Source organism: Oncorhynchus kisutch, linkage group LG19 (genome assembly GCF_002021735.2).
Source record: "Oncorhynchus kisutch isolate 150728-3 linkage group LG19, Okis_V2, whole genome shotgun sequence".
Taxonomy (NCBI): Eukaryota; Metazoa; Chordata; class Actinopteri; order Salmoniformes; family Salmonidae; genus Oncorhynchus; species Oncorhynchus kisutch.
Genome location: NC_034192.2, coordinates 38,195,927 through 38,340,105, shown reverse-complemented (window position 1 = coordinate 38,340,105; position 144,179 = coordinate 38,195,927). Strand labels below are relative to the sequence as shown.

At 42.8% G+C, this 144,179-nt stretch overlaps 6 protein-coding genes and 1 long non-coding RNA gene across 16 annotated transcripts; 4 read left to right on the top strand and 3 right to left on the bottom strand.

The window, feature by feature from the left end:
* Positions 1 to 11,531: 11,531 nt before the first annotated feature.
* On the bottom strand, positions 11,532 to 14,761 carry LOC116354954 (sialoadhesin-like). Its single transcript, XM_031797110.1, has 2 exons — positions 14,653 to 14,761; positions 11,532 to 14,380 (listed from the first exon to the last, which is right to left on the bottom strand). The coding sequence occupies exon 2, from the start codon at positions 14,167 to 14,169 to the stop codon at positions 12,814 to 12,816; it is 1,356 nt and encodes a 451-aa protein (XP_031652970.1). The 5' UTR covers positions 14,170 to 14,380; positions 14,653 to 14,761; the 3' UTR covers positions 11,532 to 12,813.
* A 51,508-nt stretch (positions 14,762 to 66,269) lies between these two features.
* smu1a (SMU1 DNA replication regulator and spliceosomal factor a) lies at positions 66,270 to 70,796 on the top strand. The gene is made up of 12 exons (XM_020452754.2): positions 66,270 to 66,597; positions 66,949 to 67,159; positions 67,274 to 67,426; positions 67,740 to 67,850; positions 67,977 to 68,105; positions 68,266 to 68,385; positions 68,529 to 68,645; positions 68,763 to 68,890; positions 69,000 to 69,126; positions 69,321 to 69,488; positions 69,610 to 69,762; positions 70,110 to 70,796. The coding sequence occupies exons 1-12, from the start codon at positions 66,572 to 66,574 to the stop codon at positions 70,206 to 70,208; spliced, it is 1,542 nt and encodes a 513-aa protein (XP_020308343.1). The 5' UTR covers positions 66,270 to 66,571; the 3' UTR covers positions 70,209 to 70,796.
* Positions 70,797 to 74,068: 3,272 nt separating this feature from the next.
* Positions 74,069 to 75,396, top strand: LOC109910159 (actin-like protein 7A). Its single transcript, XM_020509299.2, is given in 2 exon segments — positions 74,069 to 75,209; positions 75,212 to 75,396. Coding segments are annotated over 2 exon segments (1,305 nt in total). The 3' UTR covers positions 75,376 to 75,396.
* Positions 75,397 to 75,570: 174 nt separating this feature from the next.
* elp1 (elongator acetyltransferase complex subunit 1) lies at positions 75,571 to 89,441 on the bottom strand. Of its 3 annotated transcripts, none has more exons than XM_020452747.2 (35): positions 89,229 to 89,441; positions 87,706 to 87,822; positions 87,360 to 87,529; positions 87,087 to 87,239; positions 86,899 to 86,980; positions 86,707 to 86,787; positions 85,079 to 85,164; positions 84,893 to 84,992; positions 84,688 to 84,778; positions 84,433 to 84,556; positions 83,167 to 83,260; positions 82,237 to 82,467; positions 81,880 to 82,050; positions 81,043 to 81,127; positions 80,784 to 80,948; positions 80,598 to 80,704; positions 80,374 to 80,474; positions 80,184 to 80,237; positions 79,756 to 79,986; positions 79,470 to 79,622; positions 78,948 to 79,027; positions 78,710 to 78,847; positions 78,438 to 78,523; positions 78,202 to 78,350; positions 77,916 to 78,039; positions 77,718 to 77,815; positions 77,428 to 77,629; positions 77,189 to 77,313; positions 77,042 to 77,102; positions 76,784 to 76,897; positions 76,529 to 76,640; positions 76,272 to 76,399; positions 76,036 to 76,187; positions 75,871 to 75,943; positions 75,571 to 75,727 (listed from the first exon to the last, which is right to left on the bottom strand). In XM_020452747.2, exons 3-35 carry the CDS (start codon positions 87,507 to 87,509, stop codon positions 75,660 to 75,662), a joined length of 3,969 nt encoding a protein of 1,322 aa, XP_020308336.1. In that variant the 5' UTR covers positions 87,510 to 87,529; positions 87,706 to 87,822; positions 89,229 to 89,441; the 3' UTR covers positions 75,571 to 75,659. The 3 variants fall into 3 exon arrangements, with proteins under 3 accessions (XP_020308336.1, XP_020308337.1, XP_020308338.1); XM_020452748.2 differs by having other exon boundaries at positions 87,706 to 87,775; positions 89,229 to 89,415; XM_020452749.2 differs by lacking the exon at positions 87,706 to 87,822 and having other exon boundaries at positions 89,229 to 89,431.
* A 64-nt stretch (positions 89,442 to 89,505) lies between these two features.
* Positions 89,506 to 119,875, top strand: tbc1d2 (TBC1 domain family, member 2). Of its 4 annotated transcripts, none has more exons than XM_020452750.2 (16): positions 89,506 to 89,717; positions 100,225 to 100,738; positions 101,167 to 101,317; positions 108,162 to 108,288; positions 109,066 to 109,181; positions 109,439 to 109,677; positions 109,947 to 110,216; positions 110,476 to 110,601; positions 112,545 to 112,655; positions 112,814 to 112,986; positions 113,284 to 113,596; positions 113,725 to 113,912; positions 114,845 to 114,965; positions 115,273 to 115,458; positions 115,664 to 115,785; positions 116,504 to 117,179. In XM_020452750.2, the coding sequence occupies exons 2-16, from the start codon at positions 100,229 to 100,231 to the stop codon at positions 116,706 to 116,708; spliced, it is 2,958 nt and encodes a 985-aa protein (XP_020308339.1). In that variant the 5' UTR covers positions 89,506 to 89,717; positions 100,225 to 100,228; the 3' UTR covers positions 116,709 to 117,179. The 4 variants fall into 4 exon arrangements, with proteins under 4 accessions (XP_020308339.1, XP_031654185.1, XP_031654183.1 ...); XM_031798325.1 differs by having other exon boundaries at positions 89,549 to 89,717; positions 108,162 to 108,292; positions 116,504 to 117,334; XM_031798323.1 differs by lacking the exon at positions 89,506 to 89,717 and adding an exon at positions 89,758 to 90,043 and having other exon boundaries at positions 116,504 to 119,875.
* Positions 118,328 to 141,514, bottom strand: LOC109864796 (choline transporter-like protein 1). 5 transcript variants are annotated; one of them, XM_031798326.1, is made up of 16 exons: positions 141,361 to 141,514; positions 139,764 to 139,853; positions 138,992 to 139,134; positions 134,852 to 134,988; positions 129,936 to 130,029; positions 129,542 to 129,711; positions 128,670 to 128,759; positions 128,307 to 128,482; positions 127,712 to 127,898; positions 126,827 to 126,995; positions 126,121 to 126,277; positions 125,221 to 125,304; positions 124,950 to 125,087; positions 124,280 to 124,516; positions 123,298 to 123,399; positions 118,328 to 122,023 (listed from the first exon to the last, which is right to left on the bottom strand). In XM_031798326.1, the coding sequence occupies exons 1-16, from the start codon at positions 141,475 to 141,477 to the stop codon at positions 122,000 to 122,002; spliced, it is 2,115 nt and encodes a 704-aa protein (XP_031654186.1). In that variant the 5' UTR covers positions 141,478 to 141,514; the 3' UTR covers positions 118,328 to 121,999. The 5 variants fall into 5 exon arrangements, with proteins under 5 accessions (XP_031654186.1, XP_031654187.1, XP_031654188.1 ...); XM_031798327.1 differs by lacking the exon at positions 141,361 to 141,514 and adding an exon at positions 140,483 to 140,783; XM_031798328.1 differs by lacking the exon at positions 141,361 to 141,514 and having other exon boundaries at positions 138,992 to 139,188.
* LOC116355071 (uncharacterized) lies at positions 139,557 to 142,460 on the top strand. Its single transcript, XR_004204290.1, has 2 exons — positions 139,557 to 139,667; positions 141,966 to 142,460. It is a non-coding gene; the product is annotated as an uncharacterized LOC116355071 (long non-coding RNA).
* The last annotated feature ends 1,719 nt before the right edge of the window (positions 142,461 to 144,179 follow it).

The following is a 144,179-nucleotide window of genomic DNA, read 5'->3' as shown; positions in this document are numbered from 1 at the left end:
GTGGCACTGTATTGTCCTCAAAGCGGGCAAAAAAGTTGTTTAGTCTGCCTGGGAGCAAGACATCCTGGTCCGTGACTGGGCTGGGTTTCTTCCTGTAGTCCGTGATTGACTGTAGACCCTGCCACATGCCTCTTGTGTCTGAGCCGTTGAATTGAGATTCTACTTTGTCTCTGTACTGGCGCTTAGCTTGTTTGATAGCCTTGCGGAGGGAATAGCTGCGCTGTTTGTATTCAGTCATGTTACCAGACACCTTGCCCTGATTAAAAGCAGTGGTTCGCGCCTTCAGTTCCACACGAATGCTGCCATCAATCCACGGTTTCTGGTTGGGGAATGTTTTAATCGTTGCTATGGGAACGACATCTTCAACGCACGTTCTAATGAACTCGCACACCGAATCAGCGTATTCGTCAATGTTGTTGGCTGACGCAATACGAAACATCTCCCAGTCCACGTGATGGAAGCAGTCTTGGAGTGTGGAGTCAGCTTGGTCGGACCAGCGTTGGACAGACCTCAGCGTGGGAGCTTCTTGTTTTAGTTTCTGTCTGTAGGCAGGGATCAACAAAATGGAGTCGTGGTCAGCTTTTCCGAAAGGGGGGCGGGGCAGGGCCTTATATGCGTCGCGGAAGTTAGAGTAACAATGATCCAGCGTCTTTCCACCCCTGGTTGCGCAATCGATATGCTGATAAAATTTAGGGAGTCTTGTTTTCAGATTAGCCTTGTTAAAATCCCCAGCTACAATGAATGCAGCCTCCGGATAAATCGTTTCCAGTTTGCAGAGAGTTAAATAAAGTTTGTTCAGAGCCATCGATGTGTCTGCTTGGGGGGGGATATATACGGCTGTGATTATAATCGAAGAGAATTCTCTTGGTAGATAATGCGGTCTACATTTGATTGTGAGGAATTCTAAATCAGGTGAACAGAAGGATTTGAGTTCCTGTATGTTTCTTTCATCACACCATGTCACGTTGGCCATAAGGCATACGCCCCCGCCCCTCTTCTTACCAGAAAGATGTTCGTTTCTGTCCGCGCGATGCGTGGAGAAACCCGCTGGCTGCACCGCTTCGGATTGCGTCTCTCCAGTGAGCCACGTTTCCGTGAAACAGAGAACGTTACAGTCTCTGATGTCCCTCTGGAATGCTACCCTTGCTCGGATTTCATCAACCTTGTTGTCAAGAGACTGGACATTGGCAAGAAGAATGCTAGGGAGTGGTGCACGATGTGCCCGTCTCCGGAGTCTGACCAGAAGACCGCTTCGTTTCCCTCTTTTTCTGAGTCGTTTTTTTGGGTCGCTGCATGGGAACCATCCCGTGGCGCTGGTTGTAAGGCAGAACACAGCATCCGCATATTCTTGGTCGTACTGGTGGTGAGTTGACGCTGATCTTATATTCAGTAGTTCTTCTCGGCTGTATGTGATGAAACCTAAGATGACCTGGGGTACTAGTGTAAGAAATAACACGTAAAAAAACAAAAAACTGCATAGTTTCCTAGGAACGCGAAGCGAGGCGGCCATCTCTGTCGGCGCCGGAAGTACATCACATCACTAGGGACCTCTATGGATCTACAGAATATGAGGCCTCCTTTAAAGTTTAACTAACTGAATCTCCCACATGTTCATATGTAAATGTTAACAGAGGGTCCTCCAGTATTCCACTGTAATAGATTGACACGTTTACTGAAATTAGGGCGCATGTCGAGAATTTTTCATCCTCCCCTTTTCAGCTTTCTATCCTGTTTCATTTTGAGGAGCAAAACAATGAGGTTGGGATTGAATAGGCTTGCCAAAACCAGGTAATTAGGCTTACTCTGCAATTCCCCACAGAGGTTTTTCCCGAACACCCACGACTTAAAAAGTGGAGATAAAATCCAAGTTAACTCAAACAGCATTATTGCTCTGTATTGACTGAAATAGGTTACAGATCCACAGCCATAAGCACAACACATAGGAACATGTACATCAATTAAATTGAGATGAAAATAAATATTTTTCATGATGATCAGTTGCTTTTGTATTCACACTTTGAAATCACCTTGGAAACAGGTTATTATTAAACTTACATTTTAGTCATTTAACAGACACTCTTATCCGGAGCGACTTACAGGAGAAATTAGGGTTAAATGCTTTGCTCAAGGGCACATTGACAGATTTTTCACCTAGTCGGCTCAGGGATTCGAACAAGTGACCTTTCAAGTACTCTCCCAACGCTCTTAACCGCTAGGCTATCTGCTACCTTTAATAAAGTCAATTTAATACAGAAGAAGCTGCTGACGAATATAATTTAAGGGATCCAACCAAGGTGTCCAACCAATTCAGAGGTCAGCCCTAGACCATCTTGAATACATTCCAATGCTTCCTTGAGAGAACCACTGATCTTTCACCACAAACAGATATTCATTCAGATTCATTGATTTTAAAACTCATTACAATATTGCTTTGCGATTTAATTGGCTCAATTCTATGATCTACATGATTTCTCTAACTTAATTTAATTGAACACCATCCATGAACTTTTCTTCATGTTTATGCACCAGTAGGCAATATCGACCAGTGTAATGAAATTCCCAGTTGTAAACCATATCCCAAGGTATTCTTGCTTCTTACATAGGTTGCCTTAGTTTTGCTTTCCATTCTCCTGTCTGGATTTGTGATCATCATCTTGTTACATGATTAATCATCTTCACTTTCTAGAAAACCAAACACTCGTGTTCAAAGAGCTCTTCCAGTAAACCTTATACAATCCACATATATAAAAATGGTTTAACAGAGTACTAAAGAAAATACAACTTCTACACAGGGTTGTATGGTTTGGACCTGATAATGCGTCTTCAGTTTTCTGTTTATTACAAAAGACTAGAGACACAGTCATTGTAATGCATGCTCTGCCTATCCGAGCTGAATAAATCACACTGATCTGCCCAAACTAGTCTTTGCCTTAAAATGGTGAGTTGGCCTCTAAATCAAGGTGGGTAAATCTACACACTTTGATAACGTGTGTTCCGTCATTTAATTGAATTATTGGTCCTCCGAAAACGTCTGAAGCCCTACCTCCTTAAAGAGTTTGTAAAAATCCTGTGGCACTTGTATAAAAAAAACATATGCACTTGTATTTCCCTACTAGGGCTGACTTTGCGGATGACATGTACTTGCAAATATTGTGAATTGTTGTTGTCTCAGCTAGCTATCTTACGATGAAGGCACTAACGTAAGATGTTCTGGATAAGAGCGTCTCCTAAATGACTCAAATGTGCATGTAATGTCAAATTTCCCCTGGAGATTGTGTGTTTCATATGATCACCTAGTGGAGGACAGAGGGATACTGGAATGAGGCCTCTGCTTTCTTCTCCGTTCTCCTCTTACCTCTGGGAAGGATAGGGACACTCACTTGCTAGTTGCTGATGGTGGTGGTGGGAAAATAACTAGGAAGTTGGTATATCTATCCATCATCCTGTCATGAAAGACCTAATCTCCAACCAATGGAGGCTGTTATAGCAGGCATATTACATCCTGATATTTGGGGATTCCTCCTAATGGATACCCTAAATATATTAGGGTAAATATGATATTTTAACGTGGATCATTACTGAACAGTAATCCCTAAGGTGTCAGTCCCTTTGGTGCTGCTGCTTGGTAATGGAGATCGACTTGGGTTCATTAATATGCGTTATTGAGGTTGCACTATTAATTGAATGATACCTTGCAGCATATTGCATGGGAGGTGTGCGGATCTCAATTTAATAAGGGCAAGTGTGCAAATAGGTCATAATATGACACCCAAATATGGTCGGTATTGTCTTGGTATGGTTAGCATGTGGCTTGCATTTTCATTCATTTTCTATGATGCCACTGCCTTCCGGTCTGTAGCTAGCTAGCATATAAAATAATTTGAAGTCCTTAAGCCTTTAGCTACTTCTAGGTACAGTTGAGACTTGGGCGGTGTATTATGGTGGACTTGAGGTGGGCTGAGTGATGACCATACACTTAAATTATCATGACCAATTATCCAGGAACTTCCCTAAGCCACTCTTGGGGAGTGCTTACGCACACACACACGCAAATGCACACACGCACACACACACACACACACACACACACACACACACACACACACGCGCGCGCGTGCGAGCGCGCGCATGCACATAGCACTCAGACAGTGAGTCACAACATGCCTTTTCTGCCATGATCAGTCCACTGCTGAATCATTTCTGATATGCCTCTGACGTTATGAGAAAGATAAGTGCAGATGGCAGTATATACTGTACATGTAGGCTTAGTGCCTCCTTTTGGGAGTTGGAGGTGAAGAGCTCCGATGTGCTCCGATGTGCTGCATATACTGTACATGTAGGCTTAGTGCCTCCTTCTGGGAGTTGGAGGTGAAGAGCTCCAATGTGCTGCTTCTGCCTTTCCTCTTGTTCAGAACCCTGGGAGGGGCCATTCCAGGGGCTGGTGCCTTCCTCCTCTCTCTTCAAACCTCAAAGTTCCCGAATGGAGGCAATTGTAGTCAGGGAGAAATCCAAACCAGTCTCATTGGAATCAATGGCATTAGAGTCATTGGTGATGCCTTTCCCATTTACACTGAACAAAAATATAAATGCAACACGTAAACTGTTAGTCCCATGTTTCATGAGCTGAAATAAAATGTAACAGACATTTTCCATATGCGTAAAAAGTTCATTTCTCTCAAATGTTGTGCACAAATGTGTTTACATCCATGTTTGTGAGAATGTCTCCTTTGCCAAGACAATCCATCCACCTGACAAGTGTGGCAAATCAAGGAGCTGATTAAATAGAATGATCATTTCACAAGTGCACCTTGTGCTGGGGACAAAAGGCCACTCTAAAATGTGCCGTTTTGTCACACAACACAATGCAACAGATGTCTCAAGTTTTGAGGGAGCGTGCAATTGGTATGCTGCCTGCAGGAATGTCCACCAGAGCTGTTGCCAGAGAATTTATGTTAATTTCTCTACCAAAAGCCGCCTCCAACGTCGTTTTAGGGAATTTATGTTTGTTCAACCGGCCTCACAACCAGAGACCCCGTGTACTGTATGGAGTCGTGTGAGCGAGCGGTTTTCTGATGTCAACGTTGTGAACATTGTGCCCCATGGTGACAGTGGGGTTATGGTATGGGCAGGCATAAGCTATGGACAATGAACCCAAATTAATTTTAGCGATGGTAATTTAAATGCACAGGGATACAGTGACGAGATCCTGAGGCCCATTATCGTGCCATTCATCCACCACTATTACCTCATGCTTCCGCATGATTATGCACAGCCCCATGTCGCAAGGATCTGAACACAATTTCAGGAAGCTGAAAATGTCCTTGTTCTTCCATGGCCTGCATATTCACCAGACATGTCAGCCATTGAGCATGTTTGGGATGTTCTGGAGAGAGTGATCCAGTTGCCGACAAAATCCAGCAACTTCGCACAGCCATTACATTTAAAAAAATAATAAACCTCAGTCTAACAAAAAAAAACATAACTTGAGTTTAAAATGAAATCATGTATCAAGCATCTTATCAACCCTCAAACTCATACTAAAAAAACACCTACAAATTTAGCATTAGTAATTAAACTTTTTATGAGGTTAGTTCTCAGAAGTACCTTCTGGATCCATGCATGAATCCGTATGTAATTTAATTTCCAGCTAGTCATTTGTTTTTGCACCATTGTCAGAAAATTCTTCATGACTGCAAATCTGTTTGATCCGAATAGTATCCATATTGGAAATGATTTGCTCTGATCTACTAACACAGAACATGAGTTCCCTTGGAAACCATATTATGAAATGTCCAACATTCTGACAAGGAGTACAACATGTAAATTAAAACGATAGCACTTCCAAAACTGTGTCAAACATTCTATATCTATCATGAAAGCATATTCTGTGACAGTCAACTCCATTATAATTGAGATCGGAGGTGTGGTTAAACGGTGTTCAAGGTCATTTAGAAAAATTGTGGACTATCAGTTAGCTCCAACACACACACTATCGTACAGCATAGTACAGCCCCCTGCCTCCCAAAACCCTATCTCCTAGCTCATGCTCCCATTCACAATTCCTCTCTCACCTGGGTCTCCTCTCATTGTTTCTGGGTCACACTGGAAAACATCTAGCCACAGAGTTATTCTTTCCCCTTAACCCTGCCACAACCAATTTATCCCCCTCATTCATAGAGTCATTATAGGATTTGATGATCCTCTGTGTGTGGTGTCCGCAGATGCAGATGTAGGATCTTAATTTAATCCGTATTGTCACAGCAAAATATCCTGCTGCAACAGGATTTAAACATTTAGTCCATAATGCTGCTTGAGAGGTGCTTAAGCTGGTTAAAATGTAGGGTTGAAAAATGTATTGAAAGTTCCCAGAATTTTGCCACTCTAGCTATATGAAAAGTGAAATATTGTTAATATATCTGTTTGTTAGTGTGGGTTTTCAGTTAGTTTTTGTAAATCATGAAGCTCATCTGCATGTCCTGCGGTGCAGAAAAATTCTCAGCAACCAAAGACTGATCAAGTTAAGATCCCACAAATCTGTATGCATAGGCTGACATTGAAGAGACTTTCTCCATTATCGCCTTTTTTATTTGGTCATGCACCAGTGGTGTTAATGATGGGGAAAGGAAATAGCATGGCTAGTAATGTGAAATAATGCTCTGGGAGAAGTAAGTCATTAAGATGAACTGTGTGAAGTCACCAAATAGATTTTCGCTGCCTGTGGACATTGCTAAACACACATGTGATTGCATGACTGTATGTTCTTACAGTAAAGGGAGGCATGTTGTCTTAACACGTTATTTCTAGGTCCTTTTTAAACCCTTGGCAACTAGGCTTGTGCCAACTAATGGATTCTGTGCTGTGGTATCACCATACTTTGCAATGATTTGAACAACATTAACAGCATAATAAAACCTTAGCTGAATTCAGCTACATTTTATCCATATCAGCTAATTGAAGTGTCACTTTCACATACGAAAGCCTAGCCCATCGGGGATAAATCACCAAGGTGATACAAATAAATCACTGATTACAGATGGCCAACATCCCTTTCCGTTGTTTTACGATACAAGCACAAATTCACAAGACAATGTTCCCTCGATCCAAATGGTTTTCTTTTGAACCGAATGGCAGTAAACTGAAAGCTTTGGGGGATTTTGATAAACAACCCACTTCTTTCTGGAGTGTTAACAAAGCATGGGGGACTGAAGGTCGGATGTTTATTAGAAGTGCAAGTTGAGTGTGCAATTGCCTCCTTGTCTCAAGGAGAAAGAGGGTGCTGCTAAGTCTAATGTTTCTCAACGGGCTCAAAACTCATCAATCATTCTAGCGTCAATACAGAGGAGCATCATGGCCAGACAATGAATTCCCCCTCGTGTTCAGTCATGGACAGAGAGAGTGGAGCTGCGATGTAGGGTGGAGCACATAGCACTTCTGCTCATTACTCATCAAGTCGTTCCTCTGAGTGTGTTTCCAAAACAAAGTATGTACATGGTTAATACACAATAGCGTAATTTAAGTTACTGATTCTTACCAACTATGGCCCCTTTTGTGTTATGTACACACACTGGATTGATAAACCAACTCAAAGGAGTTATTGCTTCACATAGCATTTCTTCACACAGGAACTAACATTGTGCTCTTGAGAGAGAGGAAGGAAGGAAGAGCTAAAAGAAATGACACAACTCGATGCCTGATTATTTAAGTGGTTGATATACTCAACCATTTAGGTTGTTGAGTCCAAGACATTATAAAGACAGGTAATGACTAGTACTGTAGGCTGAGGATATAGCGTAACTTGCCTAAGACTAGACTGACCACCTCTATTAAAAGGATTTGGCAATCAGAAATGGGATCAGAAGTCTTTGGATTTTAAGCTCTTTTTGTCAAATCTGCTGATTGTATGAACCAGCCTCAGGTAGCCTAGTGGTTAGAGCATTGGGCCAGTAACAGAAAGGTTGCTAGATTGAATCCCTGAGCTGACAAGATTTTAAAAAATTGGTCGTTCTGCCCCTGAATAAGGCAGTTAACCCACTGTTCCTAGGCCGTCATTGTAAATAAGAATTTGTTCTTAACTGACTTGCCTAGTTAAATAAAGGTCAAATAAAACTAAAACTCATAGCAATCTTTGATTAATATGTCCTGTATCAACAGCTGAGCTGGAGAAGTTGAGTCAAATTCGGAGCTGCTACAACACATTTGTGTGGTGTGTTTCATGGAAACTGAGGATATAGAGGCTCTACAATTTCTGGAAATATTGGCCAACGATGACAGCATAGCAATGAAAATAACATTAATAATAAACATATAAAATAACATTGACATTAGATGTAGAAATGCATGTTGTTACCAAGACCATTTCTGCAGTGTATGTACCATTCACAGAGCTCATTTCGGACCGCAAGTTAAATTAAAGTAATCAATCTGGAATAGAGAGGCTCTAGCTTTTGTTTTCATGCTGTGGCCTCATTGTTTTTTATTCAAATAGTTCATGATGACTCATGAGGCCAATTGTAAAACTTGGATGGGCCACAACCCACAGGTTAGGGAATAAAGGGTTGCTTTAGTGTCTGACCAACTGTCTCACTTACCTGCTGAAGAGGTAGTCAAATATACAGTACCAATCAAAAGGTTGGATACACAGATGACCTGGCCTCCACAATCACTCGACCTCAACCCATTGAGATGATTTGGGATGAGTTGGACCGCAGAGTGAAGGAAAAGCAACCAACAAGTGTTCAGCATATGTGGGAGCTCCTTCAAGACTGTTGGAAAAGCATTCCAGGTGAGGCTGGTTGAGAGAATGACAAGAGTGTGCAAAGCTGTCATCAAGGCAAAGGGTGGCTACTTTGAAGAATCTCAAATATAAAATATATTTGATTAGTTTAACACTTTTTTTGTTACTACATAATTCCATATGTGTTATTTCATAGTTTTGATGTCTTCACTATTATTCTAAAATATAGAAAATAGTACAAATAAAGAAAAACCCTTGAATGAGTAGGTGTGTCCAAACTTTTGACTGCTACTGTTCGTTCTGTACTGCCATGTCCCAATACTCTTAAACCACTTCCTATTTCAAAGGAATGGATCGCTTTCTGCCATCCTACTTTAATTGAAGTTCTCTACAGATCGGTGGTCAGTCATGATAAAAGTAATCAAGGAAAGGAGTCTATATGACTAGAGACACAGAATATGAAGTCTTAGCATAAAGCTGGGTATAAAGGAAGATGGTAAACTTGAGGGAGAGTTCAGAAGAATAAGGCCATGATCCTCCACAGGCAAGGAAAGCAGTGTATTCCCAATGCAGGTACGCGTTGAATAAAATATGGTGGAGTAAATTAGGTTTGTGGCAGGCCAGCTCCAACGCTGCAGTGGAACATTAATTAGAATCCCTTGATAGGTGTAAAATGTTAATGGTTTGACTGATCACATTTTCATGGAGCACAACAGGTGAGGCTTGTTCTCAGCGGTAGGCTCATTCAACCGACATGAACCACATGGAAAGCACAAACTGAAGCAGACAAGCGAGTTAGGGGCTGGCAGATTCGAACTCGAAAAGAAAACTGAATAAAACTAACAACAACAACCAAAGCCTGTATTGATCAAAATAATCATACCGGCATGCTGAAAATCAATATAGCAGTCTTACATATATAGTTATGTACACCATGACATACACACTAAATGTAATATGACATCAAATGGAATGGACAAAATGGCAATCTGTTGTCAAGCAGATGAATGACATGAGGCTCCTCATGAAGGTCTAGGAGAGCAGAACAACAGCAAGAAACAGAGGGATAGAAACAGAGGGATAGAAACAGAGGGATAGAAACAGAGGGATAGAAACAGAGGGATAGAAACAGAGGGATAGAAACAGAGGGATAGAAACAGGGGGATAGAAACAGAGGGATATAAACAGAGGGATAAAAACAGAGGGATAGAAACAGAGGGATAGAAACAGAGGGATAGAAACAGAGGGATAGAAACAGGGGGATAGAAACAGAGGGATAGAAACAGAGGGATAGAAACAGAGGGATATAAACAGAGGGATAGAAACAGAGGGATAGAAACAGGGGGATAGAAACAGAGGGATAGAAACAGAGGGATATAAACAGAGGGATATAAACAGAGGGATAGAAACAGAGGGATAGAAACAGAGGGATAGAAACAGAGAGATATAAACAGAGGGATAGAAACAGAGGGATAGAAACAGAGGGATAGAAACAGAGGGATAGAAACAGAGGGATAGAAACAGAGGGATAGAAACAGAGGGATAGAAACAGGGGGATAGAAACAGAGGGATAGAAACAGAGGGATAGAAACAGAGGGATAGAAACAGAGAGATGGAAACAGAGGGATAGAAACAGAGATGGAAACAGAGATAGAAACAGGGGGATAGAAACAGAGGGATAGAAACAGAGGGATAGAAACAGAGGGATAGAAACAGGGGGATAGAAACAGAGGGATAGAAACAGAGGGATAGAAACAGAGGGATAGAAACAGGGGGATAGAAACAGAGGGATAGAAACAGAGGGATAGAAACAGAGGGATAGAAACAGAGGGATAGAAACAGAGGGATAGAAACAGAGGGATAGAAACAGAGAGATAGAAACAGAGATAGAAACAGGGGGATAGAAACAGAGGGATAGAAACAGAGGGATAGAAACAGAGGGATAGAAACAGGGGGGATAGAAACAGAGGGATAGAAACAGAGGGATAGAAACAGGGGGATAGAAACAGAGGGATAGAAACAGAGGGATAGAAACAGAGGGATAGAAACAGAGAGATAGAAACAGAGGGATAGAAACAGAGGGATAGAAACAGAGGGATAGAAACAGAGGGATAGAAACAGAGGGATAGAAACAGAGAGATAGAAACAGAGGGATAGAAACAGAGATATAAACAGGGGGATAGAAACAGAGGGATAGAAACAGAGGGATAGAAACAGAGAGAAAGAAAAAATAGTGTCCTTTGAAACTCGTTAAGAGCATTCAGGTTGCCGAGGACATCATCACCTACTCCTTATTTGATTTGAGGAGAAGGGTGAGATTGTGTTATGTTCTCTAATGAGAGGAGAAGCGACCTGAAGCCCCGGAGAGAGGGTGCCTGTCTGCCACTTCAACTTGGTGACATTTTGTGCCCGCTCACGGTCAAACTCTAGAGAGAGCAAGGACAAGGTTGAGGATGATGTGCACTCTGCAGAGAATCTGTCAGGGCTACAGTGGAGTGGGTCTACGTGGCATTCTTTTCAATGCTTCCTCAGTGTGTAGATCACAGTGACAGGACTAATGAGGTCAGTGTCATCAGGTCAGTGTCATCACTGTGCATACACTACGGAAGACATTGCATGGAGTATTCTGAATGTTTAAGTCTATGGCCAGAATATTTGTTTAGCATGATTAAATTGTAATTATTTCAAGTCTATCAGCAGGTAATCAGTGGCCTATTTGCTAAACGCTCAGGTTATTATGCAAGGTCATTTCCTGTCTTGGCAGTAGTCATAAACAAAAGACTAAATCAAATAATAATATTTGGTTTCTTTAATGTAGCCTACACACGCCTATACATGGCTTACATGCTGTAGATAACGGCACACTAACTAGCTTGTATGCATTAGCTTGTAATAATAACCATAGAAATAGCCATTACAGCTATTATTTCCATTCAATGCATGTTTCCCTAAAAAGGAAAGAGAGATCAGCCTTTCTCAAGAATGTATCCAATGACCTTGTGCATATCTATCCATCTTGTGAGTCCTGGCCTTCATTTAGTGCCAGTGCTCTCTCTTTACATACAGTACCATTCATAAATTTGGACACACCTACTCATTCAAGGGTTTTTCTTTATTTGTACTATTTTCAACATTGTAGAATAATAAGACATCAAAACTATGAAATAACACATATGGAGTCAATTTTATATTTGAGATTCTTCAAAGTAGCCACCTTGCCTTGATGACAGCTATGCACGTTATTTTGTTATTTCATGGCGTTGATGTCTTCACTATTATTCTATAGTGTAGAAAATAGTCAAATAAAACAACTTTTGACTGGTACTATCTATTTATTTATTTATTTATATATTATTCTTTTTTTTTTTACAATAAACAATAAAACACTTAACATTTCCATACATTTCCACAAACATTCATGACATCACACATGCTCACACCCACATGTTCCCACCATATCTACCCCCGTATCCACCCCCGATACTTGTAAGAGTCTGCCCCATATGACTTCAAATTATGTTATGTTGTTTCTGTCTGTAGACAGATTGTTTTATATATTTAAATAACAAGGCATTGATTCTTCCCTCCTCTTAATGATGGAGTTTCATTTGACTTTCAGTATTTAAGTAATAGTTTCTCTAATGTAAGTGAAGAAAATAATATTGCCCAGTCCATTGGGTATCTTACTAAGTCTTGAAATATTCACCATGTCTTCAAATATGCAGATAGATTGATTAAAAGTAAACTTACATTGGAAAACTTTTGACAGACAGCTTTCTAATTCTGCCCATAACGTTTGGACTTCATAGCACTCCCAGAAGGCATTAACTAGTGAGTCATTGCTAGTTTTACACTTAAGACATGACTCTGCTGTTGTCCTGTAGAATTTATGAATCTTGTCTCTCGTATGATAAATTATGTACATTATCTTTTTCTGACTCAAATAGAATTCCCTCAACATTGCTGTGATGTCCAAAATCTTTCGAAATGTCTTGATATCAAACATTTAAGTTGCATTTATTTGAAAATGTCTACATTGGTCAGTCCAAAATTGCTTTTTAATTCTGTCAGTGCTCTCCTCACAGACAGCCTTTAGTCCAGGTTCTGTGGTGACTCCCTCCTCTGGATGATGTCATACACGGAGTGCCAATGCTCCCGCCGAAGAGCTGTGTATGTGTCATCAAACTCATCTGGGTCCGCATAGATATGTTCAACGTTTTCATAGTTAGGGAGCTCTCCCTCCTACTGACATCTAGATGAGCGCCATCATTATTGACAGTTTGGAAGTTCATTAAAATATCATGCCCTCCCACGTTTCTCCTTTTCAGTGTGCTAAAGGTAAAGACCAGAAGAGCTGCGACAGTCAGGAGAACCACCACCACCAGAACAAAAATTAACACAGACACTGGTCCTTTAGTGACGGTGAGTGTAGCTTCCAGGGAGGGTAACTCCTCCTGACCAATCAGTGCACAGGAGTAGCTACCTGCATCCTCACTGCTGACTGTGTGGATTGTTATGTAACCTTTTTCACCATTTGGGCTGGTTATGCGTTGTCCGTCTTTGTACAAGATGAAGCCCCCAAAGCCTTGCGGAAGACCACACTGGGTATGACACCAGATCGACACAGAGGCTCCCTGGTCCACGACGTCAGGATATACATGCACATATAAGTCTGTGACAGACAGGGAGACCGCTGGCGAATTTAAGTATGTCCCTTGCGTTTTTAACAGGAACCTGTACTTGGACGAGTCGCTCTTTCTCAAATCTGTGATTCTCAGGGTGCAGTCACTACCGTTGCCACGATATTCCACACGACCCACATACTCCGGGTGACGAGTCAGATCTTCAGGCTCCATTCTGAGATCTGTACTATTCACCCAAAGTGTCTCTGAGATATTGAGACCTCTGGGGAATGTGTAAGTGCAAGGTAGGTCTACATATGACCCAGGGAAGCCACAGATTGTCTTGGGGGTGTAACTCACATCCAAACAGTTTCTTTGTAGACACACTGCAGGAGCACGGAGATCCTCATAGCCCTTTATAGCACAGGAGTAGCTGCCTGTATACCTACTATTGACTGAGTTGAGGGACAGGCTGAAGATGTTGGTGTATAGAACCATTTTAGCGTTCTTGTACCAGATGTAGGTGGGGTCATCACTCAGAGTGCAGTTAGTGGTACAGGTCAGTTTCACCCCCTGTCCATTTGTCACAGAATCCTTCTTTATCTGCAGACTTGTGACAATCAACTTGATTCCAGGTGCACTATTTATCCATCCAGAGGACTCTGCCTTAAATCTAAAGCGATAGACACCCTCATCACTCTTTCTAATATCTCTTATTTCAAGGAAAAATCTGCCACCAAACGTCAAACGACCTTTATATTCTGGGTCTGTGGAGAGGTCCTCAGGTACAGTCTTGTCCCTCCATTTCCACATGTTTTTTTTTAAACCAGTAGAGGTGTTGGTATTCACTTTTGGTATTTGTTGGATGGAGGCATCTTACTTTCACAGTTTGTCCCTGTAATGCACAGATAGTCAACTCTGCACAGGTGAAATTCACCACGTTCACAGACAGAAGACCTGGTATGAAGAGAAACAGTCCAAAAAGCGTTCTTCCTGTCAGTGTCATGGGGATCTCTGCAGTTACCTATAGTGTAGAGGCAATAACATCATAGATATAATGAATCAAGTATTTGATGAAGATTTTAGCATGAAATGTTTGCCTCATATTACTCAATATTTGTTCTAACCCAAACTGCTCTAGAGCCCAAAAACGACTTTGACGTCAATGTCAACAAACTTTTCCAGAAGTTGAAAAGCTAGCTTTTTGACAAATGGGATCAGAAGTTTGGGGGGTTTTAAGATGTGTGAATTGAGAGAAATGTAATTAGTGAAGTAAATAAGCACAAAGATACTTACACTTTGGAAAAGATGCTCAACTGACATCTTCAACATATCTGGCAGCACAGTTGAACGAAATATAACTGTGAAGATGTTTCTTAATAAACGGAGGCAGGACATATTGCTGATACACATCTCACCCACTTCCTTCCCTTTAAGACACATTGGTGTTGTGATGACTATATAAGGCAAAGAACAGAATCTGACTAACTTTATATGGGATACCTGACACTGTTGGCTAAGACAAATGTAGCTGAAACATTTCAAATCACTTCTGTTACAGCTCTATGTTACGGTGGGATACACCATTAACATCTCTATTGGTTAGGTAAATGATTTCCCCCCCTTTTATCCCCTGAGAGTTACAATCTAATATTTCACAATGTCATCTCAGTGTTGGTTTTCATATATTTCACAATCAAGAAGAGTTTGCTTAAACTAACAACAAACTAACAAAGGAGAGTGATAAGGGGATGTGGGGGAAATGAATTGGTACAGTACACACAACTTGACTTTGACCAATAAAGCTCCACCAACATGGTAGCACGTCCAAAAGACAAATGTTGTACTACAGAAAAGTTACGGCTCTGACGATTTTATACCGATGCAATTTGACAGGATTTTATACAGCAGCCTCATCCAGCAACCTTGACAAATAAAGTGATACAGTATTGACAGCATCTCAAACAGTAAGCAGTGATGAGGGAAAACAAGTGATAAAGGTTCAGGCGTTTGAATGTTAATATGAGAAAAGCCAAATACCATGCATCTGCACAATAGTAATAAGGAAGCACTTTTGATTTCTCCAAACAAAACCATGTTTGTATGAGATAGCCTCTCCATCCGTCTTCTATCCCAGAGGTAGCTGTTTATACTCTGATGAATATACATCATATTACCCGAGACAAGGAGATGAGAAAACCCATTAAAGGGCTCATGTCATGGGAAATGATGGAGCCTGGAAATAGAGGGACCAGAGGACAGGTTTGAAATGGCTCAATCTCAGGCAATTATTTCTTTGCAGATTGCACCGCATGCATATCGTATGAGATCAAATGCTGGTGACCATGTTTTGTTTGTGTAGATGGATATTTGAATTGCTGAACAGATCCAGCCACTCTGAGGGCGGTCCATTCCCCAGGCTGAGCGAAAACCACAATACTAAAGCACGGAGATCCAATTGTACAGTAGACTCATCTCTCTTCAAGCTAATCAATTCTGTACATCTAACAATACAATTCTAGGGTTGCACAATTCCTCAGTTTTACTAGATAGCTTCAGAATGTGAGCTCTTAGTTCGCTTGTGAGTTATTGCTTTTACAAATAGGCCAATATAACTTGCCTCCTTTATACTGTATATGAACTGGGAACTCCATGATGTATTCTACATTGATATTCCATAATGTGAGCACTCATAAATACTTTGCTGGGCAATGTCAAGTCAGGTTTGCAGCATCTCTTCAGTGGCCCTTGAAGGCTGTGAAAGCTGTTCGCTGCCACGGGCAACTCCACACTAATTTCCCCACCCTAAGCACTTGCTAGGTTCCTAGAATAGATAATGAAGTTTTCTTCTTTTTCGAAAGAGAGAAATTGAATCACATCACTGGTTAACAGTTGGGGCTGATTCATCACATTAAAACAGAGATTATTCTGATGAATTCAGTTCTCTTTTCTTTCTTGTCTTTCATCAGGCGATGGTAATTCAATCCCTTTCTTCAATCAGCTCATCTAAGGCATAACCAAGATCATTTGCGAGCCATCTTCTCTAGCCATCTTGTCTCTATGCACTCAGAGGTCTACACAAAAGACCACTGATGACCCCAGTATAGCTCATATGAGTCTTTCTGTGGAATATTGCACGTTGAATAGCGCAGTGCCTCTTTCTTTGCCTAATCATTCCTTATGTGCACATATGTTTTGTAAATGGATTAGAATAGGTTTTCAGAACAGAATGTGAATCCTTGTGTGCATGACAATAGAGAAATGTGCATAACGCCTTCTTAGTTGCTCAATTATTCTTCTAAATTGCGTGTATGTAGGCTATTAGGAAACAGATGGGACACCTACGCCTTGGAATTAGCATAAGAAATTCCCTATCAGTACCATTGGCACAAAAACTTTAGAGAAGCACAGTCAAACAGGCAGGACTTAAACCGGGCCATCAGAAATGTAATACAGGAGTTTAGTAGTGTTCAAGGGTTATTATGTTTGTTGCAATCTTTCTGTGGTTTTATGTATGATCAAATCTGCAGCAAGTACTCGTTGGTATAAAGACCCAGTGCAGTCAAAAACGGGATTCTCAAGTGTTTTATATATATTTCCACACTATGAGCTTGGAATAATACTGTGAAATTGTGAAAATGATGATAATGCACTTTTATTGTAAGAGCTGTTTGAAATTACAGCCTGAAATTGCAGTTTTGGCTTGCTGGTGACATCACCAGGTGATAAATGAGTTGACCCCTGTAGGTTCAAGCCCTTAGATTACAATATTTACTAAAGCTAACATGTATCCTTATTTTAAGATGGTCATAAAATGTATAATTTTAGGACCACTTTAGGTATATACAGTACCAGTCAAAAGTTTGGACACACCTACTCATTCAAGGGTTTATCTTTATTTTTACTATTTTCTACATTGTAGAATAATAGTGAAGACATCAAAACTATGAATCATGTAGTAACCAAAAAAGTGTTAAACAAATCACAATATATTTTTTATTTGAGATTCTTCAAAGTAGCCACCCTTTGCCTGGATGACAGCTTGGCATTCTCTCAACCAGCTTCATGAGGTAGTCATCTGGAATACATTTCAATTAACAGGTGTGCCTTGATAAAAGTTATTTTGTGAAATGTCTTTCCTTCTTAATGGATTTGAGCCAATCAGTTACTTTAAGACATGAAGGTCAGTGAATGCGGAACATTTCAAGAACTTTGAAAGATTCTTCAAGTGCAATCGCAAAAACCATCAAGCGCTATGATGGAACTGGATATAATGAGGACCGCCACAGGAAAGGAAGACTCAGATTTACCTTTGCTGAAGAGAAAAGTTCATTAGAGTTACCACAGTCTCCCTCAGAAATTGCAGCCCTAATAAATGCTTAACAGAGTTCGAGTAACAGACACATCTCAACATCAACTGTTCAGAGGAGACTGTGTGAATCAGGCCTTCATGGTCGAATTGCTACAAAGAAACCACCACAAAAGGACACAAATGAGAAGAAGAAACTTGATTTGGCCAAGAAACATAAGCAATAGACATTAGACCGGTGGAAATCCGGCCTTTGGTCTGATGAGTCCAAATTTGAGATGTTTGGTTCCAACCGCCGTGTCTTTGTGAGACACAGAGTAGGCGAACGGATGATCTCTGCATTTGTGGTTCCCACAGTGAAGCAAGGAGAAGCTGTGATGGTGTGGGGGTGCTTGACACTGTCTGTGACACTGTCTGTGATTGATTTAGAATTCAAGGCACACTTAACCAGTATGACTACCACAGCATTCTGCAGCAATATGCCATACCATCTGGTTTGGGCTTAGTGGGACTATGATTTGTTTTTCAACTTGACAATAACACAACACACCTCCAGGCTGTGTAAGGGCTGTTTGACCAAGAAGGAGAGGGATGGAGTGCTGCATCAGATGACCTGGACTCCACAATCATCCAACCTCAACCCAATTGAGATGGTTTGAGATGAGTTGGACTGCAGAGTAAAGGAAAAGCCGCTAACAAGTGCTCAGCATATTTTTTTTTATTTAACCTATATTTAATAAGGCAAGTCAGTGAAGAACACTTTTTGCCTGTCCTGTCTGGTCCAGCGACGGTGGGTTTGTGCCCATAGGCGACGTTGTTGCCGGTGATGTCTGGTGATGACCTGCCTTACAACAGGCCTACAAGCCCTCAGTCCATCCTCTCTCAGCCTATTGCAGACAGTCTGAGCACTGATGGAGGGATTGTGCATTCCTGGTGTAACTCGGGCAGTTGTTGTTGCCATCCTGTACCTGTCCTGTGGTTGTGATATTTGGATGTACCGATCCTGTGCAGGTGTTGTTATACGTGGTCTGCCACTGCGAGGACGATCAACTGTCCGTCCTGTCTCCCTGTAGCGCTGTCTTAGGCTTCTCACAGTACGGATATTGCAATTTATTGCCCTGGCCACATCTGCAGTCCTCATGCCTCCTTGCAACATGCCTAAGGCACGTTCACGCAGATGAGCAGGAACCCTGGGCATCTTACTTTTGGTGTTTTTCAGAGTCAGTTGTGTCAGTAGTGTCCCAAGTTTTCATAACTGTGACCTTAATTGCCTACCGTCTGTAAGCTGTTAGTGTCTTAACGACCGTTCTACAGGTGCATGCTCATTAATTGTCAATGGTTCATTGAACAAGCATGGGAAACAATGTTTAAACCCCTTACAATGAAGATCTGTGAAGTTATTTGGATTTTTACAAATGATCTTTGAAAGACAGGGTCCTGAAAAAGGGACACTTCTTTATTTGCTGACTTTATATATGATTTTTTATTGACCTGCTATAGCCCATAGGATAACACATTCATAAATGACAAAACAGAATGTATTATAAGGAATAAGGTACTGGGTTACCATCAGAAGACTCCCCTGAAGCCTGTGTGCATTGTAGAGCAGAACAACCAACACCTCCATGTTCACGAGAGTCTCCCCTTTTGGTGACATATGAGGGTGTAGCTCCCACGGTTTGGTCTGGACAGTCAGTTTTGTGAGAAGACCTCTTCGAAAAGTATGACAGTAGCCCATGACAGAATTCAGACAACTGCCGAAAAGCTTGCAGATGTCATAGAGCCAAACAACCAAGGCTGTCGTGTATGTGAGAGTCTCATCTTTGGATGGTGGTGACTTTTTAGTTTGTAGCTCCCACAGTTTGGGATTTACAGCCGATTCAGTGACCATGTTCTTGTCTGGTTCCTCTCATGTGTAGAAAAAGGTCGCTTTCACAAGCCCCATGTTATGAAATAGACGCCAAATTTATATCGGTGGAAAGAGGGAATCAGGGAGATGACCAAGAACCCAATGCTCACTCTGACAGAGCTCCAGAGTTCATCTCTGGAGATGGGAGAACCTTCCAGAAGGACAACTATCTCTGCAGCACTCCACAATCAGGCCTTTATGGTAGAGTGGCCAGACGGAACCCACTCTTCAATAAAAGGCACATGACAGCCCACTTGGAGTTTGCCAAAAGGCACCTAAACGACTCTCAGACCATGAGAAACAAGATTCTCTGGTCTGGTGAAACCAATATTGAACTCTTTTGCCTGAATGCCAAGCGTCACGTCTAGAAGAAACCAGGCACCATCCCTACAGTGAAGCATGATGGTAGCAGCATCATGGTGCTGGGACTGGGAGACTAGTCAGGATCAAGGAAAAGATGAATGAAGCAAAGTACAGATAGATCCTTGATGAAAACCTGCACCAGTGCGCTCAGGTCGTCAGACATGGGGCGAAGGTTTACCTTCCAACAGGACAACGACCCTAAGCACACAGCCAAGACAATGCAGGAGTGGCTTCGGGATGAGTCTCTGAATGTCTTTGAGTGGCCTAGCAAGAGCCCGGACTTGATCCCAATTGAATTTCTCTGGAGAGATTTGAAAATAGCCGTGCAGAAATGCTCCCCATCCAACCTAACAGAGCTTGAGAGGATCTGCAGAGAATAATGGGAGACACTCCCCAAATACAGGTGTGCCAAGCTTATAGCGTCATACCCAAGAAGACTCAAGGCTGTAATTGCTGTCAAACGTGCTTCAACAAAGTACTGAGTAAAGGGTCGGAATACTCATGTAAATATGATGTTTCAGTTTTATATTTTTTATAAATTTGCAGAAAATTCAAAAAACCAGTTTTTGCTTCGTTATTATGGGGTATTGTGTGTAGATTTATGAGGGGGTATGACAAGTTAATCCATTTTAGAATAAGGCTGTAATGTAACATAATGTGGAAAAAGTCAAGGGGTCTGGATACTTTCCAAATGCACCGTATATAAAACACAGGAAATCATGTTTTGACTGCACTGGGCCTTTACAAATCTAGCTAGACAAGGAATATCTGGCATTGGAACCCTTTTCATGTAGAAGGCAGTCGAATTAATCTAGCCATGAGTAATGTAGCCTATTAGTCAGATACAGTACATGTAAAAGCAATGGATTTCATGGAAAGGTCATTATCGAGGAAGAGGTGGTAGGCAAGGAATTAAACTAGATGACATGAGCAATATAAATATTAATGTAATACTTTTATTTTTCTTTGTTCTTAGTTATAATGCCTAAATTCATTTCTCAAGTTCACCTTCTGGTTTGAAATGGCTTTGACTAAAAATAATTGAATAGCACTGATAAGAATCAAGGATCAATCTGCTATAAGAGTCAAATCATCTGTGGCTCAATCCGAAATGAGGAAATCAAGCTGAAATGTTTCTTTCTTTGCTCCTATTTCTCTAACCATCCTGGGCACCAACAGAGAGCTTTAGCCTTCTCTCTGGTCTCAGTCTCCAGACGCACAAACGGGTCAATGATCTATTAAGGTAGACTCGCCTTGGATATGATCGGGTAATTGAGGTGTCTGTGTGATCAAGCAGTGCCTCACTAATGTAAAATGTACACACCCTCTGTGATACACCATCTCCTGTCTTCTAGTCAAGGCCATGGTAGACACACAATAGGTCATTTTGTTATTCCTAATGATAACAAATAGCTCAGTGGGTTGCAACATGCTGCCTGTGAGTGTAACTGGTGTGTGTGGCTACAGAGCTCTATTGTTATATAATCTAACAAATGTAAACACGTGGCATTGGCACTTGGATTGGAACTGGTGCGTTGGTCAGAAGATATATATAGCTCTCTGGCCACGCACACCAGTGGAGAGTTTGACATCGAAATAAAGATGCATGAGGAGAAGAGTACCCCATACCTACTATACAATATGGTGTAGGATCTTTGATGTTATGGGGCTATTTTGCTTTCACTGGTGCTGGGGCAATTGTTAAGGTCAACAGCATCTTGAACTTTACTCAGTACCGGGAAATATTTGACAAAAACCTGGTTGCCTCTGCCAGGAGGCTGAAACATTTCCACAACTGGATCTTCCAGCAAGATAATAACCCCAAGCACGCATCAAAATCCATAAAGAAATGGTTAATTGGCCACAAAGTCAACATTTTGAAATGTCCAGCTCAGTCTTCGGACTTGAAACCCATTGAAAACCTGTGGTTTGAATTGAAGAGGGCCGTCCAATGCGCAGATGAAGGATATCAAGGATCTGGAAGGATTCTGTGTGGACGAATGGTCTTAGATCTGTCCCAATGTGTTCTCCAACTCATGAAACATTTTTTTTTAAATACTAGCAAGGTTAGGTATTGAAAGGTATTGAAAACAGAGGTGTTAATACCCTTTTGAATTGTTTTATGCATTCTTGTTGCAAAAAAGGTATATTACATTTTATCAGAGCTAACCGTTTGCCATGCTGGAACCAATGTTAAATTAAAGAACAATCATATCAAAGTTGTTTTATTTTGTGACATCATGAAAGACCAATATAACTGTAACTCTGGAAGTGTACATTCCTCAGTTTTTAGCGTTGCATCGGAATGTTATATAATGTATATGATTAAATATGAAAGTATTTGTGAGAAGATGTAATGTGATGTTAGCCTTCTAAACGAGGTAATTGTTTTCATATGAAGTCTGAAACGAGTCAGTGGCCACAGCCAGTGAGCACAGACATTATACTCAAACCTCATGGAACGCCCCTTTACACACAGTTAATAAAAGGGCACTCCTGTGAGTGTTTATGTAGTTCTGTGTGATTATTTCGTTAGTTAGTAAATAAATAATTAAGACAATGTGTATATCGCTGATAGAATTTATGTTATGGTTCGTGCACATTTCCAAGAGTTTGCAACATTCAGAATATGACTGATGAGGTAATAATACATTGATAAGTGACTGTAATCAATAAGATATGAAAATATCTGAAGAGAGTTAAATTTGGGAAATAATAACTCTTTAAACATTTTCCAGTGGTGCCCCGACTTCCTAGGTAATTACTATTCTGTGATTTGTTTAATAATTACACATAGATAATTGATTTGATCATATAACAGTCTTCACACTTAATGAACAGCAAACGTTACGACAACAGTATCTATGGCTCTGTTACTTGTTTTACAAGTAGACATGGCAGTCTTTCCCTTGAGCATTCATTCAATCCTGCTGCATAGTTCCATATGGTAGGACTGAAAGTTGGTCCTGAGTGCAGAGCCTGTTTTCTTTCTACCATCCCTTAGTTGCCGTGAAAGATGATCCCAGATCTTTTTGACATGGTTGAGTATCATGCCTCCATGCCCTCGGTCCTGGCCGGGTTCTTCTGCCATAAGAGATCTCAATGACTAGTGAGATGACACAGCTGGATATTACCATATTTTATTTTCACTTTCCCTTCATGCGACACATGAGACTTCCCGGGTCTTCTCTCACACTGTGCCACTCCAGCTCTTCCAATTGGAGGTGTGTTCGGCGGTCATCCGGGCAAAGCTGATTGCTCCTGGTGAGGAATATAAACCCATCAGTATTTTAATGGAGTGCCAGAGAGACAGATGTGCCACTCGCTCCAAACTGTTGCCTACATGATTTATTTGGTCTCCAGCGGAACTGAACCCAGGTAAGCATAGCCGCAGTAAGCAGTTTGGGGGTGGGAGTGCTGCCCAGACGGGGAGGTGGGTACTGAACCCAGGTAAGCATAGCCGCAGTAAGCAGTTTGGGGGTGGGAGTGCTGCCCAGACGGGGAGGTGGGTACTGAACCCAGGTAAGCATAGCCGCAGTAAGCAGTTTGGGGGTGGGAGTGCTGCCCAGACGGGGAGGTGGGTACTGAACCCAGGTAAGCATAGCCGCAGTAAGCAGTTTGGGGGTGGGAGTGCTGCCCAGACGGGGAGGTGGGTACTGAACCCAGGTAAGCATAGCCGCAGTAAGCAGTTTGTGGGTGGGAGTGCTGCCCAGATGGGGAGGTGGGTACTGAACCCAGGTAAGCATAGCCGCAGTAAGCAGTTTGGGGGTGGGAGTGCTGCCCAGACGGGGAGGTGGGAACTGAACCCAGGTAAGCATAGCCGCAGTAAGCAGTTTGGGGGTGGGAGTGCTGCCCAGACGGGGAGGTGGGTACTGAACCCAGGTAAGCATAGCCGCAGTAAGCAGTTTGGGGGTGGGAGTGCTGCCCAGACGGGGAGGTGGGTACTGAACCCAGGTAAGCATAGCCGCAGTAAGCAGTTTGGGGGTGGGAGTGCTGCCCAGACGGGGAGGTGGGTACTGAACCCAGGTAAGCATAGCCGCAGTAAGCAGTTTGGGGGTGGGAGTGCTGCACAGACGGGGAGGTGGGTACTGAACCCAAGTAAGCATAGCCGCAGTTTGGGGGTTGGGCTGGTGTGCCGACAGGAAGGGAAAAAACAACAACAAAAAATGCCTGCACTGAAGACACCAATATGGTCTGCTAATACAGTAAAGGCCCAGTGCACTACTTTGTAAAAAAATATATTTAAAAAGTAACAAATAAATGTTTTTATTACAATTTTTTTATTACAATTTTTCAGGCGGTGCTACAGCACCCTCAACACCCCTACTTCCCGCGGCTATGCAGGTAAGTAACTCTTCTTGGTGCGTGGTGAGGAAGCCATCGTCATAGAAACAGTCTCTGGTGCTGTAGGTCTGGAGGGAAACAAAATGGGGGGTCCTTATGGCATGGGCAATGTTGGAGTGTGAAAATGAGTAGGAGGGTGAGACAGACCAGACAGAGATCAATAGAGATGGAGACGATGTTTCTATAATGTAAGGACATTTCTCATAGGATTAAGGCCTAACGTTGTAGGGTTACAGGAACATTTTCTTAACATTGTCACGATAAAAATGCGATCACAATAGTCATGTTTTTTGGGATACACAATGTTCTGAAACCTCAAAATTCCTTCTCGTTACACCAAAGAGGATACTTCTCTTGTGCGTTGGAGAATGAATGGTCAATTACAATGTAGGGTCGATGTCTTATTGACTGGAATTGTGTAGCCCCATCTAATGGTCCTATACCTCTCCTCCCCATAAAGCTGAAATATTGAGATACATGTACTTACTGTTACTTAATTCTTTACATGTGGACATGTGAATTCCCTCTTTTTGATAGAATACATTTATCTCATTGCTTAAACATTCATTTAAGTAGTCAATATATAGACTAACATGGGCCCATTTGGTCCCATAGCATACCATGATGCATCTAATTTACAATATCTTCAGTTAGAATTGAATTCAGTGCATTAGGTGGGGAAAGTAGAGAGATAACACCCAGTGTAGTTTGAACTGCATTTAGCACAGAAGCACCTCTAGCAATTGAATTAATGAGGGGGAGAAACACATTTCACCAAACAAAGGGAATAAACACGAAATCGCTCCTCATTCTCTCCTATTTGTGCAGTATAAAGCCGAACTGTTGCTTAAGTTGGCGCCATAAGAGGAAACTACGAGGCATCTGCTGTTCCTCCTGTCTCTGCTATGTGTAAAGCCTGTGCTTCCACACTGTTTGTGTGTGTGTGTGTGTGTGTGTGTGATCAGGATTGTAATATGGACTACTAGTGGAGATGGGGCTTTTAAAATGTATGTGTGGGACGATGAAGGTTAGGTGAAGAAAGCTGTCAGGCTTTCATGTCTCCTGTGTTACCAGCGTGTTGGATATCAATGTTTTCCAGCTGAAGAAATAGGGAAATAAAAATGGACTCTGTGGGAATGTTTTACGTTTCCAAGGGTTGGTTTTGTGTGCCAGTGAGATTTATTCACAGTGAAATACCCTCTATGTTCTGTTGGCATGTCTAGGAGATTGACGGTCTTGTTTTGGTTTTAATTTCTCAACAGCAGTGATCTTAAAAATAGGATTTGTTTTGAATAATCAATGACAACAGGATAAAACATGATGATCATCATAAGAAAGGAGCTACAGGTGCATCTACTGTATATCACATAATGCTAAAATACATGGATTCTCCAGTCCATTCTCCAGTCCATTCTCTATGCCATTTTATTCTCTAGGCTGCTATATTTTGGATGTTCGAGACACTCTGCACTGTTGTGAGTAAACATGTCCAAAACAGCTAACAGCCAAGATAGTGTATTGATTTCGACCTTGCTTGTGTAATTAAGATAGCTTTGGGCATTGATCTCTCTCTCTCTCTCTCTTTCTCTCTCTCATGAACAGTGGTCATCATAACAACTGAACATAGTTCACCTGCTGTAGGGCTGAGTTCCCCCCAGAAAAATTCCCCTCGACTTCAAACCAATGAACTTGATATCATCAGCTACCCCTAGGTAGAGATTATCATCATAGAATTTTGTTTTGCCCTTGATTTTCTTCCACATCTTAATGGCTCTCCTTGTGACTTTCTGTCAGGACTTTAAGCATTATCCCGAAAGCCAGCCGCATACAATAAATTAATTTAATTGATCTCATACAGTGCATTCGGAAAGTATTCAGACCCTTTCACTTTTCCACATTTTGTTACATTACAGCCTTATTCTAAAATTGATTAAATTGTTTTCCCCCCTCATTGAGGTACACACAATACCCAATAATGACAAAGCAAAAACAGATTTTTAGATTTTATTGCAAATGTATAAAAAATGTCAAATGAAATATCATATTTACATCAGTATTCAGACCCTTTACTCAGTACTTTGTTGAAGCACCTTTGGCAGCAATTATGCCTAGAGTTTTCTTGGGTATGACGCTACAAGCTTGGCACACCCTGTATTTGTGGAGTTTCTCCCATTCTTCTCTACAGATCCTCTCAAGCACTGTCAGGTTGGATGGGGAGAATTGCTGCACAGCTATTTTCAGGTCTCTCCAGATATGTTCGATCAGGTTCAAGTCCGGGCTCTGGCTGGGCCATTCAAGGACATTCAGCGACTTGTCTCGAATCCACTCCTGCGTTGTCTTTGGCTGTGTGCTTAGGGTCGTTGTCCTGTTGGAAGGTGAACCTTCGCCCCAGTCTAGTCCTGAACGCTCTGGAGCAAGTTTTCATCAAAAATCTCTCTGTACTTTGCTCCGTCCATCTTTCTCTCGATCCTGGCTAGTCTACCAATGCTAGCTGCTGAAAACATCCACACAGCATGATGCTGCCACCACCATGCTTCACCTAGGGATGATGCCAGGTTTCCTCCAGACGTGACACTTGGCATTCAGGCCAAAGAGTTCAATATTGGTTTCATCAGAACAGAGAATCTCAGTGGGCTGTCATGTGCTTTTAACTGAGGAGTGGCTTTAACTGAGGAGTGGCTTCCCTTTACCATAAAGGGCTGATTGGTGGAGTACTGCAGAGTCCTTCCTTCTGGAAGGACAACCATCAGAGGAAGAAATGCAGAGGAACTCTGGAGCTCTGTCAGAGTGACCATCAGGTTCTTGGTCACCTGACCAAGGCCCTTCTCCCCAGATTCCTCAGTTCTTGGTGATTTCAAACTTCTTACATTTAAGAATGATGGAGGCCACTGTGTTCTTGGGGACCTTCAATGCTGCAGAAATGTTTTGGCCCCCTTCCCCAGATCTGTGCCTTGACACAATCCTGTTTCAGAGCTCTACGGACAATTCCTTCGACCTCATGGCTTGGTTTTTGCTCTGTCATGCACTGTCAGCTGTGGGACCTTATATAGACAGGTGTGTGCCTTTTCAAATCAAGTCCAATCAATTGAATTTACCACAGTTGGACTCTACAATTGGACTCTACAAATCAAGTTGTAGAAACATCTCCAGGATGATAAATGGAAACAGGATGCATCTGAGCTCAATTTTGAGTCTCATAGCAAAGGGTCTGAATACTTGTGTTAATAAGGTATTTCCGATTTTTATTTTGAATACATTTGCAAAAATGTCTGAAAACCTGTTTTCACTTTGTCATTATCAATATTGTGTGTAGATTGAGCAGGGGGAAAAAATGTTTTAATCCATTTTAGAATAATGCTGTAACGTAACAAAATGTGTTAAAAGTCTAGGGGTCTGAATACTTTCCGATAAGAGGCTCTATCAAATTCTTATTTATAATTGAATTATGTGAAATGCTTGACGCTTCTGAGTGTGGGTGGGTACCGTGTGTCAAATGTTAACCGTGTTTACCTCTCTAGAGCCAGGCCAAGCTACTGTGTTAATCAAAGCCAGAGGCAGATACAAGTACACAATCCAATTTAAAGCAAATGCTTGAGGAGAAACCATGAAGGGAAACATATTGAAATATATTCCTGTATTTCATTGATGTACACTACTATGGGCGGGTAATAGGAGTCCCAGGGTATGTCTCACAGGCCTATATTATCAAATCAAATGGCATTTTATTTGTCACATGCGCTGAATACAACAGGTATTACCATGAAATGCTCTCTTACAAGCCTTTAATTAACCAACATCGCAGTTCAAGAAATAGAGTTAAGAAAATATGTTCTAAATATGTTCTAAATAAACCAAAGTAAAAAATGAAATACAAAGTAACACAATAAGATTACAACAATAGGTACTCACACGCACCAACGGACATAGTAACAATAATCGACCCCACCATGGTGAACAAAGGGCACAAATATACCATTACCATCAGTGGGAATAGGGGCCAAGTGTGCGCAATGAAAGTTCCAGTGGGATCCGTGATAGTAACCCCCCCCCCGACAGTGCAACGACATCGTCTCGAGGACGATCACAGGAACGCAGTGCGGGTCGATCAGGACCCGATGCAGCTGCCGAAGTTGCGGTGGCATCGGACGGACCAGTAGCAGTGGCATAAGATGGACTGATTGTGGCGGCATCGGACGGACCAGTAGCAGTGGCATAAGACGGATTGATTGTGGCGGCGTCAGACGGGCCAGTTGTGGCTGCTGAAATGGCGTCGTTAGACGGACCCATTGTGGCAACATCGGACGACCCAGTTGCAGCTGCCGAAGTTGCGGCGGCGCCGGATGGACCAGTCACAGTGTCGTCACAGTGTCACGTCGGTATAAGGGGATCGGGAGACAGGCGCAGGAATGCGTAATAGGGTTTTTTATTTACCCAAATTACAGCGTGTCATGTAAAAGCACGGGGACAAAGACCAAACAAACACGTACACAAAACACAAGGTTGAAACCCAAACAAAAGAGAGAGGAGTAACTCAATAAATACACCGGGGCGAAATCCGTAACATGGCCATGGCCTGCATACTCACCAGACATGTCACCCATTGAGCATGTTTGGGATGCTCTGGATGGACGTGTACGACAGCGTGTTTCAGTTCCTGCCAATATCTTGCAACTTCACACAGCCATTGAAGAAGAATGGGAAATCATTCCACAGGCCACAATAAACAGCCTGATTAACTCTATGTGAAGGAGATGTGTCGCGCTGCATGAGGCAAATGGTGGTCACACCAGATACTGACTGGTTTTCTGATCCATGTCTCTACATTTCTTTTAAGGTATCTGTGACCAGCAGATGCATATCTGTTTTCTCAGTCATGTGAAATCCATAGATTAGGGCCAAATGAATTCATTTAAATTTTACTGATTTCCTTATATGAACTGTAACTCAGTACAATTGTTGAAATTGTTGCATGTTGCATTTATATTTTTTGTTCAGTATATGTGAATGTTTGACACATTTGAAGGAGGGAGACACCATAGGGCAAATGTTAACAGAGGTTCCCTCTCTCTACAGACGGGATCCGGTACTAGGTTTAAATCAATGTGAGAGGCTGATACAATATGCAATTAATTTCATAGTAACAGAAGGGGGGACATGGAAAGCGAAGCATATTGAAATGCATTTCTGTTTACTGTATTTAATTAGCCAGGGTTCCCACATCGCAAGAGAGGAGTGCTGTTTTGATTAACAGTCTGATGAAATAATAAAATGGCATACACCTTCATAGTATGATACATTTCATTTATACTCCACTATGCCACTGTAACAACTTACAGCTTTGTACACTGTATAGTCAGCTGAGAACTATTATGATATTGTTGGCATAGAGCCTAAAAATCTGTCAGATGCCCGTGAGGACAATCAGTTAACCGTTCGTACGGTTGATTTCCCTCTTTCACAGTCTCTGATAGTCGGACACTATGCAAGTGAACTATCCAATTAAATCATGAATGTGATGATACAATGTTGTGTTGCCAATAGTCTAGTTGATGGATCAATGGGTTCCAATACTTTCATTCTGACAGGATGCTGGCAAAAACCTGTGGAAGCTTTGAGTGGTTTATTTTATAAGCTCTAAAAGGCAATGACTCACTGTTTTTAGTTAAATGGTTTATATATTATAATCTCAATTGGTGCATATCACATGTCCACAGTATGTTTTTGTGTCTAATATAACAGAGGAATGCCCAGGCATTGGTGTGGTACTGTAAATGCAATACTTCTAATGCCTACAGACGTAGCTGCCTGCAAGGAGACATGCACTAAATCTGTTTTATGGATTAGAATTTCCCTAACTATGTAGGCATGTATCTAGAAGCTGAGTGAATGTTGCACACATCATTAGTGAGTCTGTTTTAATCCTGATCAGTTGTCACCGAACATATGTGTATTGTTTTGAGTGTGAAATGACATCCATTCCAATCATTCACGTTGATGTATAGTAGCTAATCTTATAGGAATGTTCTGCAGAAAGGAGAAACTCCTAGTTCTGTTGGTTTGAATCAAGCCTGAAGCAAAAAAGGGGAACCTTTTACAATTAAAGCAACTGATGTCTAGGAGATGTCTAGGAGACTCGAGCCCCCCAGATCAGCATTATCACAAACAACACTGTAGGCCTCATGCAAGTTCTGAATAAATCTGGAAACTATACCTTCTAGTGCCTTTTCAGCGAGCCCGACTTCCTTTCACCCTCTACATCTCAAAACATATCTCTCCATGGTCACGGATGCAAGCATAATTCAAAGACCTTTTCTATTTCTAAGGCTTTTGTATGATTGAGCTTGGTGTAGACTTGCTGTGTTACACCGTGAATTGGTACACAATTCAAGTTAGAGAACAACATAGAGTCATAGGGTACAATCCTAAAGTGTTGCACACAGTGCAATGGCAAACTGCAAACTATTTTTGGAATTATTGTCATGTCCTGTCGATTTAAAATGTTATGGTTACTTTGGGCACTGTCTGGGTGCTATTAGAAGTAGTAAATGTTATGGTTACTTTGGGCACTGTCTGGGTGCTATTAGAAGTAGTAAATGTTCTGGTTACTTTGGGCACTGTCTGGGTGCTATTAGAAGTAGTAAATGTTCTGGTTACTTTGGGCACTGTCTGGGTGCTATTAGAAGTAGTAAATGTTATGGTTACTTTGGGCACTGTCTGGGTGCTATTAGAAGTAGTAAATGTTATGGTTACTTTGGGCACTGTCTGGGTGCTATTAGAAGTAGTAAATGTTCTGGTTACTTTGGGCACTGTCTGGGTGCTATTAGAAGTAGTAAATGTTCTGGTTACTTTGGGCACTGTCTGGGTGCTATTAGAAGTAGTAAATGTTATGGTTACTTTGGTCACTGTCTGGGTGCTATTAGAAGTAGTAAATGTTATGGTTACTTTGGGCACTGTCTGGGTGCTATTAGAAGTAGTAAATGTTCTGGTTACTTTGGGCACTGTCTGGGTGCTATTAGAAGTAGTAAATGTTCTGGTTACTTTGGGCACTGTCTGGGTGCTATTAGAAGTAGTAAATGTTATGGTTACTTTGGTCACTGTCTGGGTGCTATTAGAAGTAGTAAATGTTATGGTTACTTTGGGCACTGTCTGGGTGCTATTAGAAGTAGTAAATGTTCTGGTTACTTTGGGCACTGTCTGGGTGCTATTAGAAGTAGTAAATGTTATGGTTACTTTGGGCACTGTCTGGGTGCTATTAGAAGTAGTAAATGTTCTAGTTACTTTGGGCACTGTCTGGGTGCTATTAGAAGTAGTAAATGTTATGGTTACTTTGGGCACTATCTGGGTGCTATTAGAAGTAGTAAATGTTATGGTTACTTTGGGCACTGTCTGGGTGCTATTAGAAGTAGTATATGTTATGGTTACTTTGGGCACTGCCTGGGTGCTATTAGAAGTAGTAAATGTTATGGTTACTTTGGGCACTATCTGGGTGCTATTAGAAGTAGTAAATGTTCTGGTTACTTTGGGCACTGTCTGGGTGCTATTAGAAGTAGTAAATGTTATGGTTACTTTGGTCACTGTCTGGGTGCTATTAGAAGTAGTAAATGTTATGGTTACTTTGGGCACTGTCTGGGTGCTATTAGAAGTAGTAAATGTTATGGTTACTTTGGGCACTGTCTGGGTGCTATTAGAAGTAGTAAATGTTATGGTTACTTTGGGCACTGTCTGGGTGCTATTAGAAGTAGTAAATGTTCTGGTTACTTTGGGCACTGTCTGGGTGCTATTAGAAGTAGTAAATGTTATGGTTACTTTGGGCACTGTCTGGGTGCTATTAGAAGTAGTAAATGTTATGGTTACTTTGGGCACTGTCTGGGTGCTATTAGAAGTAGTAAATGTTATGGTTACTTTGGGCACTGTCTGGGTGCTATTAGAAGTAGTAAATGTTATTGTTACTTTGGGCACTGTCTGGGTGCTATTAGAAGTAGTAAATGTTATGGTTACTTTGGGCACTGTCTGGGTGCTATTAGAAGTAGTAAATGTTCTGGTTACTTTGGGCACTGTCTGGGTGCTATTAGAAGTAGTAAATGTTATGGTTACTTTGGGCAATGTCTGGGTGCTATTAGAAGTAGTAAATGGTATGGTTACTTTGGGCACTGTCTGGGTGCTATTAGAAGTAGTAAATGTTATGGTTACTTTGGGCACTGTCTGGGTGCTATTAGAAGTAGTAAATGTTATGGTTACTTTGGGCACTGTCTGGGTGCTATTAGAAGTAGTAAATGTTATGGTTACTTTGGGCACTGTCTGGGTGCTATTAGAAGTAGTAAATGTTATGGTTACTTTGGGCACTGTCTGGGTGCTATAGAAGTAGTAAATGTTCTGGTTACTTTGGGCACTGTCTGGGTGCTATTAGAAGTAGTAAATGTTATGGTTACTTTGGGCACTGTCTGGGTGCTATTAGAAGTAGTAAATGTTATGGTTACTTTGGGCACTGTCTGGGTGCTATTAGAAGTAGTAAATGTTATGGTTACTTTGGGCACTGTCTGGGTGCTATAGAAGTAGTAAATGTTCTGGTTACTTTGGGCACTGTCTGGGTGCTATTAGAAGTAGTAAATGTTCTGGTTACTTTGGGCACTGTCTGGGTGCTATTAGAAGTAGTAAATGTTATGGTTACTTTGGGCACTGTCTGGATGCTATTAGAAGTAGTAAATGTGGCCCAAGTTCACATCATTAGCTAGTTCCAGTATTTTCTTTGGAAACATTCAGAGATGTTATATTGGGGAGCAATAGGCAGTAAGAATGTGTATTTATTTTTATTTCACCTTTATCTAACCAGGTAGGCTAGTTGAGAACAAGTTCTCATTTACAACTGCAACCTGTCCAAGATAAAGCACAGCAGATTGACACATACGACAACACAGAGTTACACATGGAATGAACAAACATACAGCCAATAATAGTAGAAAGAAATATAGAAAAAAGTCTATATACAGTGTGTACAAATGAGGTAAGATAAGGGAGGTAAGGCAATAAATAGGCCATGGTGGCGAAGTAATTACAATATTGCAATTAGACACTGGAATGGTAGATGTGCAGAAGATTAATGTGCAAGTGGAGATACTGGGGTGCAAAGGAGCAAGATAAATAAATAAATACAGTATGGTGATGAGGTAGTTGGATGGGCTGTTTACAGATGGGCTATGTACAGGTGCAATGATCTGTGAGCTGCTCTGACAGCTGGTGCTTAAAGCTAGTGAGGGAGATATGAGTCTCCAGCTTCAGTGATTTTTGCAGTTCGTTCCAGTCATTGCCAGCAGAGAACAGAGCAGAGAGCAGAGAATATAGGAAGATGTTCAATTCTGTGGTCTCCTCTTGTCATCGGCATAACTTCACAGACATGGTCCTTAACATCACTCCTCTTGACAAAAAAGCTACAACCCTGCCAACCGCTTCTCTCTAGCTTGTCCTAGACTTGTGGAAGTAAAAAGAAGGAAGGGAGGGCTGAGAGAGGGATGAGTTGATGGCTGGAGCACATTGTTCCTGCTGTCAGAGGACCAAGGACAGGGGCAACAAACAAACCTTGATAGATTGGCAGCCATGCATTTAAAGTGCTCATTTTGGTGCGATACTCTCTCTACCTGCTTTAAGGTGTCAGCACTGGAGAAAGCGTGTTTTTGATGAGTTTCATTACTGTCTGTCTACGGAGGGAAGTTTTAAGGAGTTGTAATTCCTCATTATAAAAGTGATGTGACCATTATGTGAGTAATTGATGATGGCTGAAGAATATATTTGCTTAGAATTCCAAATACTTCAATACATTTGAACAGTACACATAATACATTAAATAAGATAATGGATGGAGTTCTGGTTGGAATATTTGAAGTGGAGCTAACTTTATATTGCTTAGCTTTTGCACATTCGTTTGGAGCATCTATAGTGAACAGAAATATAAACGGAACATGCAACAATTTCAAAGATTTTACTGAGTTACAGTTCATATGAGGAAAACAGTCCATTGAAATAAATGCATTAAGCCCTAATCTATGGGTTTTACATGACTGAGAATAGAGGTATGCATCTGTTGGTCACAGATACCCTTTAAAAAAATTGCCTCAGGATCTCATCACAGTATTTCTGTGTATTCAAAAAGCCATCGATAAATGCAATTGTGTTCGTTGTCAGTAGCTTATGCCTGCCCATAGCATAACCCCACCGCCACCATGGGGTACTCTGTTCACAATGTTGACATTAGCAAACGGCTCGCCCACATGATACCATACACGTGGTCTGCGGTTGTGTGGTCGGTTGGACGTACTGCCAAATTCCCTAAAACAACATTGGAGGCGGCTTATGAACATTAAATTCTCCTGTAACAGCTCTGCTGGACATTCCTGCATTCAGCATGCCAATTGCATACTCCCTCAAAACTTGAGACATCTGTGGCATTGTGTTGCCTGACAAAACTGCACATTTTAGAGCCTTTTATTGTCCCCAGCACAAGGTGCACCTGTGTGATGATCATGCTATTTTATCAGCTTCTTGATATGCCACACCTGTCAGATGGATGGATTATCTTGGCAAAGGAGGAATGCTCACTAACAGGGATGTAAACAAATTTGTGCATAAAATTTGAAATAAATAAGCTTTTTAGAGAAATGAACATTTCTGGAATCTTTCATTTCAGCTTATGAAACATGGGACCAACACTTTACATGTTGCATTTATATTTTTGTTCAGTGTAAATACTTTATATTTGGAGCATATAAAAACTATTTAGATGCTCCAAGCGAACATGCAAAAGCTAAGCGTTATGAGGTTAGCTCCGCATCAACTATTCCATCCAGAACTCCATCCAGGCAAGAAACTCAAGTGCCTGCACTGTTTATGCAGCTCATCCATTGTGGGTCCTGTGCCAGATAGCTTCTGGGTGTCACTTTGCAGATTCAGCTCATGGTGGAACTCAGGAGCTGTCAGTTTATGTTACGTCTGGAGTTGATGCTGGGCCGCTCAATAAAGCAGCGCTTTATCGGAACAGAACTAAGCTTCTGGCAACTGAATTTGGGGCTTTGTACCACAGCTCTGTCTCACGAGAGGGAGAGAGAGAGAGAGAGAGAGAGAGAGGGGGAACGATAGAGACAGAGAGAGGTAGGGGTTCCTTGCTTAATTGCCCTGTGTGTTTGGGGCTCACAGCTCTCCAAGAAGTGACTGTTATCTCAATCATTTGTGCCCCAAAAAGCTGTGGGGAAATTGCAATATTGGATTTTTCGGCATCTTCAACGGTCGCAAAATGTTATTCCTTGCGATGCTTTTGGGTCAACTAAACAAACAGATTATTCAAGACAAATTATTCACAGTGTATAGGATTACAATCCCACTCAACCAATTCTCCACATATCAATTTCAGCAAGTCCTCAAATTCACCATAAGCATAATAAACATATCTCCAAACCTTCTGTGTTTTTTGTTGTCATTTAAAAATAGTGAGAAACAGTCACTTTTCTCTAATTCTTTCTAAAGGACCCACATTGGATTTGGAATGGGCTTTAAAGCACATGCCTAATTAAGCCAATCATTTGAAAGGTTGTTTAATGTGATTTAGTGTTGCTCATATGTTAGCCTTTAACCATCTCTGCAGGACCCCTCATTGGCAAGAAAAACACCTGGGGTTTCCTGTCAGAAAACATTGTTTCACACTAATTGGCTCAAGTGATCTGGTACTGTTAGTTGATATTATTGGATAGGTGCAATGATCACAACCTATTAGATGCGGTAAGAATTAGCAGGCATGAGAGAGGACAATGAGCCAATCACATGCAGTATATTAGGCTTTGATGGGGCATTTATTAAGACGCCTCTAAATAGTCATCTCCACTCCTTCAGATGTTCTGTCAGAATTGAAGAACAAAATAAGAAGAACAAGAGGACTTAGACTTTATTATCATTTCATGCACGAGAAAAACTATATCTGCAGACATATTAATTCATTGTTTACATCTAGGAAATATATACAGTAATATTGATTGAGATTTTGGGAGGACTTGAAATTAGAGACAATCCATCAAAACTGAATGTGAGCAATAGAGGATGCTCCTAGAACTGGCAACTACAAAATGCATTTTATATGTGAAATCAACTTAGTTACTTCATGGCCTTTCGAGTGTGAGGTACTGCATACAAGGGAATGTCTTCCCCATTCCAATTCACTTTCATCTTTCTCCAAGAGAAAGGGTATATACTGTATTCTTTGTTGAGAAGGACCATTCATTTTTAAGGCCTCCTAGTGCTTTGAAATTCTCCACTAATAAGACATGTCATTTTTTGCCGTAATCATGTGAGTTAAGTGTGCTCCAAGCTGTGTAATAGTGACTCCTAAGTGAACTTCTTTATTTGTGTGCTGTCCATAGCAGTCCAAACTCTGGAATTGAAATGTTGATTTTGAACAATCTGCTTGATTGGATCCCTCATGTGAGGATAATTAAAGATGATCATGATTGGACAATAGATAAGTATAAACTAAACAGTTTATTGTGCAACAACTGCACTTTTCCCCCCAATTTAACAGAGTACTTGGAATAGCTTGATCATACAGGGCACAACGGAATGTAGGACCCTCACATTACAAAACCAGCTTCTAAATAACATGACCATCTTCCAGAATGCTGGTTGGATATCTGCAAATTGAAGTAAATGTGCGAGCATGACTAGGAATGACTATAAGCTTATCACCAAGCCATTACATTATATTAATTTTAACGTTGATAAAAAATGTTGGTAAAGATTTCATGCTGGAAAAGCTAATGGTTTCTGACAATAACTTGACACCTTGACTTCTTCTACAAGACACGAACTGAATGTAGATAATATTATTCCAGCCATAATCATTCTTAATCATCTTAAAATCCTTCCTCTTCAGCATATTGCAGAGTTCATTTCACTCAAGAATGGTTTCTCGTCTGGTTGAGTGAGTGTTGCTCCTCTAAGCCCATCTGTGTATGGCGGTGTTAGCTGCGGAGGACTCCTATGGATTTAGAAAGGTCAGTAGCTTTGGGTCCCTCGCACTCCACACACGCACACACATATTCTCTCTCTCTCTCTCTCTCTCTCTACGTCTCTGTCTGTGTGCCTAGAGACTAGTAAGGATAGAGTGAGCAGAATCTCTCTCTCTCTCTCTCTCTCTCTCTCTCTCTCTCTCCAGGCCCCAACTATTGTGATGATAAGAGGAAACCTGCGTGTGGTAGAAAAATATGTTTTGTAGAAGAAAAAACAAACGTAGGGCTCTGGTAAGTAGCTGCGCTGCTGGCTCAGAAAACCCATGAAAAGCTACCGTGCTACTGTAAGCACCAAGCAACAGACTCAGACTCTGGCAGTTTATAGGTACATAGGGTACAAGTTCATAGATACCAGTGCTTAATTTGTGCCGCTACATCCAGAATGGGTTCCAGCACATCTCAATGTGGGACCGTTCATTTTCTGGAAACTATATGCATGGCTCCACTACAGCCATTTTCATCGATGGGGCTGTAGTGGAGCAGGTCGAGAGCTTTAAGATCCTTGGTGTCCACATCAACAAACTAGAAAGGTCCAAACACACCAAGACAGTCGTGAAGAGGGCACGACAAAGCCTATTCCCCCTCAGGAAACTAAAAAGATTTGGCATGGGTCCTGAGATCCTCAAAAGGTTCGACAGCTGCAACATCGAGAGCATCACTGCCTGGTACAGCAATTGCTCGGCCTACGACCACAAGGCACTGTAGAGGGTAGTGCGTACGGCCCAGTACATCACTGTTTCTAAGCTGCCTGCCATCCAGGACCTCTACACCAGGCGGTGTCAGAGGAAGGCCGTAAAAATTGTCAAAGACTCCAGCCACCCTAGTCATAGACTGTTTTCTCTACTACCGCATGGCAAGCGGTACCGGACTGCCAAGTCTCGGACAAAAAGGCTTCTCAACAGTTTTTTACCCCCAAGCCATAAGACTCCTGAACAGGTAATCAAATGGCTACCTTGACTATTTGCATTATTTGACTATTCCCCCCAACCCCTATTTTACACTGCTGCTACTCTCTGTTTATCATATATGCATAGTCACTTTAACTATACATTCATGTACATACTACCTCAATTGGGCCGACCAACCAGTGCTCCCGCACATTGGCTACCGCACATTGGCTAACCGGGCTATCTGCATTGTGTCCCTCCACCCACCAACCCCTCTTTTACGCTACTGCTACTCTCTGTTCATCATATATGCATAGTCACTTTAACCATATCTACATGTACATACTACCTCAATCAGCCTGACTAACCAGTGTCTGTATGTAGCCTCGCTACTTTTATAGCCTCGCTACTGTATATAGCCTGTCTTTTTACTGTTGTTTTATTTCTTTACTTACCTATTGTTCAGCTAATACCTTTTTTGCACTATTGGTTAGAGCCTATGTGAGCCTATGTGAGCCTAAGTAAGCATTTCACTGTAAGGTCTACTACAGCTGTTGTATTCGGCGCACGTGACAAATAAACTTTGATTTGATTTGCATGCTAACATTGATCCTAGTGTCTTTGAAAAGTGCAGATTCCCTGTGAGCAACAAATTAGAACTTGAGGGTGTACTCAGTGAACAATGTAAAGTTTAACAACTTATCAGTCAACCATATTGTGTAGCATGTTAATATTTACACTAGACTTCAAAATAACAGCTGCCTCTGCATGGTTTATGAATGTATGTATGTATGTATGCATTGCAGTGTGTGTAATAAAATACATTGTTTTTACAATTTGCATCAAGATCTGGCTCCTGAAAGCATCAAAAGTAAGCTATCTGGACACTTCCCCTATCTTTGTGAATGGCAGCATGGAGAGTTGCACACATATATTTGGCATTACAACATCTCAGTTCCAACAACTTATTTTTCGGTGAAAAATACTTCTAACGAATCATGTTACCGGTCCATAATGCACAGTTCCTCAGTGAACACTTTATGTTTTTGTTAGCTTGTTTTCCCCTTCATAAATGTCCTTCGTCAGGCTGGGTGTCTGATTCCCTACCCTCTCCTGATCCCCCAGGGAAGCCAACACATGTGCATCTGCCTGACTGAAACACCATTACGGACATGCTCTGAAAATCACTGAATGCGTTACTGTGAAATTCTTTCTTTCTTTCATTTCTTTCCTTTTAATTCAAAGAGAAAAGTTGACAGGAAGTTGGTTGAGGTTTAACAAGCCACCAAACTTACAACAGGCTTTCATGTCCCATTCGTCAACTCAACCCCATTTGCTTGTCGACTACTAATGATCCTTTCGTGTCATACCTCATTCTTGCCCTCTTTCTTTGGTCATGAGCGAGCGGTTTATATATTACACGTCGGCTTTAAAAGATGGCGTCTACGCAACGCTATTCAAAACCCATTTTCCTTTGTCACAGGACTCACAGCAGACTGAGCTTCTGCAGTGTGATGATTAGATTTCCCCCCATGCTTGGGCTGCTCTGCACTGTCTACTCAGCGTGTGTGTGCGCGCGTAAGTGTGTGTGTTTTTTAAAAATGTAACCTTTATTTAACTAGGCAAGTCAGTTAAGAACAAGTTCTTATTTACAATGACGGCCTACCAGTGCGTGTAGTCAGATCAATGCTCATGGAGACAGAGTTCCGATCCCCTTGTGCTAAAGACTGATGTTGACTGGCTGATTTGCCTTGCATGCTGAGTGAGTGCCTTGCACCGCTAATCCGTGTGCTGCAGTCCCAGCTGAACAGGCAGATATTGACCAGAGACCTTCTCCGTGAAAACTCGGCCATGCCACATTCTCTCTCTCTCTCTCTCTCTCTCAATTTTCTGCACACAGAATGAGTCCAACCTTGCTTTAATTCATTGTTAAGGACGAAATAATACCACATTGTTGTCCTTATGCATGGTAAACACAGGGTAGTTAACTGGGTGTTAATTTAATGACATTAGGAGTTAATCATGCATTGTCTCTTGGAGCTGAGAATTTTCTACTCTAAAACAGTAGGATGTTTTTACAGCATGTGAACTGTTTACAGATGCAAATGTCTTTAATATATATATATATATATATATATATATATATATATATATATATATATATATATATATATATATATATATATATATATTTGACATCCCTTTTCTCCCCAATCTTGTGTCATTGCTGCAACTGCCCAACAGGCTCCGAAAAGGCAAAGGTGGAGTCATGCGTCCTCCAAAACATGACCCACCAAAGTGTGCTCCTTAACACCCGCCCGCTTAACCCGGAAGACAGCTGCAACAATGTGTCGAGGAAACAACTTTCAACTGACAACCGAAGTCAGCCTGCAGGCGCCCGGCCCCCCACAAGGACTCGCTAGAGGGCTGATAAAGTCCCCCGCGGCAAAACCCTCCCCTAACCCAGACGACACTGGGACAATTGTGCGCCGCCCTATGGGACTCCCCTTCACGGCCACTTGTGACACAGCCTGGGATCAAACCCAGGTCTGCAGTGACGCCTCAAGCACTGTAGTGCAGTGCCTCAGACCACTGCGCCACTCGGGAGGCACCAACAGATGCAACTTTCAAGGGATTACAAGATGTTTTCGGCCTACATAAGAGGTTCATATTAATGGATGAGTAGTCACACCAGTTCCGGTAACCTTAATTAAATAACTTGCAAAGACTTACCCCCTACAAAATCCTAAGTACTAGTTGGGAATAATTCATTAATCTGAGCCATTGTGTTGGCAACAAAGCCATTTATACTTTGTCTCAGCTGTACCTGGTGGCATAAAAGAGGGAAGCTGATTGGAAAATGTATCTCTCAAAAGCAAAAGATTCCCGTAAATGAAAACTGAGCAATTACGGAAATATTATTCTCAGGATGTATACTGTAGGTTTGAAACTGTGGCACTTGGTACTGAACCAAACTCGGTCAGCGACAGGACAGAAGGGTATACTGATTAGCTTCAAATTCATTGATTTGAACAGTGTAATATTGAATATGATGTGGAAACACTACGGAATGTTTACATCAACTGGTGTGTGACACAACGTCATCCGACATTAGCGCCAACCTTTTGATGAACGGATGCACGGGTGGTCAATACATACCCATCCAGGCGGTTGATTGCATCTTTCATAGTAGCCTAATTAAACTTGAAAGCCATGACAGTCTAATGAGATACATTTTGACAGCAACTAATAAAGAAAAAACCTTAACCACAAAAGCTATAAAATTATGAGAAAGTGAAAATACAAAAAGGTGAAAATATAAGGTCCTCTATGAAGACCAAGGTGAAATATATGACCTGGCAAGGTATTATGTTTATACTGTATAAAGTCAGCAGTAAATTATTCAAGCCCTTACTTCAGTGTTGACATTTGTGCTAATGGCAGTCGAGACTGATCTGGCCTTGTTAAAGTACTCATGGCAGCTGGCAGGCTTCAGGACTGACGCTCATTACCCCCAGTAGCAGTCTGATGACTGGGACCAAGTGGAATCACCCACTATAGACTCAATACATAAAATGGCTCTATCAGAGGCCCTGATCTAAGGGCCCAAGAGTGCCAATCGAGGAGAAATGATGGGCCTCTGTGTGTCATCGCAAGAATGGGCTTTTAAGGACACACACTCCATTTGCTCATTGTTAGATCACCTCTTTATTTACATAATAAATGTTGAAGTGTTTTAAAAAGCATTATGTTCTCCCTGACTTTATTTACACAGTGTGTAGTAAAGCATTATGTTCTCCCTGACTTTATTTACACAGTGTGTAGTAAAGCATTATGTTCTCCCTGACTTTATTTACACAGTGTGTAGTAAAGCATTATGTTCTCCCTGACTTTATTTACACAGTGTGTAGTAAAGCATTATGTTCTCCCTGACTTTATTTACACAGTGTGTAATAAAGCAATGTGTTCTCCCTGACTTTATTTACACAGTGTGTAGTAAAGCAATGTGTTCTCCCTGACTTTATTTACACAGTGTGTAGTAAAGCAATGTGTTCTCCCTGACTTTATTTACACAGTGTGTAGTAAAGCAATGTGTTCTCCCTGACTTTATTTACACAATGTGTACTAAAGCAATGTGTTCTCCCTGACTTTATTTACACAGTGTGTAGTAAAGCATTATGTTCTCCCTGACTTTATTTACACAGTGTGTAGTAAAGCATTATGTTCTCCCTGACTTTATTTACACAGTGTGTAGCAAAGCATTATGTTCTCCCTGACTTTATTTACACAGTGAGTAGTAAAGCATTATGTTCTCCCTGACAGTATTTACACAGTGTGTAGTAAAGCATTATGGGAGTATATCTGGACCCTCCTGCCAGTCCTCTTTATCCAGTCCTCCTGCCAGTCCCTGACTTTATTTACACAGTGTGTACTAAAGCATTGTGTTCTCCCTGACTTTATTTACACAGTGTGTAGTAAAGCATTATGTTCTCCCTGACTTTATTTACACAGTGTGTACTAAAGCATTGTGTTCTCCCTGACTTTATTTACACAGTGTGTAGTAAAGCATTATGTTCTCCCTGACTTTATTTACACAATGTGTACTAAAGCAATGTGTTCTCCCTGACTTTATTTACACAGTGTGTAGTAAAGCAAATTGGACTATGATCATCGAAGGGAAGTTAGGAGAATATTTTCGAACACAGGTGTACATGGAATCAAAACAATATGCTCTTCAGATAGAGAGACGTGTTATTTAACTGTACTGGAGGAGTTATCCTGGATGAGTATCTCATATGCATTACAATAGTTTGACATTTGTGACACTTGTACCCTCGTGACAGTTGATATCGGCTACAATACCACTCATGCCTCTTTACAATGTGGTGAAAGTGTGAGTATACTAGAACTTGACATGAGACATACTGAAAGCTTACACTAGCATTGGTGTCATTGTTCTCAGAGTCGTCAAAATTGTGACTGTATGAAAGCTGACAACTTGATGAATGCTGTTAAACAAAGACTACACAAACCTATAATTACTGGGTCTCCCAAATATATATTTTAAAAAATGGAAACAGATTTGCAGATTTGAGTAGAAAACAAAGATGGAGAAGTCAGGATCCCGGCAAGGACACTTCAATGACAGACATGGTGTAGTAGTCCGTCTCCCTGCTTTGAGGATGCCAGGTCGTTGTCTGGTCCAGTAAGTGCGTGGAGCTGCTTGACATTGGGGAATGCGGATGGGATGGGAACCTTTGTCGTCGGATCTGTGTGGTTGAGGACTGGCAGGAGGGTCCAGATATACTCCCAGTCCCAACAACAACAACAGCCACAGTGACAGTCTGACGACAGGGACACTGCATCATCTGATCTGACTCAACTGCCCAGGCAGTAGAATAAATGGTGCCGAACTACACTATATATACAAAATATGTTGATTCGGCTATTTAATCCAACCCCGTTGCTAACAGGTGTATAAAATCAAGCACACCGACATGCAATCTCCATAGACAAATGTTGGCAGTAGAATTGCCTTACTGAAGAGCTCAGTGACTTTCAACGTGGTACAGTCATAGGATGCCACCTTTTCAACAAGTCAGTTTGTCAAATGTATGCCATGCTAGCGCTGCTCCGATCAACTGTAAGTGCTGTTATTGTGAAGTGGAAATGTTTAGGAGCAACTACAGTTCAGCCGCTTAGTGGTATGCCACAAAACAATGAGACCGCCCTCGGTTGCAACACTCACTACCAACTTCCATACTGCCTCTGGAAGCAGCGTCAGCACAAGAACTGTTCGTCGGAAGCGTCATGAAATTAGTTTCCATATCCGAGCTGCCACACACGAGTCTAAGATCACCATGCACAATGCCAAGCATCGGCTGGAGTGGTGTAAAGCTCACCGCAATTGGACTCTGGAGCAGTGGAAACGTGTTCTCTGGCATGATGAATCACGTTCACCATCTGGCCGTCCGACGGTCGAATCTGGGTTTGGCGGATGCCAGGAGAACGCTACCTGACCCAATGCATAACACAAACTGTAATGTTTGGTGGGGGAGGAATAATAGTCTGGGGCTGTTTTTCATGATTCGGGCTAGGCCCCTTAGTTCCAGTGAAAGGAAATCTTAATGCTACAGCCCTTTCCTGTTTCAGCATGACAATGCCCCTGTGCACAAAGTGAGGTCCATGCAGAAATTGTTTGTCGAGATCAGTGTGGAAGAACTTGACTGGCCTGCACAGAGCCCTGACCTCATCCCCATCGAACACCTTTGGGATTAATTGGAACGCCGGCTGCGATCCAGGCCTAATCTCCGAACATCAGTGCCCAATATCACTAACGCTCTTGTGGCTGAATGGAAGCAAGTCCCCGCAGCAATGTTCCAACATCTAGTGGAAAGCCTTCTCAGAAGAGTGGAGGCTGTTATAGCAGCAAAAGGGGACCATACTTTATCTCAATGATCTAAGATATATAAAATACAGCTTCCCAATAATAGCATAACAGCAATGACTACAATCCTGGAAATCTGACCATATCTAATTAATTTGGATACACTTTGAAATGCTCCCTCGTTCTATAAGCTTTTTACATACAGTTTTTCTCAGTCGCTTTGGTGCATTTCTTAGATCAAAAGTGCAATTATTGATACTACTTGTACAAATTCCAAATAATCTAGTCACTTGTGCACATCATTAAAGCAATTTCTTATTCCTTTGAACAAATTGCAATTGATAATGTACAAGTGTCAGCTTTTTTCCACATTATCTATTGCTCGTGTCATGTTGATCAAAATATAGTAGATGGTTCTCTGTTGGATTTTTTTTATTTTATTTTTTTATTTCACCTTTATTTAACCAGGTAGGCTAGTTGAGAACACCTTTATTTAACCAGGTAGGCTAGTTGAGAACAAGTTTTCATTTGCAACTGCGACCTGGCCAAGATAAAGCATAGCAGTGTGAGCAGACAACAAAGAGTTACACATGGAGTAAACAATTAACAAGTCAATAACACAGTAGAAACCAAAGGGGGAGTCTATATACAATGTGTGCAAAAGGCATGAGGAGGTAGGCAAATAATTACAATTTTGCAGATTAACACTGGAGTGATGAATGCTCAGATGGTCATGTACAGGTAGAGATGTTGGTGTGCAAAAGAGCAGAAAAGTAAATAAATAAAAACAGTATGGGGATGAGGTAGGTGAAAAAGGGTGGGCTATTTACCAATAGACTATGTACAGCTGCAGCGATCGGTTAGCTGCTCAGATAGCTGATGTTTGAAGTTGGTGAGGGAGATAAAAGTCTCCAACTTCAGCGATTTTTGCAATTCGTTCCAGTCACAGGCAGCAGAGTACTGGAACGAAAGGCGGCCAAATGAGGTGTTGGCTTTAGGGATGATCAGTGAGATACACCTGCTGGAGCGCGTGCTACGGATGGGTGTTGCCATCGTGACCAGTGAGCTGAGATAAGGCGGAGCTTTACCTAGCATGGACTTGTAGATGACCTGGAGCCAGTGGGTCTGGCGACGAATATGTAGCGAGGGCCAGCCGACTAGAGCATACAAGTCGCAGTGGTGGGTGGTATAAGGTGCTTTAGTGACGACGGATAGTCTTACCCCTCAAAACATCTAGGCTTTAGTTCCTTGCATAAGCCATTACATGCTAAATTGTTGAACTATTTGTCATAAACTGTCAAGCAAACCTGACCAAATGCAGAAGGTGGGGTCGGAATATCATTGGTCACAGAGCTACTGTGGATTTGCCAGGCCAACGGGGAGGAAATATCACCATGTGTGCTTCTATTTCGGAGCATGGTGTCCTAACCCATATCCCCCTTATAGGGCCATACAACACCCAGCATCTACTCAACTTTTTAGAGACTCTCTACAGGGCTCTCATCCCTGATGATGAGAGGGGTGTGTTTAGAGAGGATTTCCCAAAGTATGTGGTCATTTGTGATAATGTGAGTTTCCATCGATCAAACATCATAAGGCAATGGTTTGTGACCCACCCGAGGATGCTCATAGAATTCCTCCCACCTTATTCACCATTCCTTAACCCAATTGAGGAGTTATTTTCAGCATGGAGGTGGAAGGTGTACGATCGTCAGCCACACACACAGATGACCCTGCTGGCTGCAATTGATGCAGCATGTGAGGACATCACAGTAGATGCCTGCAGAGGATGGATAAGGCATTCCAAAAGATTCTTTCCACGTTGCATTGGAAGGGAAAATATCCGGTGTGATGTGGATGAGAATATGTGGGCCGACAGACAGGTGCCTTAGGGGTGGTTGCCTGTTTCTTTCTAATTGAGTTTTTTTTCCTTTGTGCCCCTTGGGTTGTCCAGTCTCTTTCAATCAATAACCCACATACAGTAATATGTAAATAGTACTGTTGAAATTGATATATGCCATAGAAGTGCAGCCTTGTGCATTTTCAATACAGTAACTGTCATCCAAACTGTAGCCTAAGTTTACATCAGGTAATACTGTCGAGGTACACAGTTACATTGACAACATGCCTAAACATTTTGACGACCTTGTTCGTGAACAATGACTCAATGACTTATCATTCTGATGACACTGACATGATCATTGGCATGAATATTTACTTTTGCGAGATGTGACTGACTAGCTTTAGAAACATATCTATTGTATATTGCAGTTTGTACAAATTGTTCTGAGAAATTACTTATTATTTTGCACATGTTAGGGATGATGTGAAAAATGCACCAAAGCGACTGAGAAAAACTGTCATATGTGACTGATAATAAATGAATGTATATTCAATGGCATGCTTAACTAAGGAGATCTATGAAGTGCCATGGAAGCACAGAGGCCCCCAGTACAGAATCTAGATGTTATTTCAGCAGAGCTTGACAGTAGCTTAGTAGGGACACAAACCTTCCCACACCTCTCTGGCAGTGCAGACACAGTACATGTTATTAGTCTCCCTAGAGTCTAGAGTCTAGACAGACGGGTTGCCTCCCACAATGTATTAACGTTCGGCTTACAAGTCTCTATGGATACAACGTCAGTTTGGCATAGAGGAAAGGGCGGAGTTGGGACATCCAGCTTTAAGTCACTGCCTTATCTACTTGTTGCCCTAGTCTAAACATCCCCTAGGCACAAAATAGTAGCTAGCAAGATGGAGCAACTTCGAATCAAAGCAGTTACAGTGACATTTAGATTTCAATTGATGTAGTTCTATTTTTTAAAGTCGAAACAGGGACAGTCAAATATACTACTTGACTATAGTTGTATTAGGGAATAATTCCAGCACACAATGAAATCATGTTCTTTAATGACTTGTATTTAACATAAGGCTAATGACATAATATTTAAAGAAATGGAGTATTTTATTAAAATGAAATAATAAATATTGGAATGACTTGGATAACAGTGTGAATTTAGTTTCTAAAAAGCCTTCAGAAAGGAGTATTGAAAAGACATGTTTTAACTGAGTTCCACATCCATGACCTTATCAATATACAGTGGGGCAAAAAAGTATTTAGTCAGCCACCAATTGTGCAAGTTCTCCCACTTAAAAAGATGAGAGAGGCCTGTAATTTTCATCATATGTACACTTCAACTATGACAGACAAAATTAGAAAAGAAATCCAGAAAATAACATTGTAGGATTTTTTATGAATTGAATTGCAAACTGTAGATGCCTTTAATGATACCGGTCACATCTTCAGCTACACAACTTGGCAGCCATGAACTAGTGGTACCTGTTTTATCAAACCAAAACAAAAGTTATTGTTCACATACACATGGTTAGCAGATGTTAATGCGAGTGTAGCGAAATGCTTCTGTTTCTAGTTCCGACAGAGCAGTGAAATCTAACAAGTAATCTCACAAATTCACAATGACTACCTCATACACACAAATGTAAAAGGGATGAATAAGAATATGTATATGGATGAGCGATGGCCGTGCGGCATAGGCAAAATGCAGGAGATGGTATAGATTATAGCATATACATATGAGATGAGTAATGTAGGATATGTAGACATATTTTTAAGGTCCCGTTATTTAAAGTGGCTAGTGATACCTTTATCAGATCCATTTATTAAATGTATTAAAGTGGCCAGAGATTTGTGTCTGTATGTTGGCAGCAGCCACTCTATGTTAGTGATGGCTGTTTAACAGTCTGATGGCCTTGAGATAGAAGCTGTTTTTCAGTCTCTCGGTCCCAACTTTGATGCACCTGTGCTGACCTCGCCTTCTGGATGATAGTGGGGTGAACAGGCAGTGGCTCGGGTGGTTGTTGTCCTTGATGATCTTTTTGGCCTTCCTGTGACATCGGGTGCTGTAGGTGTCCTGGAGGGCAGGTAGTTTGCCGCCGGTGATGCGTTGTGCAGACCGCACTACCCTCTGGAGAGCCTTGTGGTTGTGGGCAGAGCAGCAGCCGTACCAGGTGGTGATACAGCCCTACAGGATGCTCTCGATTTTGCATCTGTAAAAGTTTGTGAGTGTTTTAGGTGATAGCCCAAATTGCTTCAACCTCCTGAGGTTGAAGAGGCGGTGTTGCAGAGGCGCTCTTCACCACGCTGTCTGTGTGAGGGGACCATTTCAATTTGTCAGTTTGTCCGTGATGTGTATGCCGAGGAACTTAAAACTTTCCACCTTCTCCACTACTGTCCCGTCGATGTGGATTGGGGGGTGCTCCCTCTGCTGTTTCCTGAAGTCCACGATCATCTCCTTTGTTTTGCTGATGTTGAGTGAGAGGTTATTTTCCTGACACCACACTCCAAGGGCCCTCACCTCCTCCCTGTAGGCCGTCTCGTCGTTGTTGGTAATCAAGCCTACCACTGTAGTGTCGTCTGCAAACTTGATGATTGAGTTGAAGGCGTGCATGGCCACGCAGTCAGGAGAGGGCTGAGAATGCACCCTTGTGGGGCCCCCGTGTTGAGGATCAGCGGGGTGGAGATGTTGTTTCCTACCCTCACCACCTGGGGGCGGCCCATCAGAAAGACCAGGACCAAGTTGCACAGGGTCTCGAGCTTAATGATGAGTATGGAGGGTACTATGGTGTTGAATGCTGAGCTGTAGTCAATTAACAGAATTCTAACATAGGTATTCCTTTTGTCCAGATGGGATAGGGCAGTGTGCAGTGGGATGGCGATAGCGGCATCTGTGGACCTATTGGGGCGGTAAGCAAATTGGAATGGGTCAAGAGTATCAGATAGGGTGGAGATGATATGATCCTTGACTAGTCTCTCAAAGCACTTCATGATGACAGAAGTGAGTGCTATGGGGCAGAAGTAATTTAGTTCAGTTACCTTAGATTTCTTGGGAACAGGAACAATGGTGGCCATCTTGAAGCATTGGGAACAGCAGACTGGGAAAGGGATTGATTGAATATGTCCGTAAACACACCAGCCAGCTGGTCTGCGCATGCTCTGAGGGCCGTCTGGGCCGGCAGCCTTGTGAGGGTTAACACGTGTAAATGTTTTACTCGCGTTGGCCACTGTGAAGGAGAGCCCACAGGCTTTGGTAGTGGGCCGTGTCAATGGCACTGTATTGTCCTCAAAGTGAACAAATAAGTTGTTTAGTTTGTATGGGAGCAAGACATCCTGGTCTGCGATGGGGCTGGTTTTCTTTTTTTAATCCGTGATTGACTGTAGACCCTGCCACATACGACTCGTGTTTGAGCCGTTGAATTGCGACTCTACTTTGTCTATATACTGACGCTTTGCTTGTTTGATCGCCTTGCGGAGGGAAAAGCTACACTGTTTGCATTCGGTCTTGTTTAGTCGCCTTGCGACTGGACTAATATAGATGCCTTTAATGATGCCGGTCACATCTTCAGCTACTCAACTTGAACTCGTGGTACCTGTTTTATGAAGGTATTCAAAGGATTCTACCTGATAAGAAGTATGTCTCTCTTAGGAAACCACAAGACCACAATCCAAAATGACTTGCTTAAATCGCAAGCCAAATGGGTTGATCAAACGTGAATAAAAGATCACTGAATTGCAAGGCGGCCTTATCTTTTACAATTTTGAAATAAGATGCCAATTTACCAGCAAGCGAGATCTCCGTTACCTTCTGAGAGGAACTTTATTTTCTGAATGAACCAGCAGAGAGCAGTCATCCATGGAGATTCCTGAGGCAACTTGTGATCATGATGTCAACATATATAGTCAACAGCCATTATTTTTTATTGTTATACGGTGCGGAATTACAAAGAAAAATAAACTAGAAGATGCTCGTGACTTGTTTTCCTCTGGGATGACTTTGCTTTGGGCAGATCAGATGCTCGAAAGTACATGAAACTACTTTTGACACGAACAATGCAGACTTGTATACCTTCTATGTTCCTGAGCCAGTGAAAAGGAGATGGGTCTTTTTATGCTCAGTCACACAAAGTAGCTAAGAGCCCTTTTATGTCAGGGTGTCTGTAATGATACTGAATGAATCTGCAGTGGGAGCTCAAAACATGTTGCCATCAAGAGGATCTGTGGGCTATACAGTGCCTTCAGAAAGTATTCGTACCCCTTAACTTATTCCACATGTGTTGTGTTACAGACTGAGTTCAAAATGGATTAAATTAAATGTTTTAAAAAAACACCTATCTACACAAACTACCCCATAATGACAAAGTGAAAACATGTTTATAGAAATGTTTGCAAATGTGTTGAAAATAAAATAAAGAAATATCCCATTTACATTAGTATTCACACCGCTGAGTCAATACATTAGAATCACCTTTGGCAGTGATTACAGCTGTGAGTCTTTCTGGGTAAGTCTCTAAGAACTTTGCACACCTGGATTGTACAATATTTGCACATTATTATTTTTTACAATTCTTCAAGCTCTGTCAAGTTGGTTGTTGATCATTGCTAGACAGTCATTTCCAAGTCTTGCCATAGCATTGCCATATATTTTCAAGTAGCTAGCCACTCAGGAAAATTCAATGTCATCTTGGTAAGCAACTCCAATGTATATATATATGGCCTTGGGTTTAAGGTTATTGTCCTGCTGAAAGGTGAATTTGTCTCCCAGTGTCTGTTGGATAGCAGACTGAAACAGGTTTTCCTCTAGGATTTTGCCTGCGCTTAGCTCTATTCCAATTATTTTTATCCTTAAAAAAACTCCATAGTCCTTTCCAATGACAAGCATACCCATAACATGATGCAGCCACCACCATGCTTGAAAATATGAAGAGTGGTACTCAGTGATGTGTTGTGTTGGATTTTCCCCAAATATAATGCTTTGTATTCAGGACATAAAGTTAATTTCTTTGCCACATTTTTTGCAGTTTTACTTGAGTTTGTTTTTGAATATTTTTTATTTTGTACAGGCTGACTTCTTTTCACTCTGTAATTTAGGTTAGTATTGTGGAGTAACTTCAATGTTGTTGCTCCATCCTCAATTTTCTCCTATCACAGCCATTAAGCTCTGTAACTGTTTAAAAGTCACAATTGGCCTCGTGGTAAAATCCCTGAGCGGTTTCATTCCTCCCCATCCTTGGGTTAGGAAGGACACCTGTACTTTTGTAGTGATCGGGTGTATTGGTACACCATCCAAAGTGTAATTGATAACTTCACTATGCTCAAAGGGATATTCAATGTCTGCTTTTTTATTTGTACCCATCCACCAATATGTGCCCTTCTCTGTGAGGCATTGGAAAATCTCCCTGGTCTTTGTGGTTGAATCTGTGTTTGAAATTCACTGCTCGACTGGTAGCGTCTGTAGACAAGTCGGCATAGGAGTAGTTGAGTTGTGAATATACAGTATATTGAGTACAGAGATGAAGTAGTCATTCATGTTAAACACTATTATTCCACACAGAGTTAGTCCATGAAACTTATTGTGAGACTTGTTAAGCAAATTTTTACTCCTGAATTTATTTAGGCTTGCCATAACAAAGGGGTTGAATACTTACTGACTCAAGACATTTCTGCTTTTCCTTTTTAATTAGTTTGTACAAATTTCTAAAAACATAATTCCACTTTGACATTATGCAGTATTGTGTGTAGGCCAGTGACACACAATTTTCATTTAATTAATTTAAAATGCAGGCTGAAACACAACAAAATAAGTCAAGGGTGTGAATACTTTCTGAAAGCACTGAATGACTGATTCCTCCAGGGGCGGACTAACCATCTGGGATGGTCCATTTTTAGCCCAGTGGGCCGGTTAAATTAGTTTTTTTAATAATGTGGCTGTCACGCCCTGGTCTTAGTATTTTGTGTTTTCTTTATTATTTTGGTCAGGCCAGGGTGTGACATGGGTTATTTATGTGGTGTGTTTTGTCAAGTTTTTTTTTTGTAGGTGTAGTATAGTTGTCTAGAAAAGTCTATGGTTGCCTGGAGTGGTTCTCAATCAGAGGCAGGTGTTTATCGTTGTCTCTGATTGGGAACCATATTTAGGCAGCCATATTCTTTGAGTGTTTTGTGGGTGATTGTTCCTGTCTCTGTGTTTGTTTGCATCAGATAGGGCTGGTTTGGTTTTTCACGGTATATTTTGTATTGTTCTTTATTAAAGATGTATTGAAATAACCACGCTGCAGTTTGGGCCTCCTCCCCTTCACCGGAAGAAAACCTTAACAGTGGCCTCAAGGGAAGAAATGTGCTGTTGTGTTAGAAATGCCAGGGCCAATTTCTTGTCCCAATCCATTTTCCACCACAGAACAGACTGCAGTCTTGTGTTGCTGGTCATCCACTTTTATTTAACTATAATATGAAAGGCAATACCTATATCACTGAAAATCTGTATATTTTCTGATGTTTTGGATTGACAAACTGTTGATTGATTTTGGGATCCCACTGCAGTGCAGTGCAGAACAAACCCTAACAGTTTAAGCGTTGGCTAATTCTGTCTCCCATTGAGTGGGATTATATGCTAACACTGAATGCAATCATTAATCTGGGAATCCCCTCACAGCACTCAGGGATGAAGCAGCGAACTAAACCCATCAAAACACCATATTCATGAGCGGCTATTGATTAAAACGTTATGCGTTGCTCTCTCATAACCTGCTGTCTCAGGGGAGACAACTCCCAGTTCAGTAAGGCTATCTTCATTGCTTCGAGACTGAAAGAAAGACCAGAGGGGAGAGGGAATCGGTGCAAGATTGGATGGCCTTTAATATCCTAGGAACGTGTCCTGAAATTCCCTTTGTGTCACTTTAATTGTGTTTGTCATCTTCCTTCAGCCCTGTGGGACCCAGGCAGACTCCTTGAGACAGAGTAGAGAGTTTGATAGTCGATAAAAGAAGTGATTGGATAGTATCTCACCTGATGAAAACTAGAATGGGTCAGAATGTGGCATTATGGCTGTTTTATTTGTTTTGGGTGAAAATATATAAGGTGCAGTCTATATCACAATCAGTTGTCTACACTTCAAGACTACAGCACAGGGCAGTTTCTAGGCATAAACGACTTAAGCGGCTGCTTAGAAAGTCAGACAGGCTTTTTTTCAGGAAGTCAGTGGTCTCAACTTACTGCTAGCTAGGATAGTAGAATACACAACAGCAACTTCGAAATTTGGTTGTGCATCAGTAGTTTTCCTCTTGTTATGTCAGTCACTGACAGTCACTCAATTAGCCCATGTCAGTTAACATTTTATAGATAGCTGGCTAGAATCACTTATAGTACCCAGCAATCTAAACCTTGTAGTAATCATGGGCGAATTACTGACCGGGCACACAAGGCACGTGCCCATGGGCTCTGACCTGCAGGAAATTTGCCCCCCGACCTCCACCGCCAAGAGGGGGGCCATTAAAATGTTTTGCACGTGAGGTGGGGGAGGAGGAACAAAATCTTCCTTAGGGACACCAAACTGTCAAAAACTGCCCGGCTATAGTAGCTGGACTATCTACATTACAAAAAGGATCCATACGCTTCCTTGGCTAGTGATTTCCCATGTCATATAAATCCCTGGAAATACAACCTTAGTACACAGTGACGGGCTCAATGTGACATTAGCTTTTCAGAGTAAATGGATAAACCACTGTGGGAAAACATATGACATTGCTAAGGCAGCCTGTTAGCATTGCAACCACACTGTAAAGGAACTTGGGCCAGATGTATGATCCAGACCGGCTCCCAGAAAGTGATTATATCTTAATCTATTTCCTGTGTGATGTAGTAAGGTCAGAGAGGTGTGGAGCCTAAGACCTGTAGCTCTTGCCTCCATCCTCAAAGTGTACACTCTGGAAATGTGACAAAATCAAAAATGAACAAAATAAAAAATGGTACTTTTGAGATATGAAATGTTTTAAGGTTGAATAAATACAATTGTTGTCACGGCCGTTGAAAGAACTGGACCAAGGTGCAGCGTGGTGAGCGTACATATTATTTTATTTAGAAAAGACGCCGAACAAAACAATAAACACTACAAAACAACCCGCGAAGCTAAAGGCTATGTGTCAACTTCCCACAAAGATAGGTGGGAAAAGGGCTACCTAAGTATGGTTCTTAATCAGAGACAACGATAGACAGCTGTCCCTGATTGAGAACCCTACCCGGCCAAAACATAGAAATACAAATAATAGAACATAGAATACCCACCCCAAACCCTTTTCCCACCTATCTTTGTGGGAAGTTGACTTTGTTTATGGCACATAGCCTTTAGCTTCGCGGGTTGTTTTGTAGTCACACACTGACCAAACCAAATAGAAACATAAAAAGGATCTCTAAGGTCAGGGCGTGACAATTGTATTTCAGAATATACAGTATTATTACACCTTTATTTAACCAGGCAAGTCAGTTAAGAACAAATTCTTATTTTCAATGACAGCCTAGGAACAGTGGGTTAACTGCCTGTTCAGGGACAGATTTGTACCGTGTCAGCTCGGGGGTTTGAACTTGCAACCTTCCGGTTACTAGTCCAACGCTCTAACCACTAGGCTACCCTGCCGCCCCAGTACCAGTCAACAGTTTGGACACACCTACTCATTGTGAAGACATCAAAACTATGAAATAACACATTTGGGAATCATGTAGTAAGCAGGAAAGTCTTAAACAAATAAAAATATATTTTATTTTAGAGATTCTTCAAAGTAGCCAAAGTTGCCCTGATGACAGCTTTACACACACTTGGCATTCTCTCAACCAGCTTCATGAGGTAGTCACCTGGAATGCATTTCAATTAACGGGTGTGCCTTCTTAAAAGTTAATTGTGGTATTTCTTTCCTTCTAAATGTGTTTGAGCCAATCAGTTGTGTTGTGACAAGGTAGGGATGGTATACAGAAGATAGCCCTCTTTGGGTAAAAGACCAAGTCCATATAATGGCAAGAACAGCTCAAATAAGCAAAGAGAAACAACAGTCCATCATTACTTTAAGACATGAAGGTCAGTCAATCCGGAATAATCTTAAAGTGCAGTCACAAAAACCATCAAGAGCTATAGTGAAACTGGCTCTCATGAGGACGCCACAGGAAAGGAAGACCCAGAGTTACCTCTGCTGCAGAGGATAAGTTCATTAGAGTTACCAGCCTAAGAAATTAAAGCCCAAATAAACGCTTCGCAAAGTTCATGTAACAGACACATCTCAACATCAACATCAACTGTTCAGAGGAGACTGTGTGAATCAGGCCTTCATGCTGAGAAGAACAGACATGCTTGGGCTAAGAAATACGAACAATGGACATTAGACTGGTAGAAATGGGTCCTTTGGTCTGATGAGTCCAAATTTGAGATTCTTGGTTCCAACCGTCTTGTCTTTGTGAGACACCGAGTAGGTGAACGGATGATCTCTGCATGTGCAGTTCCCACCGTGAAGCATGGAGGAGCAGGTGTGATGGTGTGGGGGTGCTTTGTTGGTGACACTGTCTGTGATTTATTTAGAATTCAAGGCACACTTAACCAGCATGGCTACCACAGCATTCTGCAGCGATACGCCATCCAATTTGTTTTGCATTTAGAGGGACAATAATTTGTTATTCAATAGGACAATGACCCAACACACCTCCAGGCTGTGTAAGGGCTATTTGACCAAAACGGAGAGTGATGGAGGGCTGCATCAGAGGACCTGGCCTCTACAATCATCCGACCTCAACCCAATTGAGATGATTTGGGATGAGCTGGACCGCAGAGTGAAGGAAAAGCAGCCAACAGTTACTCAACATATGTGAGAACTCCTTTAAGACTGTTGGTAAAGAATTCCAGGTGAAGCTGGTTGAGAGAATGCCAAAAGTGTGCAAAGCTGTTATCAAGGCGAAGGGTGGCAACTTTGAAGAATCTCAAATATAAAATATATTTTGATTTATATATTTTGAACACTTTTTTGGTTACTACAAAATTCCATGTGTGTTATTTCATAGTTTAGATGTCTTCACTATTATTCTACATGAGTAGGTGTGTCCAGACTTTTGACTGGTACTGTTGATATAATTCATTTTTTAGAGCATAATATTAGGAAGCATGTATAGGTTTAAAATGGCATGATTTTCCAAAAAATTGTGTGTGTTAAAGCACAAGTGTAAAAAGCATATCAAACATTATTCCTCACAATTAAGTTTCTATCTGAGAATTGCCAGAACAATCTGAGATACCAAAGATATTTTTGGGCCATACTGGCATGAATGTCTTCCTAGCAAATGGGAAACGTTCCTCCCCATGTGCAATGTTGGAAGAATGCAGTGCAGCGATAATATTAATTATATCGGTGTAAACAGAACATTTACCGGTATGTCATGTTGTACTTTGATCATTTAAAAAAAGTTTGAAGACATTGTCTGTGTTCCACACACACACCATACTGTTTATCCTTGAGCAGCACGGCCTGTGCTATTTTCCATGTCACGTGAAATCCGTTCTGAGGAATGGAGATAAATGTTTTTGGCGCTGTCAGGAAGAACACATGTTGCTGCCTTCCCAGGTCTACGACAGCATTTTTATAAGCAGCCTAATTATCAACACTGTGATTTTTGGAACATACCAATTACAGTATCTCATGGTTTAGCTCAGTCAGTGTTTACCACAGCACGACCAAACTTGTGAAGAATAAACCACACATTGGCCTACTGTGGCTATAATGCACTTGGAGGACTAACATACGTCAGAGGGAAACAACAACAGCTACATAAACATAGAAAAATCAGAAAATCTGAAAAACAGTTCCGTAAATCTATGTAATAAGGGTTTCAAAAGATTTCCATGACACAACCTCAAGATATGGTGTTATAATGGTAGTATTTTACATAATATCCAGAGCTATTTTCCCCTGAAAAAGTGTGTGAATAGACACATTAGCAGAGTGAACTGTGGAGCTCCATGCTTGTGGAAGTCGATGGCCACGGCTAAACGATGTGTCCCATTGATTAATATCAGGTTCCCGCAGGGGGAAGGAAATCGCTGTGGCACGCTGGTAGAGCTGTAACAGTGCTGAGCTAGGACCAATTTACCCTTTCTTTCTGTCTCTCCCGCTCCGTCTCCTGCTACACACACACATGCTCCCAGTGGTGTGAAGTACTTAAGTAAAAATACTTGAAAGTACTACTTTAGTCGTTTTTTATATTACATATATTTAAAACCAAATACTTTTAGACTTTTACTCAAGTAGTATTTTACTGGGTGACTTTTACTTGAGTAATTTTCTATTAAGGTATCTTTACTTTTACTAAAGTATGACAATTGGGTACTTTTTCCACCACTGCTTGCTCCCTCTCTTCCTAATCAATCCATATTGTTTATAATTATTTCTACCACTTTTCTATCCTACCTCTTCTCTCATCTTGCTCTGTAATGCTTGTCACTGCATGGCCAAGTGGCAGCTTAGTTCTGTACTGAGGACTTTGTACCGATGAGAAGTCAAGAAGTCCCAGGTGATCGTATTGAACACGTGTTGTGCCCTGGGAGTGATCTCTTAAATTGCGTCTACATGCAATGTTCAAAGAACGTTTTGAGAGTGACCAAGCTGATTGCAGTTCAGTTGCACGTGTCATGATTTCTGGGTGACACCAGAAACATTGGAGGGTGATCTGAGATTACAGATTAATTTCAACCTTACTTGAGGAGAGGCTGGAGATAATTCTAAGACTGTGTGTTGTCTATAGTGCACCCACTTGTCTTTTCCCTTTCGCCATCACGTTGTGCTGATCAAGCATGCACCAGACACACCGGAGGGGAAAGAATGACAGATGGACACACATCTTCCTCTTCACACTCCAGTCAACACGAGTGTGTGAGAGCAAAAGGAGCATTCAATCACTGAAAGGGTGGAAAGTTCATTCATCTTTTGAGTGTTGCTTTCTTCCTGCAAATGAAGACATAGTGGATACACTGTGTATACCAAACACGAGGAACACCTTCCTAATATTGAGTTGCTGCACCCCCCCTCCCCCCTTTTGCCCTCAGAACAGCCTCAATTCATCAGGGCATGGACTCAACAAGTTGATGAAAGCATTCCACAGGGATGCTGACCCACAGTTGTGTCAAGTTGGCTGGATGTCCTTTGGGTGATGGACCATTCTTGATACACACGGGAAACTGTTGTGTGAAAAACCCAGCAGCGTTGCAGTTATTGACACAAACCGGTGCACCTGGCACCTCCTACAATACCCCATTCAAAGGCACTTAAATGTTTTGTCTTGCCCATTCACCCTCTGCATGGCACAGATCTCAATTGTCTCAAGGCTTAAAAATAATTGTTTAACCTGTCTCCTCCCCTTCATCTACACTGATTGAAGTGGATTTAACAATTGATTTCAATAAGGGATCATAGCTTTCACCTGGTCAGTCAATGTCATGGAAAGAGCAGGTGTTCATAATGTTTTGTACACTCGGTGTAGAAACACAACATATGGCTGATTCAGATGGGAAAGGTGGCCTTCCTTGTAGCTGGAAGATGTGTAAACGTAGCTTTTCAACAGCTGCCTGGTAGGAAGTGAGAACTGTAGGTGGCATCTTTAAAGTATGTGTGACTGATAGGCTAATTGTTACTGTCAGCAATTGGAACAATCCCACTTGCTACTTTTGCAAGCCAGAGGGAGAATGACTTCTTCCTACATTTTAATAATTAATAATAACTAATTCTACATGCTAATGATAAATACTTCAAGGTAGTTGTGGCCATAATTAATGTGGAATCTTGAAATGGAACTTCGATATCCTGAGAAAAATGGCATTTCATTCTCATTATACGGGTTTGACCTTTTCAAACTGGGTTTTTCTGTACTTTCAGTAATTTCCGACAGCCAGGCCTATTCCCATGGCGACAAATGCCACTCTCCTTTCAAAAAGTATTATTATACAGAGGAGCACAATGGGTAGGTACAAGGCAGTGACATTTCAGTTTGTTTCCCTCTCAGCAGTCACCCAAGAGAACCCACGAGCACTGTTGGATCTGTTCTAATATTTTAAAATGACCCACACCAGTCCTACCTCTCTAGACCCCACTGGAAGGGCAAAGTGTGTTTCTTTTTGATGTTTACATGACAGTGACAGCTCTGTTTCACTTGAATGAAACATATTAATTAAAGCACAGATTAATTTGTCCTGTTACAAAATGATCTCAGAATGCAAGTATCCCAAATGAGGTCAAGGCATTGCATAATTATTTCTCCACTGTTTACTTTAACATGTTTTGAATTTGAAACAGCTAAACGGTGCTCATGGTAAGAGAATACATTCTCCATGATGTAACCCTTTTAAAAAGTCTGGAAAATGGGTTCGCCTAAGGAGTATATATCATTTTCAGCAGTCCAACAGAAGATGGGTTTAGTTATTATCTTGACTCTGCACTGCAACAAGTAGATGCAGGGAACCAATAACTCATGAAGTGTACGTGTATTGTCGAAGCCGGGGGAAAAAGGAAGAAAGGCAGTAGAGAGAGACATTCTACTTCCATCATTCTATCCTATCATTAAACAATTGCCTGGTAATAACAGTATTAATTAGGCTACCACAAATTATCTTTATTTTTCTTTTGTTTTATGCCTAATACCCTCATTCAAACTTGTTAAGCCTATCTGTTGTTTCAGTACGAACTAAGTCTGCATGTGTGTATGTAAATACCTTAAGCACAGCAATTACTGACTGCGCAGTATGTTCTGAGCCGTACTGTATGAAGTGTCACTGATGAAAATAAGCAAGGATGGTTTAACAATTACAAAACACTTCAACTACAGCTTCATCACTTCTTTGTGTTTCCAACGACAGATGACAAGCACCCTGTCAGCAAGTCGACTGTCGTGTAGCGTAGACTGAATCTTTAACCTCCCAAGGGAGTTTCCATTGTCCATTACATGATCTTATCAATTCATATGACTTAGTTTACTGTTACTTTTGTTATGACAAGGATTATGCAACATTTCTGGTCGCTTATTAAGTTCATTCAAATAAGCCTTGTGGTGAACTGTGATTCATTCCATCATTCCCTTTTTCCAATAAAAGAACTCAAATCACTGCCAATGCATCCTAACCCACAAAAGCATCCATTTGATCAGCAATTGAACTGACAAGATACTGTCACATCCTGTAAAGCTTATACAGGATGTATAAGCATTCTCAACAACAAGGCCCCCCAAAAGCAGGACTTCCTCATCAAAAAAAAAAAAAAACCTTGTACATGTCACACATTTACTTAAATCCGGGCAGCGGCCTTAGCCAAGGAGTCAGCCCAGCGTCTGTAAAGACAGCGCTAACACCATTCAAAACATCTGCTTGTGTCAGCACTTTGCTAGGTTTTTCATGTCAATACAATGTGATACAGCCCAGTAGCTTTTCTACTGAAGAGCGGTTTCTCTGTGGTGAGCTTTATGATACTCCATTTATTGTGTTACAGGAAGAAGGATACCCCACTGCTGTGCATCTCTCCAAGCCAGGCTGTTCAGGGAGCTCCATGCATCTGTGCCTGTGTGTGCAGACACATTGCCTCGCAGGAACAGTCACATTTGTACTGTAGCTTTTCATCACCTTGATGTGCCATCATTAATTGTATTCTGATGCCAGCTGGTTTTGTTTGCACTGTAGACTATGTGTATGTTACAGCCGTTTGAATAGGCTAGAACTGTCTGGTTCACTATTCTCACTTATTCTTCCTTTCTCCGTCCTCAGCCTGGGAGACTCCAGGATCAATAACGGCTTATCAATGGAGAACTAGGACCCCAGGGAAAAGCTGCCTAGAAGGAAAATCGATTTAGCCCATTCCCACCCACCCCTGCTTCACAATCAAGAGCCGACTAATGCACACACTGTTAGTGCACAGAGGTGAATAGCTTCTTGGGACAAATTAATCAGACCCCTATCAAGAAGATAAAACAGGTGGTATTTTGTTTGTGTCTTACAAGGTCATGTATTTGATGTTATTAGAAGAATGGCTCATCATGTGTGGGGTCAAACAGCTCAGTGTTCCAATTGTATCATACACACTGACATTAGATTTATTTGCTGAACAATCATCCCAAATACTAACATTTAAGACCAAGTCTAATTAAAAATCAGGGAGGAAGCAATTACTCAGCTTTTACCAGAAGATGTTCACATGTGCAATGCAATACTGTTGCAAACAATGCAAATAAATAGCGTTTTTTCTCGGACAAAAGTTATTTAATGCCAAGCCTAAGCAGCGTTGAGCCAATGTCCCCACAAATATACATGAAATGAACGACAAGCTGGACTGGTGCAGCACAGCACTGAACATCATAACCTTGAAAGACCTTCACTGGCAGAGAGTACTGATGAGACTCTCCTCTCAATAAATGTGGAGCTCCCCCTGTTGAACAAATTTGGGAAAAGCAGCAAATGGCGTGAAAGTGCCATTGGCCATTCAAGGGTTGTTGCCAGGGTGGTGTACAGGGGGGTTTGGGAAGTTTAGAACAAGGTTATTTATTTATTCAATGTTTACTTTACCAGGGAATTTGAAGTTATAGGGAAATAGGGAAATATGAAAATACTCTTTGGACAGGTGTCAAACTCATTCCAAGGAGGGCAGAGTGTCTGCAGGCCTTCGCTCCTCCCTTGTACTTGATTGATGAACTAAGGTCACTGATGAGGAAGTGAGGAACTCTTCACCTGGTTGTCTAGGTCTTAATTGAAAGGAAAAAACAAAAACCAGCAGACACTAGACTATCTACTAACCCTAACCTTTACCCCTAATCTAACCCTAACCTTAGCAAGCAGTTGCTTATGAACAGATGGTCAGACTATCAACAAACTATCTGTAGAGCACCTACAGATGGACTATCTGAACAATCCAAATAAAGTGTGACCGAAACTATTTTATGTACAAAACCTCGCAAGACATCAGCAACAAAAATGATTTTGTTTCCTTATTGACAGGGACACAAGTAGGCCTATGGTAAGCTTTGACACTGCATGAAGAAGCATTCAGAGACAAGACTGCAGAATAGGCCTACAGTCTATGTTGGTTTGATTCGAAGAGGAAGTGGGCTATGTTGATAAGACTGCTAGCCGACTCAAATGAAACAGCTCTTCTCAAATGAAACAGGTCTTCTCAAATGAAACATGACTACCAATGGCGACGGGCCCTGGCGGAGTGGTGCCAGGAAAACAAAATGAAGGAGCTGATTGTGAACTTCAGGAGACAACAGAGAGAGCACGTCCCCATCAACAGAGCCGCAGTGGAAAAGGTGAAAAGCTTAAAGTTTGTCTGCACCACTGACAATTTGAAATAGTCCACACAGACAGTGCGGTGAAGTAGGTGTAACAGCGCCTCTTCAACATCAGGAGGCTGAAGAAATGTGGCTTGTCCCCTAAGACCCTCACAAACTTTTACAGATGTACTATTGAAAGCATCCTGTCTGGCTGTATCACCGCCTGGTACAGAAACTGAGGTCAGTACAGGTGCATCAAAGTTGGGACAGAGAGAATTTAAAACAGCTTTTATCTCCAGGCCATCAGACTTAAATAGTCACCATTAGTCGGCCTCAGCCCAGTACCCTGCCCTGAACTTTAGTCACTGTCACTAGCCGGCTACCACCCAGTTACTCTACCATGCACCTCAGAGGCTGCTGCCCTATGTGCATCATCAAGGAAAACTGGTCACTTTAATAATGTTTACATACTGTTTACCCAGGTATATACTGTATTCTAGTCAAGGCCTATCCTATTTAACTATTGCTGTACATATACTATTCCTCAGATAAATTACATATTCTATCCATATACTGTCCGTATTGTCTATACATCCCATAGCCACTATATTTATACACACAAAAGTATGTGGACACCCCTTCAAATTAGTGGATTTGGCTATTTCAGACACACCCCTCACTGACAGGTGTATAAAACCAAGCACACAGCCATGCATACTCCATAGACAAACATTGGCAGTAGAATGGTCTTACTTAAGAGCTCAGTGACTTTCAACGTGGCACCGTCACAGGATGCCACCTTCCCAACAAGTCAGTTTGTCAACTTTCTGCCCTGCTAGAGCACTCAACAGTAAGTGCTGTTATTTTGAAGTGAAAACATCTAGGAGCAACAACGACTCAGTCAAAAAGTGGTAGGCCATACAAGAACAGGACTGCCGAGTGCAGGCAGAAACCTCAGAGATCAATTGGTAAACTCTGATTTACCACCACCAAGATATCCCTGCACAACATGTATTTGCGCCCCTACTGGATGGAAACTACAAATGTAATGGTTGTGCTCAATGCAATGGCACTTATAAATGTAGATCCTTCAAACACCCCCAAACAGGGAAACAGATCCCAATCAAAGGTGTTATCATGTTCTCCACTAAGGCCGTTATTTATCTTATAACTTGAACCTTGTGGTAAAAACGAAGTGGGTAAAACAAAGCGCAAATTAAAAGTATGTATCTCGGAGGATCCTAGCACCATTAGGTGCAAAAACTCGACTTACCCAGTTGCGGCCCACTTTTTGGAAGAAAACCACTCGATTTCGTCTCTGCATTATATTGGCATCGAACATGTCACCCTCCCTAGGAGAGGGGGTGACCTCGACAATTTATTGTTGAAACGAGAGGCTGCCTGGATCTTTAATTTAAAGACCCTTGCTCCCTTCGGTCTCAACGTAGACTTTGATCTGAAGCCATTCTTGTGATGATTGTGATTTTGCTATTCATTGTAAATGTTTGTAGGCTTATGTATCCAAATTGTATCTATGATCGTACACTATCCATTTATGTTTTATGTATGCTATTTTAATATATGAGAATTAACCAATGAAATCAGGCCACACCCGGCCATGATTACAGGCACCTGTGTGTCTTTTGACACCATATAAATGAGTCATCCCGCAGTGTTTGTCATTATACCCTGAAGACAGCTTGTCTGTTGAAATGTTGGACATTAATATTTTTGCATCTGAGCTCCTAGAGTGTGCGGCTTTCTTTAATTTTTTAAAAGTGTTCCACTCCCCTAGCCAACACGTCGCCTAAATAGGTGTGTGTTTCTTTCGCTTGTAGGGCTGCCCAAGTCAACAGTAAGTCCTGTTATTGTGAAGTGGAAACTTCGAGGAGCAACAACAGCTCAGCCACGAAGTGGTAGACATACAAGAACGGGACCGCAGAGCACTGAAGCTCGTAAAAATACTAATAATAAATAAAAACTTTTTTTTTTAAAGAATAATAAAAATCGCCTGGCCTCGGTTGCAACACTCACTACCGAGTTCCAAACTGCCTCTGGAAGCAACATCAGCACAATAAGTGTTTGTTGGGAGCTTCATGAAATGGGTTTCCATGGCAGAGCAGCCGCACACAAGCCTAAGATCAGCATGTGCAATGCCAAGCATCATCTGGAGTGGTGTAAAGCTCAACGCCATTGGACTCTGAAGCAGTGGAAACGCGTTCTCTGGAGTGATGAATCACACTTCATTATCTGGCTGTCCGACGGACGAATCTGGGTTTGGCGGATGCCAGGAGAACACTACCTGACCCAATGCATAACGCCAACTGTAAAGTTTGGTGTGGGTGGAATAATAGTCTGGGGACGTTTTTCATGGTTCGGGGTAGGCCCCTTAGTTCCAGTAAAGGGAAATCTTAACGCTACAGCATACAATGACATTCTAGACGATTCTGTGCTTCCAACTCTGTGGCAACAGTTTGGAGAAGGCCCTTTCCTGTTTCAGCATGACAATGCCCCCATGCACAAAGTGAGGTCCATACAGAAATGGTTTGTTGAGATCGGTGTGGAAGAACTTGACTGGCCTGCACAGAGCCCTGACCTCAACCCCATCGAACACCTTTGGGATGAATTGGAACGCAGATTGCGAGCCAGGCCTAATCACCCAACATCAGTGCCCAACCTCACTAATGCTCGTGGCTGAATGGAAGCAAGCCCCAGCAGCTACTTTCCAACATCTAGTGGAAAGCCTTCCCAGAAGAGTGTTATTGCAACGGAGGTTGGACCAACTCCATATCAATGCCAATGATGTTGGAATGAGATATCCGACAAGCAGGTGTCCACATACGTTGTATTTCTCTCTATATTTATACCTGACTGAGTATTGTTATGCCCGGGAGGCCGTCCATGTTACGATAAAAATGCAAGCACTGCTTCTTCTTTTTTGAGATTTGGTTGGCAGATCGCATCCAATTTAAGGTGCATGCATACACCACCCCATTACACTACCAATTAATGGGGGGGGGGGGGGGGGGGAATAGAATTGGGCTGCCGGTGTAGATACAGTAGCCTACCTGGGGTGCGTCCAATTTGATTGAACATTTGCTATGTTGCATAATGCTTTGTACTGAACGACATGTTTCCTCAAAGCATTCTTCAATGCTCTTGAACAGAGTTTGAGGTACATTTGACCCATTTGGTGGGTGTGGCAGGGTGATCTCTGATGTCACCTACTAAGGAAATTACCTCTATAACAGGATTTTTGGAAGTTAAATGCAACTTCAAAACAGTATTTACAAAAAGTAATCTATTCATGTTTTTTTGTTTACAAGCATGATAGCTGTACTTTTAGTTCATGGTTGACGCAGCTTGTTGGCCATTAGCCAATCGGCGTTTCTAAACGAGTTCAAAGCACTTGAATGCATCCAACTGGTAATTACCACCTTCCCACTTGTTTATGAATGCAGCATCAAAGGGCAGCATGCATTTTGAACCAACAACCCAAGCCCCCTTCCCGCATTTAATTGAATGTTCCACTACGTTTTTTCGTACTGAACACAGCCCTGAATGAACCGCCATTGGGGCCCTGCCTGGGCCTACATACAGGTCATGTTCAGCTAACCACATCATATGACATAGCAATCTATCAGTCGAAAGACGATGGCGTCACACACAAGCATTGGTTGATGCATGTAGTCGACTACAGACGTTATTGACGTGAATCTACTTTTATTTTGAAAATATATTTCTAGTCTACTACTGCTGGAAACTCCGCCCACTTCAACGACTATTCGTTCCTAGTTTGCCTTTGCGCTGATTTCTCTACTCACAGCGATCTACTTTTTGGCGATTTAGTCATGTCTTTGGAGGTGGAATCAGCCGAGTAAGTATTATAGCTATTCATATTTGCACAGCTGTAAATGGCTGAATGTTTTGGTTATTTATTATGGTTCACGTGGCAGCTCTAAACTCAGTTGAGGCCTACCTCAACCTGCAAGCAGCTTGTATCCAGTAAAGCTAACATAACTTGCCTGCTAGCTAGCTATGTTTCATTGTTTTTGTACCCACCAGTGATCTTTTTAATATAGCTATATAGTCTTAGCTAATTAATACTAACGTTAGCCTGTTAGAACGCCTAAATTAGCTAACTAGCTTGCAAGCGAACACGATTAGATAGAACTTGTCTTGCGTCAATATATGACATGCCTTGATGGAGTGTACCATGATTTTGCAGCGTGATTCGTCTGATAATGCAGTACCTGAAAGAGAACAATCTGCACCGGACATTGACCACCTTACAGGAAGAGACCACGGTGTCTTTGAACACTGTGGACAGTATCGAGAGTTTCGTGGCAGACATCAACAGTGGCCATTGGGATACTGTACTGCAAGCTATTCAGTCCCTCAAGCTCCCTGACAAGACTTTGATAGACTTGTATGAACAGGTAAAAAGTTGTCGTGTTGTATTTGGAATTCGTATGCACCAGAACGTTATTTTCTAGCTAGCTCTGCTGCTATGTCATTGTTTTTTTGTAAAGTGCGTTTGTGTGCCCTCCTAGGTGGTGTTGGAGCTCATTGAGTTGAGAGAGTTGGGAGCAGCCAGGTCTTTGCTAAGGCAAACAGACCCCATGATCATGCTGAAGCAGACGCAACCAGAGAGGTACATTCACCTGGAGAACCTGCTGGCTCGCTCCTACTTTGACCCCAGAGAGGTGAGTTCACTCCGTGTATAGGGGAGATATAACTCAGTATGAATTATTTCCAGGTTGTCTGGTTATGTCTGTGCCTCTATTGTATGCCTGAACATCTTTAATTGAACACCAAAAATAACCTTCACCTGTGTTCTCCTGAAATATAGCATTAATAAATGTCCTATAGACAACTGACGAAGTCAAAACACTATTTGTTCCGTTGCCACTCAGAAATGACTGGTTTGTTTTGTTATGAGTTCTTCAGAGTTCCTGCGGTCTTGTGTTTGTGTCATTGCTCAGTGTCTGTGTGCTCTCCTCCCTCTGTGTCCTCCAGGCCTACCCAGATGGCAGCAGTAAGGAGAAAAGACGGGTGGCCATCGCCCAGGCCCTGGCCGGGGAGGTCAGCGTGGTGCCCCCCTCCCGTCTCATGGCCTTGCTGGGACAGGTAGGTGACATGTTCCTATACACCTGGAATATATGGTCTTTTCATGTTAATTCAGCACATAGTCTGATCTATGACCAGGATAATATTATGCAGATTAGTATTTTAACCACCATCTCTGTCTCTCAGTCCCTAAAATGGCAACAGCACCAGGGTCTCCTGCCCCCAGGTATGACCATTGACCTGTTCAGGGGCAAGGCAGCCGTGAAGGACGTGGAGGAGGAGCGCTTCCCCACACAGCTCACTAGACACATCAAGGTACTGTATGTCCAGCTATGGTATTGCCAGTGTTTATTAGTAAGGATGGTTTTGATGCTTGCCCTTGGCCTTGTCTTTTTTTCAACTGAGGTTACAATGCATGAACAAGAACAAGGAGTTCTGCTTGGGTGTCATCATAATGCATTGTTATTCTTACTAGTTTGGGCAGAAGTCCCATGTGGAGTGTTCCCGCTTCTCCCCTGATGGTCAGTACCTAGTCACAGGATCAGTGGATGGTTTTATCGAGGTCTGGAACTTCACCACTGGCAAAATCAGAAAGGTGCGTGTGTGATCTAACACCAATTGATACTCTGATTTGGGAAATACACTTGATTTCAATTCATGACGTTTTCAAAATACCCTTTTACTGCCTTGGTAGAGTTTTAATAAGATTACCTTATCAAATGTGTGTGTGTGTGATAGGATCTCAAGTACCAGGCGCAGGATAACTTCATGATGATGGACGATGCAGTGCTGTGTATGTGCTTCAGCAGGGACACAGAGATGCTGGCCACAGGGGCCCAGGATGGCAAAATAAAGGTCTCTACTGGCACTATAGGAATGTCACTTTCCCCTCAACTTTTTAATGTTCAAACTCTTGCTTTGCGTTGAGTGGATACTCACACTACCTTCGCTACCTCGTTTCTCCTGTGACAGGTGTGGAAGATCCAGAGTGGTCAATGCTTGCGGCGCTTTGAGCGCGCCCACAGTAAAGGTGTCACGTGCCTCAGTTTCTGCAAGGACAGCAGCCAGCTGCTCAGTGCTTCCTTCGACCAGACCATCAGGTGACCTGCACACATAAAGCCCTCTTTCTCTCATGGTTTCTCTTTGTTTTTCCTGCCTATAGAACAGTGGTCACCAAGGAACCATAACTTATGTTTTTGCGTTCCACAGGGTTCACGGATTGAAGTCGGGCAAGTCGCTGAAAGAGTTCCGAGGACACTCCTCATTTGTTAATGAAGCAACATTCACACCTGACGGCCACCATATCATCAGCGCTTCCTCTGACGGCACTGTGAAGGTATGAACCCCCACTCTGCAAAAGGCTGCTAGAAGCCAACAGTCCCATAATAAGTAAAAAAGGTATTTGCATCAGATACTGTATTTTGACCCCTTACCAGATTGTCCAATTCATGGTATGTCCTGTGTACCTGCATTTCCAGCAGAATATATGTTGATGGATTTTGATTAACACTTGTGTGAATCTCCTGTCAGGTGTGGAACATGAAGACCACAGAATGCACTAACACCTTCAAGTCCCTGGGCACCTCGGCCGGCACCGACATCACAGTCAACAACGTCATCCTTCTGCCCAAGAACCCAGAGCACTTTGTGGTGTGCAACCGCTCCAACACTGTTGTCATCATGAACATGCAGGGCCAGGTCAGGACTTAACTTGACCACTTACGGTCACTTTTCATTTAAAAAAAATGAATATGAAGTATTAATTTTGAATATTTAAAAAATGATATTGGTATGACCTTATTCCCCTTTTGTCCTCCAGATTGTGAGAAGTTTCAGCTCTGGTAAGAGGGAGGGAGGAGACTTTGTCTGCTGTACACTGTCTCCACGTGGCGAGTGGATATACTGTGTAGGAGAGGACTTTGTGCTCTACTGCTTCAGCACAGTCACCGGCAAGCTGGAGAGAACCCTAACAGTATGTTTATTCCAAATCATGTGAATTAAAAACAATCAACCCCAAGCCTGGTTAAAACTCATTTCTCAATGATAAAAATAGGAGTTGTCAATTTAGTCAGGATTATGCACGTAAATCAACATTTCTGTTCGCCAATCCTGACACAATTACATTGAACTATAGCCTAAAGCAGGAGTCGGCAACAGGCAGCTCAGAGATCTGTGTGGTGGGGGGGGGGGCAGGGTCAATTTGCAGTGTACTCAATTATATTTATGTTCTGGCCTCCGATCATCTAGTTGCCTACCCCCTGGCCTAAAGTTTGTATTAGACATTTGTCTCATCATAAACTCTTGTCTCCACCATCCCAGGTCCATGAGAAGGATGTGATTGGCATCGCCCACCACCCCCATCAGAACCTAATCTCCACGTACAGTGAGGACGGCCTACTCAAGCTCTGGAAACCCTGAGCATATACCTTAACCCCACAAGCCCCCTTCATCAGCATGCCAGCTGCTTTTCCCATGGGATGCTGCAGTGTTTCCTCTACCATCACTTTAGGTGGGCCAGGTAGTGACTCCCATCTAGCTCTTTTTGTTCAGACTAAAATGTTTTGGGACCCAATTTATTCAAATTGGCAGTATGTGTTGCTGTTTCGGGGCACCTGTGCCACGCCTCAGAGAAAGTGTAGCTAGGGGAAACACTGGGGTAATGGGAGTGCAGGCATGGGCTTTAGACATACCTTTTTTAATACAAACTTTTCTTTATGTAAATATTTTTTTATAGTTTTTTTTTCTTCCAATAACATCTGGTTGGGTATTTTGCCTCATTTGTCAGTCAGGTCAACAATTGCTTGTGTTACTGCACAGCAAGAAATGGAAAGGGCTTTCATTTGTCTCTGGTGAATGACTCATGTTGATTTTTGTATCCCCGATCTGATATACCTTTTCATGTGTTGCTGTGTGTTCCTAGATGTGAAATGCATGTGTTATTGCTATTACGTATGGATTGTCATGTACTATTTCTTGTCTGTCCCATTAAAGATATTTGATCAGGTATGTGGTTTCTTTGTTTCCTGACAAGCAGAGGCTGTGAACTTACTTTTGGTACTTGTTTTGAACAGTTGTTAAACCCAATACAAAATTACCAATACAACTCTTAATTTACATGCAATCAAACATTTTTAATGATTATCAATAGAACTTCTAAACATAACATGATTCATGTCCTCAGATGGAATGTTTACTGCATGATTGCAATCTGTGCAGGGCAGGTTCTAGATGTAAGCGGTCGCTTAAGGCCCGTGTTCGCTAGGGAGTCTCAACTTACTATTGAGAGTAAGAATAGAATTCGCCAGGTGAAATTGTTGTGCATCAGTAGTTATCTTATGTTAGTCACTCAATTAGCCATGTCTGCTAATGATGATTAGATTGGTAGTTAGTCTTAGTAATCATGGCCAAATACCAACAGGGTACGTCTCCAGGGGCCCCATTGATTTTGTTATTCATTCTCACTCATATCAAGTCATTACAAAATGTGTAGAAATGCAGAACATTTGTATAAAACTGCAAAAGGCTCTCTCCACCACATGGCAAAATGGGTATATTTAGAAATTATTTTGTAAAGCTGCATTTTTCTCTGCCCTATGGCAAAGTGAGTAGAATTGCATATGTGTTTAAAAGCATAGCATTGCTAGACACCGCCTGTTACTACAATCATCCTGGAAATTCTAAACTTTGCAAGGCATGTCACTACTCCCATAGCTTCACATAGCCCACCACATGCACTGGAATAAAGTAGGCTTATGCAATTGAAGGAAAATGGTTGCTTACTGAAACTCCCAAAGGCATCCAGATGTTATATGATTGAAGCAATAGTTTACCCACATGTGATCAACCGTTTCATGCTGCTTTGAGACAAGTGTGGGGTCTTGATAAATCAATGTCCGACTCTTTTCACTGAATCTCTGTTTGCTATTGGTTAGGCTACAATCAGGCTGTAGAAATGTAATCTTCTCTAGATGGCTCATTTATCAACACCGAACAGAACATTTTGCCAGCATGTTACGTAATTTAACAAGTGGGTTATTTTGCTCTTCACTTGCAGTCGTTTAGTAGCCTAGGTCCACTCCCAACCAAAAGCCTGTGACTAGTCTTGTCATATTGTTTGAATCTCCATCTGTATATTTGTTTAGATCTCTGGCTGGGTGTAACAGTATAACTTTAAACCGTCCCCTCGCCCATACCCGGGCTCGTGGAGGTGGTGTAGTTCACCTGTTACTGATCAGAAACATTAAGCATGCAATAATGTCGTCTAAATTAAGTGTAAGCCTATCATTTTTGCTCGATCGCCGGCAACTCAAAAATCCTGCGGAGTTTGTGAAGTATGAACACGAGACTTAATGCTGTTGACAATGTGGATTGATATTATTTTCTATGGGTTTCATGACGAAGATACTCTCAATGTAAGACCCTATGCCAGCTCCCTAACAAGGCAAGAGGGTAGAAAATAGATCAAACGTGGATCAAAATACCACGGGCTTGCCTTGGGTGGGCTCGGTTTCAAAATATCACGTTTTATATCTCGCATGTCGTGCTGGGAAAATATGTTTTTTTATATTTCATTATATTCTTAGCGCACTATAACATAGGGCAAAATGTGTGTTGACAGACCAGTAACAAACTCAAAATATGCCATTCTATTCGTTTGAAAATACATTTTGACTAGTTTTATAGCCTAAATTGTTTCTTACGACCTACCTAAAACAATTGTATAATATATTTATTTGTGATGGTGTATAGTCAATTGATTTATTAAAATAGACATCCACCCACATTGGCCCACTCCTACACTTGCCAGCGTGTGCACGGGAGATATAAAAGGCTCATCCTGGCAAGAACGTGGTTCAAATGGGACTGGGCTCTAAAAAAAAAAAATTCTGGGCTCTACACACTGTAAAGTCAATAAAAAATGGTCAAAGAGAAACAAAAATAGATTCTTAGCAAAGAGCAATTTCTCAAGAAAGAATTTTGCTAGGACTGTCTGGGAGTGAACTCGTTTGACTATTCACTAAAACCTCAGTAAAATCTGGGTTTATGATTGTAATTCAACTGCCATGGTTTGCTAAACTAGATGCAGGTAGCCTATAGCACCAGCTAGACCTAGCCTACATCTAATTTCAGTAGCCAATGCAAAATGAAGGATTTAGCAGCTTGTTTAGTTCAAATTGACAGACTAATTTATTCAACATAAATGGTAAGTGCTTGTGTTACCCAATAGCCTACTGGAATAGGCTACTGATGGGGTCGTCATTTCAATCACTGAATCACATAATATAGATATGAACTGAATATGCTTGTCAACAACAGCCAGTGTGTTTTTTAAAACCTGTAGCCTAATCTGACTGACTGTTACCGTCAATCTAATGCATTTTATCTGATCGTCAATTGCGATAGAGCTGTGACCATGATCACAATTAATAACTTCCAATTTAATTAACTAAACATTGCCCTCAATAATACCATAATAACACAAACTGTAACAACAATAAACTGAAGTTAAATACTATTTATTAAAATCCGTTTTACCGGCTCCAGGTAGCTACACAAGTTTCGGTATTGATTTGCAATGACGCCAGTGATATTGTAATTTCCACATATTTATTGTATCATTAATATAGAACTGCTGTTTCCGACAAACGAACATGTAATTAATGTTGTTGCATTGTACTGTAAATAATGATAAACTATAATTGAATTGGTTCAATTAGGAAGAAAAATAAGTTATAATAATAGGAATCTGAATGGAATGACAAAATTCTACCAAACCTATAGGAACCAATCTGATTACTTTTGATTCCCAATAGGAAAAAAGAAAGTAGTCCAATAGGGGACAGGGGACACAAAACCCTATAGGATTCGATTGGAAAAAATCGCTAATCCTTTAGGATTTTTTGACTAGGGCATTGTTGTTCCATAACATTGTCATGGAAAATATGAATGTTGTTTCCAACTACCAAACAGCAACTGCGCCGTAAATCCGTTTGCATATTGAACGTTTAGATTGCCAAAAGGCCAGTCTCTGGCAAGGGGTGGAATATGAGCTAAAAAGACTGGTACCCAGATTAGCGATCTGCAGCTACTCTTCTCGTTTCTGACTGTTCCGTACATATGCATTCCAAATTACGTTTACTATTACTACGATCAATTACGTCACAAAGGAAACACAGTGATTGAATGCGCATCACCCTGGCGCTTCAAAACATAGTTCGGGACGTAGCGCTTTTGGTTTTTGCATGTTACAGTTATGGCCTACACCATGAAGTAAAAATATGGATAACGACACTTTTGTGGATCCCATTCTTCCAAGTGAGGGTCCTGCAAAAGTCGCAAAGTTGATCAGAGTGAATGAAGGGAAAAGTCAGGAAAAGAAAAAGTCTTCGAAGTCAAAAAACACCTCTCCGGATAACCCTAAACTGAAGAAGACATCCAAATCATCTAAACAGAAAACAGAGCTTGATGAAGAGGAGTCGAGTCCAAAGGCAAAGGGTATCGTGAAGTGCACCAAGGCGGTAGTCATCGATGTCGGTACAGGATACCTGAAAACTGGGTTTGCTGGTGCAGATGCGCCCTCCTGCGTAATTCCCAGTGTTGTGGGTTTGGCGCGCAAAGGCCCCTTGGATTACAAGCACGGCTATGTGGGGAGGGAAATTCTAGAAACAATAGACATATCCCACGTCAGCCCGGTGCATAACGGCATAGTAACAGAATGGGATGCAATGGAGAGACTGTGGGAATACTCGTTCAAAACGCTGGGTATCCCAAGCGAGGAGCACGCCGTGCTTTTGTGTGACCCTCCTCTTAGTCCGACCACCAACAGAGAAAAACTCGCCGAAATCATGTTCGAGAGCTTCAGCACTCCAGCTATGTTTATTGAAAACCAGTCCGTTTTATCCATGTATTCCTATGGCAGAACTAGCGGACTGGTTTTGGAATGCGGGCATGGATGCTCTTACGCAGTTCCCATTGATGACGGCCACTACATACCAAGTTACACCTGTCGTGCAGAATATGCAGGACGAAGCCTTGACCTTTACTTGCAGAAGTTACTGCAGGAGTCTGGAAAAGGGTTCTCTTTTGACAAATTGGGCCTAATGGATGACATCAAGGCAAAATGTTGCTATGTAGCCCCTGATATAGACATTGAATTAAGAGTTTGTGACATGGTGCAATACAAGCTTCCAGATGGGAATTATATCTCATTGGGAAATGAGCGCTCTCTTTGTCCAGAGGTGCTATTCCAACCAAATCTGATTGGATCCCTTGAGCCAGGACTTCCTATTATGGTCATGAACTGTATCAATAAATGTGACATCAGATTGAAGAGTGACATGCTACAGAATATCCTAATATGTGGCGGCTCCACAATGTTCAGTGGTTTTCCTGAACGACTGCAGAGCGAGCTCAACCAGATGCACCATGTGGTGGGACTACCATTGTGGCATCCCAGGAGCGTCAAAACACTGTGTGGCTTGGAGGTTCAATTCTTGCCTCCCTGTCCTCTTTCCAGTCACTATGGATTCGGAGGAAAGACTATGAGGAGAAAGGGCCCTTTGTCATTTATCGAAAATGTTTCTGAAAGTTACTTATCAATGTGCCTTTAAGGTTGGCAAATGAAACAGTAAATGAACTAAATTGAACTATGAACTGACTGCCTGCCGTTTCCATATCTCTGACAGTATTAATAATTCCATCTCCATTACCGTCATTATATTGTGAGAACATTTGACAGCTCTGTTGATCATGCTTTAGTCATACAAGAGTTACAAGAAAATCCAGTATACATCTTTATTAACAGGTTACGTGATAAGATAGCTTTACAGTTAAAAGAAGAAACAAGAAGAAAACAGTGATGACAAAAAGCTACTTCAAAATACTCAGCTTCCACTTGACACCATTTCTCATCTTTGGGGGTGGGGGAGTCTCTGAATCTGCAAAGAGGAAACGTGTATACTATATTAATAGACTAAAAAGGGAATATGAATATTTGATTTTAGCACCTAATATTACTAAACAAATGAGTAAATTGTGTATGTTCAATAGTAATAAATAGGATAATACTAGTAAAATGGACCTTGGGTTGATGAGGGTCTTGGCTGTTGAAATGAAGCCATGATGCTGTTGGCTGTGGAGTTAGGACCGGTAATCTGGAGAACAAAATTAAAACACAGGTTAAATTAACTCCTAAGAACAAGCCTGTGTGTGTGTGTGTGTGTGTGTGTGTGTGTGTCTCTCTCACCGGAGCCTGACTCTGCTGAAGACCCTCTTGCCACACCTCAGGAAGGGCCACCTCAATCATCTGGAGAGCCTCCCCATAGGCCTGTTGCAGCCTCCCCGCCTGTCCGTCAAACTGGAACAGCATTAGGCCCTTCAGCAGGCTGTGCACCTCCTCTGCAGGGGCAGAGCATAACACTGTCAATCACACAGGACCTGCCCACATGATTCTACCTATCAACAAGAACGTGCGTCTCCTACCTCTCATCTTGTCCACAGAGTGGATGATCTCTGCCAGGGCGTGCAGCAGAGCCATGTCCTCTAGGGGGGTCCCTTCCTTCAGACTCAACTTCTTGCGCTCAGCCTTCCGGCGATTCTTAGATGACCTCCTAAGAGACAGAGGTTAGTTCCTATCTCATACTGAGACTACCGACATCTTACTACCAAGTCCCAACCCCACATCCACCCCCACTAGGTATTTCATGTAATTCATACAGATGTGTAAAGGGCTGACTCACGAGGAGATGCGGGAGTTACTATGTGAGTACTTGGAGCCGGCACGGCTGCCGGACATCACACTACTGGCCTCTGAGTAGAGCTCTGCCTCTGGACAGTCTGGGACATCCTCATCTTGAATGAGAGAGGGAGACAGAACAAGGGAGAGAAAGGGAAACAAAGAGAGGGAGGCACGTCAGTATAACATGGACAAGCCCATTCTCAAAGCCCCTTAAGCTATTACAAAAATGATATGTGTGTAAGTAATGCTGGTTTACCCAGTAACTCCAGCCTGGCCTTTTCCTTAAGCTCCCGTACCATGGCCAGACGGGTTTTGTGACGAATGAACATCGCCCTCTGAGCTTCCAGGTAGGAGGTCTGAGAACTACATGCTTAAGAAAACAGTGTTCATAAAACCAATGTATATACATTTGGTGCCATAAAGATCACAAATAACGAATATATTGCACACTGAAACCTCATTAGCACTATCATGAAGAGCATTTAAATTCACCAATGAAAAATTGGGGTTTTACCTTCCAAGAGAGCTGGTTTGAGGTTTGTTTCAATGATGTCTTGTCTGTTGTACAAATACACCTAGAACAGACAAAAGACAATGTAATTTTGTCTTGGGAGGAGTTTGTAGAGCATGTTGTACGATGGAGGCCATCTTGTTAACTCACTAGTCGAAGTGCTTCTTCCCAGACTGCACCTGTGATCAGAGCCGAGATGGCCTCCTCACAGTCCTTAGCATACTGCTCCAACAATATGGCTGCCTCCGTATATCTTCTAAGCTCTATCAGTTTCTCTGAAACAATAGGGGGAAATATGAAACCAAATGAGGAACACGTTTTGAATCGACAACACAACTTTAAGACTTCATGTGGTGGCGCTGAGTACCAGGACGTCGGTAGGACAGTACCTGCCAGGTCCCTAGCCAGCAGTGCCAGCTGATCGGGTGGAAGGGGGATCTGCTCTGCCACACAGAGGGCGTTCCTCCAGCTGGCACTGCCCACGAAGGCCTGGAGGGCACGGACCGCCTCGCCGCAGCGCCACAGCAACAACCCTGCCTGCTCCGCCTGCTGCTGCTCCACCAGGTACTCAGCGTAGGCACAGCTCAAGGCCTGGACAGAGGTCAGGGGTTAGAGGTCAGAGACATAACAGTAGCACACAGTGTGGCTACTTATTTAGGAATGTGTGAGAATGCATTACCTTGTACTGAGGGCTGTCTGTTGGATAGAGCCCCAGGGCTTCACTATACAGCCTCTGGTCCTTCACCAGATTTAGGGCCTCAGTGAAGTGCTCCTCACCTAGTACAAAACAAAAAACACACCCAGTCTAGGTCATTCATTTCAATTACGTAATTGTCCCCTTAATGAAATGCTGAGGGCTATTGCATGACACACTCACCACACTTGCTGAGGTGGTGCAGGGCCTTCCTGTATCTCTTCAGGTGTTTGTCGATGGTGTAGCGCTGGTAGTTGGGCTCTAGAGTCTTCAGCATATTCAGGAAGGGAAGGTACTCTTTGGGGTCCTTGAATGTTTGGGAGGGCAACAGATAATTCATCTTTAATACCCATGAAAATAAATTAAAGTAGCGGCTTTTTCTCCATTTGCAGTGAAGTTTCTGCAACAAATGGCTTCATCAGGGTAACTATTAAGTACGGTTTACCTGCAGTACCATTCTGTCACTGACCTTTTGGGACTTCTCAGCTACCATGAGGACTAAGTCAAAGTCGTAGGTGCCCAGAGAGTGTTCATACAGCTCGTTGACATTGACTAGGAACAACAGGTACTTCAGAGCCTCCTCCGCACTCACCGCGTTGGCTGCACCGGGTGGGTTCACTACAAATACACACAAACACATGGATTTTCAGATATCTTGTTAACAATTTCGTATTGATCTTGCTGATCTGCTTGTGACTGTTTTACCTCGAAGCTCGTGGACTTTCTGCAGGGCAACCTCCAGCTCAGGAACAGTCTTCTTCACATGTGACGTCAAGATAGACAGGCAGTACCTGTGGGTGATAATGACAATATTACACTCAAAATGAAGCGTAAAGGAAACACGATTCAAATCAAATCAAATCAAATCGATTTGAGTACAATGCTAGTTAAAATGTTCTGTGAATAGAGACGATACAAATCAAATTGTATTGGTTTTCATTGACAAAAAGAATAACTTGTATCAAGAGCGCACTCACTTGTGTTGGTCCATAGATTCCATGGTGCAGCGCAGCGCATCACAAACAATGTCAACCTTTTTCCCACAAGCCCCAGGCGCTGACTGGCCTGTAGCGTTCGATGGGTATGGGTACATTGTCGTAGTGGTATCTTCCTCTCTGTAAAATCAAAAAAGAAAAAATCTTCCACATTAAAATGTCCTATACATTACAAAATGGCCGTTGTTTGTTATTGTTGTAAAATAAAATTGGTTATTACTTGAGCTCTGTGAGGAAAAGGTTGATGTGGTTGATAGAGTCTAGCTGTCTCAGGAAGGTCTCCACGCTCTCTAAAAACACCTGCCAGAGAAGAACATCATATAGAAGTAAACTTGCAGTCACGCGATGATACGGAAAGCATACAAACTTGCAGTCACGCGATGATACGGAAAGCATACAAGTTATTAGGCTACAGACGAAATAAATGATAATGAACTTCACAGGGTGGTGAAAGTGCAAGGCGATGAGCTTGATGCGCCTTTCCATTAAATACTGAGGGTCTTAATTTGGTGGCAGGATGATCGATGCTTGACTGCCATTTGACAAATAAAAATATTCTCTCTTATCAATAATAACCTCATGTAGAATAGCCTACCCGCACTGTATCTGCGAACTGTTGGCTAGAGTAGACACATTTGATATTTAACACAACCGTTTGTGACATCTAGTTTGTATGTGCCATTCCACACCAGAAGGTCAGACAGGTTAAGGTGAAGGAGAAGTGAATGGGTGGCTTACTAACCTTGGGGTTGTGGTCGTAAATCAGGTTGAGGTTGATCCGCAGCTTCCTCATGCACTCAAAGGCCTCTCGGAACTTCTGACTGTCCAGACACTTTCTGAGCTGAGCCAATACCAGCGCTCGATGGTGGATGGTCTCCAGGTTACCGCGAGGCATCTGCAGACACGCACGTGTCATACTCACCATCAACATGATCAGGGATGCAGTGCCAAACAATATGGGTAATCGCAATGAGGTAAAATAATCTGGGATTGCAATATGTTCTTATGACAGACTGAACAGTTCAGACCTGCAGGATGAGCCTGGTGTCCTGGGGGACCACAGTGACGATTCTAGAGCCCCTTTCCACCCTGCGGAGAGTCTCGTCATTCTGGTCATTCTGACCTCCGTCTGCAGCCAAGGCCACCTGCAGCCCTTTGACAGTGAGTGTGCTGAGTCGGAGGCAGCGGCATGTGTGCGAGTGTGTGGTGAGTAGCAGGAAGTCATCGTAGACCACGAAGGAGGAGACGTTGGAGGCCACCTGTGGAAGAAGAACAGAGGGAGGCAGTGACACAACCAGATTGGTCAATAAAGCTGACTGTTTCTAATTCATATAACCTGGCTTTGCATTACATGCGGCTGCCAAGCAGCTACATTTAAGTAATACGTGTGTTTACATCAATCATAATGGTAACTCTGCCTTTGTGCTGAATCACCAAGGTAAAACAACAGACATACCTCTGTGTCGTCAACAAACAGGTGAGATCGGTCTGTAAGCCCCAGCAGATGCTCCTGTTGACATTACAAGAAATCCCCTAGATTTGAGACCAGAAGGTAGGTACTTTTGGCACAATCAATATTATCAAATCAACAAATAATAGTAAGTCATTTTCGGCGACAGCAGTATTCAGTTGGACTATACCCTTACCTTTTCTATAGTACAGAGGGCCGTCTGCACACAGGGATCTGGGAAGTTGATGCTGTAGCCTGTCGTGTCCTGCCAGCCCACCACACTAGGCTTCAGGGAATCTGGGGACATACACAAAGCTGCTCATGCTGGAGGCATAGAAGACATCTCATGATAGCTGGCTCAATTCCACAAGCAAGTCTACAAACAATATTCTCATAGCCCAGGAAGTAGTTGTCACGTACCCCAGAGGAACTTCCTGATCTGGCCGTCCTCCAGCTGCAGGGCCACTGTGCCCGTATTGGAGCTGTGACACATGCTGATAACGTGACCTTCAACCTCCACACGTGACCTGGGGATACAAACAGTTAGGGGGACCTTCTGACAGTATGTAAAAAGCAGCGTTGTCGTGATTTATTGTTCTTTCTTACTTGATCTCCAGGGTTGACTGGGGGCTCTGGGCCTCCGATGGTCCCAGGATAAGCAGCGTGGACTGGGACGGCCCCTCTGCACTGCCCCCCACCCCCAGGAACACATCCCCCCTCAGCCACAGCAGGAGACGCAGAGCCAGGGGCAGCTCCTGATCCAACAAAACCCTGCACACAATACAGCCACAATGTTAGGGCGCAATACAACTTTAGCGTGAGGGTCATAAATGAAAAAGCTTTGGAATGACTGTCCAGATTGTACCTGTAGGTAGTCTTTAACTGAGGAGCGTGTGTGATAGATCGGAATCCTCCCACTCTGGCAGTAGGGTCACTCTGGTCCCCAGTACCTGAACAGACAACAGAATTAAACACAAAAGTAGCTGGGATTTATGTACCCAGTACCTGTCTTAACAATTAATTAACAGCACAGTGTGAGTGGGAAAAGAGATGGAAAGAAAGAGGAAAGAGGTCAGAGAGATATACACTGAGTGTATAAAACATTAAGAACACCTGCTCTTTCCATGACAGACTGACCAGGTGAAAGCTATGATCCCTTATTGATGTCACCTGTTAAATCCACTTCAAATCAGTGTAGATAAAGAGGAGGAGACAGGTTAAAGAATGATTTATCTGCCTTGAGACAAGAATTGTGTATGTGTGCCATTCAGAGGGTGAATGGGCAAGACAAAAGATTTAAGTGCCTTTGAACGGGGTATGGTAGTAGGTTCCAGGCGCACCGCTTTGTGTCAAGAACTGCAATGCTGCTGGGTTTTTCATGCGCAACAGTTTCCTGTGTGTATCAAGAGCTGTCCACCACTCAAAGGACATCCAGCCAACTTGACACAACTGTGGGAAGAATTGGAGTCAACATTGACCAGCATCCCTACACTTTTTACACCTTGTAGAGTCCATGCCCCGGTGAACTGAGGCTGTTCTGAGGGAAAAGGTGTGTGGGGGGGGGCAACTCAATATTATGAAGGTGTTCCTAATGTTTGGTATACTCAGTGTATGCATCAAGAGAGTAGGGGTGGAGAGAGAAGAGTGATGGCTGATCAATTAGAAAGGAGAGGGCAGATGCTCAAAGCTTCTGGTGGCCCACCTTGACCATAGACTAGGATGTGTCCGTCAGCGGTGAGTGCTGCCAGCTCATTGGTTCTCTGGGGCTGGCGGTGGAAGGTCACCAGGTTGACAGGGGCAGGCAGCTGGAGCTCGTAGGCACACATGGGTGGGGGCACCACACACTGACGAAATGTCGACACTAGGACCTTGTCTACAAAGAGAAACAGTCACACAAACACTATACTTTGAAATACTTGATTAAGATTAGTGAAAGCAGTGGGAGGGGCAACCATATTTTAACCTATCCGCTCACTTATAAATTAGTGATCACCTCCATGAATGCAGACGGATAGGATGCATTTCAAAGATATTGGAAGAAGGTCCCTATCTGACTCACCTCCATCGATCACAGCCACGTTAGCGTTGTCCTGCCCGTCCTCCCCGTGGCTGCGGTCAGTGCTCCAGCCCCAGTCGTAGGTCAGGCTAGCCCAGCCTCGGGTCACCAGGTGCAGCCCCAGGGGCCTCTCAGGATCCCAGCTCACATCGGCTGGCGCCCTCTGGGGGTCGCTGCCAAAGTATAGGCTCTGCTTCAGGTACCAGTGGTAGTTACCTACTGTCCACAGCTGAACTGGGGGAGGGAGAAGGATAGGGAGTGAGGCAGATAGGGAGTGATGCAGATAGGGAGTGAGGCAGATAGGGAGTGATGCAGATAGGGAGTGAGGCAGGGGTAAAAAAAATATATATATATATGCTGGATGTCACTCCAGATCAGTTAAAGGGATACTTCAGGATTTTGGCAATGAGGCCCCTTATCTACTTCCCCAGAGTCAGATGAACTTGTGGATACCATTTGTATAGCTCTGTGTCCGGAATGAAGTAAGTTGCTAACTGGCGCAATCGTTAACTAGCATTAGCGCAATGACTGGAAGTCTATGGGTATCTGTTAGTATGCTAGTAGGTACCCATAGACTTTCAGCCATTGCGCTAACACGAGTTAGCATTGGCTCTCAAAACTACCTCAAACTTCCTTCATACTGGACACAGAGACATTTGGTATTTAATTAGGATACCCATTAGCTATGTTGCAAAAGCAGCAGCTAATCTTCCTGGGGTCCACACAAAACATAATGACATGAAAATAGTATCTACGAGTTCACCTGACTCTGGGTAAGTAGATACATGGCCTCGTCGCCAAAATTCCAAAGTATTCTTTTACATAAAAAAAAAATCTGCTTGATAAAAAGGCAACACATTGACTGAAAGATACTGATTAACCCATATTATAAATGTATGAAATAATGCTGGGAGTAATGGGTAGAGATCTTACTGTATGTGTTGACTTGGCCCCCCTCTTCTCGTGTCATGTCCTCTAGCCACACAGCCAACACAGTAGAGTCGCTGTTCCACAGCAGTGCATTCACCTGAAACAGTCACACAGATCTCGGATCAGCTTCCCTCCCCAAATCCTAACCTGAACCATTGGGAGCAAAATGCTAGACTGATTCTAGATCAGTGTGTTGAGTAGAGCTGGGACGATAAACCAAAATTCATCGACACCGACCACTTATTGCAGGCACTGCTGATATCGTTCATTAACACAGGTATCGAGTATCACAGTACGAGTCATAATACCCATAAAACCTAGTGGTCAAACGGGGAAATGGTTCCAATAATTTCCCCCCCATAAATGTTTCCCCTTAGCCCTGATTTTAAGTGTTTCTAAAATCCCCTGTGTCCCGTGTAGGGTTTACCCTAGCGTGATGTTTTCATAACCACGTAAATCTCTCTCGGACAAGGTGACTTTTATCAATATATTTAGCCTGTATATACCCCCCAAAAATGAAATGCTAATTAGCTGCTAATGTGACCATCATAAAGAACTACAAATACCATGATCTGGACGAGGCTGCCGAATCGAGGCAAAGGTAGGAATCTTTGGATTAACTATCTAACGTTAGCTACATATGGTAATGAATAAATTGGCTACATTTCTTAAAAATGGACAATTCTGTGAACTGTCTTCTGCAAGTTTTAAATTGACACTAGACCTGTTTGCAAAGGTCTCACATGGAGATGACCTGCAGGAGCTTACAGATTTTGTAGTTTTGCACGTTGTCTTACTTTGAGGCTAAATAGCATTTTCAAATCTAAGTCACCTTGTCCGAGAGAGATGTACATGGTTATCAAAACATCACACCAGGGTCAGCCGACACGAAACACAGCCCTTACTTTAAGCGTTTCTAAAATCCCCTATGGGAAAAACGAATGGTGGAAAAACTATTTGACCACTAGGTTTTATGCGTATTATGACACCACCACTGTGGGGGTCTATACTAGCGAAATGTGAAGTTTGAAATGAAATAAGTTTGCTAATATGGTTAGTTGTTAAATGGGACAATTGAAAGCTACAACATTCAAAGCAGTAGCAGTAGTTTTAAGGGTAATATAAAAAAACTTAAAAAACTGTGGAGACCATTTATGTTATAAACCTATCGTTCTAGTTATCATTATTGCATCAATTCAGGAAATGTATCGCAATATGGATTTTTGTCCTTATCGCCCAGTTTTCGTGTAGAGTATTTGAGTGACCGACCTTGACCTGTTCTTTTCCAAAGGGCAGGGTGAAGTCCCCGTGTAGGAGCCCATTCTTCTCCATAAACACCACACTGTGCTTGTTAGGATGACGCTGTGTGGCTGCTATCAAACTACCTGACGGTCTGAAACAAGGCATTGGTTCCACAAGGTTCACATGCAAACCATGTTGTGGTATGCATTGTATTTAAGTTCCCTAAACCATAATACAACAAGGTGGTCAAAGATGTTGAATGATTCTCCACAGAGATCTTACTTCCAACACAGTGACTGCTCCAGACCGTTGACGGTTTCACTTGTCGACTGTAAGACACACTCTCTGTTCCACACTCTGACCTTCCTGGCACCTGAAACACCACACATATGCAATGCATGTGATACCAACACAATCTACAGTATTTTATCTTTTTACAGTAATTGTTTCACTTCACACAGAGTTTGTGAAAAACACTGATTCTCACCAGTCTGGGGGCAAACAGAGCTCACAGCGAAGAGCTGGCCATCTCCTCTCCACGTCACCCTCGGCCTGCGGTCGTCCCAGGACATGGCTGGCTGCACCTCCTGTCAAAGAGAGGGGCGAGACAGTGAGACCTTCATTAAATAGTGTTCAACTGCTCTTAGGATGAAAGGTGAATCATATTCCTTACTATGGTCTTCTTCTGGGCAGCGTGCTTGCCCTCTGAGCCATGGAACTGGGTCTCTTTCTTCCCCCAGCCCACTGTAATAAACTTCCCTAAAACACATACAAAGTATGTCAGTCAACCAAAGGCATAGTGTACATACACAGGAATATTTACATTAGGATCCCATCTTCCAATTTTAGGTGCTCTTAGCACTCCCCAACTCTGGAACTCCCGCTCTCTCCATGTTAGAACCTCACAATCCATATGTAACCGATGTCAAATGGCTAGCTAGTTAGCGGGGTGCGCACTAATAGCGTTTCAATCGGTGACGTCACTCGCTCTGAGACCTTGAAGTAGTTGTTCCCCTTGCTCTGCAGGGACCGTGGCTTTTGTGGAGCGATGGGTAACGATGCTTCGTGGGTGTCAGTTGTTGATGTGTGCAGAGGGTCCCTGGTTCGAGCCCAGGTAGGGGCGAGTAGAGGGACGGAAGCTATAGTGTTACACATACACATATTCAAGTCCACACTAAAGACACACCTCTTCACACAGGCTTACCTGGCTTTTATCCTCCGTCTAGTTCACTTCCCTGTTTAGTCTGTCATCATCTCTAGTGCTCTCCCCTGGTTAGTCTGTCATCATGTCTAGTGCTCTCCCCTGGTTAGTCTGTCATCATGTCTAGTGCTCTCCCCTGGTTAGTCGGTCTTCATGTCTAGTGCTCTCCCCTGGTTAGTCGGTCTTCATGTCTAGTGCTCTCCCCTGGTTAGTCTGTCATCATGTCTAGCGCTCTCCCCTGGTTAGTCTGTCATCATGTCTAGTGCTCTCCCCTGGTTAGTCGGTCTTCATGTCTAGTGCTCTCCCCTGGTTAGTCTGTCTTCATGTCTAGTGCTCTCCCCTGTTTAGTCTGTCATCATGTCTAGTGCTCTCCCCTGGTTAGTCTGTCATCATGTCTAGTGCTCTCCCCTGGTTAGTCTGTCATCATGTCTAGCGCTCTCCCCTGGTTAGTCTGTCATCATGTCTAGCGCTCTCCCCTGGTTAGTCTGTCATCATGTCTAGTGCTCTCCCCTGGTTAGTCGGTCTTCATGTCTAGTGCTCTCCCCTGGTTAGTCTGTCTTCATGTCTAGTGCTCTCCCCTGTTTAGTCTGTCATCATGTCTAGTGCTCTCCCCTGGTTAGTCTGTCATCATGTCTAGTGCTCTCCCCTGGTTAGTCTGTCATCATGTCTAGCGCTCTCCCCTGGTTAGTCTGTCATCATGTCTAGCGCTCTCCCCTGGTTAGTCTGTCATCATGTCTAGTGCTCTCCCCTGGTTAGTCGGTCTTCATGTCTAGTGCTCTCCCCTGGTTAGTCTGTCTTCATGTCTAGTGCTCTCCCCTGTTTAGTCTGTCATCATGTCTAGTGCTCTCCCCTGGTTAGTCTGTCATCATGTCTAGTGCTCTCCCCTGGTTAGTCGGTCTTCATGTCTAGTGCTCTCCCCTGGTTAGTCTGTCATCATGTCTAGCGCTCTCCCCTGGTTAGTCTGTCATCATGTCTAGTGTTCTCCATGGTTAGTCTGTCATCATGTTTGGTGTACTTTTATAGGTTTTTATCCTGCTGATTATCTTGTGTATGTAAAGAAACTGTGGGTCTCTTGAAAAATAAAAATAAATCTATCCTACCCTCTCCAAAGTCATCCTGATGGATCCCAACCTCTATGATGGGTTCAAAGTTTTTGGTCATCATGATAATGGTGTCCTGACCTGAAAAGTATCAAGAAAAGGAAAAAAAGGAAGGAAAGAACATTACTTCTGATGGCTCATGATAGACCCCATGAACAATAGACCATAAGTGAATGTGGTTGATATACTGACCTGTGGTGAGAGTGACCAGCTCCTGGTCCGGGCTCCAGCTCATGGCTGTTAGACCACTGTTCACACTGCCCACACACTCCAACTAAAATGGACACACATGAAAACAAAGGCAGTACAAACCTGCTATGAGTAACAGTGTTCAACTTTTGTAATTTCAATAAACAGGGTTATTTCTACAGTGTTGATACCTGGTTAGTGCTGAGGTTGTAGAGGATGACATCACCAGTGGCTGTAGCAACACACACAGACTCCTGGTCTGGTAAGTCCTGGATACCAACAACTGTCCCACTGCCATCCTCTGGAAGGTAGCGCTCAGCTGTCAACGACACCTCATTCATCACCTGAACATGATGGGGAGATTAATAGTTGAATACAGTGTGTTCGTGATGGGCTGGTACAAAAACCTTTACCCGGTGGGACTCCAGGACCATGATTGAAGAACACTGCTATGTGTAAAGTACCTGGCCAGCTCGTGGGTCCAACTCGATGACGGAGTATTCTGAAGCGATGAGCACCGTACGGGTGTCTGTCCGAACAGAGAAACATTGCGGCGTGCCCGGGCCCTGCAGCTCTGAGCAACGAAGGCTCTTCAGCAACCTCAAGTTCCGCATCACACCCTTTAGCTACCTACCTAACAGTAAGCAGATGCCGACAAGGCGTATTGGTTAGCATCTGTACTAGCAAGCTAGCCGATATGGTAAGGTAACGTTAACTAGCTGTGCGAGGAGAGACGTCATGTTATTCAATAGAATATTTCTAATTGTATCATCAATAAAAGCTGCATGATGTGACACACAAGTAACCTACCTTTGCGTAGCTTCAATAATATTTACAAACGCTGCTGCAGCTGCGATTTCAATTTGTTCACCTTTCAACCCTGAAATGTTGAAATGAGTAGACCCTTATTGCAACGTCTCCCTCTTCCTGTACGGGGGGAAATGGCATGACTTTGACGACTGACTCCGAAAATAGGCTAAAGTGGTGCAGGCAGTGCAGTGTGAGAAAAAATACCACGACCCTGGGTTTATAAGCGCGGCTTTCGACTCTGCTGCTCGAGTATGCTTTTGCTGCACAGTCGATAGCGCGCTGGATTTTGGACTAGAAGGTTGAGGGTTCGAGACCTGCTCCCTGCGATTTCATTACAATATATACAGTGGCGATTTTAGCATGTAAATCTTGGTGGGAGGAAAAAAAGTGGGATGCATGCCAGCAAAGCCCCCACACAACACTAAACAATACATGAATTGCACTACAACGGTGGCAAACGATGCCCACAAACTGTTAGGGCCTACATAAAGCTGTCCCAACAGCAGAGTCCCAACACCTTACCAATGCTACCAATGCTGGCATTTAGCGGAGCCTTGTCTGGCTTGTCTGGCAGCGAAACAGTTTTCAGCCTCATTTACTGCCTTTTTAATAAACATCTGATATGACATACTTGCTTAAACATATGTGGTTTCTACTGACAATTTTGATCTACAAATTATGGCATAAGGGAACGACAAGCAGATAAGAAGCAATCCGTATTTTTGATTACAACATTAATGAGCAAGCAACTACGGAATAGTCAATATAACTAATTGTTCAGCACTTTGAAATGTACAGCGACAGAATTCAGAACATGGGCCGTTCTCGGGGAACTCCCTGTACCAGTCAGAACCATAGGATAAATAATAGGGGGAAAAAAACTGAAAATGAAACATCTTACAATATGCGATTATTACATTTCTCTGAAACAGGTTATATGCTATTTGTGCACCACCAAGTGAGAACAGTAGGTGAAAATAGACCAAATGATTAGTGTGAGGCACACAGAACGCCGTTTGGGTCTTTGCGTGTCAAAAAAGATACACGCCATAACACTATTTGACGCATTAAATAAGCTTTTAATTTGACACGTCAAATAACACATTTCTATTATAGAATGTTGTGTGTGCGGAATTTGCATGTGCAAGACAAGCACCACAACTACTAACGTTATGTGTTTACAATACCGCGTTGTTGAAAATAGACCAAATGATTAGGGTGAGGCACATGGGCTACTAACAGCTTACTCCATCCACAACATACACTTAGCCACTATATATATATATATATATATATATATATATATATATATATATATATACACACACACACACACATTATTATATTGTATTTTTTTTTTTTTTACTTTGCGAGAAGCAAATCATTTTGCATTCATTGCACTGACTCATCTGTGAAATGGATGAATATGTGTGTTCGATATGTTACATATGACTCTCCTACATGGGCGCAAATTGTATTGTTTTTCATGGCAGCAACCGATGTTTAGCTGTGAATGTTTTTACCTTGCATGGGAAAAGTGAACCACACTTGAAATTGAATGTACAACCACTATAGAGACACAAGTGCGTCGACGCGAATGCCTTCAGTATCCTATGTTATTATCAAAAATCTCCGACCGTGTTCAAGACTGAGAACTCATGAGAAACGAGCTCCGACTGAGAAAACTGTTTTGAACAGTCAACCTACTCCGTTACTGTACAAGTCGGAACTAAGAAACTCGGAAATGTCCGACATGCTAACTGGTTGTAGTTATAGGTCGCGTTCAGAAAGTGGGATTTCCTAGTTCCGACTATAATATGAACGCGGCATCGGGCAACTTTCCAGAGCTCCAACTTTTCGACCTGAAGATCACTGGTGTCATGATCTGACCTCGTTTTTTTCCCGAGTTCCCAGTTGTCTTCAAAGCACCAATATTTAGACAACTGGAGAGAGACGTTTTTTGCCAGTGAAATTTCCGCTGCCAGTAAACAGCGCCGACGTGCAAGACTAAGGTATGTAAGCTAGTACACACCTCTGTTCCTATACTGTCAAAATGTTTCGGAAGGGAACAAACTTTACTAGACTATGTTTTAAGTCTAAAATAAGCTAACTGAAGCAAGCATCAACTGCAAGTAATACATTGTGTAATGTATTGAAAATAGCTTTGCGCGCGCCACCGCCCTATTCCAAGAAGCTCTAGATTGGCGTTGGTTTCTATCGCGCCTGGATCAACCTGTAGGTCCTTGGAACTAATTTTGTTACTGACTTTCCTTTTTTCGGGATCCAGTGAGCATTCCATGGCATGTTATTACTTGGAGAATGAGTTTAAAACGAGTAGGTAAATATTTCATTTACTGTAGTTTTTACATGTGACTGTGACATTATGGTATAAAGACGGCCATATGTTAGAAATGTCAAGATGGTTTTCAAATGTGGTCATATTTCAAGTGTGTGTGTGTGTGTGTAAAGATTTTGAAGTGTCTATTTCTACAATGTATGACCTCAGTGCTTTCAAGACAACTGGGAACTCGGGGGAAAAAAACGAGGTAAAATCATGATGTTACTTCTCCTCAGGTCAGAGCTCTTGAAAGATGCCTGTGTTTCCAACTTGGAATTCCAATTTGGATGACAGATTTTTCAGAATGAGTTCGTTTAAAAAAATTATTACCTAGTTCCCAGTTGTCTTGAACACAAGTGATGCTGCAGTCTAACATGTTGACCACACTGTTGCAAATTCAATGTACACATGCATATTATTCAATCATTGCACCCACACTGCTCGTGAGCATCTGTGTGGCCAGGTGCTAAAATATAAATAGTTTTTTTAGGAGGATATATCCACCTGCCATCTCCTCATTGGTTTTTAGAAGCATATGCCCAGGTGGGTGATTGAAAGATGAACAAAGGTCCACACTCCGGTGGGTTGTAGTAATGCTGTAATGTTGGTTGCCAACCGCCATATAATATTCTTCTTTAGACACACCGCCATATAATATTCTTCTTTAGACTTTAGTCAAAAGAAGAAAAATAAGCTTGAAGGAAGGAGGAGAGAACAATAAACCGAGTGTTTCTCGGTATATCTGTGGATTTATTGTTGGAATAGAGGACCTTATGCATTTCAGGTAAAATAACAACCCAATGTTTATATACTAGGACAAATTAGCTAGCTAGCTAAATTGGCATAAATGTTTAATGCTTTTTGACCTGTCCCCAAATTAATATAATTGGTTCAGAGTTTGTTTTGATATTTCAACCTGTGTGTCCTGATCATTTCCGGTGTGGGTGAACAAAAACAACTTGCCGTGATGGCACTCGCAGACGTGCGGTTTGGTCAGCATGTAAGGCACTACAGAGGCGTCACTACAGACCCTGGTTCGATTCCAGGCTGTATCACAACCGGCTGTGATTATGGTTTGGCCGGGGTAGGCCGTCATTGTAAATACGATTTTTTTCTTAACTGACTTGCCTAGTTAAATAAAATAACTCAGTCGGAAGTCTAGGATTTAAAATCAGATCACATTTTAGTTATCACATGAACAGGTGTAGACTAACAGTGAAATGCTTACTTAGGGGCCCTTCCCAACAATGCAGACAGAAAGTAAATAGAGAAATAATAGAAAACTAAAAAGTTTAATACACAATGAGTAACGATAACTTGGCTGTACACACGAAGTGCCAGTACCGAGTCGATGTGCAGGGGTACGTGGTAATTGAGGTAGATATGTAACTAGGAATAAAGTGACAGATGATAAACAATACCAGCAGCTTATGCTATGAGTAAAAAAAGTTAGTCCGGGTAGCTATTTAACTATTTATCAGTCTTATGTCTAGGGGGTAGAAGCTGTTCAGGGTCCTGTTGGTTCCAGACTTGTTGCATCGGTACTGCTTGCTGTTCGGGAGCAGAGATAAGTCTATGACTTGGGTGGCTGGAGTCTTTGACCATTTTTAGGGCCTTCCTCTGACACCACGGGGCGGCAGTGTAGCCTAGTGGTTAGAGCATTGGACTAGTAACCGAAAGGTTGCAAGTTCGAATCCCCGAGCTGACAAGGTACAAATCTGTTCTGCCCCTGAACAGGCAGTTAACCCACTGTTCCTAGGCCGTCATTGAAAATAAGAATTTGTTCTTAACTGACTTGCCTAGTAAAAAAAAAAAAAAAACCTTGTATAGAGATCCTGAATGTCAGGGATCTCGGCCCCAGTGACGTACTGGGCCATGCACACTACCCTCTGTAGCGTCTTGTGGTCGGATGCCAAGCTGTTGCCATACCAATTGGTGATGCATCCGGTCAAGATGCTCTCAATGGTGCAGCTGTAGAACTTTTGAGGGCATTGCCGTGCCCTCTTCACGACTGTTGGCTTGTGTGGACCATGGTAGATCCTTAGTGATGTAGACAATGAGGAACTTGAAGATCTCGACCCGCTCCACTACAGCCCTGTCAATGTGAATTATTATTATTATTATTACACCTTTATTTCAACAAAGACCAGACTGAGACCAAGGTCTCTTTTACAGCTGGGCCCTGCATATACATGTTTACACATACTGTTTAGATACAATGATTAAGAAACTACACAAGACAAACAAACGATCACAGATAACACAAAAAATACATCAGCAGATTGTTACATTTACACATTGAATGGAGCGTGCACAGCCCTCCATTTCCTGTTGTCTACGATCAGCTGCTTTGTTTTGCTGACGGTGAGGGTCTCTGCCCTCCACCCTATAGGCTGTCTCATCATCGTCAGTGATCATCGCTAGCACTGTCGTGTCGTCTACAAACTTAGCAATGGTGTTGGAGTCGTGCGCGATCACTCAGTCATGGGTGAACAGGGAGTACAGGAGGGGACTAAGCACACACCCCTGAGGGGCCCCTGTGTTGAAGGTCAACGTGGTGGATGTGTTGTTGCTTACCCTCACCACCTGGGGGCAGTCCATCAGGAAGTCCAGGATCCAGTTGCAGAGGGATGTGTTCAGTCTCAGGGTCCTTAGCCTAGTAATGAGCTTGGAGGACACAATGGTGTTGAACTCTGAGCTGTAGTCAATGAAAAACATTCTTACATAGGTGTTCCTCATGTCCAGGTGGGAAAGGGTATTGTGAAGTGCATTGGAGATTGCGTCATCTGTGGATCCGTTGGGGCGGTATTCGAATTGGAGTGGGTCCAGGGTGTCTGCGATGATGGTGTTGATATGAGCCTTTCAAGGCATTTCATGGCTACATATGTGAGTGCTACGGGGTGATAGTCATTTAGACAGGTTACCTTGGCGTTCTTGGGCACAGGAAATATAGTGGTCTACTTGAAACATATAGGTATTAGACTGGGTCAGGGAGAGGGTGAAATGTCAGTGTAGACACTTGCCAGCTGTTCAGCGCATGCCCCGAGTATGCGGCCTGGTAATCCATCTGGCACTGCGGCTTTGTGAATATTACTTACTCACATCGGCTATGGAGAGCTTGATCACACAGTCATCGGGAACAGCTGGTGCCATCATGCATGGTTCAGTGTTGCTTGCCTTGAAGGCTAAGTATTGGCAATCGGCTTTGCTACTTTGATACAAATCGCCGAAGACTTCGTTTTGTACAGTGCCCCTCGTCACCACAAATTATTTAAATGATGGCAGTCTCCATCTAAAGTATGTAGCGAACGACAGAGCAGTGGAAGAATTTAGTGCAAGTCGTTAGACTACTTGACAGACAGAATAGCAACACCAATAGAGTTACAACACCCCTCATTCTGAAATGACACCTTTTCAGAAAATATATAGTCTAGTATGCTCAGTCCCCTTTATATTCACACAACCAATGACCAGTGCATGAGTATTTATTATGGTGTGTGATACCCAGGCCCTGTCCAGACACAACCCCTAGCCTCTTCTCTCAGAAACTTGTGGAGATCTGAGAGGCATTGATAGGTGGTGACATGGTGATAGCTCCACCCTCTAACAGACTTGGTATACTTTTTGCCATATTGCTTACACCTGTCCAATCCTCTCAGATCTCCATAAGTGCAGAGGATGGATGAGCTAGTGGTTGTTTCTGGACAGACCCCACAACCCTGTAGGTTTGTGGAGGATGTTCAGCACATCACTTGAGGCATTGGTTGGATGTTTCATTTTATTGCTGGACACACCCTATCAGGCCAATCACCCTAACCAGGTAGTTATTGTTCTTCCTCAGAATATGGTTGTGAAAAGTTGGAGATCTGCTGTAAAAAGTGAAAGGATATTTACATGTCTACTATTCACACACTTGTTTCGTTCCAGATAATAAAATGTGGAACCGTTGACTGACTTTGGCTAGGGCCATATCTCTAGTTGAGCAATATACAGTGGGGCAAAAAAGTATTTAGTCAGCCACCAATTGTGCAAGTTCTCCCACTTAAAAAGATGAGAGGCCTGTAATTTTCATCATAGGTACACTTCAACTATGACAGACAAAATGAGAAGAAAAAAAGAAAATCACATTGTAGGATTTTTAATGAATTTATTTGCAAATTATGGTGGAAAATAAGTATTAAGTATAAGTATAATTGGTCAATAACAAAAGTTTATCTCAATACTTTGTTATATACCCTTTGTTAACAATGACAGAGGTCAAATGTTTTCTGTAAGTCTTCACAAGGCTTTCACACACTGTTGCTGGTATTTTGGCCCATTCCAACATGCAGATCTCCTCTAGAGCAGTGATGTTTTGGGGCTGTTGCTGGGCAACACGGACTTTCAACTCCCTCCAAATATTTTCTATGGGGTTGAGATCTGGAGACTGGCTAGGCCACTCCAGGACCTTGAAATGCTTCTTACGAAGCCACTCCTTCGTTGCCTGGGCAGTGTGTTTGGGATCATTGTCATGCTGAAAGACCCAGTCACGTTTCATCTTCAATGCCCTTGCTGATGGAAGGAGGTTTTCACTCAAAATCTCACAATACATGGCCCCATTCTTTCCTTTACACGGATCAGTCGTCCTGGTCCCTTTGCAGGAAAACAGCCCCAAAGCATGATGTTTCCACCCCGATGCTTCACAGTAGGTATGGTGTTCTTTGGATACAACTCAGCATTCTTTGTCCTCCAAACGCGACGAGTTGAGTTTTTACCAAAAAGTTCTATTTTGGTTTCATCTGACCATATGACATTCTCCCAGTCTTCTTCTGGGTCATTAAGCAGGGGGACACGTCTGGCACTGCAGGATTTGAGTCCCTGGCGGCGTAGTGTGTTACTGATGGTAGGCTTTGTTACTTTGGTCCCAGCTCTCTGCAGGTCATTCACTAGGTCCCCCCGTGTGGTTCTGGGATTTTTGCTCACCGTTCTTGTGATCATTTTGACCCCACGGGGCAAGATCTTGCGTGGAGCCCCAGATCGAGGGAGATTATCAGTGGTCTTGTATGTTTTCCATTTCCTAATAATTGCTCACACAGTTGATTTCTTCAAACCAAGCTGCTTACCTATTGCAGATTCAGTCTTCCCAGCCTGGTGCAGGTCTACAATTTTGTTTCTGGTGTCCTTTGACAGCTCTTTGGGCTTGGCCATAGTGGAGTTTGGAGTGTGACTGTTTCAGGTTGTGGACAGGTGTCTTTTATACTTATAACAAGTTCAAACAGGTGCCATTAATACAGGTAACGAGTGGAGCACAGAGGAGCCTCTTAAAGAAGAAGTTACAGGTCTGTGAGAGCCAGAAATCTTGCTGGTTTGTAGGTGACCAAATACTTATTTTCCACCATAATTGACAAATAAATTCATTAAAAATCCTATACTGTGATTTTCTGGGAAATGTTTTTCTCATTTTGTCTGTCATAGTTGAAGTGTACCTATGATGAAAATTACAGGCCTCTCTCATCTTTTTAAGTGGAATAACTTGCACAATTGGTGGCTGACTAAATACTTTTTTTGCCCCACTGTATATACTGTTTTATTGGCTGTATGCCATCATTGAATGAGATTACCAATGGTTAACCCGGGAGCTATGATATATCAGTTAGCTAACTATTTACACTAACAGCGGTTCATTAATAAGCCAATAAACACTCATCATTGTGGCTAGTTTATCATTTTCAATCTATTTTTATAATCTTAGAAGTAGAAATTGAGAAATATAATTTATATATGAATGATTGGCTACTAATAGAATGGGTGTTTGAAGGGTGAACATCAATTTTGAAGGGGCAGGAAGTGTTGGCTGTGTTTTATTTTTGTTTTCTCGTACTAGATGGCTGTTTTAACTCAGAAAATGAATTATCTACACGAACACGGGTCCGTGTACCTTTTGCCCATTTATTTATTTAACCAGGTAGGCAAGTTGAGAACAAGTTCTCATTTACAATTGCGACCTGGCCAAGATAAAGCAAAGCAGTTCGACACATACAACAACACAGAGTTACACATGTAGTAAAACAAACATACAATCAATAATACAGTAGAAACAAGTCTATATACGATGTGAGCAAATGAGGTGAGAAAAAAAGGCCATGGTGGCAAAGTAAATACAATATAGCAAGTAAAACACTGGAATGGTAGATTTGCAATTGAAGAATGTGCAAAGTAGAGAGAGAAATAATGGGGTGCAAAGGAGCTAAATAAATAAATACAGTAGGGGGAGAGGTAGTTCTTTGGTCTAAATTATAGATGGGCTATGTACAGGTGCAGTAATATGTGAGCTGCTCTGACAGCTGGTGCTTTAAGCTAGTGAGGGAGATAAGTGTTTCCAGTTTCAGAGATTTTTGTAGTTCGTTCCAGTCATTGGCAGCAGAGAACTGGAAGGAGAGGCGGCCAAAGGAAGAATTGGTTTTGGGGGTGACCAGAGAGATATACCTGCTGGAGCGCGTGCTACAGGTGGGTGCTGCTATGGTGACCAGCGAGCTGAGATAAGGGGGGACTTTACCTAGCAGGGTCTTGTAGATGACCTGGAGCCAGTGGGTTTGGCGACGAGTACGAAGCGAGGGCCAGCCAACGAGAGCGAACGGGTCGCAGTGGTGGGTAGTATATGGGGCTTTGGTGACAAAACGGATGGCACTGTGATGGACTGCATCCAATTTATTGAGTAGGGTATTGGAGGCTATTTTGTGAATGACATCGCCGAAGTCGAGGATCGGTAGGATGGTCAGTTTTACAAGGGTATGTTTGGCAGCATGAGTGAAGGATGCTTTGTTGCGAAATAGGAAGCTGATTCTAGATTTAACTTTGGTTTGGAGATGTTTGATGTGAGTCTGGAAGGAGAGTTTACAGTCTAACCAGACACCTAGGTATTTGTAGTTGTCCACATAAGTCAGAACCGTCCAGAGTAGTGATGTTGGATGGGAGGGCAGGTGCAGGCAGCGATCGGTTGAAGAGCATGCATTTAGTTTTACTTGTATTTAAGAGCAATTGGAGGCCACGGAAGGAGAGTTGTATGGCATTGAAGCTCGTCTGGAGGGTTGTTAACACAGTGTCCAAAGAAGGGCCAAAAGTATACAGAATGGTGTCGTCTGCGTAGAGGTGTATCAGAGACTCACCAGCAGCAAAGCGACATCATTGATGTATACAGAGAAGAGAGTCGGTCCAGGATTTGAACCCTGAGGCACCCCCATAGAGACTGCCAGAGGCCCGGACAACAGGCCCTCCGATTTGACACACTGAACTCTATCAGAGAAGCAGTTGGTGAACCAGGCGAGGCAATCATTTGAGAAACCAAGGCTATCGAGTCTGCCGACGAGGATGTGGTGATTGACAGAGTCGAAAGCCTTGGCCAGATCAATGAATACGGCTGCACAATATTGTTTCTTATCGATGGCGGTTAAGATACCGTTTAGGACCTTGAGCGTGGCTGAGGTGCACCCATGACCAGATTGCATAGCGGAGAAGGTATGGTGGGATTCGAAATGGTCGGTAATCTGTTTGTTGACTTGGCTTTCGACGAGCTTAGAAAGGCAGGGTAGGATAGATATAGGTCTGAAGCAGTTTGGGTCAAGAGTGTCCCCCCTTGAAGAGGGGGATGACTGCAGCTGCTTTCCAATCTTTGGGAATCTCAGACGACACGAGAGGTTGAACAGGCTAGTAATAGGGGTTGCAACAATTTCGGCAGATCATTTTAGAAAGAAAGGGTCCAGATTGTCTAGCCTGGCTGATATGTAGGGGGGCAAACTTTGGAACAATCTTTCTTTTGAAAGTTATTACAGCATTGCGTGATGGGCAATGGTGTTCTAAACTGCCTTTTTGTGTACCACATTTATTTATATATATTTTTTAAACGAACGTGTCAAGAACCCAACATTTTTTAAATCAACCAGGTTGTCACTGAAATAATTATAAATATAGTCCCCTTGTGTTTTTTTTCATGCCAATACTGTTTTCTATGCTTGTTTTCACTTAATACTTTGGGATACAGGTGCACTTGTAGTCAGAAAGGCCTTTTTTTCCCCGTGTAGGCAACAGTAGGCCTACACAATTTTCTTCATAACCCATTTCATATTTTGCATATTCATATTTTTCATGAATATGCATTAATGCATTCATTAATGCATTTAATTAAATTTCTTTCATAATGCATTTTATACAAGACTATGTTGAATTTGATTATGGTTGACAGATTGGAGACAAAATGCCCAACTTTATTTATGTTATTGTGTGGTATTGATGAATGTATTTGATTGGGGAATGTGGATACATTTTTATGATGGAAAATTATAATACACACCATAATACATGCACACACACACACTTACACACACTTCGTTTTTACTCATGTTATAGCCTACTCTTGACTTTTGTATGAATCATTTTTAAATCAAATATTTGTGTCTAGTTGTCATGTATTCATTGTAGTTTACATGTTTCAGTAATGAATAACATGGTTAATGGTCCTTAGCTTTGGTATATTTGGCATGTTTATACATATTCTGTATTTCCACCAAAGAAAGCTGTAATTAATCAACACAATACTGTAAATGATGGACAGTACCTGTTATAAAACAGAAATTGCTCTCCGTAAATAAATGGTGAGAAATGCTCAGTCTGAAGCGATTTGGCTATGGGTTTCACAGCCTAATAATAATGATTAATCCAAGTTAAATCACCTCAAACATGGTTTATTTACAACCTCTGGGGTATAACATGTTGAGCAAAGTGGTATAGGAGAGTTTGACATATAACCCCTAACTTGAGTTCAGTCTTCACCAATGAGAACCAAGAGGGGCCTAGCTTTGTCCTTCATGACAGGGAAAGGCCTTGATTCTAGGCTGTAGAAAATCCTCCATCCATCTCATTAGATCAGAACAGGATGGATCAACAGTGACTCATTTTACTGGTTTGCATCCTTTAAAAAAAGGATGGTTGTGTCTTGCTGCATAACACACTTACATTATTTGTCTACCCATATGATGTGGATCATTGTCAGGTTATTAGATGTATAAACTTTAACAAAATAACACCATGATTATAATAACACTTTAGGTAGTTTTGTAAATGTATAGAATGTGTGTGTTTCAGGTACACACTGGTAAGTTAACTTAAGTAAATTAGACAGTCACAGAGGATTTTCTTCTGAATAACTGATCGGGGCATTGCACATTCAGGCAACTTTGATGTAAGGCTTGATCACACCTGTAGTGACGACTTCTATCCGTCACGCCCATTGTTGCTTATCCATTGTTCACTAGATATATCAATGTAATTACAGAATGCTTCCCACTACTATATCACATAACTAGACGTGAGTTGGACTTGATCCCAACGCTGCCACCAGTGTAGCGAAAGAAAGTGAAAGCTGCGACAGGGACTCTGACCAGTGCTCATGCGTGGCAAAGTGAGCTCTAATGGCTGTTGCCTTGAAAGTCGAGTACGCCTCTGGGCAGAGGCAGTAGGCCTACAATGCTGGCAGTTGCCTTGTTACAGTAGCCTAAGTATAAACCTGATTGACACGACCGTAATAATCATCATGAAATGGCCCATAAGTGTAAGCCAACATAATTCATTATTTTACATGAAGCTGTTTAACTCCATTGATATGGCTTACTTGATCATAGTCCAGACTCGTTATAGTTGCAAATACCATGCAGTTGCACCAGGGGAATTTAAACCACCAATATTTTTTTGCAGGTCTTCTGTTTCCCAACATTTATTGATCAATTGATTTCCCATCATGAAAATGGATCCCCATTCCCCAATCAAATACCTTTTTTTTATCGATGCCACAAAAATAAACAGACAAATCCAACTTTTTACACCATTGGCAACCCTCATGAAATCCGACATAGCACCAGTATGACCATTTGAAAAACGTTGTAGAGTGATGCAAGGAAAAACATGGCAAAAAGATTAGCGACACAAAGTGTAACACTTTTCTAAGCCAGTCATATTAGTTTACAAATGGAGATGAAAATAAAATATTACACATTGAACAGCTTTAGATGTGTTCATGCTGACCCCATTGTCAAAGCCTCACTATCATGTCAAGTCTCCAAGTGGAGCAGAGTGACCTCTCCATTGTAGGCTACCATTGTATGCTTTGTTTTAGTTTAGCTTTTTTTTCCAACTCCCTCTTGGTCTCTCAGTGTGATGGAGGGAGAGGACCCAGAAGGAAATCCCAGCACTGCCTCGTCTCACTCACTTCCTCCCCAAGCAGAGGCGGTAAGCCCAGCGGATGAGTATGATTGTATCACAACAGGGAGGAACTTTGAAGAGACCGCTACACGCACAAACAGCATGGGCCAGCCGAGTCAGGACCACCAGAGTGAAGGGGTCCCAGCTAAGACTGCTGCCACAGACAACAACCAGAGTCAGTCTTCCACCACCATGGACAACCAAGCCCAGCAACAACCCACGGAAAGCCCGTCTATCACTAAACTATGTGGGTATCTCCTTAAACAAGGAGGTCCCCTGAAGTCGTGGAAGTGGCGCTGGTTCACGTACGAGGAGAAGAAGAGCCAGTTGTTTTACTACAGGACGGCGCAGGATGTGACCTCTTTGGGGAGGATTGAGCTGTGCAGAGCCACGTTCGGTTACCCCCTCCACGGAGAGCAGGGCACCTTTCACATCCAGACCCCTGAACGGACCTTCGTCCTCAAGGTAATGTTTATTTAATCTATACTATATCAGGGGTGGTCATCTGAATCTCGAGGTTGGCCGTTCTGCCTGTTTTCTTTTCATCCTGGTAGTTACTTGATTATTAATGTCAGTGGTTGGCCAAAGTCCCTAATTTAGAGGGGATTCACTTCTGGTGCCATCACAAGTTCAACCGGTATCCCCAGGGTTTTCCCAAACGTCTGACTTTGCTCTGAATGTGAGTGTCATCAATATTTCTGAAATGTCATTGGTTTTTGTGGAGGGATGGGGAAGACCACTGAAAGGATACATGAGGCAGCGAAACAGTGGTGCTCCTGTATCTGAATAACGTGATTAAAAATAACAAACATTTTAGAAGTTATGCATTACAGATATTCCGACTTGGGCACACATGTACAGTAGGCTAACAATATATATTCTGTCTGTTTCAGGCAGATAACCAGGAGGCCATGATGTGCTGGCTACAACAGCTGCAGCTGAAGAGATGGCAGCACCGAGACCAGCTGACAGGAGAATCCACACGTCACTGCACTGACCACCAGAGACCAGAGGGACAGGGGGAACTACCCACCAGCTGCCCAGGTACAGAAAGACGGGAGGTAGTAGAATGAAGTGGCCCCAGACACTGATCAAGATTATGTCTGGCATGACAATGATCGACAGAGAAGGTTGTTCATGTAGAAACAGATCTGGCAACCAGGCTAAGAATAACAGCTCAATACCATCATATACCATGCATGGTTTTATGCTTAGTGAAGCGTTAAAAGATTTGAGAGAAATGTAATACTTCACGTGGAACCATCGGACACATAGTCAAGTTAGCAGTGACTGGAATGTCAATGACCCAGGCTGTATCATATCCGGCCGTGATTAGGAGTCCACTAGGGCGGCGCACAACTGACCCAGCATCGTCCGGGTTTGGCCGTCATTGTAAATAAGAATTTGTTCTTGACTGACTTGCCAAGTTAAATAAAGGTTACATTTTATTTATTTATTATATAACCAGTTGGGTCGTGTTATCTGAGGAAATGTTTTGTTTAAAGTTGATATCATACTAAATTGTACTATGAATACCTTAGGAGATGGGTGTCATATTCTATCAAACGGGTTTGTCTCAAGTTATTCCACTCCCAATTGACACATGCTAGTTTAGAGGTCATTTCTAATATGTACAAGATCCTACACACAGATACAGAACACCCTATGACACTGTTTGATTACAATTGGCAGACTAGAGGTGAAAAACAAACAAGGTGTAATGAACACGATGGGAGACAGAAAGCTGGTTTCAAGTGCAGGGCGCAGCATGTGTTTATTTGTAAAGGACCACAGGACGAGGCAGGTAGCTGGTCCAGGGACAGGCAGAAGGTCATACACAGGGGTTCCAAAAAGGCAACAGTACAGGCAGAGAAAAGGCTAGTAACGTCGTCCGGGAGATCAGGCAATAGGTTGATAACAGGAAATCCGATAGCCTAAAGTACAGGCACAGAACAGGCAAAAGGTGTCAGTTTTTGCCTTCCTCACTATCATACACTGGAGGATTAAATTACGGGAAAAACAGAGCTCCAAATAGAAGTGTGTCACAAAACAAACAATATCTCACAATGATGGGGTGCAAGGAACTGAACTAAATAGTGTGTGATAATGACATAAATCAAATCAAATCAAATCAAATTTATTTATATAGCCCTTCGTACATCAGCTGATATCTCAAAGTGCTGTACAGAAACCCAGCCTAAAACCCCAAACAGCAAGCAATGCAGGTGGAGAAGCACAGTGGCTAGGAAAAACTCCCTAGAAAGGCCAATACCTAGGAAGAAACCTAGAGAGGAACCAGGCTATGTGGGGTGGCCAGTCCTCTTCTGGCTGTGCCGGGTGGAGATTATAACAGAACATGGTCAAGATGTTCAATGTTCATAAATGACCAGCATGGTCGAATAATAATAAGGCAGAACAGTTGAAACTAGAGCAGCAGCACAGTCAGGTGGAAGTTGAAACTGGAGCAGCAGCATGGCCAGGTAGACTGGGGACAGCAAGGAGTCATCATGTCAGGTAGTCCTGGGGCATGGTCCTAGGGCTCAGGTCATACAGGTGTCTAAACAGGTGATCAGAATTCAGCTGATTGGGATCTGAAGAGTGAGCTGCGGTCAGTGGATCTACGTGTTTGAGAGTGAGTTGGAAGCAGACATATTACTAGGCAACAAATTAAGTTAGTTGAATTGAACGTTATCATTTTTAACTAACCATTTAGTAATAACTCACAATGTCCAAACAACAACACATTTATTTTGAGTGAAAACAGATGTCAATGCACTGGAGTGTGATGTCAATATTTACCACACTTGTCCCTTGGCTACATAGTCACTTCATGAATCATCAGCAGTTGACTTTGTCAGCCTCTCCCTGGCTGGTAAGTGGCCTCACTAGGGATTTCCAAATTCTCCCTCTGAGACCTAGCTTCCTGAAAACCTTTTACTCTGGCAGCACACCCACTTCCTTTCAGTGATTCAGCAAATCTACTGTGGGCATCAAGTGTAGCCAGCCAATCAGAGACTTAAACAGAACTTTGGGTAAGTTATTCATCTTAAACTCTCAAATAGGCTTTCATACAAACATTCTGTAAAAAATTCTAGTTTACATACAAAAATGTTAGTAACAATTTGACGTCACTTTAATTTGACAGTATTCTTGTCAGAAAAGAACAATAATTATTGTAACTGATCATTTTTACACTCGAGGCTTACACTGAGGACACTGTATTCAGGTAATTGAAACACTGAACTTTCCCGATAGAAATACTATGAGTAGAGCTGACTCTGCTGATATGATTCCCTATTCTACATGACAGATGGTCATAACTGTTCCAAACGATACATTTCTATAGGACCGTTCTGTAATGTTGCAGCCTGCGGAACAGGCCCTAGTGTCATTAAACAGAATGCATGATTGGAGCCATTCCAATGTTTTAAAATGCATGGAGGATTAACAGACTTCTTCCATGTTCCTCCAGCAGGCCAGTCAGCTGATGTCTGGGGAAACAACTGGCCTATTTGGTCTCTAGTGTTTTAGAACAGAGACCTATGTTTACAAATAATAAGGAAGCTGTCTTTGCTGCTCATTTCCATCATGTAAAATACAGTATTTCCACGAGTTAAGTCAGGCATTTCTATATAAATATATATATTCAGTATGTGCACTACTTAGATACATTGGCAAATGACTGGCCCTGGCAGATAATTTTTTTCTGTTGCAATAGTTTCTAGAAGAAATGGCATTCTTTGCCAACATTCATGTCTCTACTCTGTAAACCTGTATTGCTGTCGTAAAGGTGCAGTATCTGACTAACAAATGGAGGGTTGACTTCCCTTTTGCAGGTAGCCTAGCAGTTATGAGCGTTGGGCCAGTAACCAAAAGGTCGCTGGTTTGAATCTCTGAGACGACCTAGGTGAAAAATCTGTCTGTGCCCTCGAGCAAGGCAATTATTGCTCATGTACGTCGTTCTGGATAAGGGCGTCTGCTAAATGACGTAAAATGTAGATAGACTGGGGAGGGGAACGCAAGAACAATCTAAATCCCTCTGGTAGCTATTCATGGACTTTTAGGGTCATGGCATTTTCATGAAACAGATGAAAGGTTATTTTCACTTACACAGGCCTTTATCATTGCAAATAACGAATTCATCCTTCCAGTATTGAATGATCTATTATTATATGCCCCATGGGGGGCGTGCCTGGCCAAGGTTGAGATTGGTAGGTGGGGTTCAGGACAGGAAACAACGTTGATCAGATGTCCTTAGATCTTTCTCTGCGCCGTCTGCAAATTGCAGACAAATGCTTGCTCTAGCTGCGTTGCCGCTTTCATCTCTGAAGACTTGATAAACCACTTATCAGTAAACCAGTAAACCACTTATCTACTGTTCACATTGTAACTGATCATTTCTACACTCGAGGGTTACACTGAGGACACTGTATCCGGGTAATTGAAATCAATCAAATGTATTTATAATGCCCTTCTTACATCAGCTGATATCTCAAAGTGCTGTACAGAAACCCAGCCTAAAACCCCAAACCGCAAGCAATACAGGTGTAGAAGCACAGTGGCTAGGAAAAACTCCCTAGAAAGGCCAGAACCTAGGAAGAAACCTAGAGGAACCAGGCCAGTCCTCTTCTGGCTGTGCCAGGTGGAGATTATAACAGAACATGGCCAAGATGTTCAAATGTTCATAGATGACCAGCAGGGTCAAATAATAATAAACACAGTGGTTGTCGAGGGTGCAACAGGTCAGCACCTCAGGAGCAAATGTCAGCTGGCTTTTCATAGCTGATCATTCAGAGTATCTCTACCACTCCTGCTGTCTCTAGAGAGTTGAAAACAGCAGGTCTGGGACAGGTAGCATTTCCGGTGAACAGGTCAGGGTTCCGTAGCCGCAGGCAGAACAGTTGAAACTGGAGCAGCAGCACAGCCAGATGGACTGGGGACAGCAAGGAGTCATCAGGCCAGGTAGTCCTGAGGAATGGTCCTAGGGCTCAGGTCCTCAGAGAGAGCATACTTCAATTCTCACAGGACACCGGATAAGACAGGAGAAATACTCCAGATATAACAGACTGACCCTAGCCCCCCGACACACAAACTACTGCAGCATAAATACCGGAGGCTGAGACAGGAGGGGTCAGGAGACACTGTGGCCCTGTCGACGATACCCCTGGACAGGGTCAAACAGGCAGGATATAACCCCACCCACTTTGCCAAAGCACAGCCCCCACACCACTAGAGGGAAATCTTCAACTACCAACTTACAGTGCCTTGCGAAGGTATTCGTCCCCCTTGAACTTTGCTCGAGCTGTTTTGCAAGGAGGAATGGGAAAAAAATGTCAGTCTCTCGATGTGCAAAACTGATAGAGACATACCCCAAGCGACTTACAGCTGTAATCGCAGCAAAAGGTGGCGCTATAAAGTATTAACTTAAGGGGGCTGAATAATTTTGCACGCCCAATTTTTCAGTTTTTGATTTGTTAAAAAAGTTTGAAATATCCAATAAATGTCGTTCCACTTCATGATTGTGTCCCACTTGTTGTTGATTCTTCACAAAAAAATACAGTTTTATATCTTTATGTTTGAAGCCTGAAATGTGGCAAAAGGTCGCAAAGTTCAAGGGGGCCGAATACTTTCGCAAGGCACTGTACCATCCTGAGACAAGGCCAAGTATAGCCCACAAAGATGGGGGGGGGCAACACGGACAGGAAGATCATGTCAGTGACTCAGTCTGCGTGTCAGTGACCGAGTCTGCGTCTCTCACATGAATAGGCAGACCATTCCATAAAAATTGAGCTCTATAGGTGAAAGCCCTGCCTCCAGCTGTTTGCTTAGAAATTCAAGAGACAGTAAGGAGGCCTGCGTCTTGTGACCATAGCGTACGTGTAGGTATGTACGGCAGGACCAAATTGGAAAGATGGGTAGGAGCAAGCCCATGTAATGCTTTGTAGGTTAGCAGTAATACCTCAAAATAAGCCCTTGCCTTAACAGGAAGCCAGTGTAGAGAGGCTAGCATTGGAGTAATATGATCTATTTTTTTGTTTCTAGTCAAGATTCTAGCATCCGTGTTTAGCACTAACTGAAGTTTATTTAGTGCTTTATCCGGGTAGCCAGAAAGTAGAGCATTGCAGTAGTCTAACCTACAAGTGACAAAAGCATGGATTAATTTTTCTGCATCATTTTTGGACAGAAACACAGGCTGAAACACAGGCTTACAGGGAGGCCAATTTTGGGGCTTCTCTGTGTTTCATCGAAATGTACAGCTGTCTATCATCCGCATAGCAGTGAAAGTTAACATTATGTTTCCGAATGACATCACCAAGAGGTAAAATATATAGTGAAAACAGTAGTGGTCCTAAAATGGAGCCTTGAGGAACACCTACATGTACAGTTGATGCTGTAACCAAGGCTCCTAGTTCAGCAGGGTGTCAGATAGGTACTTCCTCTCTCTCCCTCTCTGTCTGGGCCATGCAGAATCACTTCCTGCAGCTGTCAGTGGGGCTGTAGCTTAAACATTCAGTACACAGATTCCCCAGGGGTCAAAGAGCAGGGCACGCTGGAATCACCTGGGAAACGTTCAGTAGGCAAACATTGTGGAACTCTAAGATATAAATATTTTACGTAGAACAAACATGTCTCTCAGCTCTATTCACAACATTTTGAAACACTCTGTACTTTCCAGATAGAAATACTATGAGTATTGATTTTACAGGAATTGAGATGCTAATGTACCTTCATTCAATCTAAATGTGAAGGTAAACTCAGTTGGATTTTATCCACTTGGTATTGATTTGACATGGTAGCAGCTACTGTATTACCCAACATTATTACTCCGTAGCTACGCCACACTTTCTTAACTAGTCAATAAAACAAGCACCACCTCTTTTACAATAGTATTTCAACAGTAGAATATGAAGTGTTCGAAGAAGTCTAACCAGGGCCAAATTCAGTAGGCAAAAGTTGTAGAATGTTGCAGATAGAAATGTTTCAATGTTTGCCTACTGAACGTGTCGCAGGTGATCCCAATGTGCCCTGCTCTTTGACCCCTGGGTAATCTATGTAATGAATGTTTAAGCTACAGCTCCACTGACAGCTGCAGGAGGTGATTCTGCATGGCCCAGACAGAGAGAGAGCGAGAGAGGGAGGAAGTGCCCGTCTGACACACTGCTGAACTAGGAGCCTTGGTTACAGCACCACATGGCTACACTACACATACTACAGGCTATTCTGGTCCAATAAATCAACACATCCGTATGATATTTTGAAGCTTAAACGGCTTGTATAAGTGAGAAATCCAACTGTTCAAGTCGTAGCTGTCTTGAATATGCATCAATGAACAATGTAAAAGTGACGTTATTGCTAGTTCCCTGTTTTGACTTTGCCCAACGCCGTTGAGTTTGCTCCTGTTGTAGACACAACCTTTCCTACCAACTGGTTTGTGAACTGTGAGGTATTTCATGCTTGTCCTGACATGCCCAGAACGTTTCACGACGGAATAGAACAGTATGCTTTGACCGTGGTACTCCTTTGAATATTCCCACGGTCGCCATTGTAGGTGTATCTAGTGTGCACAACTTGGTTGCCCAAAAGATATCAGGACTTTTGTCAGTTAATAAAAATATATGAATCTTTTAGACTTTTCAATGGGTCTCACCCCATCGTGTCATAACTTTCAGCTCATAGCAGTACAGTAAGAGTAAACAACTTCATCTCGAGACCAAGTGGCCGGATAGTCATGGTCTTTATTCTCTGTATTACAGCCCATAATATCCCTCATTGTCTTCAGCCAGAAGGTTCCTGCTTGTTTCATGAGTAGCTGTGTCCTTTGTGTGCCCTGGCTCCAGAGGGCGTGATCCACTGACATTGTTCTTTCCTGTTACTTCCTGTAACGTAGATGACTTCCTGCCCACCATGAAGACCCCGCCAGGCCTCTTGGGTGAGGAGGCTGCCAATCTGCCCGCACCGCAACAACGGGCCCCCCTAAGCAACTTCTCCCTCAAACATCCTCTGATAGAGATTCAGTAGGTGAATTTATTTATTTATTATTTTTTCCGCCTATCTTTACCATTCATTTGGCATTGAGGCATATGACTGGACCTGTACAACAGATGGTATGGGATACTAGGGCTAGGAATTGCCAGGTACCTTCATGATACAATATTATCATGATACTTAGGCGCCGATACGATATGTATTGCGATTCTCAAGATTCTATCTGTATTGCAATTCGATACTGTGATTTTATTACGATTCAATGTTCCAAACATATTGCTCACCATATGTCTGCTGCAGAGGGACGAGAGAGAGCCATAAGAAAACAATCAGTCATGCAAATAAAAGTGCTGAAAAAAAATAGCAAAAAAACCTATGAAGGTTTTGGTGCAGGTACAGCCAACTAGCGCAAAAGTAACATTGTGATATTGTCAAAACAATATGATGTTGTATCTTCAAAAATATTATCCCAATATGTAACTGTGTAGATTTTTTCCCCCATCACTTTGGGATACGTCGGAGTAGTTGAAGATTGACTTGATATTCATCGAAGTTATTGATCGTAGACAGAACTGTTTGTGACTACAGGTGTTTGTCCTCTGCCAATCGAACATGTCAAGATTGACTTCAAAGTGAAAGTGACTTTGAGATGAATGTTTTTTTGGAGGACTTGTACCTTAATCGCTTCATAATAAAGGGATTGTTCTAGTAGTAGGTTTACACTATGGCTCACACTTGGGGGTGGAGATGTTGGCGTGCATGCTTATGTGTGTGTGTGTTCTCACACATGCGTGCTGCTCCTACAGGAACTCGGTGCACAGTCTTTTTTACAAGCGGTCCTCCCAGGAACTGAGTCGGAGTGTGTTCCATTTGGAGGCGCCTCCTCCCTGGACCCCCTACCAGACAGCCCAGGACAGGCTTGGTATGTCCCACACACACCCTAGCCTCTGGAGATGTTCTCTAATTCACTGGCATCCTTCTGCCCTCTGTCGGCAGCTGATTGAAATCATACAGAAGGATCAGGTTTTCTCATTGTCTGATGGCATAATTTCATCATTGCTCGAGTAACATTGTAATTTTTTTCTCGTCTAAACAAAGAAACATTATTTTATTTCACAAGTTGGTCTCACATTCCATAATAACCACAGAGCCATAGCTAACCTCCATGCCCTCCTACAGACCCTAGGACTCCCGTTGACTCCCCGACTCCTACCACCCCGCTGCTGTTGGCAGACCCTGCGGGTGAGCGCTCCCCAGGGGAGGGCAGGTCGTTCACATGCCCATCCCCGAGGATCAGGAGGAAGACGAGGGGCAGCTCTGCCACCATGCCCGCTGTGCTACGGGGAGCTGCTTCAGACAAGAATACCCACCTTCAGCAGGAGAAACACATGCTGGCTGAGGAGGTCAAGGCCCAGAAGGTTAGAGCTAAGACCAAAGCTGTGCCAGATCTAATAAACCTCCAATATCTTACAAATCAATGCTTGATTTCCACCCTGCCCTTATCCACTCTCTGACGTGTAGAATATGGCGTATTGATTGGTTTGATATGCTTACAAATATCTTGAAATTCAATGTATTCCTTCTCATTTGAATCTGTGCCAGACTAGATGGACTAACCTCACTATTCACCTCCCATCCTGCCCCTGGCTCTACCCTATCCTCTTCCTCCTCCCCTTCCCCCATCCAGGAGCTGGTGTGGCTTCTCCACAAGGCCCTTGAGGCGGCTCAGCTGGAGAAGCGGACCTGCACGGAGTTCCTGGCTGCCGAGTGTGAGCAGGAGCGTCTGGAGCTGTTGAGGCACCGCGAGCGCCAAGCCGCTGACCTGCAGGGTCGTCTGGAGGAGCTGAAGGTCGAGGCGGAGGGTCTGAGGGCGAGCTTGGCCCAAAGGGACGCCCACGTGGCCGAGCTGAAGGAAAACGTCACCCTGATGATGGCGAAGAACAACTCCAAACAGGAGGTGAAACCCATTTTTGGGGTCTGGTCTCGTATTCACAAAGAGTCTCATAGAAGGAGTGCTGATATAGGATCAGTTTAGCCTTATCGAGCATAATGATTATGTGGACAGTGGGGACCTGATCCTGGATCAGCACTCCTACTCTGAGATGCCTTTTGAATATGGGCCCGAGTTCTATTTGGCTCCAAGTGTATACACTTCATGATATGATAATGTATGGCATCACTGCCTAATAATATCATATTTTCTGATGTTATCCCAGGTGATCCTGAAGCTGTCAGAGCAGGTGGCGGCCTGCATGACCGACCCAAGACGCACCATGTCCACCACTAATGGCCTGGAGGCCCTGACCTTCCACCAGCTGCAGGAGGACACTGAGAACCTCAAGGTTGGTTTGTGGTTGGTCGGTAGTAGGTCAGTCCAACACCAGAGATGGAATCAAGACTGAAGCCCAGCCTCGACACCAAGACCAGGAGCCTAATTTATAAATGTTGCATACTCACAAAATATGCCCCAAAACATGCGCGTGCCATTTTTTACGTAAAAGTTGGCATTTATAAAAACTGAACTTGATGTGAGAATGTGCTTATCCACCCACAAACTTTAGACCATATATACGCACAGTTTCCAGTGGTTGAAGTATTGCATTGCAAGAAGGCAAAGTAGCCTATGGGGAATATATACTGAATGCACAAAACATGTCTGTCCGTGACATAGACTGACCAGGAGAATCCAGGTGACAGCTATGATCCCTTATTGATGTCACTTGTTAAATCCGCTTCAGTGTAGATGAAGGGGAGGAGACCGGTTAAAGAAGGATTTTTAAGCCTTGAGACAATTGAGGCCACATGGATTGTGTATATGTACCAATCTGAGGGTGAATGGGCAAGACAAAATATTTAAGGGCCTAACCGGGTATGGTAGTAGGTGTCTGGCCCACCAGTTTGTGTTAAGAACTGCAATGCTGCTGGGTTTTTCATGCGCAACAGTTTCCTGTGTGTATCAAGAATGGGCCACCACCCAAAGGACATCCAGCCAACTTGACACAACTCTGGGAAGTATTGGAGTCAACATGGTGACTTATTTATAACAAAAAAAACAGGTAGCTAAATATAATAACTACATGCAATTATCTTTGCATTCTAAACTAATTAGAGAGCTATTTCTATGCATAATACATTCCTCTTTTCTGACTGATGGTTTCATACGTGCGAAATAGCCTATAGGCCTACAAGTTAGGATAGGCTACTGTTCGTTCCGTCTCTCATTTAATGGGACCCACTTCACAGTAGTAAATTGATCGACTACTGGTATTTGCTCTATGGGATCCGATCGAAGCGCAGTGTCACGGTAGAACTGTACGGTTCACCTTTTCCATTGACGTTTTGTAGGCTACGTCTGACTACTGTAATATCACATTTCTCGATTAGCCTAGACAGTATTTCATTTATAAACATAATATATATATCACAACCATTGAACCTTTTCTGGCCATGAGTTCATATTCCCGAAGTATCCATTTAACGAATTACCATGCGCATCTCTCATTTAATATGGCCTATTAGAGAGGCTATTATAATTTCAAGTTGTTGCTCTATGCATCCAAAAGGGGGCGTGGTTTATAACATACAGGTGAACAGACAGTTGATATTTTGCATTGAAGTGTATCGACTACCACTGGTACAGCCTACTGTAGTTTAGATTTTTTTTTCAGAATGGACAATGTTTCAGTTTTTTTGCACATTTAGGTTCAGGACAAAGTAAATGAAAAACACTATGGAATTCAAACTATATGTTTACAGGTCCACAACAATTTGCAATTGTTTTTGTGTTTCAGAAACGGTCAAATGTCAACGCAAAAGAAAACGACATTCTGCCAACACCTCCAAAGACATTTGATATTTCCTTTAGATATAACATGTTGGTCTAATTCCAATACTTCCAAAGTATACAGCAAATAAGGGTGTTATTGCCACTCTAAAAGGTGAATGACGGGCGCTATTCAGGTGGAGTTATAATGCGCGTTCATGCGCGAACAGGTTTACAACGGATCTGATTTATAACCAGAAACATGCGTATGCCGTGCTCCCACGTTTAGAAATCTCAATTTTCGTACGTGGCAGTCTTCAAAAAGATCACACGCAGATATTTAGTGTCAATTTACGCAACAGTTATAATTGGCGTGCCAGAACATTTGAGTCTTTTGGAATAGAATCTCTATTCTCTGGTCCAAAAAAACATAGTTGTAGTACAAATATGAATCATATTTCTTTGCATATTTAAATGGCCTTCACCCTGCCCTTCCTCTCACTATTAATAATTCTCACACAGGATGACATTGAGGCCTACAAGATCCAGAACAAGTTCCTAAACTCTGAGATCTACCAGCTGACCAAGCTATGGCGCAACAGTTCAGAGCAGGAGAAAAGCCTTATGGTAAAGGTGGGTCTGCCTTGTGAATATGGGCGCTACTCAGTGCCAAATACATCTGCATGTGCTGTTGAAGTGGGTTGTGCTTAAGTGAAACACTGAAGGCCACTACAGTTGATTGAATTGGGACCTCCGTCTCGGTCTTAGGGTGTGCTTATTTTGTGTTGCAGTGTGCCTACCTGGAGGCCCGTAACTGTCAGATAGAGAGTCGTTACCTGGGTGTACTGAGGAAGCTGCAGGAGAGCAAGGCTCTAGAACCGGGCCAGCGGGAGGCTGTGAGGAACCTCATAGAGGACGCACTGAAAGGAGACCTGAACGACGTCCTCAAACTCAACCCTGTCAGGTAACGGGCCCTGGCTCAATACTCTGAACTGGCTTCCTCTCCTTGTCTTTTTGTCTTCTCTGCTTCACTACACTGATAGATGACAGGACCAACCTCTTTTATTTATTTGTATTCTTTATTCATACAGGCGTTCCTTTAAAGATTTACAACAGTCTCTTAAGGGGGACACCTTGTTACAAGAACACATTAAATCACCAATGCAGTCCCACAATGAACAAAAATGAGATTACTATCAATAGTCAATGAAGGCTTAAATCAACTAAAAACAGTGAATGAACACTGATCTCTATTCCTCAGGGAGCACGATGAGTACGGCTTCAAGATCATCCCGGACTATGAGGTGGAGGACATGAAGCTGCTGGCCAAGATCCAGGCCCTGGAGATCCGCTCCCACAACCTGCTGAGGCAGGAGGCCGGGGTCAAACCCTTGTTGGACCGCTGGGCTCAGTACCTAGGCGGCCGCCCGGCCGATGACCTCTGCCCCTCCCCGGAGCTCAAATTCCTGCTGCGGTGTGGCGTGCCACGGGAGTACCGCCCACGGGTGTGGCGCTGGGTGGTAAGGGCACGCACATGCTCGCTGAGGGAGCGCCACCCGGATCGCTATGAGCAGGTGGGTGCTAGTGGATCAGGCTAGTTCACTTCCTTACAATGCATCTCTCAATTTCAGAATCTTTCTCCATCTGTCCGTCAGTCTTTCCATCCATCTATCTACATGAAATCCATCCATTACTGTTTCAGCTGTGCCAGAAGAGCCTTACGTCACCCCACCAAGCCTCCAGACAGATCCAGTTGGACCTACACCGCACGCTCACCACCAATCAGCGCTTTTCCTCGCCCTCCAGCCCCACTCTGCAGCAGCTCCAACGAATTCTGCTAGCTTTCTCCTGGCAAAATCCCACCATCGGTTACTGCCAGGGCCTCAACAGGTACTTAAGACTCCCTATATCAGTCAGCAGTGTGCTCAATAAATATTAAATCTAGAGAAATACTGCCACCCAATGTACAAAGCTGTAAACTGATATAAAGTGCAGACTCCAAAACAATGTCAAATCAAATTTTATTTGTCACATGTGCCCGAATACAACAGGTGTAGACCTTACAGTGAAATGCTTACTGAAAAGTCCTTAACCAATAATGCTTTAAGAAGTTAAGTGAAAAAATTGAAAATAAAAGTAACAAATATTTAAACCGCAGCAGTAACAGTAGCGAGGCTATATACAGGGGATACCGGTTAGTCAAGGTAATATGTACATGTAGGTCGAGTTAAAGTGACTATGCGTACATAATAAATGGAGAATAGTAGCAGCGTTAAGGGTGGTGAAAACAGTCTGGGTAGCCCTTTAATTAGCTGTTCGGGAGTATTATGGCTGGGGGTAGAAGCTGCTAAGAAGCCTTTTGGACCTAGACTTGGCGCTCCAGTACTGCTTGCCGTGCGGTGGCAGAGAGAACAGTCTGACTAGGGTAGCTTTAGTCTTTGACAATTTTTAGGGCCTTCCTCTGACACCGCCTGGTATAGAGGTCCAGGAAGCTTGGCTCCAGTGATGTACTGGGTCGTTCGCACTACCCTCTGTAGTGCCTTGCGGTCGGAGGCCGAGCAGTTGCCATACCAGGCAGTGATGCAACCAGGATGCTACCAACTCAATCAACACAATCTTCTCAATTTAGGGAAGCCTGATTTATAACAATTTAGAGTTTTTTTTTTTGTGAAAATCTATGATTAGTCTAAAAACGTGCATCTTCCTAGATCTGGCTACTCAGACTAGGCTGTAGATATACCATACAAGCTTTCAGACTTCAAAACAATCTTGACAGAATATCCGAGGGCAATTATGATATTGGCCTGTCCCTCCCCTTTCAGGCTGGCAGCCATAGCTCTCCTGGTGCTAGAGAGTGAGGAGGATGCCTTCTGGTGTCTAGTAGCTGTGGTGGAGACCATTATGCCTCAGGACTACTACACCAAAACACTCATAGCCTCGCAGGTAATGATCTGGCTCGAAGGAGCAAAATATGTGATTTTAAACAACTGTATAGATGTGTAAAATAATTGTCTATAGTTCTCTGTAATACAAATATGGGAAGTGGTGCTTTTAGTGGGATTTAATCAGTTTTAGTTCTGCATCTGTTCCAAAACATGGAACTGAAACTTTTAAATTGCACATACATTTCATGAACAACGTAATGAATTCAACAACATTGCTCATGTCATGCCAATATATGTTGTCATCTGCTGATGTGACTCAATATGACATGGTGTATGGGTGGATGGTGTATGGGTGGATGTTGCAGGTGGACCAGCGTGTGCTGAAGGACTTCATGGCGGAGAAAATGCCCCGACTGACAGCCCACTTTGAGGAGCATAGTGTGGACGTGTCCCTCATCACCTTCAGCTGGTTCCTGGTGGTGTTCGTTGAGAGCCTGCCCAGCGACATCCTCCTGCGGGTGTGGGACGCCTTCCTCTACGAGGGCACCAAGGTACCGCGCTTAAGAGAGACTAGCGCCTGGGCCGAAAGGAAATTCTAGCTCATGGTTATTCAAATGTGGGTCCTGTCTGCAGTATGACTGGTTGTTAACTGATTGACAAAATTATATTGATTGTCCAGAATCTACCCACCTGGTGTTACATTTTTTGTTGTTGCGGCAGTTCTAATGTAAACGTACATGCATGGTTTTGATCCAGGTGATATTTCGGTATGCCCTGGCTCTGTTCAAGTACAAAGAGGAGGACATCTTGAACATCCATGACAACGTGGAGATTTACCAATACCTGCGCTTCTTCACCAAGACCATCTCTGACGGCAGGTGAGAGGTCATTAAAGATCATCCAAGTTCAAACTATGGAGGTTGTGTTCTGAAAAAAATGCCACTATATTAGATGTTTCTCTAGTCGGATAGGAACCACTATAGTAGAGGTCTTAAACTCCTGGAGGGCTGGCGTGTATGTTTTTGTTACAGCCCAGTACACCTGATTCACCCCTCAGTGGTTTGTGAACGATTCCACTAAATCACATTTAGCTTGTCCTTTTGTATCCTGTTTAATTGTTGTATTATCTATATGGTTTGTGCTTTTTGCCCTGTACCTACTGAGCCCATTCTTTTTCTGCTGCTCCGTTTAGTCGGAGTGTTGCTGGCAGAGCAGACGGAATAGCTATTTGCTGTAGGCCGAGACGGATGCTCTCACCATATATAAGTCAGATAGCTCAGTTGTCTCAGCTATGGGCTCAACACATGGGAGAAAACGAGGCTATACAGCCAGAGGAGTGCATTGAGGGCAGCATTCACAGCAGTCTCATATCTCCAAACAAAGAGCAGACACGATTATCTCTGTCCAATGCATGCAAGTAAAACATGTGTGAGAGGGCTAAGTCTGGTGTTAGGGCCATACAGCTTATGGAGTATTTTGTGTCTATGCTGCTTACATAGAGTTCAATTCTGTGGTTTCTTTGTATGGAAATAAGCAGGCTGAGTAATCTTAGGCTTGTCTGTCTCCTGCCTCACTTTACTCTGTTCCCTCCAACAGGAAACTGACCAACATAGCCTTCAGCGACATGAACCCGTTCCCCATGAAGCTGTTGAAGAACCGGCGTGTGCTGCATCTGGAGCGCCTGCAGGGGGAGCTCAGAGAGCTGGAGGCCCAGCAGAGGGAGTTTGTCACAGAGAGCGCAGAGCGTAAGGACAAGGACCTGGACACTATACTTGTCAGTGAGGACGATGAGGACCTGTAGAGACTCTGGACAGAGGGATGGATCCTGTGGAACTAATGGCTCTAATGGTTTTGGAGTTCTAGACCATACAGCCATCTGATTAAGAATGGCCCTGCCGGTACAGAGTCTCAAGACCAATTCTTTACTGTATGTTATGGTCAAGAATACTACCTGACCAACCTCATTCTCTCTAGATCATATAATAGAGTGTACATGCACTGCCATAGGAATTAATGCAAAATACACAATGTACACATTTGCACACTTAATTTAACTACAGTATGTATTTCAACGAGCATATGTCACAGATTTTTATTTGACATGTTTCACTCGTTTGCCAAAAGGCACACTCCAGATTTTGGGTTGCAGCATATTTTGTCCAAATGCAGGATACTTGTGTGTTACTGTTTTGCATTTAGTTTACTTTTCCTGTCATTTGTGTATCATAACAAGATGTCAACTTTATGTATAATGTACAACTACGACAGTCAATGACAAGTTTACTTTCTCCAATTTATTACCTTGAAAAAAAAAAAACGAATATACATAAGAAATATAAAAAACAAAACATTGCCCAATGTTAAACAACCTTACTGCAGACATTTCTAAAAGCTACTGTTACACCAGTTAAACTGATGTTGCCTATCCAGAACAGTATCTCTCATTCCTGTGTGACAAGAATAGACGTGCAGTTTGTTTCCAAGAACGAAGAAGAGGTCGACTAACATCTCGAAAAACAGTGGCTTTGTTGCTGAGTAAAGCTATTGTTCTATCTGTTAAGTCACGTGGAGCTAATGCCGTAATATTCACACCCTACAAAGATGGCTCGCCCTGAGGAGCGAGGGAAAAACATGCAAGTCGTCTATGGTCCATCGTTTTGAGTATAGGTACTGGCTTTTACAATACTGGCTCTTCCTTCTCAGTAGTAGGGCATTCTGTCCGCGCTAATAGAAGCTGACAAATCAGGCCTTGCGTCTCAGCTATTCGCAGAGCAGTTTGCTTTACTGTCGTGTAAAGAAAAAGAAACCAGAACACCGTCTGAGGTTCAGTGTCTGATTTTCCCGTTGTGTGCATCAACTGGTAACGTTAAGAGTTTGGCAAACAGAAGGGTGTGGGTTATGACTGGGTGTGTTCAATGTACATATCGGACAAGGCTAAGTGAAACAGTCCCTCGGTCAAAGTCTTGATCTTCTATGATGGACACATAGTCGTATGAAAAAGTTTGGGCACACCTCTGAGGCTGCATAATAATTTACTCTGTTATCACAAATGATCAGTGGCATGCCATTTTCTAATAAAAGCTAAGTACTGGGGTAATGTCCAGACAAAGATTTTTAGTGTAGTAATATTAAGTTATGACATTAAATCAGATGTGAAAAATAGGCTATGCAAAAATGTAGGCACCCTTGTCATTCTGTTGATTTGAATACCTGTAACTACTCAGCACTGATTAATTGGGGTGGCAGGGTAGCCTAGTGGTTAGACCGTTGCACTAGTAACCGGAAGGTTGCAAGTTCAAACCCCCGAGCTGACAAATCTGTCGTTCTGCCCCTGAACAGGCAGTTAACCCACTGTTCCTAGGCTGTCATTGAAAATAAGAATTTGTGCTTAACTGACTTGCCTAGTAAAATAAAGGTACATTTTTTTTTTTTTTTTTTTTTTTAAACACCTTGATCCTGAATGTCAGGGATCTCGGCCCCAGTCTTGTGGTCGGATGCCAAGCTGTTGCCATACCAATTGGTGATGCATCCGGTCAACATGCTCTCAATGGTATGCTGTAGAACTTTTGAGGGCATTGCCGTCCCTCTTCACGACTGTTGGCTTGTTGGTATGCAATTGTTGGCTTGTGTGGACCATGGTAGATCCTTAGTGATGTAGACAATGAGGAACTTGAAGATCTCGACCCGCTCCACTAAATAAGAATTTGTTCTTAGCTGACTTGCCTAGTTAAATAAAGGTAAAAATAATCAAATAAAAATTGGAATAAACACTTTTGGTTTGGTGAGCTCATTAAGCCTTGAACTTCATAGACAAGTGCATCCAATCATGAGAAAAGGTATTTAAGGTGGCCAATTGCAAGTTGTTGTTCTTTGACTCTCCTCTGAAGAGTGGCAACATGGGGGCCTCAAAACAACTCTCAAAGGACCTAAAAACAAAGATTTTTCAACATTATGGTTGAGGAAGGCTACAAAAAGCTATTGCAGAGATTTAAGCTGTTAGTGTCCACTGTGAGGAAATGGAAGACCACAGGCACAGTTCTTGTTAAGGCCAGAAGTGGCAGGCCAAGTAAAATGTTGGAGGCGAAGGATGATGAGAACGGTCAAAAACAGCCCACAGACCACCTCCAAAGACCTACAACATCATCTTGCTGCAGATGGTGTCACTGTGCATCTGTTCAACAATTCAGCGCACTTTGCACAAGGAGAAGCTGTACGGGAGAGTGATGCGGAAGAAGCCTTTTCTGCACACACGCCACAAACATAGTCGCTTGAGGTATGCAAACGCACATTTGGACAAGCCAGCTTCATTTTGGAATAAGGTGCTGTGGACTGATGAAACAAAGATTGAGTTATTTGGTCATAACAAGGGACTTTATGCATGGCGGAAAAAGAACACAGCGTTCCAAGAAAAACACTTGCTACCCACAGTAAAATATGGTGGGGGGCTGTGTGGCCAGTGCCGGTACTGGGAATCTTGTTAAAGTTGAGGGTCGCATGGATTCCACTCAATATCAGCAGATTCTTGGGAATAATGTTGAAGAATCAGTCACAAAGTTGAAGTTACGCCGGGGCTGGAAATTTAAACAAGACAACGACCCAAAACACTGCTTAAAATCTACACGGGCATTTATGCAGAGGAACAAGTCAAATGTTCTGGAATGGCCATCCCAGTCCCCAGACCTGAATATCATTGAGAATCTGTGGGATGATTTGAAGCGGAGTGTCCATGCTCGGCAACCATCAAACCTAACTGGAGATGTTTTGTAAGGAGGAATGGTCCAAAATACCTTCATCCAGAAACTCAGAGGTTATGGGAAGCGTCTAGAGGCTGTTATTTTAGAAAAAGGAGGCTCTACTAAATATTGATGTGATATGTCTATTGGGGTGCCCAAATTTATGCACCTGTCTAATTTTGTTTTGATGCATATTGCACATTTTCTGTTAATCCAATAAACCTCATTTCACTACTGAAATATTACTGTGTCCATCAGTTATTTGATAGATCACAATGAAATTGCTGATCCAAACACCCAATTATTTATAAATGGTAATCATGGAAATTGTCAGGGGTGCCCAAACTCTTTCATACGACTGTACTCATGAATGACATGTCGTTTTCAGAGAAATGATGTTTAGTTATCAGTAGTCTGTCCTGTGCCTTAAGTGGATTCCTTGATTGCACTGGGCAGGTTCTCTCACTTGGGGAAAGGTCCATCCTCTAAAACATTTAAAGAAAAATCTCTACATTGTACTGACTGACAGCTAGTCATTCAACTATAAATATTTTACAAATACTTTAAATTAATCAGTGTTTAAATGAATACCATCTTAGTGCAATTCTTAACATGCTTTGCGCAATAGGGTTCTGCGGCAATGTTAATTCGGCTTGACCATTTTTTTTCTAAATGCATGCTCTTTAATATTTCATAGGTACATCAGTGTACGGTCTAGTAGTGTATTCCCGGAGAAAAGCGCACCAACAGACTTGTTTTCCTGTTTTGAAACATTAACAATGGTGTTGTGAAGGATGGCTGGCGCTTGTCATTCTCTCACACGAGAAGCTGAAAATGAAAAGGTTATCATGTGAACAGTCACAGCCATATCTCCCTTCAACATATCCACCAGGATCACGTCACAATATCAGAATACTATTCAGTCTTATCAACACATTAAACTCTCGTTACAAAATAACTGCATAAATCATGTGCAATTCATACCATTCTGAAACCCTTCACATAAACAAAAAGAGCATTTTTCTCACCTAGATCATTAAAAGCAACAACAAAAATGGGGGGGGGGGGGGGTCAAAGTTGTTCTTCAGTCGCTCCAATGGATTCAGTACTCTGGGTATCAAATACAAATCTACTGCAAAGAGAAGAGGGGACTTAAGGCTTACAGCACTTCTACCACCCCTCCCCCAAGTTAAACTGGGGAGTCCCGTCATTAACCAATAAGATGGGGGGGCACAGCCTATGGAACCGGTTAAGGCAAAGTGAGAGTGTGTCCACCTCCACTCCCCCCCCCCCACCTAACATCAGATGATAGCTCTATGCCAGGAACGTTTGTCTTTAAAAGCTGTAGTGCAAGTAGGAAGACATTTTTATAGCGGTAAATACTACATGGTGTTGCGTTATTGCTCGAGGGCTGCAAAGTCTGAGTTCACTTCCTACTGAGACTTCAGTGGAAGAGGACTCGTTACACCTCACCTGATTAGGTCAAATGTACATTGTCCATCAATCCCAACAATGACTGACTGGTTTGATAGAGGAACCAAGTGAGTCAAACTAGGGGACAATTGGTTGAGTAAGAAAAGCAACAGCCTTTGCAGCCCTCTGGATATTTCTCTGTAAATGTCATGCCCAGTTCATAATGAACTCTTAGTCCCTACCCCTAAACTTCTCATGGTCCCTTGTAGATCTAAGTGCCTAGGTGTAGGGGGGGGGGGGGGGGGGGGTAGACTTCCAAATCGCAGTAACTTTGTCTCTGTGTCCCTCCAAACCATGGGAACTACAAGTTGTCTTCCTCCTGCTGTAACACAGTTGTATGATCACATCCTCGGTTTCTGCACATCCCAAAAATCGCGCTGCAAAATTTAAAAAGAATCCCCTACACTCACTGGTAAAAAAATACATTTCCTTTCAAAACAAAATAACACTCTTCCATGATGCAGATTGAATTCAAATACAAACGTGAGTCTAACGTACTTAAGTTTCAGTGGTTGATTAAAAACACATCTAAGTGCTATCATTGCATGATGAATAAGTATCACGCTGATCGAGAAGTCCAACCAAAAGGCAAACTTGTTATGCAAAACGTTGACAACCCAGTGATTCAATACATTTTAGTACTGTGTTTGACTAGATGGCAATTCTTTGTCTTATAAAAAAGGACATCACTACGAAAAATGCATCAGCCTTTTAAAATATGCAGCGCTTCAATATAAAGTGCTTCATTACATTGTTATATCTTTTTTTACAGTTTCTTATTAAAATATTGTATCCCTGGAGTGAAACCATAGTAAACATGTTACACATTGGTAAAAATAAACATTTTGGAATGTCTTTAAAAAAAAGTCCCTTTAGGTGATTTTGGTCAAGCTGAACTTGTTCCTGGAGCCTGGAAAGCAAAGTTATTCAAGTCTTATTACTCCATTCACAGCATCACATGCAGTCATTGAAAAAAGTACTTGCATGGTAAAATAAATGGGTGGGAAAAGGGTTCGATTTTTTAAAAAGCTTGGAAATGTATGGATGAGAAAATGGTACGGAAAAGAAAATGGAAGCCATGCAGTGGAGTGGTGATGTTAAGATCCATCTTGTGACCTGAAAGCTGAGGGACACTCAGAGGAGGGCTGAGGGATACGCCTGTATATCCTTGGGCCAAAGCTGACTAGCTTGCGGTTATCAACAATGATTGTACATTATGACTAATACACATAGCTTATTAACTACTGGGGGAGATACTTCTACCTCTTAACTACAAAATTACAAGAATAACTTTACCCATAATGCTCTGAGTATCTAGGAGATAAGAAAAGGCCAAATCTACAAGTAAACAGATAGTTGCCAACTTCAGTAGCGCCTAACAGTGCTTTAAATAATTCCAGCAGTAAATGGAAATCCAGCAGCACCGTACAATAGACAGGCAAAAAAAATGTCCTATGTCCATCTTCCCATTGGTCCCTTTTTAGCAATGCATCAGCAGTCTGGCGTTGTTGTTTCTCACTGCTGTTTACTTTAGGGGGGTGGGGGGGGGGTGGACTGTTCATGGCATACTGTTTCTTTGTGTTCATCCCCCCCACCATCTTTCTAAGCTGACAGAAGAGCTACCAGACATGCCCCTATTTACCAAAAAGCACCATGGTGATAAGGCACAAAAAAAACTCCCAACTAATTTACACTTCAAGTTAAAGATGGCCAGGAGATGACAGGCAAGCAAAACAAAAAACAGTAAAAAAAGAAAAAGGAGGGATGGAATAGTTAGAGTTATTAGAGTTATTAGAGTTATTAGAGATGAGGGTGAGCAAGATGCTGTTGTGGTAAGTTAGTTAGCATGCTTTAGCTAGCATGCAAAGACAACGATCTAGATGGCGACGGCGTCTGTTCCTTTGGTTGTGGCTGAGGCACGACGACGGGGGAGGGTTTCTGGAGCAGCATGGCGAAGAGCACAAGTGTGGAGGTGGGCAGGTAGACGCAGAAGAAGAGGACCACGTCCTCGGTCAGGCAGAGGATCAAGGAGACCATGGTACACTGCTCCCCCAGGGCCCAGTCCACCAGCACCCCTACCAGGAGGTAGTACACATGGAACTCCTGCAGCTCCTCCCACTCTCCCCCGCCTCCGTCCAAGCCCCAGCCCACCTCAGTGTCACCGCCCTCTCCACTGTCACTCACCATGGGCTTCATCTCCGGCCCCTCCACCGACACCGCTTCAGTGGGGCGACTCCGCCCTCGCTCCACCACCCGTTCCAACTTCCTGCTGTTTTCCACAAACTCCTACAGGAAGAGATGGAAAGGAGTGTCATACCATGTGCTGAAACGCACCAGTGTCGGTTAATATACACTTAATATATCATGTGAATGGTCCCGTCTGGCTCAGTTGGTAGAGCATGGCACTTGCAACTCCAGGGTTGTGGGTTCGATTCCCATGGGGTACCAGTATGAAAGAAAAAATATAAAACTGTATGCACTCACTATTGTAAGTCTGCTAAAATGAAAACAATGTAAATTAATGCATTACCTTTGTCATTAAACCATAGAATCCTTAGCTTTAGTGTAGAAAAACAAAAACCTAGACTGAACAAAATTTAAACGGAACATGTTGGTCATATATTTCATGAGCTGAAATAAAAGATTCCAGAAATGTTCCATATGTACAAAAACTGTATTTCTCTTCAATGATGTGTACAAATGTGTTTACAACCCTGTTAGTGAGCACTTCCCCTATGCCAAGATAATCCATCCACCTGACAGATGTGGCATATCAAGAAGCTGATTAAAGAGCATAATCATTACACAGGTGCACCTTGTGCTGGGGACAATAAAGGGCCACTAAAATGTGCCGCTTTGTCACAACACAATGACACAGATGTCTCAAGTTGAGGGAGCGTGATATGCCACACCTGTCAGGTGGACGGATTACCTTGGCAAAGGAGAAATGCTCACTAACAGGGATGTAAACAAATTAGTGCACAAACTTTGAGCTAAATAAGCTTTTTGTGCATATGGAACATTTCAGGGATCTTTTATTTCAGCTCATGAAACATGGGACCAACACTTTACATGTTGCGTTTATATTTTTGTCCAGTATAGATACACATATAATTTCCCATTTCAACAAAATCCCACCAGTATGCCATATCTTCACGTAGATTACCATCAGGGCTTTGTCCATGTAGAACTCCTTGCCCGGTGTACCGTCGTTGTATTTGGTGTCAATGGCGAAGCAGAGGAAGAGTACGTCCACCACGATCTCGAAGATGGACAGGAAGCAGTGGGCCACCAGGAAGGCAAAGAGGCAGACAATGATGAGAGGGAGGACCCACTCTGCGTAGTCCCGCTGGTAATTCAGCAGCAGTACGCCGGCGAACGCTGTGGAAGTCACGATCAGGATCTGACCACGCACACACACAAACACACACTCAGGGTCAAAGGGTCAAAGTTTTACTCCTCAAATTCAGGGAATTGAACAGTCAACGCCACAGGAGGTTGGTGGCTCCTTAATTGGGGAGGACGGGCCCGTGTTAATGGCAGGAATGGAATTAGTGTAATGGTATCAAATACATGGTTTCCAGGTGTTTGATGCCATTCCATTTACTCTGTTCTGGCCATTATTATGAGCCATTCTCCCCTCAGCAGCCTCCCGTGAGTCCACGCAATCAAGCCCACACTCAATGTAACGGCTGCCCTTAACCACAGATCTAGGAACAGATTACCCTAACCCCATCCTAACCTTAATAATCAAGGGGTTGAAAAGTAGATCTGATCCTGTAACAGTGAATAGGGACTACTCTGAAGCCCTCAAGTATCCCAGCTGCCCCCCTCACCTTGCCCAGGAAGAGGACAAAGTCTCCCACGGCATTGATGGCGGCCACCCTCAGAGCGTTCTCTACCAGAATCACAAAGGCGTCGCGCGCCGACGTACAGAAACTGGTGCTGTTGATGGCTGTCGCCGCATACGCATTCTAAAGACAGAGAGAGCGGAGAGACTGTAGTCACTAAAGCAGACCAGCAGGACACAAACCAACTTACACCTGTTATCTATCCTCTATTTATATAAAACAAATATCCAATTAGGGGGAAGGAAAGCACTCCTACCTGATTCAAATAGTTGAGGCACTTCTCCAAACACCACAGGCAGCAGATACAGGTCTTCAACATGCAGCGAGCAAATGCATTTTCCTGTGTGAGAGAGAGATGGGGAAAGGTATCAGATGCACTATTCAAAAATAGATACAATAGTTTTCAAAACTGTTCCCTGCAGAGCTCCAGAACATAGTGTTCTCACATCTCCATGCTAAACCAAAAGATAGTGGAAACTGAAAGCAGCAGGCAGTCAGATTGCTGTAGGCTCCCCAACTGAACTGTAGGCCTACCCAACTGAACTGTAGGCCTACAGTTCAGGGCATTAGTCAGGTGAAGTTACCTCCACTTTCAGAACACTGGAGAGCTAATGCCAATTTATCCCTTCAATTCATTATGCTGCAAGGTGTCTCTCCATAGATCAAGTCAAGCAGCAACACTTGGGACGTGACAACAAACAGTAGGTTAAGGACAACAGACACTAACTCACATTACCCTCCAAGGAGAATAAAGAAACATACCTGTAAAGAAAATGACATAATAATATAGTAACATGGTTTACCAGATGTTTATCCAAAATGAGTTAGTTCAAATATATAGTCATTATATGTCCCATTTATTAACCAAACCAACACCCCTAATGTTACCAGCACTGTGTCAAACTCAAACAGCCATCTGAACATACATCCTCTCTCCTCTTAAAACTGTCCTAAACAGAGCAACAGAAGATGGCAGGTGTCATGTCACAACAATGTTGACATTGACAGCAATGTAAGATCTACTGGTGACAAGCGAACAAGCTAGCCTTGATTAGCTTGTACAGCACATCACTGTATGTAACATGCAGTATTTTATTAGTCTCCATACAATGAATGTCAGAGAGAGAGAGAGAAGTTAGTCAACAGGGTGCTTTACCTTGCCCTTGAGCTGGTTGTGGACGTACATGAGCATTAGGCGTGGGATCTTGACCAGGGTGATAATGAAGGAACCCTTGGCCACCGTGCCCAGGTGGTACCTCATCAGTCTCAGCACTGACGACAGGATGGGGGTGACTGGCAGCCTGGTCTTGTCCCTGAGACAGAGGAAAGGATAGAGGGAAATAGAATGGAGGCCAAATATATGAAGAGACCGAGAAGTTTAAATTGACATTCTTGTTCTTCTCTCTGGAATTCCCATAAATTCCTCGACTTTTGTTTTAGCAGAACACACTTCTGTGACAGACAATAAAATCGAATGTTATTACTAATCTTATAGCCGATATCCTATAGAATAAACATTTAAAATCAAATTGTATTTGTCACATGCGCCGAATACAACAGGTGTGGTACTTAGTGAAATGCTTTACTTAAAAGCCTTTTACCAACAATGCTTTAAGAAGTTAAGAAAAAATAAGTGTTAAGTAAAAAAAAGGTAACAAATAATTAAACAGCAGCAGTAAAATAACAATAGCGAGGCTACAGTATATACAGGGGATACCATTACAGAGTCAATGTGGAGGTTATATACAGGGGATACCATTACAGAGTCAATGTGGGGGGGCACCAGTTAGTCGAGGTAATATGTACATGTAGGTAGAGTTTGTACATAAACAAATCATGAAAATATAATTTCAGAGTCAGACCTTGTGTAGTAGTACGTTACCACAGCCCCAGCGACAGTCATCTGCTGGCAGGCCAGGATGAACTCACTGATCCAGATGAGGCCCACAGCGTGGTACCACGTCATGTACTGCAGAGTCCCAGTCAGGCGGAACTCTGTCAGACCTGTCTCCTCGTTCTGGACCGGGTTCCCTGAGGTGGACATCTCAGTCTCAGTCTAGTGGTCGGGACTAGTTTGGACAAGTTCCTGAATAAGGCCAATACAGTAAACTGAACTAAACCGTACTAGTGCGATGTCCTGTTGTGTTGGAATTCATCACTTACCATTTGTAAAGATTCTCTCTCTCTCACTCACTTTTGCTTCCAGTGCCAGGCCCCAGTACATCCAGAAGAAGAGAACCATTGCCCCGCTCCCTCCTCCACCCTCCCTCCCTCCCTCTCTACCCCTCTCCCTCCCTCACAGGTGGTCCCGAGAAAGAGCAGCACCAGGCCCCAGTACATCCAGAAGAAGAGAACCATTGCGCCGCTCCCTCCTCCACCCTCCCTCCCTCTCTACCCCTCTCCCTCCCTCACAGGTGGTCCCGAGAAAGAGCAGCACCAGGCCCCAGTACATCCAGAAGAAGAGAACCATTGCGCCGCTCCCTCCTCCACCCTCCCTCCCTCTCTACCCCTCTCCCTCCCTCACAGGTGGTCCCGAGAAAGAGCAGCACCAGGCCCCAGTACATCCAGAAGAGGAGAACCATTGCCCCGCTCCCTCCTCCACCCTCCCTCCCTCTCTACCCCTCTCCCTCCCTCACCGGTGGTCCCGAGAAAGAGCAGCACCAGGCCCCAGTACATCCAGAAGAGGAGAACCCTTGCCCCGCTCCCTCCTCCTCCACCCTCCCTCCCTCTCCCTAACCCTCCCTCACCGGTGGTCCCGAGAAAGAGCAGCACCAGGCCCCAGTACATCCAGAAGAGGAGCAGGGCCAGGAAGGTGCAGAAGGGCTGCAGGGTGAGCAACGGCAGGTGGATGAACACCTTGCCGGCCACGTGGAATAGGGCGATGGTCAGGGCCACTCGTTTCCTCATGAACAGCATCAGCAGGAGAAGGATCACCTGGGGGGGGGGGGGGAAATCACACAGAAAGAGAGAGAAGGGTATAGGAAGAGAGGGATGAGAGAGAGCGAGAGAAATTGGGATCAATAAGGAGGGAGAGGGATATAAATGAGTGAAGAAGAGAACAACAGGTCAAGAGAAGGTAGAAGGGACATAGGAAGACAAGGGGTAATAGAGAATGATGAAACAAAGGGAAGATGGCCAACAGGAGTGGGAGAGAGTGAGAGGAAGGTTAAAGAGAGAAAGGAGGGGGGAGTAAAAAAGTAGGGAGGCAGGAGTCAAGAGTTTGAGATTTCAAAGCAGCGCCAGCATTCAATCTGAAATGTCACACACACTCCACCCACAATTTACAAGGCTTGGTTGCCCAGTCTCCCTTTCATTCCAAACACAAACACTAACTGTACTCACTGTGAATACGGTGGCAGCGATGGCATACACCAGAAGTGCCTGGGCATTGTCCCTTGTCATCTCTGCTTCCTCCTTAGCATCTTTCGTCTCCGTAGTCTCTGCAGTCTCTTTAGATAAGGTCTTGTTGGCAGTTAACCGGTGGTCTATGTACAGCCACCACAGAATGCTTGTGCCCGCTACAGAAAAAACGGAGACACTTTCCATGATAGATTGAACACCGGCACACGGCTAAATGCAAAGAATTCAAAAATGATCATAGAATGACTGTTAGGTGCAAAACTATGGCACGGTTTTCAGTTGTTATTTTGATTGATCAAAACACTGCACAGGAAGTAAGGCCAGGAGACAGGTAAATGAGCTCACCCAGGGAGCCCAGGACCACCATGGCAGTGAGGATCCAGACCAGTACAGCAGAGATGTAGCGGATGATCAGCATTAGGATCATGGAGAGCACTGTAGCACAACACAGATCTAGGATCAGCTAACCCTGCCCTCGGGCCTCAACCCTAACCTCAACCATTTGGAATCAAAAACCAAAACTGACCACGAATCAGAACTCAAGAGAACCAGTTCACCAAGTGAAGATCGAGGATCAGCTAACCATATTCAAACCCTTTCCTTCCCCACCTTGACACAGCAGAACCTTGTCTTACTCTAACCCACATGTACTCTGAGCATTAACTCCCAAATGTACAAGTTCATGGCTCCCATGTCATGCCCTTTACCTGAGAGCTTCCTTCCTCTCATTCCAAAGAGTGCAGTCTCAGGGGGGACTCAAAGATGTGATGACTTTGCTGTATTTTCACCGAGCACTGTGTTTCTCCACCGTTGATGTCTGACCTACAGTAACTGCCTATGTACTGACACTACATACTGATATGGAGAAATCAGCAGAATGCACTAGAGCAGGACAGATGTTCCCTATGCAGGTCTATTCTTTACTGGCTCACATTAGGGAAGGCTCAGAGACTAGTGGGCCCCAGAAATACAATAAAGATTTAGTCATTCATTCTCACAAGACCAATCCCTCCCACTGAGTTCAGAGACTAAGGCCCTGTTCAGAAACAACCCATTAGCCCCTTCCCCTGGCTCTTCATGTACATCTGAAACAATTGGATAGGCATGGTAGTAGTTCCACCTTGTTCCCCAATGGGTGCAGATTTGGCCATATTGCTTATATCTATCCAGCATCCCCGAGATACTGCTGATAACAAACATGCTGATGAGGTCATCACCTAGCGCCAGCAGACAGAGGCCCACGATGATCTCCTTGCTGGCAATCACGCCACCGATCAGCCTGTGCAACACGCTGTTGTCGCTCACAAACGTCACCACAGCCTCTGCAAACTTGGCATAGCAGGAGATGTCCACCGGTGTGCAGCGGTTGAACACCGGGAGAGATTTGCTGTGGGATGGAACGAAGTAGAGGTCAAACGTCAAGGGGTCACATGACCTGGGAGGTTCTCTAAAACATGACCGGTTTGAAAAAATGACAGCTTAAAAAAATATATATGTACCCCCCTTTCTTGAGGTAATATCTAATCTATATGACTGGTGAAGTGAAAGTCCTGAATGAAAGTAAGCAATCTAAGCCTATTGAAATGAGGCCCTAATGTTAAGTCTTCCTACCTGGGTGGAACTGGAAGTTTGGGACATTTGTCAAACCTCTCTGGAAGGCTGGGGTATTTGTGACCGGCTAGTTCGTATGAACACAGCTCCGACCCTGAGTGAAATACAAAGACGTTTAACACAGGAAAGTGAAACCATAAACATACCTTGGAACATAAGGACGATTGATTTAAATTCAGTCTCCCCAGAAGTGATCAGTTATAGCTCAATGTGTTGTCTAAACCAACATATGCTGATCCATATTTCATCCTTTCCCCTTCATGCAACTGAGCACGTTACACAATCTTGTTCTTAACGGTGTTACGCTCACTGCCACAGGAATTCAGAATCAGAACACAAGACCTCTGGAGAAGACAAAGTTACATAACCCCAGCCCAGTCTATCATGGGGCATACATGGAGTGCGTGTGTCACAATAAGTATATACAGTGCTGACAGGAGACACGTAAGCCTGGCAGAAGGACGGGCTAGGATAGCACAAACAACAGTACCCATACAGCAAGGGGTGGCATTGGCCTTAATGGTGCCTTTGTTCATCTAGTTCGCTCTCCACATGTGCCAAGGTGCCTGCTGTGCCAGAGTGTGTGTTGAATGAAAGGACAGTATTAAGGGAAGATGGCACGCGGGATCACGGTCATGTCAGTGTTTGTAGAAAGGGTTTGTCGTTCCAAAGGATGGCAGTGATTCACTGTCAATGACGTGATGGATGGCTGCTGGAACGATGACCTAGTAGCCTTCTGTTTATGGGGGTGGGGTGGGTGAGAAACAACTGCTCCTCATAGCACTCTTTTCTAACGGAACAATCTTTCCAATTTTTTTTTTTAATGCCGCTCATCTAACAATTTGTGGTGATGAGTTTTTTTGTTTTTTTTCATGGATATGATGTGAGATTGTGATGAATAAAATGCAAGTGCTTCCTTTCAAAACAATTCACGACACGATCACTATTCTAATCAATAACTTGTATGTGCTGGGGTCCAAAGCATTATCAGTAGAGAGTTACTGAGAGGAATAGAGAATCCGTCAATGATTCAATATGCTGTCAGTGTTATGCTTTTGTGTGCTTTGATGGCAGAAAAGCATATTGCTGACAGCAGTGGTGACCTGTCATTCAGGGCGTAAAAATAATATATATATATACACACACACATAAACACACACACGTTCAAAAGTTTGGAGTCACTTAGAAATAACTTTGTTTTTGAAAGAAAAGCACATTGTCCATTAAAATATCAAATTCATCAGAAATATAGTGTAGACATAGTTAATGTTGTAAATGACTATTGTAGCTGGAAACGGCAGAATTTTTTAATGGAATATCAACATAGGCGTACAGAGGCCCATTATCAGCAACCATCACTCCTGCGTTCCAATGGCATGTTGTGTTAGCTAATCCAAGTTTATCATTTTAAAAGGCTAATTGATCATTAGAAAACCTGTTGGCAATTATGTTAGCACAGCTGAAAACTGTTGTCCTGATTAAATAAGCAATAAAACTGGTTTCTTTAGACTAGTTGAGTATCTGGAGCATCAGCATTTGTGGGTTCGATTACAGACTCAAAATGGCCAGAAACAAAGACCTTTCTTCTGAAATTCGTCAGTCTAGTCTTGTTATGAGAAATGAAGGCTATTCCATGTGAGAAATTGCCAAAGAAACTGAAGATCTTGTCCAACGCTGTGTACTACTCCCGTCACAGAACAGCGCAAACTGGCCCTAACCAGAATAGAAAGAGTGGGAGGCCCCGGTGCACAGCTGAGCAAGAAGACAAGTACATTAGAGTGTCTAGTTTGATAAACAGATGCCTCACAAGTCCTCAAATGGCAGCTTCATTAAATAGTACCCACAAAACACCAGTCTCAACGTCTACAGTGAAGAGGTGACTCCGGGATGCTGGCCTTCTAGGCAGAGTTCCTCTGTCCAATGTCTGTTCTTTTGCCCATCTTAATGTCTTTTATTTTTATTGGCCAGTCAGATATTACTTTTCTTTGCAACTCTGCCTAGAAGGCCAGCATCCCGGCAAGCCTTTTTGTCCTAGACTTGGCACTCCGGTACCGCTTGCCATGCGGTAGTAGAGAAAACAGTCGGACAATTTTTAGGGACTTCCTCAGACACAGCCTGGTGTAGAGGTACTGGATGGCAGGCAAATTAGCCCCAGTGATGTACTGATGATGATGTACTACTACCCTCTGTAGTGCCTTGCGGTCAGAGGCCGAGCAATTGCTGTACCAGGCAGTGATGCAAACAGTCATGCTCTCGATGTTGCAGCTGTAGCACCTTTTGAGGAGATTTGACCCATGCCAAATCTTTTTAGTTTCCTGAGGGAGAATAGGCTTTGTCGTGCCCTCTTCACGACCGTCTTGGTGTGTTTGGACCATTCTAGTTTGTTGGTGATGTGGACACCAAGGAATTTGAAGCTCTCAACCTGCTCCACTACAGCCCCGTCGATGAGAATGGGGGAGTGCTCGGTCCTCCTTTTCCTGTAGTCCACAATCATCTCCTTAGTCTTGGTTACGTTGAGGGATAATTGCATCATCTGTGGATCTGTTTGGACGGTATGCAAATTGGAGTGGGTCTAGGGTTTCTGGGATAATGTTTATACTGACTATGTCCGTCGTCGCTCGCTCATTAAGGTCTTAATCAAAATTACGGATTGCCTCTTATCCGCTTGTCATCCCCTTATACCATAGTTTGTACATCTAAATTGTCAGTAGAAACCTCATTTGTTTAAGCAAGTCAGCCATATCAGCTATGTTTTTTTAAAGGGAGTAAATGAAGCTGAATTAACTGAATTCGCTGGTGATGCGTTGTGCAGACCTCACTACCCTCTGGAGAGCCTTACGGTTGTGGGCGGAGCAGTTGCCGTACCAGGCGGTGATACAGCCTGCCAGGATGTGCATCTGTAGAAGTTTGTGAGTGCTTTTGGTGACAAGCCGAATTTTTGCTTTTGGTGACAAGCCGAATTTCTTCAGCCTCCTGAGGTTGAAGAGGCGCTGCTGCGCCTTCTTCACGATGCTGTCCGTGTGGGTGGACCAATTCAGTTTGTCTGTGATGTGTATGCCGAGGAACTTAAAACTTGCTACCCTCTCCACTACTGTTCCATCGATGTGGATAGGGGGGTGTTCCCTCTGCTATTTCCTGAAGTCCACAATCATCTCCTTAGTTTTGTTGACGTCGAGTCAAACTTGATGATTGAGTTGGAGGCGTGCGTTGCCACGTAGTCGTGGGTGAACAGGGAGTACAGGAGAGGGCTCAGAACGCACCCTTGTGGGGCCCCAGTGTTGAGGATCAGCGGGGGTGGAGATGTTGTTGCCTACCCTCACCACCTGGGGGCGGCCCGTCAGGAAGTCCAGTACCCAGTTGCACAGGGCGGGGTCGAGACCCAGGGTCTCGAGCTTGATAACGAGCTTGGAGGGTACTATGGTGTTAAATGCTGAGCTGTAGTCGATGAACAGCATTCTCACATAGGTATTCCTCTTGTCCAGGTGGGTTAGGGCAGTGTGCAGTGTGGTTGAGATTGCATCGTCTGTGGACCTATTTGGGCGGTAAGCAAATTGGAGTGGGTCTAGGGTGTCAGGTAGGGTGGAGGTGATATGGTCCTTGACTAGTCTCTCAAAGCACTTCATGATGACGGAAGTGAGTGCCACGGGGCGGTAGTCGTTTAGCTCAGTTACCTTAGCTTTCTTGGGAACAGGAACAATGGTGGCCCTCTTGAAGCATGTGGGAACAGCAGACTGGGATAGGGATTGATTGAATATGTCCGTAAACACACCAGCCAGCTGGTCTGCGCATGCTCTGAGGGCGCGGCTGGGGATGCCGTCTGGGCCTGCAGCCTTGCGAGGGTTAACACGTTTAAATGTTTTACTCACCTCGGCTGCAGTGAAGGAGAGGCCGCATGTTCTGGTTGCAGGCCGTGTCAGTGGCACTGTATTTTCCTCAAAGCGGGCAAAAAAGTTATTTAGTCTGCCTGGGAGCAAGACATCCGGGTCCGTGACGGGGCTGGTTTTCTTTTTGTAATCCGTGATTGACTGTAGACCCTGCCACATACCTCGTGTCTGAGCCGTTGAATTGAGATTCTACTTTGTCTCTATGCTGACGCTTAGCTTGTTTGATTGCCTTGCGGAGGGAATTGCTACACTGTTTGTATTCGGTCATATTTCTGGTCACCGTGCCCTGATTAAAAGCAGTGGTTCGCGCTTTCAGTTTCACGCGAATGCTGCCATCAATCCATGGTTTCTGGTTTGGGAATGTTTTAATCGTTGCTATGGGAACGACATCTTCAAAGCACATTCTAATGAACTCGCACACCGAACCAGCGTATTCGTCAATGTTGTTTTCTGACGCAGTACGAAACATATCCCAGTCCACGTGATGGAAGCAGTCTTGGAGTGTGGAATCAGATTGGTCGGACCAGCGTTGAACAGACCTCAGCGTGGGAGCTTCTTGTTTTAGTTTCTGTCTGTAGGCAGGGATCAACAAAATGGAGCCGTGGTCAGCTTTTCCAAAAGGAGGGCGGGGCAGGGCCTTATATGCGTCGCGGAAGTTAGAATAGCAGTGATCCAAAGTTTTGCCAGCACTGGTTGCGCAATCGATATGCTGATACAATTTAGGGAGTCTTGTTTTCAGATTAGCCTTGTTAAAATCCCCAGCCACAATGAATGCAACCTCAGGATGTATGGATTCCAGTTTGCAAAGAGTCAAATAAAGTTTGTTCAGAGCCATCGATGTGTCTGCTTGGGGGGGAATATATACGGCTGTGATTATAATCGAAGAGAATTCCCTTGGTAGATAATGCGGTCGACATTTGTTGTGAGGAATTCTAAATCAGGTGAACAGAAGGACTTGAGTTCCTGTATGCTTTTGTGTCACCACTGGCTGACAGTGTCCACTCTGTTTCCCTAGGGGCCCTACTCACTCACCATTGTGCATGGCGAATCTCTTGAGGTCCTGGTACGTCTTCAGCTCTTCATCAGGACACAGGGACACACACAGGGCCATGGACTTGATCTTCCTCTGCACTATGTCAATGTTACATGGGTCCAGGAAGAACACATACCTGCAGACAAATCAGACAACAAAATATCTGTTCTTTATCAATAACACCTACATAAGGGATGGGTAACAAGGAATGTGAGAATTTGTCAGCAATTCGTTTAACAGTTTATCAATAAAATCTGTTTCCCATCACAAATATGAGGAATGAGTCACGAGATGTGAAATTGTGGAAACATGTGATTCTGAGAGAGGAAAACAAAGAAGCCTACACCTCCCCTCAATGTCCTGTTCATTTTGGGGACAAAGCAAACCCACTGCCTCAACAACACGTTATCCACTGAGATATGATAGAATGTCACGAGATAGAGAGCCTTTGGCTGCTGCTCCTGGAACTGGTCCATGGGACTTGGCAGTGGAGCGGAGAGTGGAAGGAACAAGGACATGTCAATAAGAGAATCCTTCACTGTGGTCCATCTGCCTGGTGCTTTTATACACTAGGGGGTGGGCACCTCACCCACGCCCCCCCTCACACACACACACACACACACACACACGGGTCGTTTCATGTAATTTCAGCAAGTAATGACACCCACCATCTCAGATTGTTCTGAACTCGTTTCTGTAGTTAGAAACAGATCCAATTAGCATTCCTGCAACATTATTTTGTTGAAATATAATTTGACCTCAGAAATGGATTGCACCTAAATTTGACATTAATTCATAGAACATTCAATAAATATAGTACCTAACATCCAATTTGGACCAAAAGTGTTTTCTACTAACAATGATTAAGAATCCAAAGAAATTGTCAGAAGCCACCCACAGACCCCTCACACCAATCCCTCCCCAACAACCAGTATCAGTTCTCTATGTCTGACAACACAGGCGGTTGTGGCACCTTACTGGGGAGGACGGGCTCATAGTAATGGCTGAAATAGAATACATGGAACGGTATCCAACTCAAACACATGGTTTCCATGTGGTTGATACCATTCCATTCACTCCGTTCCAGACATTATTATGTGTCTGACAAGTAGTATGAAGCTGCAGCTCTGAGTACTGATTCTTCATACTATGTATTGTATTCTCAGTGAATTTGGTGATGTTTTTTTCTCCTGTTCAGAGAAATTAGTCACTGAAGTTGTTTGTTTTATGTCCTATCCGACATCCTGATATAACCAGGTTCTCACCACTAGATGGTGCCGTTCCTGCTATTAGGTCAACAAAGTTTGAAGTACCCCCACCTCTAAAATGTTAAAGGGATAGTTCACCCATTTTACAAAACGACATTGTTTCCTTACCCTGTAAGCAGTATATGGACAAGATTTGAATTTCTGGTGATTCATAAGCTGGCACAGTGGTTTGCACTGCACACATGCTTGTTGAAAGGAAGATAGATATGAAAATCAAGTCACACTGGATTTATCAGAATATTTTAGGGCAGTTTGACTTTCTCTAAGGTCAGTTCTTCCTAACAGTGGAGGTTAGGATCAGACTTAGACTGATCCTGGATCAACCAGCTGCCATGGCCAGAACAATACGTCTACTGCGCTGTACTGTTTACATTTGGCCCATGCCTTGTGAATGAGGAGCTGCTTAACTGTACTAGCCAAATAAACCCTGACCAGCTATCACTTAAGCTCGGACTTTGTTGTCACTGACTCTATTGTGTGACACCAGCCTATACCTTAAAAAGGTTGCTAGGGCAGGACTGAAAACAGCATTGAACATAACCTCAACTTGGCCTACATTGCTAGGATTACATTATCCACCCCAGCAATGCTAGACTTTTTCGCCCACAGAATTGCAAAAATAGACACTTTCGAACAAACAATGTCTGAGTACCACCAAGAAAGATCACAGCTGTGTTATTGTTATTTCCGCATTCAAAACAACTGGGAACTGGGCAATCTCCGACGTCCGACTTCAGTGCATTCAAGACAACTCAGAACTCTGAAAAAAAACAAGTTCCAAAAGGGACAAATCCAACTTGTAATTCCAAGTCAGGAATTTAGGAACATTTTTCTAGAGCTCTGACTTTCTGACATTCTGGCCTGAAGGTCACACACGTCATGATTAGTCTTGAAAGCACCATAGGTCTAATGACATGAAGAGAAGATATACCAAGAGAGAGAAGGAAGTGAGGTGAAGAATAAGAGAGAGAGAGAGAGAGAGAGACAGAAACAGGATTGACAGCTGTGTAGTCCTTAATTGAATCCCATGACAGCTGCCTTCTCAATTGAGTTCAGCATCAGGTGGTTGCGTTCGCACCGAGGCCTGTCAGTCAAGCCTCACACCCTCTCCACCAAACTCTTCTACACACTCACACACCCTGCCGCTGGGGCCAGCATTAATCAGGTGGTCTCAGTCTACAGCACCAGTCTGTCTGTGTGTGTGTGTGTGTGTGTGTATCAGTCACATCAATAGCCCAATCCTGGGAGGGGCCGTCAAGGTGCTTTAATGAAGCATATAATTGCTAGCTAATGTGATGATTATGGACCGGGGAAGCTAACCAGTGAGCCTGAAAAAGGTTCTCAAGGGCAGAAGCCATTTCATTTCAAAATAGTTATGTCGATAAAACCTCCATCTATACATTTGCATGTGCTCGTCAATAAACATACAACCACACCTTTGACACCCATGTCAGACTATTACCCAGGACTAGAGGCTAGGGGATTATTTCAGACTGGGCATGCTAGTCACTGTGGGATCAATCAACACAATAGCCATGTACAACCAAGGGTCCAATATCCCTATAGCTATTCATTTAAATAGCCTTACCTGCAGGTGTGTCTTTACACAACACAACCCTACCACAAGCATCAACAGCACACTATAAGTGAAATCAGTTTACTCATTGTTGGTATAACTCTCTCTAAAATGGGACTGAAGACACTATTCAGGAGACACATTAAAAGGGTGGGTGTTATGTGCAGCACAGCCAGTTTGTAGTTGTTCAAAGGAAGAGTGAGAGAGACAAGGCAGTGTCTGCACCACCCAACAGACAGAGAGACAAGGCAGTGTCTGCACTCTGCACCACCCAACAGTGCAGAAACAAAGTAAACAATGATCTATGGAAAGAAAGAGAAGGGAGAAACCTACAGAGACCTAGAAAGAAAAATAAAGAAACATAAATAGTGAGCGAGAGAGAAAGAGAGAGAGAAATACAAAAAGAGAGAAAAAGACTGCCAGCCAGTGACATCGGAGTCTTCATCACAACAATTTGGGTGACAGGGTCCTCCTGGTGTGAGCCAGCACCCTCTCAAGAAACGTCTACCTCCGTTCACTTACATAGTCACTGACTGATACCAAGCTACTTTCTCTCCCTCTCCCCATTCCCTATGACTAGCTATATCTTGTGTCTGTAAACATTGGCAGCAGGGCAATGCATACCATTTATACACACATTAACACAATGGACGAATTCTATGTTCAATAGGAAGAAACTAGCATCATTATTTTAAACAATGAAAAATGACATGTTCCATTGTTTCATCAGCAGTCTGGCCAAACGGTAAGAGGAAAAACGTCAAGCAGGGCGAATTCAAACCCATTAATATTTCTTGACTGACACTCCGGCAAAACCAAAAAGAAATGAATTACCCTGTGCTGATGACCCACAGGTCTGTACCACAGGAGGTATTCTAATTCCTAATTCTATGGTACCCCTAGCCAACCATTAAGCACACAGTCAATCCAAAGAGGGGAAAGTAATCAGCATGCAATGCAAATTAAGTGGCTGAAATACCAGTGTTCCCAGAGGGTGGTGCAGGCAGTAAGTACAGTTGACCGTGACAGAACGTCCTACTCCTGAGGCCTCTGCATATTTATTCAAGGTTCTATTTATGCCAGTAGCGTCCAGATCACGGTTAAAATGACTGCAATTTGACATTTCAATTGAACCAATGAGCAACGGGGCAAAGCTATTTCTTAATATTTCTCAATGAGGGATAATTCGCCCTACCATTTGTGTTTGTAAACATAGGGTTGGGTTTTGGCAAATGTCACTGCCACTTCAAGATAGAAGTGTGTGAAGTAGGTGAGAAGTGTGTGAAGTGACTCACTTTTTGTCCGTCTGATCCAGTCCACTCAGCCGGACCCCTTCGATCTGCTCATTGCGTTGGCCGCAGGTGTTCCCGTAGCTGTCATACCCAAAGACCAGGCGGCCTGCGCCCCCCGTGGCGATGGTGAACCCACAGATACTCCCCTGAGAGAAGCATTACCAAGCATTAGCATCCAATGCTACAAATGCAATACGTGCCTGTGTGAAAGTGGGGTATGGATTTGTATCAATATATTGTTGACAGGTATAAAATGCAATGTACCATCCTTACTGTCTAACTGCAAAGTTTAATTACCAGTGGTTTTTAAGTATTCAGATTCAAATCCCAGAAATGGAATAGTACTTAATCTGTTACAACAGTCTCTCTCTCTCTCTCTTCTAATTCTAGTTGCATATTTGATTCCCACTTTTTCATTGCCTGGTCTGAGAGTTGAATATCTATTCAGATCAGTTAGTTAGTTTCATACATTTTAGCCACAATGTCAACCATTCTCAAAAGTCTGAGCACACTTCAAGTTTAAACTTCAGCAGATGTTAATTGTCTGCATGCTTGGAGACAATTGGCTGAGCGAAGGTGGTAGGTGTGGTAACCTAACAGGTGCCACTAGTCAGGCAATCAATCAGCTGGGCATTTAAAAAAAGGGTGTCATAGGAGGAGTTGAACGACTTTCATTGAGGTGAGCCTTGTATTCAAATGTAGTTTAACATACATGTATGGTATTACATTGTACATCGTTTTCAATTGTAAAATGAATAGGCATATATATACTTACCATTCCAACACAGAATACAGTAAATAAAAGGAACCACGGCAAATCCGTGCAACTTCGATCCTCCAAGGGTTTCCATTCTCTCTTTGTCCTCTGGAAAACAACATACCAAAACATCGTCGGTGCCACATTAGCAAATAGGATGCAGTCTATATGCGTCTGTCAATTCAAATGTGAAACTGTAGGCTACACATGTTATTTCACACAAAAAATATACAATGGCACGCAATTTCATTGACATCTTATTTTCGTAGATAGACTGTGGCCGAATGTAGTGAAACATTACTTGGCGTTAAACATTACTTGGCGTTAAACACATTTAACGATATTCTACTATTCTTCATTGTCAAGGCGCTGTTCAATTGCGTCAAATCTCGCACGTTGCGAGAGGTTTGTTTACAAAGCTAACGGTGCTCACGAGCTATTTATGGTATGCAAAGCTGCTTTCAAGCGGTAGCTTGATGTCGGTGGTAATGAACTAAACTAGAAAACCATTGTGGCAAGTTATAGCTCGATATTTCTTCGGCATCAATAATAGGATTACCACTACTCTTCCCCGATGAACATAGCCTAGGTTTATCTAATCTGACTACGGTGGTGAGAATTGTCATTGGATGCCAGCGGTCGCAACAATATAAGCAGTGCAATCGCCGTTGCATGCATGATGTTTAAGGTGCAATTAAATGGATGCAACATGGGGGTGGAGGAAACCGTTAGCTTACCTCTGTGCTACCGCAGCATCCCATTGCAGTCAAGGGTTAGATTTGAGAAGGACTAAATGCTACAGCACAAAAACCCAAACTTGCAGGGAGTTAAGGGTATTATGTTTACCCTGCATGAATTGCAAAACACCGATTGGAACGATTTGTAGATTAGAAAGGCGACACAAATGGTATATTCCATCCAAAATGCATACTAATATCTATCTCCTTCCTCCAGGTATAAGGGATTAATAGTTTAGGATTTATCGCACCACACTTCCTGGTGGATTGTGCAGATGCAGCCGGAAAAGGAACGTAGCGTCCATTCATGCGACTGCGCATTTGGTACCCGACTATAACCGGAGGATGGCGGGACTTCTAAAAGCACGGCTTTCTCTTTGTATCCTAATGTCCATTTACTCTAACTACACAATATGACTCACACGCCCATGATAAACTATTAGACATTAAAAACTGGAGGAGTTATGGGCCTAAGAAAACATAACCCTAATGCACATCAATTTAAAAATGAATAGGCCAGCTAAGGGGGCATGAAATGTTCCAATTAATATGTATTGTCAGCGCTCCCATTATCAAATTAACATAATGGATTGACCATTTCCATTAATCTAAATCGAAATTGTTCATCAGAGGTTAATGCGATTTTTTATCAGCCAATAAATTATGCTATATAGCCTAGGCTACTTGATCAATATTCTAGCAACTACCTATAATTTACTTGTTTTTGAAAGATTTGTTCGTAAACCAATCATCTTAATCAAATGTATGCTGTATGATAATGTATGACTAGCATACACATCTTTTAAACTGGGGGGGGGGGGGAAAGAAGCATAAATAACTTTTCACAATACCAAAATATATATTAACGCTTTTCTCACTCTCATACGGTATCCAGGATTTTTCTGCACGCTGTATTCTGTCCCCAAATAAGGGTTGTCCACTGTTTTCCTGGGCCTTCCTTGCTGGGTACCGCTTGTCGAACTTCTCTGTTCCATCTTCTTTGCTGTGTGGGGCACAGCACTGGCAGGGAGATGCCAGTCTGAAGGCAGAAAGAGGGTCCTTTGTTGCATTGTTTTCTGTTGTACCAGGGAGAGAGTGCGCTGTGTGTGTGTTTGTGCGCGTGAATGTGGGTGTGTGATGTTTATTTTTAAGGCTGTAATGAGTGAGTGCATTATCAACCTTTGGCATGCCTTTTTAAAATATAGGGATTGGAGCGATACAGTATGTGTCCAAAGTACTAAATTAGTAGTTTGTTTTTCTTGTCCTTTTCGATTATCAATCCCTGTTTTTACCATCAACTGTAGGGCTACAATTTAGACAAAACATTTCTAAACAAATTCTGTGTTCTCTGTATTTGTTTTGATTTAATTGTAAATACCGACATGTACAAGATTATGATGGATTAATGGGCAACATTTGATGAGATCATTCCGTATGTGATTTATCTTTGTACAATACAAATGTCTTGCCATTTTGGTTTCAGCCACTAGAGGGAAGTCACACCTTGTGTAAAAGAAGTTGGAGAAGTCGGCAGTAAAGTGGACCCAACAGCAAAAGATGAAACGGATGGAGTTGTCAAAGATTCAGGACGTCTGAACTGGCTACCTCTACTCATCACCTTGACTACATTTGTTTGTACATTGTTTTTAGTACATTGTACTAAAAACCAATCTCACAGCTCACTTAGATCACTCCAGTTGAAGGAAAGGAAGTAAAGAAAGCGGACATCTTTGAACTATTTAGTTGCATTAGTTTCTCACTTACGAGAAGATCTACATAGTACATGGTAGCAAAACTACAACAATTGTCCCCTTTTGCACTCCTATCTGTGAGCTACTATGATATGTCTAGGCATTCCATTAAACAGCAAATCAGAGGTTTTGAGAAAGGCCTATGTATAAACCAGACTAAATAACAGAGTTTATCTTGTTTTAGGGAGTGGATCTCATGACTATCTGGATGACTAAATGTGACGACACAGCATTTCAACTAAATGTGCCATCCTCACTTGTCATGCTTTTTTTGGACAATATCTCCTGAGTCGACCATTGCTTTTTGTTTGTCCCTATATGTGTGTGGTGGGCTCCAAATCTGTAGCTCGAACCTTTCACTTCCATTTGTTACCTAATATGTAGCATATTATTTAGCAGTCTTTTTGCAGTAGGGGGCAGTTTCTTGTTTTTGTTGGCCTAGTGTGTAATGAGGCAGTGTTTGGTGAGAGCCTCCCATTTGGTGGGTCATTCAGACCCTGTGTAATGGGTCTGATTCGCTACGCTCTGGTAGTTTTTAATAGACTCCATTGTTACCAGGGTACCCTCAGAAAAACAAGATGAAATTCATAATTTTCATTCATCTGCTTGCTCTGCCCTCATAGCCTCAAATTGAAGTGTTTTACAATTTTCTTTGCAGGACCACCAGGACTACAAGTTAAACACAAAACAATTTGACATATACAGTTGCATTTATTAGTTTTATTGATGAATGTCTGCCAAAGAAACAACCTGATAAAAAAAAGACTAACAATTCTGTAAGTACAGCTTGTTTGCTCAGTGGGAAATTAAAATCGAACTAGACAGTGACAACTGGCGTTTGTGACAGCAACTGTGACCTTATTACAGTATAGACACTGGGATTTCCTATGATCTATGTACTGTAGAAGAACCCGTTACCTTCTAACGACACTTGTGTGGCTTGTGAGCATCTTAGAGCAAACAAGTTATGTGTTCGTGAGAGTCTTTTGATATGTCATACTAGTTAGTAGCACAAAATGTTATGACTTTACATACGTTTTTGTAAGGAGAAGCGTTTTTGGGATCAGCCCAGTCTCAAACACTGCTCTAGCTCAGCTTCCGTTAATCACACACTCATTTTTTATTTATTTAACCTTTATTTAAACTAGGCAAGTCAGTTGAGAACAAATTCTTATTTACAACGAAGGCCTACCCCGGCCAAGCCTGGACGATGCTGTGCCAATTGTGCGTCGCCCTATGGGACTCCGAATCACGGCCGGATGTGATGCAGCCTGGATTCAAACCAGGTACTGTAGTGACGCCTCTTGCACTGAGATGCAGTTCCTTAGACTGCTGTGCCACTCGGGAGCCCCAAATGATTGGTACCAGTGGATGCAGAAGAAATAGACCAATCCAAAGGTACAACCCAGCAGTCTCAAACACACAATGTATTAAAGGGCTTAGAAGTCCAAAACATGCCGGTGTTACTGTGGGACTCAATATTTAATAGACCAGGGTATTTCATTAAAGCAAGACGGTTTATAGTGTGACTATATCAGCAATGTTTTAATGGCACCATGGGTTAAGAGCAAGTGTTAAATGTGCCTACAGTAGTAACCTAAGAGATGGTTGTATTAGATATCTCAGTTTACAGTCTCGCTTACAGTTTATGGTTTGATGTATGTCCCAGTAAAAACTCCTGGCTCTAATCAAAAACCTATTTGGAAGATTAAGTCAGTTCATTTTTTTTATCACACAATATGAAACCTATTAATGTAGTGTAGCATTTGAGAAAAGTCAAGTTCTTATTTTGCGTTATTGTCATGTTAACCCTGTAGTCCTCCCGTTGTGGTGTTGGTCGACTCATTTCCTTTTCATCTGACGTCTCCATGTTGACGGCTCAGAATAAAACCTGGTGTTCCTCTGGGCTAGGGGGTATACTGTGGACACACTGCTGAGGTGTGCCG

What these genes read in the sequence shown, in the direction of transcription:
- LOC109864796 (XM_031798326.1), bottom strand. Translation starts at nt 141,477, where the DNA reads ATGGAACAGAGAAGTTCGACAAGCGGTACCCAGCAAGGAAGGCCCAGG. An exon ending in ATCCTGGATACCGTATGAGA is followed by an intron (nt 139,854 to 141,360) that starts GTGAGAAAAGCG and finishes GTTGTTTTCCAG; the next exon opens with AGGACAAAGAGAGAATGGAA. An exon ending in CCTCTGTCTGCTGGCGCTAG is followed by an intron (nt 128,760 to 129,541) that starts GTGATGACCTCA and finishes GTTGTGCTACAG; the next exon opens with TGCTCTCCATGATCCTAATG.
- tbc1d2 (XM_031798323.1), top strand. Translation starts at nt 90,003, where the DNA reads ATGGCATGTTATTACTTGGAGAATGAGTTTAAAACGAGTAG. An exon ending in GACAGCCCAGGACAGGCTTG is followed by an intron (nt 109,182 to 109,438) that starts GTATGTCCCACA and finishes GCCCTCCTACAG; the next exon opens with ACCCTAGGACTCCCGTTGAC. An exon ending in CTCAAACTCAACCCTGTCAG is followed by an intron (nt 112,987 to 113,283) that starts GTAACGGGCCCT and finishes TCTATTCCTCAG; the next exon opens with GGAGCACGATGAGTACGGCT.
- smu1a (XM_020452754.2), top strand. Translation starts at nt 66,572, where the DNA reads ATGTCTTTGGAGGTGGAATCAGCCGA. An exon ending in CCTCTGACGGCACTGTGAAG is followed by an intron (nt 69,127 to 69,320) that starts GTATGAACCCCC and finishes ATCTCCTGTCAG; the next exon opens with GTGTGGAACATGAAGACCAC. An exon ending in AGCTGGAGAGAACCCTAACA is followed by an intron (nt 69,763 to 70,109) that starts GTATGTTTATTC and finishes CCACCATCCCAG; the next exon opens with GTCCATGAGAAGGATGTGAT.
- LOC116354954 (XM_031797110.1), bottom strand. Translation starts at nt 14,169, where the DNA reads ATGTGGAAATGGAGGGACAAGACTGTACCTGAGGACCTCTCCACAGAC.
- elp1 (XM_020452747.2), bottom strand. Translation starts at nt 87,509, where the DNA reads ATGCGGAACTTGAGGTTGCTGAAGAGCCTTCGTTGCTCAGAGCTGCAG. An exon ending in TCAGGATGACTTTGGAGAGG is followed by an intron (nt 85,165 to 86,706) that starts GTAGGATAGATT and finishes TATGTGTTTTAG; the next exon opens with GGAAGTTTATTACAGTGGGC. An exon ending in GATCAGGAAGTTCCTCTGGG is followed by an intron (nt 80,475 to 80,597) that starts GTACGTGACAAC and finishes GTATGTCCCCAG; the next exon opens with ATTCCCTGAAGCCTAGTGTG.